This window comes from Schistocerca piceifrons, chromosome 2 (genome assembly GCF_021461385.2).
Source record: "Schistocerca piceifrons isolate TAMUIC-IGC-003096 chromosome 2, iqSchPice1.1, whole genome shotgun sequence".
Taxonomy (NCBI): domain Eukaryota; kingdom Metazoa; phylum Arthropoda; class Insecta; order Orthoptera; family Acrididae; genus Schistocerca; species Schistocerca piceifrons.
Window position 1 is genome coordinate 397,133,344 of NC_060139.1, and position 144,179 is coordinate 397,277,522.

The 144,179-nt window shown below is 42.3% G+C and overlaps 1 protein-coding gene across 1 annotated transcript; it reads left to right on the forward strand.

The window, feature by feature from the left end:
- Positions 1-15,942: 15,942 nt before the first annotated feature.
- LOC124775128 lies at positions 15,943-120,126 on the forward strand. Its single transcript, XM_047249968.1, has 4 exons — positions 15,943-16,124; positions 107,206-107,644; positions 113,659-113,910; positions 119,087-120,126. The coding sequence occupies exons 2-4, from the start codon at positions 107,206-107,208 to the stop codon at positions 119,110-119,112; spliced, it is 717 nt and encodes a 238-aa protein (XP_047105924.1). The 5' UTR covers positions 15,943-16,124; the 3' UTR covers positions 119,113-120,126.
- The last annotated feature ends 24,053 nt before the right edge of the window (positions 120,127-144,179 follow it).

Genomic DNA, 144,179 nt, shown 5'->3' on the forward strand with positions numbered 1-144,179 from the left:
TATTTTTGCTGTATTCATTAACTTCATTTACCTCGTCAATCTGAACAATAGGTCCTGCATATTTTTGATAAATAAATACAGTACTCATATATTTTATTGCCCCCTGCCCCCTGTACCATGGACCTTGTCGTTGGTGGGGAGGCTTGCGTGTCTCAGCGATACAGATAGCCGTACCGCAGGTGCAACCACAACGGAGGGGTATCTATTAAGAGGCCAGACAAACGTGTGGTTCCTGAAGAGGGTCAGCAGACTTTTCAGTAGTTGCAGGGGCAACAGTCTGGATGATTGACTGATCTGGCCTTGTAACACTAACCAAAACGGCCTTGCTGTGCTGGTACTGCGAACGGCTGAAAGCAAGGGGAAACTACAGCCGTAATTTTTCCCGAGGGCGTGCAGCTTTACTGTATGGTTAAATGTTGATGGCGTCCTCTTGGGTAAAATATTCCGGAGGTAAAATAGTCCCCCATTCGGATCTCCGGGCGGGGACTACTGACTACTCAAGAGAACGGCGTCATCAGGAGAAAGAAAACTGGCATTCTGCGGATCGGAGGGTGGAATGTCAGATCCCGTAATCGGGCAGATAGGTTAGAAAACTTAAAAATGGAAATGGATAGGTTAATGTTAGATATAGTGGGAATTAGTGAAGTTCGGTGGCAGGAGGAACAAGACTTTTGGTCAGGTGAATACAGGGTTATAAATACAAAATCAAATAGGGGTAATGCAGGAGTAGGTTTAATAATGAATAAAAAAATAGGAGTGCGGGTAAGCTACTACAAACAGCATAGTGAACGCATTATTGTGGCCAAGATAGACACGAAGCCCACACCTACTACAGTAGTGCAAGTTTATATGCCAACTAGCTCTGCAGATGATGAAGAAATTGATGAAATGTATGATGAGATAAAAGAAATTATTCAGGTAGTGAAGGGAGACGAAAATTTAATAGTCATGGGTGACTGGAATTCGAGAGTAGGAAAAGGGAGAGAAGGAAACATAGTAGGTGAATATGGATTGGGGGAAAGAAATGAAAGAGGAAGCCGTCTGGTAGAATTTTGCACAGAGCATAACTTAATCATAGCTAACACTTGGTTCAAGAATCATAAAAGAAGGTTGTACACATGGAAGAATCCTGGAAATACTAGAAGGTATCAGATAGATTATATAATGGTAAGACAGAGACTTAGGAACCAGGTATTAAGTTGTAAGACATTTCCAGGGGCAGATGTGGACTCTGACCACAATCTATTGGTTATTAGCTTAGATTAAAACTGAAGAAATTGCAAAAACGTGGGAATTTAAGGAGATGGGACCTGCACAAACTGATAAAACCAGAGGTTGTACAGAGTTTCAGGGAGAGCATAAGGGAACAATTGACAGAAAAGGGGGGGGGGGGGGTAGGAATACAGTAGAAGAAGAATGGGTAGCTCTGAGGGATGAAGTAGTGAAAGCAGCAGAGGATTAAGTAGGTAAAAAGACGAGGGCTAGTAGAAATCCTTGGGTAACAGAAGAAGTATTGAATTTAACTGATGAAAGGAGAAAATATAAAAATGCAGTAAATGAAACAGGCAAAAATGAATACAAACGTCTCAAAAATGAGATCGACAGGAATTGCAAAATGGCTAAGCAGGGATGGCTAGAGAACAAATGTAACGATGTAGAGGCTTATCTCACTAGGGGTAAGATAGATATTGCCTACAGGAAAATTAAAGAGACCTTTGGAGAAAAGAGAACCACTTGTATGAATATCAAGAGCTCAGATGGAAACCCAGTTCTAAGCAAAGAAGGGAAAGCAGAAAGGTGGAAGGAGTATATAGAGGGTCTATACAAGGGCGACGTACTTGAGGACAATATTCTGGAAATGGAAGAGAATGTAGATGAAGACAAAATGGGAGATACAATACTGCGTGAAGAGTTTGACAGAGCGCTGAAAGACCCGAGTCGAAACAAGGCCCCGGGAGTAGACAACATTCCTTTAGAACTACTGACGGCCTTGGGAGAACCAGTCCCGACAAAACTCTACCATCTGGTGAGCAAGATGAATGAGACAGGCGAAATACCCTCAGACTTCAAGAAGAATATAGTAATTCCAATCCCAATGAAATCAGTTTAATAACCCACAGCTGCAAAATACTAACGCTAATTCTTTACAGACGAATGGGAAAACTGGTAGAAGCCGACCTTGGGGAAGATCAGTTTAGATTTCGTAGAAATGTTGGAACACGTGAGGCAATACTGACCCTACGACTTATCTTAGAAGAAAGATTAAGGAAAGGCAAACCTACGTTTCTAGCATTTGTAGACTTAGAGAAAGCTTTTGACAATGTTGACTGGAATACTCTCTTTCAAATTCTAAAGGTGGCAGGGGTAAAATAAAGGGAGCGAAAGGCTAGTTAGAATTTGTACAGAAACCAGATGGCAGTTATAAGAGTCGAGGGGCATGAAAGGGAAGCAGCGGTTGGAAAGAGAGTGAGACAGGGCTGTAGCCTATCCCCGATGTAATTCAATCTGTATATTGAGCAAGCAGTAAAGGAAACAAAAGAATAATTCGGAGTAGGTATTAAAATCCATGGAGAAGAAATAAAAACTTTGAGGTTCGCCGATGACATTGTAATTCTGTCAGAGACAGCAAAGTACTTGGAAAAGCAGTTGAACGGAATGGACAGTGTCTTGAAAGGAGGATATAAGATGAACATCAACAAAAGCAAAACGAGGATAATGGAATGTAGTCGAATTAAGTCGGGTGATGCTGAGGGAATTAGATTAGGAAATGAGACACTTAAAGTAGTAAAGGAGTTTTGCTATTTGGGGAGCAAAATAACTGATGATGGTCGAAGTAGAGAGGATATAAAATGTAGACTGGCAATAGTAAGGAAAGCGTTTCTGAAGAAGAGAAATTTATTAACATCGAGTATAGATTTAAGTGTCAGGAAGCCGTTTCTGAAAGTATTTGTATGGAGTGTAGACATGTATGGAAGTGAAACATGGACGATAAATAGTTTGGACAAGAAGAGAATAGAAGCTTTCGAAATGTGGTGCTACAGAAGAATGCTGAAGATTAGATGGGTAGATCGCATAACTAATGAGGAGGTACTGAATAGAATTGGGGAGAAGAGGAGTTTGTGGCACAACTTGACAAGAAGAAGGGACCGGTTGGTAGGACATGTTCTGAGGCATCAAGGGATCACAAATTTAGCATTGGCGGGCAGCTTGGAGGGTAAAAATCGTAGAGGGAGACCAAGAGATGAATACATTAAGCAGATTCAGAAGGATGTAGGTTGCAGTCAGTACTGGGAGACGAAGAAGCTTGCACAGGATAGAGTAGCATGGAGAGCTGCATCAAACCAGTCTCAGGACTGAAGGCCACAACAGCAACAACATATTTTATTGCACTTTATTGGCCTTCTTTCATAATTTTTGTATTCAATGTGCATTTGGATACGGGCCAAGGCGTTTGAAACATTTATAAGACAACATGTTTCTTGCTGATATTGTGGGAAAATGTTTCTTAGTTAAATAACATGAAACGGCTTAGAGTAGCATTAGTATTCAAACTGTCTGCCCATTTTATTGATGTTATTATAAAAGGTGTAAGGGGTAAATTTTTACAACGCGCCACAGAGTTGTATGGCAAGCCGAGAGGGACAATTTGATCAGGACAATTGTGGTCTGTCAAGCGGGTTAATAGCCTCAAATTGGCCTACATTGATCCACAAAAGCCACGTGAACTAGAGCGCATGCGTGCTGCGCGAGGTTTTCAATAGCCTCTCAGTCTGTAACACCGCCGGCTTAGTTGGCTATTTCGATAAATTATTAATTTAAACTTTCTCGTGAGGGTAATGAAAGAAAAAACGACTTCTGTAAACGTTAAACAAAAACTAATTACGTCTGCAACCCGATCTGAACTTAACCCTCACAAGCACAGTACTTTCGTAGTAAGAAGGCCAGACAAACAAAGCGATTTAACCGTTAATCTTCATTTGAAAAATGTTATGATTCCACCAGGCTCTGCTTTAAATTTATTTGCACTACTAGTTCCAGATACTGCACTTTCTCAAGTGTATCTATAGTAAACGACTTGGACACATCGCTGTCAATCCGTTAAAAAGTCGTGTGCGTGTTAGTGCACTGGAAATAATGTTATTTAAAACATAGCCTAGTGGAATCATATCATTTTTCAAATTTATTAAGGATGTGAGGACCACTCAGAAGGAAATGATATTAATTTTATGCTCTTAAAATTCATAATATAATTCATACAAAAGTAAATTTTTGTTTGCAAGTGCAAGATCAAAGGGATTTTAATATTCAAGGACGATTTTAGCCAAACTCTGGAGTGTCGCACATCCGTTGTAGCTAAAGTAGCTTTTATTGACCAATTTGAGGCTGCTTCACCGCTTGATGGATCCTGTGTGTCCTATCTCAATCTCTTCGTCTCGACTTTACCTATACCAAGCTGGTACGTTCCATACAGTTATCGTTCACGGCCTGTACCGACACAAGCACCAGAAAGAGCTGTAATTGCTGCAACAACGAAAAATTACATTTCACTAAGTATGTCTATGACACTCATAGTCATTAAACAGTTTTTATCGGGAACATTCTTAAAGGAATAATGAAATTTTAGACGTTTTAAGAAGTTCTTAAACATCTATACAAATTGCTACTGAGGAATTCCTCCAAGCTGTAGAAGCAATGGTCACGTAAATATGCCTTCAGTCTCGCTTTAGGAATTGATAAGGTTTTGCCAATCTTTGTATCATACTTTCCTCTCTAACTAAACTTTTGATTTTTCAGTGTGCACTCTTTTCTTTGTTTTTGTATTGTAAGCATGGAAATCTATATATCTGTGGAACAGGTTTGGATTTTGAATTGCATACCTTTTAAGGAGCATTACAGCCCCATAAATATTCGTACAAGAGAAAGGGAAAGTTCTTGTTTTTCTGAACATGCATTGTAATGAAAATGTAGTGACAGTTGTGCCAGACGGGTTCTTGTTGCGGTCACTATATATTGATGTGTGTGTCCAATCTAAGATCATCATGGAAGCAAATTTATAGAAATTTTGTGTTTGGTCCCATAGAACTTACCACAAATTTCCAAAAAAATTTTTTGATAATCAAAACATTGCGTAATGCATTTCAAATGACAGAATTCACACAGGTCGTAAACGGAATGACACGTCACCGTCCAAAATTCTCGGGAAGAAAGATTTAATATTGACGTTCGAAGGGGGAGAGTGGTGTAGGCTGCTAACATCTGAACTTAAGCTGTCCTCGCCACGATAACTTACGATATAGTAGTGTATTTTGGGCTTGTTTTGTGACATATTGCGAAGATATCATGGCGAACAGGGTATTTTTCCTACGAATTTTCGCCCACAAAAGAGGCCAAATACTTGGAAGCGAAAAGTCATTTGGGCTTTACAATATTACACAAAGGAACATCCACCACAGCCCACAAGTGAAAACATAAATGGATCAAAAAATGTTTATTAAAAACCTTTCAACAGCGAAAGAGTGAGCTGTATTGAAGGTTAACAACACTCGTTTTTGACGTTGTTGGGTACTCAGAAAACAAAAAAATCGCAGTGGATAAAGTAAAAACCCACCCCGCATTGATTTACAACTGTTATTAGGTGTGTTTCTATTACTGTAAAAGTAAGATAATTGGTAAAACCTAGAATTAACCGGTGAAACCTAAGATTTACCATCGTGGTGTGGCAAAAGTCCGAAATTTCTCATTATATGCATATATTTCGAACTTTTACCAAGAGACATTGGTAAATCTTAGGATTTACGAATGCAAACTGGTAAAAACGGGATCGAAGACTCCCGCCTCCGTCGTGCAGGTTCAGATAAGTTTCATTGTTGCCAATGTTCTGTCCAGATATGTTCCTTTGTTGGCAATTATGAGTTCTCAGTCCGCTCATCGCTGCGTAATTTCAGAGTAGAGCATCGTGCGTATGGTCATCTTTTCGACTCAGTTTAGTGGTGTTTCTTCTGCAGCTTTGCATCAGAATGAATGATGTTGAGCGTAACAGATTTTGCGAACTTTTAAATGGATCAGTGGATAAGAAGAAGGACAACAATTTTTATGTACATTCTGAGCAATATAATACTATGTTAAGTGAAGTGAAAAATGCAAAAATCGTTTCCAATGAAAAACCTGTTCACTACAGACATCTGATGTTCTCAACATCGTAGGTGAAGAGAAACTCATAGCACCGGTGTTTGCTGCAAAAGAAGAAATTCGTTATTACGTTCGTTTTGATTAACTGTTTAACGTACTATATGAGACCGACATTGCTATAGGCCAAGGCGGCCGAACACAGATGATTGTGGAACTGAATAGTAAGTACAAGAATTTGACTGTTGAATCAATCGTTACTTATTTGAGATTATGTGAACCATGCCAGAAAAAGCAGAAAACATTGAAAAGGTGTGTTGTAGTGAAACCTGTCATACACAGTGAAATAAAGTCACGATGCTAAACTGACTTAATCGACATGCAGGCAAACCCAGGCAATAAGTCGAAGTTCATACTTGTATACCAAGATCATTTGACAAAATTTTTTATCCTCCGCGCACTAACTTCGAGAAGGGCTGATGAAGTACCATATCATCTTTTGGACATTTTTGCCACCTTTGGTGCTCCAAGTATGCTACATTCTGATAATGGTAGAGAGTTTTGTAGCCAAGTCATTCAAAGTTTATGTGGGTTGTGGAGTGTTATATGAAGATAGTCCACGGGAAGCCGAGACACAGTCTCAGGGATCAGTCGAAAGAGCAAATCAAGGTATCGAAAATATGTTATCAACTAGGATGGAAACAAATGAAACTTCAAACTGGTCTGAAGGGCTGAGGTTTGTGCAAGTAATGAAAAATACGGCTCATCATGAAGGGATCAGATGCTCACCATATGAAGCCAGGTTTGGGGTTCCAATGAAAATGGTCATTGCGACCTCAGATGTTCCACATGATTTAATAAAAAATATAAGCACTGAAGAAGACTTGGAAACAATGTTAAACACCACTTCCACTGACTCACAGGAAATTAAAAATGACGGCCAAGGAATTGATGCCACAGAATCAAGTACTGGAACAGAAGGAATGGAGGTAGAAAATGCGGCTGCAGCAGGTGAGGAAGCACTAGAGACTCAGAATTTGACGACAGCTAACAACGAGACACCGAGTCCGTCCCCAGTAACTGAGTGGTCAGCGCGACAGAATTTCAATCCTAAGGGCCCGGGTTCGATTCCCGGCTGGGTCGGACATTTTCTCCGCTCAGGGACTGGGTGTTGTGTTGTCCTAATCATCATCATTTCATCTCCATCGGCTTGCAAGTCGCCGGAGTGGCGTCAAATCGTAAGACTTGCACCCGGCGAACGGTCTACCCGACGGGAGGACCTAGTCACGCGACATCGCAGAGGCACCGAGACGCTGACAACTTCCAACAGCGTTAATAAAGAGAAACGGATCCGAGAAGTTGCCAAAGAAGGCCTTCAATTGCTGGTAAAGTAACTGAAAGCAGCGTCGTGTAATAAAATTGCAAAACTCTCAGTTGGACAGAATGTGAGTATTAAAGTACCGGATGTAGACAGGGTAAAAATTGATGCAAAATCTATAATAGCAATAGTGATAAATATTCAGGATGACGAATTTTATCGACTTGTTACCGAAGCTGGTAAACTGAAGTCATTGTACACTAGGAACCAATTTACATTCTGCATAGAAAATTATATCAACGTCGAAGAAGTAGCAAGAGAAGAAATTAGTCTACGGGAAGTGGTTGCCAAACAATCTTTTGTTGGAGGACAAGGGATCAAAACGTGCAATTGCTTAAAAAAGTGTTCACCTAAAGAATGTTTGTGTAAATCGTCTTCCATTTTACGTAATTCTAAATGCCACAATAGCCAGGCTTGTTGTAACAAAAATTAACATTCACAAGGTAACAATTTTTACATTTTTCACTAATATGTATTATTGCTCATTATAATCACATTGGAATGCACGAATGTTTAAAATACATAAATTTACAAGAAATACAAACTATTTCAATAAATTGCTCAGTTGATTTCTTTTAATGAATTCGGTTTTACCAGTTGGTATGGGTACATCCTAGGATTTACCAACGTCTCTTGGTAAAAGTTCGAAATCTGTGCGTATAATAAGAAATTTCGGACTTTTACCATACCTTGATGGTAAGTCTTAGGTTTCACCAGTTAATTCTAGGATTTACCACTCGTCTTACTTTTACAGTAACATTTCTATTTCTACACTTTCTCGGCGCGCGGGATTAGCCGAGCGGTCTCAGGCGCTGCTGTCATGGACTGTGCCGCTGATCCCGGCGGAGGTTCGAGTCCTCCTTCGGGCATGGACGTGTGCGTTTGTCCTTAGGATAATTTAGGTTAAGTAGAGTGTAAGCTTAGGGACTGATGTCCTTTGCAGTTAAGTCCCATAAGATTTCACACACATTTGAACATTTTTTTTCCTACAGTTTCTCAAGCAAATAAATGTGGTGTTTTGAACTGTCTGGTCGTAACTTTCACCTCTTGGCACTGCATTAAATTTAGTACGCAAACCTTGTGGAGGAAAACCGTGACGAATTTTACTTTGCCATTGACATACTCTACTATAATTCCTCGATTCTGATACTGTATTCCGACTTTCCTTATCACGGATGCTACTTCACTATCTCATTTACAACGCCTTCCCGGCAAAGCGAATTGAAGACCAGCCCAGAGTGGCAGCACTGTCATGTTTACATTCGGGAAACACGGAAGGATACGTGCAGCAGTGTACACCTACATGGATACTCACAGTTCACATCTAGGTGCTTCATAGAGGGTTCATAGAACCACTTGGGACTATATCTCGAGGATTCCCCTTTCGAATAACACGTGGGAAAAGTGATCACTTAAATCTTCCCGTGCGAGCGCTGATTTCTCATGGTCGTTTCTCGCTAAGCTGCCCGGATAGCCGGGCTCGTTAAAGCGCCAGCTTCCAGGACAAGGGGAGGCACGACGGCCGCGGATCGAATTCGCCTCGCGGATTAACGGCGGGAACCAGTGTACCCGTCAGCCTGCATGTGGCATTTGACCATATGACTACACTAGTCACAGACAGGAAGGGTACACGGATTCCCCCCTGAGGGTGGGATGGCAACAGCTATACACTGCCTTTGAGAGTGACGACTCCTTAGTAATATCGACTTACACAGTAAGACTATGGTACAAATAACAACAAAACTCTTCACATGTTCATTAATCTAGATAAAGAGGCAGTGGAGACAAATCTCGCAAGGATGAACAGGAAACATTTACCAGTGGGCAGAAACATGCAGAGGAACTGTAGCTAAAGTGAGTAGTTCTCCACACACAGGATTCATACATATCTAGTAGAACAGTTCTTGATATGAGGGGAGGGGTCTTATCTTTACAGTACAGTTATTGCTACACTGAAGGCCCAAAGAAATTGGTACACCTGCTTTATGTCGTTTAGGGCCCCCGCGAACACACAGAAGTGCCGAAAACGACGTGCCATGGACTCGACTAATGTCTGAAGTAGTGCTGGGGGAAAATGCCACCATGAGTCCTGCAGGGCTCTCCATAAGCCAGCAAGAATACCAGGGAGTGGAGATCTCTCCTGAACAGCACGCTGCAAGGCATCCCAGATATGCTCAATAATGTTCATGTCTGGGGAGTTTCGTGGCCAGTGGAAGTGTTTAAACTCAGAAGGGTGTACCTGGAGCCACTCTGTAGCAATTCTAGACGTGTGGGGTATCGCATTGTTCTGCTGGAATTGCCCAGGTCCGTCGGAATGCACAATGGACGTGAATGGATGCAGGTGATCAGACAGGATGCTTACGTACGTGTCAGCTGTCAGAGTCGTATCTAGATGTATCAGGGGATCCATATCACTCCAACTGCACACGCTCCACACCATTACAAAGCCTCCAACAGCTTGAACAGTCTGCTGATGTGCGGGGTCCGTGGAGGTTGTCTCCACACCCGTACACGTCCATTCGCTCGATGCAATTTGAAGCGAGACTGGTCCGACCAGGCAAACATGTTTCCAGTCATCAACAGTCCAATGTCTGTGTTGACGGGCGCAGGCGAGGCGTAATGCTTTGTGTCACGCAATCATCAAGGGTACATTAGTGGACCTTCTGCTCCGAAAACCCATATCGATGATGTTTCGTTGTATGGTTCGCACGCTGACGGTCTAGCATTGAAATCTGAAGCAGTTTGCGGAACGGTTGAACTTCTGTCACGTTGAACGATTCTCTTCAGTCGTCGTTGGTTCCGTTCTTGCAGGATCTGTTTCCGGCTGTAGCGATGTCGGAGATTTGATGTTTTACCGGATTCCTAACACTCACTGTACACTCGTAAAATGGTCGCACGGGAAATCCCCACGTCATCGCTACCTCGGAGATGTTGTGTCCCATCGCTCGTGCGTCGACCGTAACACCACGTTCAAACTCATTTAAATCTTGATAACCTGCCACTGTAGCAACAGTAACCGATCTAACAACTGCGCCAGACACTTGCTGTCTTATGTAGTCTTATGTAGTGTCACAACGAGTATCGCTCCCGTTATACCATTTTCTGCTGCTGTTGATACGAATTCTTATTTATATGACCAGAAATCCGTATCTTCCCTCTATTTCACTTCACTAAACGCACTAATATGTAGACAGCCTTTGCAGTTCCCTTTTCAGATTCTGTAGCTTCCCTCCAACGTTCAGCTTTTCTACATTCGACGTGCCGACTCGTTGTATGTTACCCTTTCATTGGTTATCTAATCTTTTTCTTAAGACTTCCTTCATCTTGGTAGTCCGCTTCAAGAGCTCTAGTCCGGAATCTTTTGCCGATAGAGAGACAACATGATATCATGACATTTTTCATTTACAGTCCACATGTCCTGTGGATACAAATTATATGTCTTTAATACAGTTGTTTGCATTTCCTTCTGAATCCTTATTGCTCTTGATCACTACTGATTCTTTCGCCTTTTAGGAGCAATGTTTGTGACCGAAGGACAAAAGGTTGCCCTGAAACTCTGTCCGCTCCTTTGTCCTCTCGACTAGGTCGTTGGCAGAACTAAGGTGACTCATCTTCAGTTGCCACTCCTGATGATTTTATTCAAAATTTAAGCAGTGGTTGGTTTCGGACCCGGGATGCAGATCGTTTAGATTACCAAAGACACTACCCCTACACAACGGGTCCAATATCTATACAGTATTTATTTTAAAAGAAAAGAAAAACGTTTAGACGAACATTAGATTTAGATTTATTTGTAAAGATCTTGCAAAGAGCCCAAGAGAAGACAGCTAATGAGGAGGCGTGAGGGGAAGGAGGAGGAGCAAACGATACGTCACTTGAGCGGAAGCATGTACTCGAACCGACCCTGATCTGCCATAACTGTGATGCTGTTCTGTTATGCTCAGCAGGTCACAATATTAGCCCATATTCAATATTTCGTCCATAAACGACGGCATCTTGGGGGCTGCGACTCTTGATAAATATAAATAAAAAGTTTTCTGCATCAATTACTTATTTATTTTGCCATTACGCGTCTCGATGGTTCACACCATCATCTTCAGGTAGAGGAATGTTTAGTTGCATAGCTGGCGTTAGTAAAGTGCGCAGACGCCTTTCCACAGCGGCAGACGCCTTGCACTTAGTATGCTGCTGTGAAAAGGCGTCTATGCGCTACAAAATCGTTCAAATGGCTCTAAGCACTATGCGACTTAACATCTGAAGTCATCAGTCCCCTAGACTTAGAACTACTTAAACCTAACTAACCTAAGGACATCACACACATCCATGCCCGAGGTAGAATTCGAACCTGCGACCGTAGCAGCCGCGCTGTTCCGGACTGAAGCGCCTAGAACCGCTCGACCACAGCGGCCGGCCTATGCGCTACACTAACATGAATTATGTAACAGTTCTCCACCTGAAGACAATACTGTAAACGATCGAAACGCATAGTGGTAAAATATGTGACTGACGCAGAAAACTTTTATTATTGGAGCTGTTAATTCTTCGCCGGTCAGTGTGGCCGTGCGGTTAAAGGCGCTTCAGTCTGGAACCGCGTGACCGCTACGGTCGCAGGTTCGAATCCTGCCTCGGGCATGGATGTGTGTGATGTCCTTAAGTTAGTTAGGTTTAATTAGTTCTAAGTTCTAGGCGACTGATGACCTCAGAAGTTAAGTCGCATAGTGCTCAGAGCCATTTGAACCATTTGTTAACTCTTCCTTAATTTTCATGGCATTTTTTCTGTCTTCTTTTTTCTTCCCGAAAACCTCTCATATATTCACCTGCCCAGTTCTTTGCTGTTTTCTTCTCTTTGGGCATTTGCTGAAATTTCTGTTTTCTGATTTTTGCTCTGTATTTTTCCTCGTCTGTCATCGTTCTGCAGAGATGTTCAATTTCTTGAGGTCTTCTATGGCTTCCTTTACGCAGTTGGTTCTCAGTATATTAGTTGTTACTATGTTAAACATCTTGGTCAGTCTACTTTTATTCATCCTATGCATTTGTCGGAAGAATTTTTGTCTTTGTTTTCCTGATGCTGTTTGTAATCGTTTCTGTCTGTTCGTACAGTTCTTTTGTCGGTCTCTTTGTCGGTCTCTTTGTCCAGAGCGCTCTTTCTGATACGGCGCGTAGATCTTTCTCAGCAATTTCCTGTTTTGTTTTTCAATCTCCTTCATTTTTTTCATTTTTTTCTTCTTTTGATTACTGTTGTTTCTGAGGCACACAAGGCCTCTTGTAAGATTACTCTACTACAGGGTCTTAATTTGGCATTGATGGAAACACTTTTTTTTAATAGTTTAACGTAAGTCTGTATGCTTTTTGTAGTTTTGTGATCCTTTCTTCAATGGATGTCGAGTTCAGTCCTGTTTTCTGTGTAATCTCTCCCAGGTATTCGAAACTTTCTACTTTTGTTATCTCTCCTTATTTCGTTACCAGAGGCTTTCTATCTGTGGATTTTTGGTCCATGTAATGCGTTTTTTCATATGAGATTTGTAGTGCCGTATTGGCTGCGATTTCGTGTAGCGTCTCTAGAGCTTCTTTGGCTTCTTTTCTGTTATTTGTTATGATGGCTACACCGTGAGCGAAGGCCAGACACGTTATGTTGACGGCTCTATCCTAGTGTCTGCCCATCTTTACCCCCATTGACTCCTTTGTCCCATGTCCTAATTATTTTCTCCAAAACCAAGTTAAATAGACTGGGTGACATGGTGTCTCTCAATCTCACTCCTGTCTTGATTTCGAACGGTTCCGAGATCTTTCCCATAAACTTCACATTGAATGTTGCATTTGTTGATGTTTTCTGGATTAGCTTTCTGTTCTTGATCTCCACCTTCATTTCTTCCAGTGACTTAAAGAGTGTTTCTCTCTCTGTGGAGTCGTGGGCCTCCTTGAAGTCAACGAATGTTATCGTGGTGTTCCCAGACTTCCTTATTATAAATAGCGTTATGAGGCACCAGATCTGTCCACTGCACGATCTTCCCTTTCTGAGCCGCGCAGGATTAGCCGAGCGGTCTAGGCGCTGCAGTCAGAGACAGTGCGGCTGGTCCCGGCGGAGGTTCGAGTCCTCCCACGGACATGGGTGTGTGTGTTTGTCCTTCGGATAATTTACGTTAAGTAGTGTGTAAGCTTAGGGACTGATGACCTTATCTGTTAAGTCCCATAAGATTTCACACACATCATCATCTTCCCTTTCTGAACCCTTCATGGTTTTCTCCTACCTGTGAATCTGTCTGGGGCTCTAGACGATTTAACAGTGCTTTAGATAGATTTTTGTACGTCACAGACAGTACTGAAACATGCTTCCACACAAGTGACGTATCGTTTGCTCCTCCTCCTTCCCCTCACGCCTCCTCATTAGCTGTCTTCTTTTGCGCTCTTTGCAAGGTCTTTAAAAATAAATCTGAATCTAATGTACTGGCAGAAGTATAGCTGTGAGGACGGGACGTGAGTCGTGCTTGGTAGCTCAGATGGTAGAACACTTGCCCGCAAAAGGAAAAGGTCCCGAGTTAGAATATCGGCCCGGCACACAGTTTTAATCTGGCAGGAAGTTTCATATCAGCGCACACTCCGCTGCAGAGTGAAATCTCATTATGGAGTAGTGAAATTCCTCTGTAGTTATTAGAGTCGGTTTTGTCGCCTTTCTTGTGGTTGGGATGTATTGGGACTGACTTCGATTCTTCTGATACCTATTCTGTTACCCAGATGTTTTCGATCGTTCTATGTACACTACTGGCCATTAAAATTGCTACACCACGAAGATGACGTGCTACAGACGCGAAATTTAACCGACAGGAAGAAGATGCTGTGATATGCAATTGATTAGCTTTTCAGAGCATTCACACAAGGTTGGCGCCGGTGGCGACACCTACAACGTGCTGACACGAGGAAAGTTTCCAACCAATTTCTCATACACAAACAGCAGTTGACCGGCGTTGCCTGGTGAAACATTGTTGTGATGCCTCGTGTAAGGAGGAGAAATGCGTACCATCACGTTTCCGACTTTGATAAAGCCTATCGCGATTGCGGTTTATCGTATCGCGACATTGCTGCTCGCGTTTGTCGAGATCCAATGACTGTTAGCGAATATGGAATCGGTGGGATCAGGAGGGTAATACGGAACGCCGTGCTGGATCCCAACGGCCTCGTATCACTAGCAGTCGAGATGACAGGCATCTTGTCCGCATAGTTGTAACGGATCGTGCAGCCACGTCTCGATCCCTGAATCAACAGATGGGAACGTTTGCAAGACAACAACCATCTGCACGAACAGTTCGACGACGTTTGCAGCAGCATGGACTATCAGCTCGGAAACCATGGCTGCGGTTACCCTTGACGCTGCAACACAGACAGGAGCGCCTGCGATGGTGTACTCAACGACGAATCTGGGTGCACGAATGGCAAAACGTCATTTTTTCGGATGAATCCAGGTTCTGTTTACAGCATCATGATGGTCGCATCCGTGTTTGGCGACATCGCGGTGATCGTACATTGGTAGCGTGTATTCGTCATCGCCATACTGGCGTATCACACGGCGTGATGGTATGGGGTGCCATTGGTTACACGTCTCGGTCACCTCTTGTTCGCATTAACGGCACTTTGAACAGTGGACGCTACATTTCCGATGTGTTACGACCCGTGGTTCTACCCTCCATTAGATCCCTGCGAAACCCTACATTTCAGCAGGAAAATGCACGCCCGCATGTTGCAGGTCCTGTACGGGCCTTTCTGGATACAGAGAATGTTCGACTGCTGCCCTGGCCAGCACATTCTTCAGATCTCTCACCAACTGAAACCGTCTGGTCAATGGTGGCCGAGCAACTGGCTCGTCACAATGCGCCGATCACTACTCTCGATGAACTGTGGTATCGTGTTGAAGCAGCGTGGGCAGCTGTACCTGTACACGCCATCCAAGCTCTCTTTGACTCAATGCCCGGGCGTATCACGGCCGTTATTACGGCCAGAGGTCGTTGTTTTGGGTACTGATTTCTCAGAATGTATGCACCCAAATTGCGTGAAAATGTAATGACATGTCAGTTCTAGTATAATATATTTGTCCAATGAATACCCGTTTATCATCTGCATTTCTTCTTGGTGTAGCAATTTTAATGGCCAGTAGTGTATTTTGAGTGTAATGTTTTCGTGATCCAGATCACTTTTATTTACGTTAGCCCATATTGCTTCTCTCTCTTTTACCTTGTGTTTCAACTAAATTGTAGCGCCTACTGCGCAGTACGCCCGAAGTGCTAGTGGAGCGTGAAGGAGACGTGCTCGCTGACTCGGGGTCCGCATTAGGAGTGAGGCGTGCTTCGCGCGCGACTCACGACAAGCGGGCGGCCGCATGTCCGTGCAGGCCGCGGCGCGCGCTCGCCAGCAGAGCCGAGCGCCAGGAAGCGGCCAGTGCGCCGAGAGCCAGCGTGCAGCGCGCCGCGCGCCGTGTGTCTGCCGTGCTCTCTGCCTCCGGACGCCGTACACCTGCTACCAGAGATGTCGACCCGGCGCCACACCGGCTGGCCACGCCCGCCCACTTCCGGGTCCGAGCGCTGCGCTGGCGCCAACGGGATGTTGCCGCAGCCACTCGGTCCGCACTCAGGTACTCGTGCATTCCAACTTCTAGGCAGTTGTCTGTGCCGCTTCGTGTCCGTACTAGAGGTATATTCCATTTCCGTGTAGGACGGGAAATAGGAAAGGAATGGTATATGGCGAGAAATCACAGTGGGTGCTCCGCAGGGTTCGATCTACATCTACATCTACGTGATTACTCTGCTATTCACAATAAAGTGCCTGGCAGAGGGTTCAATGAACCACCTTCATGCTGTCTCTCTACCGTTCCACTATCGAACGGCACGCGGGAAAAACGAGCACTTAAATTTTTCTGTGCGAGACCTGATTTATTTTATCGTGATGATCAGTTCTCCCTAGTAGATGGGTGCTAACAGAATGTTTCCGCAATCGGAGGAGAAAACTGGTGATTGAAATTTCATGAGAAGATCCCGTCACAACTAAAAACGCCTTTGTTTTAATGATTGCAACTCCAATTCACGTATCATGTTTCTGGCACTATCTCCCCTATTTCGCGATAATACAAAACGAGCTGCCCTTCTTTGTACTTTTTCGATGTCATCCGTCAGTCCCACGTGATGCGGATCCCACACCGCACAGCAATACTTCAGAATAGGGCGGACGAGCGTGGTGTAAGGAGTCTCTTTAGTAGACCTGTTGCACCTTGTAAGTGGTCTGCCAATGAATCGCAGTCTTTGGTTTGCTCTACCCACAATATTATCTACGTGATCGTTCCAATCCAGGTTATTTGTCATTGTAATCCCTAAGCATTTAGTTGAATTAACAGCCTTCAGATTTGTGTGACTTATCGCATAATCGAAATTTAGCTGATTTCGTTTATTACTCATTTGAATAACTTCACACTTTTCTTTATTCAGGGTCAATTACCATTTTTCACACCAGACAGATATCTTATCTAAATCATTTTGCAAGTCCTTTTTATCATCTGATGACTTTACAAGACGGTAAATGACAGCATCATCTGCAAACAATCTAAGACGGCTACTCAGAGTGTCTCCTATGTCGTTAATATAGTTCAGGAACAATAGAGGGCCTATAACACTTCCTTGGGAACGCCGGATATTACTTCTGTTTTACTCGATGACTTTCCTCTCTTACTACGAACTGCGACCTTTCTGACAGGAAATCACGAATCCAGTCGCACATCTGAGGCGATACTCCGTAGGCATGCAGCTTTGTTAGAAGACGCTTGTGAGGAACGGTAATAATGGGTACGTTACTGTTCTTCGTCCCGTCAGCGTTTCTTAATGTTTTCAATAAGTGGCTTTTTAAGATCCTATTAGATCTTCAACTTTGCTTCCGCCGTTTTACAGTAGACGGCATTAGTGGAAAGTAGTGGTGCAAGTCGTAGGTCGTGTCATACAGTAAGCTTATACATTTGAGAACATACCGCCATCAAAATATTAGTCGATTTTTGATTGCATCTTAAAGTTATTCTCGGCTGAATATGTCAACTTGCGGGACCAATTCTCGTCATCTGCGGGAGGTTTTAATTTTCTGCTTTGATATGAAGAAATCTGCGGCTGAGGCTCATAAAAAGCTGGGTAAGACCTATGATGAGACGCCTGTTGGTGACAGAACTTTGCAAAAAATGGTTTCCGTGCTTCAAGAACGGTGATTTTGACTTTGAAGACTAGCACGGTTGTGAAAGAGAGAACGCTTTCGATGCTACTGCAACCGACGGGAACAATCACAGGAGATCGTTAATGATCGCAATTGCTGTGTTTGAGCCGATTACTGAAAGACAAACGGCCACAATACAGCGATAGACATGAAAAGCTGATTTTACAGCATGACAGTGCTCGACCTCATGTCGCAAAGCCCGCCAAAACACACCTGGAAACGTTGAGAAGGGAAGTTCTACCCCACCCGCCGTATTCTCCAGACATTGTTCCCTTTGACTACCAACTTTTTAGTTCAGTGGCACACGACCAGGCTGTCCAGCGCTTCCTATCATATGAACAATTGCAAAATTGGATCGATGCATGGATCTTCTCGAAAGACGCCTAGTTCTTCCGCCGCGGGATTCATATGCTGCCCAAAAGTTGGGAGAAAGTAATGGCCAGCGATGGCCAATAGTTTGAAACGTAAATTTTTTGTAAGATGCTCACAATAAAGCCTCAAACTTTGAGAAAAAAACGGCGGGAGCAAAGTTGTAGCCCCAGTATATTATCGTGAAACCCTCGATTTGCTTCTGTTCTTTATCTTATACAAGCTTTTTACCCACGGCTTCTCCTGCATGTTCCTGTGTTACACATACAATGAGGTGACAGAAGTCATGGGTTACTTCCTAATATCGTGGCAGACTTCCTTTGCCCGGCGTAGTGCAGCAGCTCGACGTCGCATGGACTCAACGAGCCGTTGGAAGTCCCCCGCAGAAATATTGTGCCGTACTGCCTCTATTTTCATTTTATTATTATTATTATTTTGTTTTGAATCTTCAGTTTTACTGGTTTGATGCTGCCCGCCACAAATTCCTCTCCTGAGCCGACCTCATAGTAGGATTTGCAACCTACTTAATCACTTATTTGCTGCATGTACTCCAATCTCTGCTTCTTCTAAAGTTTTTGCCCTCTACAGCCCCCTCTAGTACATGGAAGTTATTCCTAGGTGTCTTAACAGGTTGCCGTATAGTCCTATCCCCACATCTTGTCAGTATTTTCCACATATTCCTTTCCTCTCCGCTTCTGCGCAGAACCTCCTCATTCCTTGTCTAATAACTCAACCTAATTTTCAACTTTCTTCTGTAGCACCACATCTCAAATGCTTCAACTCTCTTCTTTTGCGGTTTTCCCACAGTCCATGTTTCACTGCACACAATTCTTAGCTAGAAACGTACATCCTCAAAAATTTCTTCCTCAAATTATGTTTGATACATGTAGACCTCTTTATAGCCGTCCATAACTGCGAAAGTGTTGCCAGTCCAGGATTTTGAGCACGAACTGACCTCACGATTACGTTCCATAAATGTTCGATGTGATTCATGAGGCCACGCGGTTTGAGGCGCCATGTCACGGACTGCGCGGCCCCTCCCGCCGAAGGTTCGAGTCCTCCTTCGGGCACGGGTGTGTGTGTTGTTCTTAGCATAAGTTAGTATAAGTAGTGTGTAACTCTAGGGACCGATGACCTCAGCAGTTTGGTCCCTTAGGTCTTAGGAATTCACACACATTAGAACATTTTGATTCATGTCGGGTGGCCAAATAATTAGCTCGAATTATGCAGAATGTTCTACAGACCAATCGCGAGCAATTATGGCCCGGTAACATGGTGCAATGTCATCCATAAAATCCCACCGTTGTTTGGGAACACGAAGTCCGTGAATGGCTGCAAATGGTCTCCAAGTAGCCGAACATAACGATTTCAAGTCAATGATCGGTTCAATTGGATCAGAAGGCCCAGACCATTTCATGCAAATGAAGCCCACACCATTATGAAACCACCAATAATTTGCACAGTGCCTTGTTGACAACTTGGGTCCATGGCTTCTTGGGGTCTGCGCCGCACTCGAAGCACACCATCAGCTCTTACCAACTGAAATCGGGACTCATCTGATCAGGCCACTGTTTTCCAGTTGTCTAAGGTCCAACTGATATGGTCACGAGCCCAGGAGAGGCGCTGCAGGTGACATCGTGGGGTTAGCAAAGGCACTCGCTTTGTCGTCTGCTGCCAAACCCCATTAACGCCAAATTTCACCGCACCGTCCTAACAGATACGTCCGTCGTACGTCCCACATTGATTTCTGCGGTTATTTCACGCAATGTTATCGAGCGAGGTGGCGCAGTGGTTAGCACACTGGACTCGCATTCGGGAGGACGACGGTTCAATTCCGTCTCCGGCCATCCTGCTTTAGGTTTTCCGTGATTTCCCTAAATCGCTTCAGGCAAATGCCGGGATGGTTCCTCTGAAAGGGCACGGCCGATTTCCTTCCCCATCCTTCCCTCACCTGAGCTTGCGCTCCGTCTCTAATGACCTCGTTGTCGACGGGACGTTAAACACTAATCTCCCCCTCCTCCTTCACGCAATGTTGCTTTTCTGTTAGTACTGAAAAATCTACACAAACGCCGCTTCTCCCTGTTGTTAGGTGAAGGCCGTCAGCCACTGCATTGCAATGCCTGGAATTTGGTACTCTTCGGCACACTCTTCGCACTGTGGATCTCGGAATATTGAATTCCCTAAGATTTCCGAAAGAATGTCCCATGCGTCCAGTTCCAACTACCATTCAGCATTCAACGTCTGTTAAGTTCCGTCATGCAGCCATAGTCACGACGGTAACCTATTCACATGAATCACCGAGTACAAATGACCGCTCCATCAATGGACTGCCCTCTTATACCTTACGTACTTAATACAGCCGCCATCTGTATATGTGCATAGCGCTATCCCAAGACTTTTGTCACCTCAGTTTAAACACAGGATGTCCCAGAAGGAATGTTCAGCACTCATGAAAATGACAAGCACGATCATTCAAAACAAAAAAGGCCAAGTACACATGCGCTCTAAAATGCATTCTTTAAGAGCCATGAGCATTTCTTCATCTTCGATGTTGTGAAACAAATCTCTTCTACTATAAGCACTTTGCTTTCCGTATTTCGAGAGGTGGTAGTGTGAACCAAAACGGGAAAAAATGTCCATTAAACATCGGGCTTAAAAGTGAATTCCTTAAGAGCTTCGAGCACTTATTCATCTTTGCTACTGTGAAACTTGTCTCTTCTACGGAAAAAGTGCTCATAGCTTCTAAGGCACGCACTTTAGATCCCATGTTTACTGCACAATCAACCTTTTCTTGTTTTTTATCTTCTCTCAAAATATGAAAAGCAAAACTTTTGCAGTAGAAGAGACTTGTTTCACAGAAACAAAGATGAAGGAGTGCTCATAGTTCTTGCGGCATGCTGTGGATGCGGCTGCTTTGTTGTGAGATGGACGATGGCGGCCATTTGAATGGTCCACTACCATACAACGACACCCTGTGCACTGGTTTTCTCATTTTATAGTCCGCCGTCTGCAAGGTTGCGCCTGGTTACTGACAATACAATGTTATTCTCCGTCGGTGTTGCATTCGAGACGACTATCGAAATTAGCAAGTGCAAGCGAGGGTTACTTAGAGACTTAACCCTGGACACCAGGGGGCGGGGGTGGTCGACGATGTCCAGGAAATCGAGGTACTGATTCGCAGCAATCGCGGAATTCCCAACGGCGAGGGCATTCACGCAGCGGCTCCCGAACTGCTCCGTGACCAAGCAGGGGATTTATATCGTTGAGGACTGCGATATTTTAATCAAAGGTTATGCATTAGTTAATTACCATTATATGAGCTCCAATGGTATGTTACATACCACATTAGGTACAAAATGCCTTGTTTTATACCTTACTGCAATCGTAAAGTTTACGAGGGTTTACTATGAGAGTTATTTCTTTTTTCTTTTTCTTAAGTTATTTTGTCAAATGTTCCGAATAAAGGCAGGCAAGTTTCTCGGAAATCTTGAGTGTTCTCCAGTGAACCCTACCATTCCGCGGAACACAGTTTATGCTGCTCTAAGTTACTGATCTACCATTTTGTGGAATCAGGATGCAAAATTAGTTCAAATAGTTCAAATGGCTCTTTAGCACTATGGGACTTAACATCTGCGGTCATCAGTCCCCTAGACTTAGAACTACTTAAACCTAACTAACCTAAGGACATCACACACACATCCATGCCCGAGGCAGGATTCGAACCTGCGACCGTAGCAGCAGCGCGGATCCGGACTGAAGCGCCTAGAACCGCTCGGCCAAACGGGCCGGCTGCAAAATTAGTTCTTTTTGCACATGGCAGAAGCATTATTGTCAAGCTGATCAAAGAAGTATCAACAAGGGAGTAGTAAATGACGTTTTTGTTAATGTTATCGATTGGTTTTCGGTGACTGGACTACCTTCAACATCTGAAAAAACAGATTTCATCGACGTTTGTAGTGCCAGAAATATCCCGCCTACTATGAATGCAGTTTATCAACAAAACGTAATAAACAGTGTACAAAGTTCTACGGTCTTGGGTGCGTATATTGATAAAAACTTAAATTGAGAAAAACCGTGTAGTACACCTGCTAAAACGTTTAGGTTCGATCACTTTTGCCATCAGAATAATTGCCAACTGCGCGGACATAAAAACATTAAGCTACCATATTTTGCCCATTTTCATTCACTGAGTCTTTACAAGATTATGTTCTATGGATTTCCTCACTTAGTCAAAAAATATTAGTTCGCAAAAGAAAGTAATTACAGTTATATGTAAAGTTCACACTTCTACATGTTGCAGGTACCAATTTAAGAATTGGGAATACATTTACACACCGGTGAAATTTGTTGTCAGCACTCGAGTGCAGTTGAGAGGAATAGAGATACTCACCAAGACAATACTAGAAGCAAAAATTATCTGCATTTCCCTCTGGTGAATCTTTGCCACAGAAAGGAGTGCGTACACAGATACGAGGTGATGTTCAAATGTGTGTGAATTCCTACGAGACCCAACTGCCGAGGTCATCGGTCCCTATACTTACACACTACTTAAACTGACTTATTCTAAGAACAACACACACACCCATGCCCGAGGGAGGACTCGAACCTCCGGCGGGAGAGATACGAGGTGACTTCAAGAAACAAGTTAAGTACGTGTTCTACGTTTCCTGCAGACGCAGTTTTGCTGCGGTAAACATATCAGAAGCACCACAGTCTGCGAGTGAAATGGGCGTGGCAACTAGAAACGTACACCAAAGCTGGGAGTATGCGGGACAGTACGAATCTTGTAGGTAAAACATCTAAATTGTACACAGATCCACCGTCAAATTCTGGCAGCGTACTGACCAAATGCTACATCGCGCCCAGCCTTATTGAAATGGTGCCAACCATTTGACAAAGGGCCCACAGACGTGGGCGATGCTGATGGGGAAGCAAGGCCATCGACGTCGACCACAGACGACGATGTCCAGGAAATCGAGGTACTGATTCGCAGCAATCGCGGAATTCCCAACGGCGAGGGCATTCACGCAGCGGCTCCCGAACTGCTCCGTGACCAAGCAGGGGATTTATATCGTTGAGGAATTGAACGACTGATAGAACGTTCCGGTCGTTGTTTACGCAGACTTTGTGGCAATGCTGAAAAAAGTGTCATTTATTTGCGCCACTTAAAAGTCTTGTGCACCATGCAATAAAAGTTACTTAGCCTGCCATGATAATGTGTAACTTTCTTTTTGAACTCCTCTAGTATAAAACCAATTGACAATCTACCCAAGGAAATAAAATGCCTGACAGATGGCAGAAGTGTTTTCGTATGTTCATTAAAGTTGTTTCTCTCTTCTTCTTCTTTTTTATGCTCGGCCCAAAAATACTCGTCTTCTTCCAAGTAGCCCAGGTAAAGTAAAAGGCTGACACCCCTGACCTACACCTACACTCTGTAAACCACAGTGGAGCGCATGCCAGAGGGTATCTCTCCTTGAACCACATGTTTGGGTCTCTTACCCTTCCATTTGCGAGCGAAAAATGTCAGCGATACGCAGAGGATTGTAGTGTATCCCCTAATTCCTCACTAAATGCTGGTTCACGAAACATTGCAAGTAGGCTTTCGTGGAACAGTTGGCGTCTATCTTCATGCATTTGACATTCAGGTATTCCAGTACTTCAGTGAGTCCAACAAATCAGTGAAAATTCGTGCTCTATTTAAATATCATCTGTTCGTACTATTTGCTTTGCTTCTGGTTCGCTTAGAGTAGCCGTTCAAAATGAGCGTGCTGGTTGGATATCGCACCAAAAGTGAAGTCCATTCTTCAATCTCAGAGTTGCTGACATTCATCGCGATATTTGTGCTGTATACAGAACAAATATTGTGAGTAAAGATTCTGCATGTCAATAGTGTTGTTTGTTTACGAGTGGAAGGTCGAACGTTCATGGTAAAGACAGAAGTCTGTAGTCAGGTTGAAACTGGCAGAGAAATTTGTCTAAAATGTTCGTGAAAATCTATGTTGTCTCAACTGTCGAAAAACTTTACACGGACTTCTCGAAGTGTTTGGCATGAGGTCGTGAACAAACGATTAGAGTACCACAGGCTTCGCGCTCGTCGGGCTGTCTGTAGTCTCTGGCTACAGAATTTTGTGCAGAGGGAATTTCAGGACCCGGTAAGAGATACGATAAATTTTTAAATCTGAAAGATGATTATCTACGAAAGTAATAAAAAGGTGTGGTTCTAAAAATTTGCTAATAATTTCAATTTCATGACTGCAGAATTTTATTTACTGCAAAACGTTGATTACTTTCAGAATAACTCTCGTACTTCAAAACTAATTACAAATTGTGCCTGGATTCAGCTTTTAGTTAATCGATAGAGTTGTTTCCTTGTTGATTGTTTTATATTACCTTTCGAGTTTGATTTGGTGGCTCAGTGGCTTAAGTTCTACATCCAAAAGTCAAGCGTTCAATCGACAGTCAGTCATGGGACTTCTTCTGGCATTCTGGCAATGATTTGTTAGTGGGTTGCACCGTGTTTTTCGAATCCACTTTAAACTGTAGGACCTCCCGCTACTGACTCGTTAAGGCAGTTTAAAAGTCGGAACAATGCAATGGCATATCACCTCCAACATGGCCATCCTTATTAAAGCTCTGCAGTTTTCAAACCTACCTTCATGCTAAGGACACCTTAACTTGGTGTTAATTTTGTAATAAACCAGAAGAGTATCGAAATAACACGTTTCTTGTGTCTGGAGAGATGGATCGTCAATACGTGCTGACTCGGGACACAGAACATCCACATGAGATTATGGAACAAACTCATCGTTCACCTAAAGTTAAGGTCTTTTGCACCATTTTCTCTCCAAAAGTTTATGGACTATTTTTGTTTGTGGAGAAAACCATGACTGGGTTCGTGTACCGGGACATGCATAACAATGGCTCAGACCACAATTACAGTAAGACACTGGGGACTTTATTTTGCAACTAGATGGCGCTCCACCACCCTTTCTCTCAGGTATTCTTGATCTAGGGGTAGCGTCTTTGATTCATAATCAAAACGTCTTCAGTCCCGGGTTCGATCCCCGCCACTGCCTAAATTTTGATAAATAATCAGCATTGGCGGCCGAAGACTTCCGGCATAAGAAGTCAGCCTCATTCTGCCAACGGCCTTGTCAAAGAGGGCGGAGGAGCGGATAGAGGTTCAGGGCACTCTCTTGTCCTAGGGGTGGGAAATTGCCCCTAAAGGCGGAAGAATCAGCAATGATCAACGACATGAGGATGCAGAAGGCAATGGAAACCACTGCATTAAAGACACGTAACGTGTATCCACAGGACATGTGGCCTGTAATTGAAGAAGTGTCATGATGATCTCTCCATTGGCAAAAGATTCCGGAATAGTCCCACATTCGGATCTCCGGGAGGAGACTGCCAAGGGGGAGGTTACCATGAGAAAAAGATTGAATAATCTACGAAAGGATAACGTTCTACGAGTCGGGGCGTGGAATGTCAGAAGCTTGAACGTGGTAGGGAAACTAGAAAATGTGAAAAGGGAAATGCAAAGGCTCAATCTAGATATAGTAGGGGTCAGTGAAGTGAAGTGGAAGGAAGACAAGGATTTCTGGTCAGATGAGTATCGGGTAATATCAACAGCAGCAGAAAATGGTATAACAGGTGTAGGATTCGTTATGAATAGGAAGGTAGGGCAGAGGGTGTGTTACTGTGAACAGTTCAGTGACCGGGTTGTTCTAATCAGAATCGACAGCAGACCAACACCGACAACGATAGTTCAGGTATACATGCCGACGTCGCAAGCTGAAGATGAACAGATAGAGAAAGTGTATGAGGATATTGAAAGGGTAATGCAGTATGTAAAGGGGGATGAAAATCTAATAGTCATGGGCGACTGGAATGCAGTTGTAGGGGAAGGAGTAGAAGAAAAGGTTACAGGAGAATATGGGCTTGGGACAAGGAATGAAAGAGGAGAAAGACTAATTGAGTTCTGTAACAAGTTTCAGCTAGTAATAGCGAATACCCTGTTCAAGAATCACAAGAGGAGGAGGTATACTTGGAAAAGGCCGGGATATACGGGAAGATTTCAATTAGATTACATCATGGTGAGCAGAGATTCCGTAATCAGATACTGGATTATAAGGCGTACCCAGGAGCAGATATAGACTCAGATCACAATATAGTAGTGATGAAGAGTAGGCTGAAGTTCAAGACATTAGTCAGGAAGAATCAATACGCAAAGAAGTGGGATACGGAAGTACCAAGGAATGACGAGATACGTTGGAAGTTCTCTAACGCTATAGATACAGCAATAAGGAATAGCGCAGTAGGCAGTACAGTTGAAGAGGAATGGACATCTCTAAAAAGGGCCGATTGATGAAAGGAGGAAGTACAAACATGTTCCGGGAAAATCAGGAATACAGAAATACAAGTCGCTGAGGAATGAAATAAATAGAAAGTGCAGGGAAGCTAAGACGAAATGGCTGCAGGAAAAATGTGAAAACATCGAAAAAGATATGATTGTCGGAAGGACAGACTCAGCATACAGGAAAGTCAAAACAACCTTTGGTGACATTAAAAGCAACGGTGGTAACATTAAGAATGCAACGGGAATTCCACTGTTAAATGCAGAGGAGAGAGCAGATAGGTGGAAAGAATACATTGAAAGCCTCTATGAGTGTGAAGATTTGTCTGATGTGATAGAAGAAGAAACAGGAGTCGATTTAGAAGAGATAGGGGATCCAGTATTAGAATCGGAATTTAAAAGAGCTTTGGAGGACTTACGGTCAAATAAGGCAGAAGGGATAGATAACATTCCATCAGAATTTCTAAAATCATTGGGGAAGTGGCAAGAAAACGACTATTCACGTTGGTGTGTAGAATATATGAGTCTGGCGATATACCATCTGACTTTCGGAAAAACATCATCCACACAATTCCGAAGACGGCAAGAACTGACAAGTGCGAGAATTATCGCACAATCAGCTTAACAGCTCATGCATCGAAGCTGCTTACAAGAATAATATACAGAAGAATGGAAAAGAAAATTGAGAATGCGCTAGGTGACGATCAGTTTGGCTTTAGGAAAAGTAAAGGGACGAGAGAGGCAATTCTGACGTTACGGCTAATAATGGAAGCAAGGCTAAAGAAAAATCAAGACACTTTCATAGGATTTGTCGACCTGGAAAAAGCGTTCGACAATATAAAATGGTGCAAGCTGTTCGACATTCTGAAAAAAGTAGGGGGTAGGCTATAGGGAAAGACGGGTCATATACAATATGTACAACAACCAAGAGGGAATAATAAGAGTGGACGATCAAGAACGAAGTGCTCGTATTAAGAAGGGTGTAAGACAAGGCTGTAGCCTTTCGCCCCTACTCTTCAATCTGTACATCGAGGAAGCAATGATGGAAATAAAAGAAAGGTTCAGGAGTGGAATTAAAATACAAGGTGAAAGGATATCAATGATACGATTCGCTGATGACATTGCTATCCTAAGTGAAAGTGAAGAAGAATTAAATGATCTGCTGAACGGAATGAACAGTCTAATGAGTACACAGTATGGTTTGAGAGTAAATCGGAGAAAGACGAAGGTAATGAGAAGTAGTAGAAATGAGAACAGCGAGAAACTTAACATCAGGACTGATGGTCACGAAGTCAATGAAGTTAAGGAATTCTGCTACCTAGGCAGTAAAATAACCAATGACGGACGGAGCAAGGAGGACATCAAAAGCAGACTCGCTATGGCAAAAACGGCATTTCTGGCCAAGAGAATTCTACTAACATCAAATACCGGCCTTAACTTGAGGAAGAAATTTCTGAGGATGTACGTCTGGAGTACAGCATTGTATGGTAGTGAAACATGGACTGTGGGAAAACCGGAACAGAAGAGAATCGAAGCATTTGAGATGTGGTGCTACAGACGAATGTTGAAAATTAGGTGGACTGATAAGGTAACGAATGAGGAGGTTCTACGCAGAATCGGAGAGGATAGGAATATGTGGAAAACACTGATAAGGAGACGGGACAGGATGATAGGACATCTGCCAAGACATGAGGGAATGACTTCCATGGTACTAGAGAGAGCGGTAGAGGGCAAAAACTGTAGAGGAAGACAGAGATTGGAATACGTCAAGCAAATAATTGAGGACGTAGGTTGCAAGTGCTACTCTGAGATGAAGAGGTTAGCACAGGAAAGGAATTCGTGGCGGGCCGCATCAAACCAGTCAGTAGACTGATGACAAAAAAAAAAAAAATTTCGTGATTACATCAATGCTGAACTGTCTCAGCTGAACTGATTTGACGTGCTTCTCACCATGACTCTTCGGCAAGAGCTTGACTGTTGTATTAAAGTTTTCCATTTCACGAAGGTCGCCCACGCTGTAATGTCTGTTAAAAACTTTGAGAGATGCTCTATCCACTAACATGTGTCTATTTTCCGCATATCTATCAGGTTTCATGCACTTATGAAACTCTGGAAGTACTTATGAATAACCCTGTACACAACTCTTGACCGTTGGATTCTTGAGTATTACTATTAGTCTCAAACCTCACCAGTTTGACTGAACGGAAAGATGGACACCATTCACAACAAAAAGGCATTCCTCTCACGAAGGACAACGCAGTGCCCGACGGGTTTCACTTAACGAACGAGAGCAGCGGCATTTGCGCAGAATTGTCAGTGCTAACAGACAAGTATCACTGCGTGAAGTAACCGCAGAAATCATTGTGTGACGTACGACGAACGTACCCGTTATGACACTGAAGTGAAATTTGGCGTTAATGGGCTATGGCAGCAGACGACTGACGCCTTTGCTAGCAGCACATCGCCTGCAACGCCTCTGTTGTCTCGTGACCATAACGGTTGGACGCTAGACGACTGGAAAACCATGGCTGGTCAGATGAGCTCCGATTTCAGATGTTAAGAGTTAATGGTAGGATTCTAGTGTGGCACAGACCCCACGAAGCCATGGACCCAAGCTGTCAACAATGCACTCTGCAGGCTGGTAGTGGCTCGCTAATGGTGTGGGTTGTGTTTAAATTGAACGGACTGGGCTCTCTTGTCCAACTGAACCGATCATTGACTGGAAATGGTTATTTTCGGCTACTTGAAGACCATTTGCAGCCATTCATTTACTTCATGTTCTCAAACAATGACGAAACTTTTATGGATGATAATGCGCCATGTCACCGAGCCACAGTTGTTCGCGATTGGTTTGAAGAACATTGTGGACAATTCGAGCCAATGATTTGGCCTTCCAGGTCGTCCGATATGAATCCCATCGAACATTTATTGGACATAAGCGAGAGGTCGGTTCATGCACAAAATCATGCACCGGCAGCACTTTCGCAGTTATGGACGGCTATGGACGCAGCTTGGCTCAATATTTCAGCAGGGGCCACGACGAGCTGCTGCACTAAGCCGGGCAATAGGAGGTCCGATATATTAGGAGATACCCCACGACTTTTGCAACTCAATGTATGAATGTTATCACTCACTCTTGAGATTTGAGTGGTTTCACTTAGTGTGAAATAACCGACTAACACAAGTCTCTGACGGTTATGTCAGTTACTTGAATGTTTTCTCTCAGCCTGCGAGTTTGAGCAATTTCACTTACATACTTGTTCAGCCTTTTCGGTTATGCAATACTACTAATGAAAAGTTCAGTAAGTTAATTAAATAGCAGTTTGTTTTGGCAGCCTGACAGGTTTTCTGAATGACAGCTACTGTCCACATCCTGACTGAAGTAAGAACCAGTTAAGAGATGCGCTACCTACGATATGTGCAAAGCAGCACGCCACCAGAATAGCAGCACAGCAGCTGAAATGCCCAGGGCGAGCTCAACTGTCATCAGTAATGATGGGCGAAAGACTGTCCATATCAAGAAGGAAGAAGAATGACGGTTTGGTGACACGTCGACAACGTGGTCAGAGAAGATGAATCTCATCACCAGACAGCGCCTTAGCCTACAAACAGTGAGGTGCCGTTGCGAGTATTCCAAGTTTACGACGAGAACGTCACAAGAGAGCACACCTGCTGCTGCACGCATTTGCGACTTTCCATGAAACAGGAATGACGTGGCGCGCGATGCTAAGCACAAAGGACCAACTCCGGAAAGGAGTCGCGCGCGGAAGCGGTAGCCAAGCGAGGGGTTACGGGCCTATATGACTCAACACATCGCTCGTAACAGGCTGTAGAGAAAGCAACTTAGTGAATGCCTCAAGCATGTGTTACAGCGCCCTTATATGTCTCTAGCCAACATTGAAAACAGTCGGTCAGCAATTTCGCACCCATATGGACTCCTGGGAGCGAAAATTGGACTCGCCTTCAGTTCTGATCCGATACAATCGATCGTTTTGTGTTGTTAAATCGTTATTGTTGGCTGCATTCCGTTGCCAATGTCGTCACTGTTATTATCTTTCCGATATTTGCTTTTAATTTTGTGCCAATAATTAGCCATTACGTTTAATTCAGTGAATAGAGCGTTTATACAACAGTGAACTTTCCGTCTACATCAAAATGCCGAAACGCTCACAATGGCATGGGATTGGGATAAATCATACGACTGCATAAAAAGAGATTCTCAAGATTAATTCAGTGTGATTTGCAGTATTCAGTACCTGCAGGGATGATTCATATTCTGAAACTACAAACGTTAAAAAATCTAAGAAAAGGAATGAGAAACATTTTTCGATAAGTAGTATTCATTGCCTCAAAACGGTCGGCCTGCTCCAGTCATACGTTTATATCCGACGTGGTGCAATACCCGCCTCCTTGCTAGCAACTACCGAACGAAGTGTCGCAGTGCTTAGCACACTGGACTAGTATTCGAGAGGACAGCGGCCCAAATCCCCGGCCGGTAGTCCAGATTTAGGTTTTCTGTGATTTCCATGAACTCCTTAAAGCGAATTCCGGGACGCTTCCTCTGAAATTCCTCCTCCATCTTCACCAGTCCGAGCTTATAATCGATGTGTAATGGCCACGTCATGGACGATATTTTAAATCTTAATCTCTCTTCCCTCTTACTAGCAAATAGAAACGACCGACCGACCACCCCAACCATGTTTTAAAAAAGATTGGAGCCTCTCCGCGCTCCACTCTTATAGCGGCCATCACGGTCACATCTTTGAAGGAATTAGTCACTATCAATGACTGGCTGGATGTGGGACGGCAACGTTATCAACACGTATGGATCAGTACACTCATAAATACGATCGATCAAGGAATTATTAGAAAGCCTCTGAAGGGCAGCGGCTCAGGCGATGGAGGGGGGGGGGGGGGGGGGGAAGGGGCGGGGGACATACACTACGAGCCATGGGAGAAAAATCTCTGAGAAAGTCTGGGTGGCGTATTAGGGCCGTTCGCGGATAACGCTAACTAGCTGTGCCGTTTCATTCATCATCATTTCATCTCCATCCGGCGCGCACGTCGCCCAATGTAGCGTCGCCTGTAATAAGACCTGCAGCAAGGCGGACGGACCTGCCCCGTAAGGGGCCGCCCGGCCAATGACGCCAAACGCTCATTTCCATACATGAGTGCAAAGAATTGTTAGTAAATGCTTGGCTACACTTGCTGTTGGGCTTCCACCATCTCCTATGGTGTATGGTAAATATTTATTTATCATCAAACTAGTTTCGCGGTGTAAGAGCCACATTTTCGGAGATACATATTCATTTCACAGTTTATTTCAAGAGACAACGAGTAGGTGATCCAACATTCTTTGTCCAGTTGCGATGAAAAATCTCCTGTGGATTAGCTGCAACAGTTTCACTCCTGTAACATGTCAGAATCGTCTTCAGAGGGGTCAACTGGAACATAAAATCGGCCTCGTTGTAGATGGTCATGTGTGGTTTTTGGTTTCCCTGTTGCAGCCGGGCGCTAAGCTGTATGAGGAGTGTAACTGGCACAGCAAGCGACATTTGCTATTGTACAGGACCTCGCCCACATCGTGCTTTCTGCTTGCCGTCTGTCGTGAGCTTACCGTACTGGGTTACGTTATATTATGAACAAATATTTCCGGCAAGTTACGTGTGGTTGTGATCGTAAATTCCCAGATTCAAAATTAAGGGGTTATTCGAATGTCTTGCGATCTTGGACAGTCGTGTACGCGAGTTTCTTGAAAATTTTTACGAGGGGCTCAAGCCAGAATTCACAGTGCATGTTCGTATGCTTGTGTATCGTGAGCATTGCTTATGATTCGTAGAACTTTGTTCCGTATGTCCGGGAGGCGCCACATATGTGTTGGAGCAGCGCATTCTCAGATTAGAGCTTTCTGCACTTAATCGTTTTATGATAAGTTCGTATTGATAATAGTCTTGTGGCTCTTGATGATTTTTTCCATGAAGGAATTGTGTCCGTCCTGTATCTCAATCAAGTCGCGGCACGATTCCACGCACGAGTCGTTTAGTTCGGGAGTCAAGGAGTGCGGGACAAACGTTGCACGCACTTATCTCCTCTTCAAAACATTCTGGAGAACAACTGATTGGTCGAATGGTCATGTATTACTTATAGTTGTTGGTTCAAGATGCGACCTTAGTTACTGCGATGACGTCGCTTATATTCCATAAATAAAGTCAAGCTCGGTTCGGAATTTTTTGTATGGACACCGTACCCCATTCGTGCTGCGCATGCTCTGTCCTTCAAAACTATGATGTTATTGTGATCAATTGTATCCACAGGTCTCCACACGTTTAATTCGTGCTCGTAATTTAAATTTCTTTAATGTTGGATAATTTCCTGTTTATGTAAAGATTCACTGCCCCACTTCGTATATATAAGAAGACCACATACGTTAATTAGTAAAGCCATTCTTTCAGTAACATGTTTTCCTCTTTAACATCTCAGCGGAATCCAATACATCATTACATCAACACCACTAGGTGAATACCCGGCGTTGCACCGGTATGTTCCAGTCTTCTATTAGTCCATCCCCTGCCTCCCCCTCTCATTGTCATTTCCACCACCCCTTCTCTCTGTCCACCTCTTCCACCAACCCCCCTCCCCCCCACCACCCTCTGTGCCTATCTTCTCCTTCTCCCTAGCTGTTTGTCCATCTCTTCGCTCTCCCTTCTCGTTCAACATAATCACACTCACCCCAACAGCCTTTCCAGATTGTAAGTAATATGTATAACAAATTTGACTGTAATTGTTCCAGGGGCTTAAGATGGTCTTTTTACCCATGGTTTTACTCGCTTACGTATACGTCAAGACGTTTCACACATATTTAACATATTTGTAGCGTATTTGTGCACATGTTTTACTTGTATGTCCAGCGAATTTCACCCTGCAGTTTCATTTTCACGCAGAGCAATGCTTATTACATCGTATCTCCTGAACTATGTGCTGTACAGTGATATAATTTTGCAGGTACATGGAGTGATATATCTGTCCACTATCTGCGAAATGTGTTGTGAATCGAATTAGTAGTAAATAAGTAATAAAAAAATGGCTCTGAGCACTATGGGACTTAACATCTGAGGTCATCAGTCCCCTACACTTAGAACTACTTAAACCGAACTAACCTAAGGACATCACACACACCCATGCCAGAGGCATAGCAGCAGCGCTGTTCCGGACTGAAGCGCCTAGAACCGCACGGCCACAATGGCCGGCTTAAATAAGTAATAAATTAACACCTTATACATGACGCGGCAGTTTCACACTCATCTCAGTGTTTAGGATATAATATCTCCTGAACTACTGTATGTATCATACAATGATATATTTTTGTAGGTATGTCCAGCAGCAACCGTAGATTCCGTCCGCTAAAATTGTGGCGAATAGAATTAGTAGCAACGATGTAATAAATTTAAACGTTTTGCATAATGCGGTTATTTCTCACGCTTTCAGTGTTTATGACGTCATATCTCCCGAACGAAGTGTCGTGCAATGATGTAACTTTTCTGTTACATTCAGTGGAATACGCGAATATTGTCTGCAAGAAAAATGTGTCATAAATACAGTTAGTACCAAAGAACTAATAAATTAAAACGTCATAATTCATGTGACATCACTTCATGAACAGCTCAAATGTAGTAAGCAAGCGATAAACTTCTTTACTTTCGTCATTTTTTGGGGGATCGTCAACGAGAAAAAATTTCGTAAAGGTTAGACATTAAGTGTAAAGTTTGTTTCAGGTGTCTAAGTGCTATCATTGTGAAATATTGTATGACTAAAGTATGGGTATTCTCGCGTCGTAGACTACACTGCTTTTTCAGCCTCACCCCCACCCCATCTGTTTGGTAGCTGGATGCTTCTTAACCCCCCCCCCCCCCCCCAAGCGTTTCTTTCCAGGCAGTAAATAATATGTGTACGACGTACGACGTTTGGTTGAAATCGGCCCATTGGTTTAGGAGATGTGGAACACACAAACATACATACATACGTTCTTACTTACATCCATTCTTATAATTTGTACAGATGTTTAGAGGTTTTAGCACATTTCATTCTCCTTTCCTCACCATTTAAATCACTCTAAACGGTACTTAACTGTCAGTGTCTTTGATATCTTGAGGCAGCTTACTACTTCAAAGATTAAAATAACGAAGTTACTACACCATTTATGTTTTTACAATGCAGCGCAATGCATTTGGAAAATTGATTCCCGTTTTCAAGTGCTGTGGAAGTTTGCAAAGTTTTTATGGCTCTTTCGTGTTTGTCTTGCGTTTTAAATTTACTGTTTTGCTTTTGCTACCCTACGCTGGTTGGGTACTGGGTAAATGTTGCTCAGCACGAGCAGTACGAGCACTACGCTCTGACTTTTAAACCCAACTGCTTCTCGTTACGCGCGCTTTATGTCACATTCCTGCTTTAAACGACTTCAAGAGCATTTCTTGCTGGCCCGCAACAATTGCTAGCGAAGCAAACGCAGTAGCATCGCGGGAAGGTGGGACAGAATAATTCAGGCGGCAATGGTATCGCTCATTCTGTCGGAGATGTTTAGTAATCTAATAGTGAAAACACTTAACTGATTCCACTATTACTGTCTGCGTTTCTAACTAAGTCTGTATTTTAAAACGTTCTCCCGTGTTTGAAATGGGCAGATGTTATTTCTTCCACCAGCACTATTTCTCATGAAATGAAAAACGGTTCAAATCTCCACCGATCGTCCTGACTGAATCTGGCATCTTGAGGTGTCGGATGTTCCGCCAGATGTCATTGCCAGTGTCAAGAATTACATCCTAACTGAAGTTTCCCCGTGGTTTCCAAAAGTGATATGACTACTAGGATGTGTCTTCAATGCAAATAAAACAATGTCCAGTTGAATTTGTGTAGTGTCTCTGAACATCGCAACGTTGGTAGGCCGTTAAATTCTAACCTTCTTTGTCTTCGTTCCATTTCATTGTAAACAGTGTCTTAGAAGCCAACGTTATATCAGCAAAAACGTACAAAGTTCTGACATTTTTTGAACAGGCAATTCTGAATATTTCAGTCTTTTAAACTCTAAAGTGTCAGATTTGCTGGTGAGCCAGTGCTCTGGAAAAATCAGCGAATTAGAACTTCATCTTAATGCCCGCTTTAGGCAGACGGACTGCTGCATTTCATCAACCTAATACTTTCCCAAACTCGTCTCTTTTTCGATATCTTGCTAGTGGAACCTGGGATAAAGTAACAGGGTCTTGGCGAGAAGATGTGTACTGAGAGTTTCATTTTACGGTGTAAATAGTGGGAAATATCCTGTCACGTCATTCTCTCGAGAATGATTGCGATTCAGTAGAAGTTTCATTCACAAACCCGCTCCAGTACAGCCTGCATTGCTTCAGAACTGTTTTTTCTGTAGCGCTCTGAACTCGCTTGGCGATGCTAACACTATCGTAATAGAAACTAGTCGATCGTGAAACATACTTGCAGGGTGTCGACTGTTAAATATGTAGTAGATTCAGCCACATCATCAAAATTCCAAGCTGGTTGGGGGCCCTGCCCATAATACGAGGCGTGTTTTTTAAGTAAGTACCGTTTTGAAACTAAAAAAAGATGTGCTAAGATACCACAATAATTTTATTTTTACATGAAAGCCTGTACCTTAATCTACGCACTGACGCCATTACAGTCTGCTTCTTCCTTGTTTACGTTGTGTACTGAGTGTTTAAGATGCCTCCGATAATCGTGAGTCCCGCCGATTGTGAAGTACGGACTGTTATACGATTTCTTAGTGTAAAAAGCCTAAAAGCGATTGATATTCATCGTGAGATTTGTGCAGTTTACGGAGAAAACATTATGAGTGATGGAACAGTAAGAAAGCTGGTGAGAGCATTTATAGATGGCCGCACAAATGTGCATGATAACAACGGAGTGGGCGTCCTTCGGTCGTTAATGAAAGTTTGGTGCAGGAAGTGGACAATAAGGTGAGAGAAATCAGAGGCTTTACGATTTCCTCCTTGCGGGATGACTTTCCTAATGTTTCTCGTAGTGTTTTGTATGGCACTGTGACCGAGCACTTGAATTACCGAAAATTGTGCGCACGTTGGGTACCGAAAATGTTGACGGATGTGCACAAAACCAAACGTTTGGACAGTGCATTGACTTTCCTTGAGCGGTACCACAACGACAGTGATGATTTCTTAAGCCAAATTGTTGCGGGCGATGAAACATGGGTGACCTACGCAATTTTTCCATGGAAGTTGTGCAAGGGCATCGTTTTGCTGCAAGACAATCCCCGTCCGCATGTGGCAAGTTAGACCAAAGATCTCATCACATCTTTTCGATGGGAAACTCTAGATCATCCTCCGTACAACCCCGATCTTGCGCCCAGTGACTACCATCTGTTCCTGCACTTGAAGAAACACCTGGGCGGTCAGCGTCTTCAAGACGATGACGAAGTCAAAACAGTGGTGATGCAGTGGTTAACAAGTCATGCGGCAGACTTCTATGAGGAGGGTATGAAAAAACTGGTACAACGTTATGACAAGTGCCTCAGTATTGACTGAAATTATGTAAGAAAGTAGATTAAGGTACAGGCTTTCATGTAAAAATAAAATTATTGAGATATCTTAGCACGTCTTTTTTCAATTTCAAAGCGGTACTTACTTAAAAAAACATGACTCGTACTCCAAACGTTGTCAATTTGGGAGAAATCTGCCGACTTCCTGGCCAAGGTAGGGTTTGGCAAGCGCGAAGACAAGCAGTAGAAACTCTCGCCGTTTGCGGGCGGGCATTATCTTGCTGAAATGTAAGCCCAGGATGGCTTGCCGTGAAAGGCAACAAAACGGGTTGTAGAATGTTGTCGACGTACCGTTGTGCTGTAAGGGTGCCGCGGCTGACAACCAAAGGGTTCTGCCCACCGCTGTCGAGGTGTCTCCACATTCATCATCGGCCTGGAATCTCACTGATGGGAGTAGGATGGTCTCCGTCGATGAGTCCCGCTTCGAATTGAGCCCCGATGACCGGCGAAGGCGTGTCTGGAGACCCTGAACGGCGGTGGGACACCAACCTGTCTGTCGCCCAACAGCCAGGGGTGATGGTCTGGCGTGCCATTTTTCTTCATAGCAGAACCCATTTGGTTGACATCCGCAGCACCCTTACAGCACAGCGGTACGTCGATATTCTACGCCACATTTTTTTGTCCTCCGTGACAAGCCAGCCTGGGTTTACATTTCAGCAAGATAATGCCCGCCCACACACGGCTGGAATTTCTACTGCTTATCTTCTTGCTGTGTAAACCTACCTTGACCAGCAAGGTCGCCGGACCTCGCCCCAAATGAGAACGTTTGGAGCATTATGGGCAGGATTTTCCAATCCAAATCGAGATTTTTTTACGATCTAACGCCCCAGTTGGACAAAATTTGGACAAAGTATCCCTCAGAGGACATCCAACAACCCTATCAATCAATACCAATCAGAATACATGGTTGTATAAGGGCCAGAGGTAGACCAACGCGTTAATGACTTGCTCAGTTTGTAAAGCACTTTCTCTTGAATAAATCATCCAATTTTTCTGAAATTGCAGTAGTTTATTTGTCTGTACATGTACATAGTCTCTATTGTACCAATTTCCATCCCATTCGGATAATTCCTCATGGTGCGTCTTTTTATATATGACGTGAACCACCTAAAACTTGCATCACAATTACTGCTGAAATGGAAAGTGTTATTGATATGCGGTTTTCACAGAACTGATTGGTAGTCAGGGGCTTGTATTGCAGATTGTAATAATAACTACAAATTGTATTTTTGTGCAAACATACATTTCTCATGGAACAATGCCTATGGGCATTAACAGACTAAAAGTAGGGTAAATTAGAATGACAATGGTGTTTGTTGCAGGACGCTAGCGTGGGTCTTGTACGACATATAGTATTTTGAAAATTTCTGACATCGACACTTGTACAATACCTGTGGCAGCAGACACTGAAGAACAACACAAGTGCATACGTGGATTCTGACCAGTAACAGGACAACTGACCATCAATGATTGTAGTCAAAATGACCACCGGCAGAGGCAATACACGTTTCCAGTCTGTTATGGAACGACTTCTGCACACGTGCCAGCATTTCAATGGAGATGTCCGAGCAGGCTGCAGTAATAAGTGGTTGAATATCATCGGGTGTAGATGTTATGCCCTTGCAGACAGCTTCTTTCAGCTTTCCTCACAGAAAAAAGTGTACAGGTGTTAAATCCGGGGAATGAACCGGCCATGGTATAGGTCCTCTGCGTCCAAACCAACGATTCGGAAAAAAATCACGAAGATATTCTGTAGGACTTCGTGCATTGGGGGCTGGACAGCCATCATATTGATACTATAGGCTGTTCCTATCCTGCAGAGGAACGTCTTCTCATATCTGTGGAAGATGGTCTGTTGCGAGGTTGCGATACTTGTGCGTGTTCGGTGTTCCGTCTACGAAACATGGGCCCGTGAGCTGATGATTCACTATCCCACACCATTTGTTTGCACTCCATGGACTGTGTCATTCCACCTGACGAAGCCAACGGAGATTGTCAACAGACTAATAGTGCTTGTTTCGGCAGTTTACCTGGCAATGATTCATAAATGTGGCTTCATCACTAAACAAGATACGTAACACATTTGGAGTACCCTGTCTTAATGCGTATGTACAGAAGTTAACGCGATTCTCATTTCTATGCAGCTCTTGATGGAAAGAGATGTGATAGGGATGGAACCTATGTCGATGGAGAATGCATGGGACACCTACCCTGACTCATGCCAGTTCCTCGTGCGATTGCGTGGGAGCTAACGTTCGAATCAACTCCAACAGCAGCAAGAACATTTATTTCCCCTCTTCTGTCGTCACTTGTTGCCTTCTGTAACATCGTCTAGCTGTTCCACTATCACTTTCGCGTAACTGGTTAAAGAACTTGACAAATAATTGCCAAGATGTTGGCGTCTATTTGGATAACTTACCGCATACACCTTAAAAGAAATAACTGTGTTCTTGCTAAACTCTCCGTACACCATAAGCATATCGGCTTTTTCTGCATTGGTAAATTCCGTCGTCCACTCACGACCTACTGCTTGGACTATCACACACTGACTAGCAAGTCGCAATGCATCCAAGTAACATACAAACACACTGTAAGCAAACATAACAACATCTTGTAAGGGGTTCACCACCCTCCTGGGAAAAAATAGAAAAAAAAACATTTTTATTACATTTGCTCCAGCAGGGTGGTGAACCCACCCCTTACAATCTATCCTAGCAACTACGCAGATTGAATGGCACAAGTAAGTGTCGGTGTTGGAACTTTTCAAAATACGATATCTCATAAACGACCCGCACTAAAATACTGCAGCAAACACCACAGACATTCTAATTTGCTTTATTTTTATTTTGTCAATGTCAATAGGCATTCTTCCATTTAAAAAGTGTATGTTTACTCAAAAAATACACTTTCTAAGAACTATTACAATCTGTTTATTGGCTAACAATACGAGCCCCTCACTACCAATACATTCTGTGAAAACCGTACATCAATATCACTTTCCATATCCGCAATATTTGCGTTGCATGTTTTAGGTGATTCACCATTTGGCCTCAGTCATCACAAATAATTAATTAATCAAACATATGCAATATTGTAATGGCCCAGCGCCTAGGAACAAGCATCTCGGGGAAGTTGTCTGGCTGTTCGCATGTTATTATCGTGAGCGGCTATGGAAAACAGTTGAAAGACGCTGAAACCAGGAGTAGGCGACGAAGTGCTGGACTTCCACGCTGTATCACAGAACATGGATATCGGATGATTTCCCTCTCTGTAAATCAGGATAGGCGGCGATCTGCGCCAGATCTGACGACAGAGTACAATGCCGGTGCATGTACAAGTGTTTCGGAGTACACCGTTCACCGTTCAACTCACATTGTTGAACATGGGGCTTCGCAGCAGACTACCCCCACCCATTTCCATACTGATCCTACAAAATCGTCAGTTACAATTGTAACGGACGCGGGATCATCTAGATTGAATCCTGGATCCATGGAATCGTGTCGCCTGGTCGGATGAATCACATTTCTTCTTATCCCAGGTCGATAGTCGTGTATCATAGGTCGACAACCAGGAGATCTGTCTTCAGAAACATGCACCGCGCTGTGGACGCAGGCCGATGGGGGCAGATTAAGCTATAACGGACATTCCGCTGGGTTCCCATATGATCGGTGGTGGTAGTCGAGGGCACCATGTCGGTTGTGGACAAGAACTTTTTTGCGAACCACCTGCATCCCTTCATAGTCGAAATCTCCTCCGAGCAGTGGCATCTTTCAGCAGGGTAAGTGCCCGTGTTACGAGGCCAGAATTATGCTGCAGGAGTCTGAGGAGTATGACAGTGAACGGAGTCATGCCTTGGACAACAAATTGGCCTGATCTGAACCCGATGCAACACATCTGGCACGCTCCCGGGCGCCAGATCCGAGCGCACACAACCAGTGGCCCGTGATTTTCGGGAAGTGTCATCTCTGATATCTGGTGTGATACAACTCTAGAAACCCACCAATTTGCTAGTCGAATCTGTGCCTCGCTGAATCGCTGCTGTATTGTTTTTCAAAGGTGAACCAACACGATATTAGGGGCAGGTAGTCACCATGTTTTGGATCATCATTGTATCGAGACATGGTTTCCACGTCCTTGATGGTTCAGCTCATATACATCCATTAGGGTATCTTCAAGCATCGGTCTTCATCTCCAGATTGGGAAGCACTGATTTCTACCTGATTTTGGCGATTTTGCGACACAAATTCTCACTGTGTATCCAGTGAGGAGGAAACGAATGTGTTTATCTCGAAATCACATTCGTTTTTTAACATATGCTAGCGACTAACGGCGGGTGTTAATAACATGTAATTTTACTTTTCAGCACTTTAAACATGGCCGTAAATAATTATCTACCAATGACTGCGTGCGAGCATTTTTGTGGTATCTCGGAGAAACACCAGCAGCAAATATGTATCACTCTCTTTTCACAGATATTCTCTGGCACGCTGGATCACTTTCCGTTATCTTAATTACTGCTGGCCTCGTTCCTCTGGGAAATGACGGCTCCAGTTATGAAACACGATAGCCTTGACACCAACAGCCCTGAAAAAGGTCGTTTTATCGATAAAGTGTCGAGAATTGTGCTTTAGATGGCTTATCTGCTGGCGATTTCCTCACCAGGAAAGACGTATCCGCTGACACTGATATACCGAATGCAAGAACTACAGATAATAATGATGTCATCTATTAAGTTGAAGATATGGCTTCTGATTGCTACAGTGTCAATGGAAGTTCAACGTAACCGTTAACGAACCCAATGTAAAGATGGCGTGCTAGATTGCTCGTCAGCTATCTAAACCGATGCAAGGCAACTTCTTTCCTATTCACTAGAAATGACTACATACCTGATTTCACTGTTACGAGCCTTCTTAGCAGAAGTATGCTCCCTAAGCGTTTGCATGCAGATAGGTAGTTGAGCGTTCCAAGTAAGGTATGAGTCTTGACTATTGGACAGTTTAAATGTCTTGATGGCTGTCCGTACTCTTTACTGGATGTTTCTTCACGGTCAGAAGAGAACAGGACAACCTGGTAACGTGTCGTAACGGTCACCTGTGTGCTATACTGCTGGAACACCATACTGACATGACTTGGGTGCTGCAGGAGACGCACTGAAAAACGGTTGACTGGTTCTGGAAAAAGTGGGATTAAATTGAATTGAACAGTCAGACTAAAGCTTGACTCTCTGTGCTTTCCACACTGCCGGAGTGGCTACCTCAACACTGCAACTGCTGGTGCTGACCTCATTGTTCCAGTGTTGAGTTGGTATTCCATTTGTAAACACTCTACATAGACGGAATCTCAAATCTGTACGATACAGCAAAGTCGGCAGAGGGGAATACATGTCGACAAGAGTATAATTACAAGTTTCCGGGGAGGTCAGACTTCCTCTGTTACATCCATAGACGTTATGAAAATGGATGTGTGTGTGTGTGTGTGTGTGTGTGTGTGTGTTTATTCCATATCTCCTCCTACACTACTGGACGGTTTTCAACCAAACTTCGTACACATATCCCTTACTATCAGACAAGAATAGTTGTGCTGGTAAGAACCACCTACCTATCATAGTTCACCAGACATATCATAAACAATGAGATGCGTGAAAAACTGGCGCATCATGCACAACGTTTAAATGTATTACTTCGGTGCTATTAAATGTATCTGCAATAAATTTCGGTGGCAGTATCCACATATGTCACCAAATTCACCTACAAAAGTATATCATGGTACCACACACAGCCCAGGAGATATGATGTCTTAAACACCGAGATGCTCAGCAACTTCCGCATTGTGCGTGACGCTTAAATTCATTACTAATTTTCTACTAACTCTATTTCCAAAACGTTTTGTAGACAGTATCCATATATGCCGCTGAATGTACCTACAAAATTGTATCGTTCTGTAACACATAGATCAGGAGATATCATTAACCCTGAGATACGTGAAAAAATGCCGTTTTATGTATGACGTTTAAATTTCTTACTTCTTTGATACTAATTCTATTCGCAACATATTTCGCTGACAGTATCCAGATATGTTGCTGAATGTACCTACACAAATATATCATTGTAAGACTTATAGTTCAAGACATAAGACAGTGAGATATATGGAAAAATGCCGTATCATGCATGAAGTTTTAATACATTTTCTCTTTACTAATGTGACACTCCTACAGCCAACTTCAGGAATTCTCCAATACCAGACAGCGCTTTTGACAGCCTTCAACTACGAAGCGCAAACGCCTGTAGAGGGAAACTGTAGTCGTCCACAGAGCTATGAAGAGGCGTTGCAATAGAAACGTTTACAAAATAGCGTTGTAGCAGCTGAGCACAGCGTACGGAAACTTTCCGAGATCATGTTTCTTAATTTGGATATTGTACATACACATTTTTACATTAGCGTATTTCTTTGTACGACTGTTACGAATTTCAAATGTGTTTTCACGAATACATGGAAATGAAATTTTTTCGATGATTCACTAAAACACAGTTCATTCTTTTGCTTTCGTTTCTAATAGAAATTTGGCCAATGAAGACACGATCAATGCTGGGTTTGTCAGCTAGTCAAAGATTACTGCACGAGCTTCATTCAGTGTTCCTCCTGCACGCAAAACTTAGTCATCTGTAGCACCACCACGTGCAGGGACCAACTGTGTCTGTCATTCTAGTCTGTTTCAGAAAGCGAGAATGGTTGCAGCAGTGAACCTAATTCGATCAATGGGTGCCTGTAGATATAACGTAGAATGAAATATTGAACTTAAAGAGTTCTCAAAACAGTCTCAACTGGAACTGAGAAGTGAAGTCGGCCACTGTGATGTCCATGGTGAGATGTAACGCCAGAAATTTGTTACTCTCGGCACACACTTGACACTGTGGATCTCGGAATATTGACTTCCCTACCGATTTCCGAAATGGAATGTTCCATGTGTCTAGCTCCAACTACAACTCCGCGTTGAAGGTCTATTAATTCACATCGTGCGGCCTTAATTACGTCGAAACCTTTTCATATGAATCACCTGTGTAATACATTGTGTAAATCGTATTGCAAGAAAGAGGAAAGGTTTGACTGGAGTATATGTGACAGTGTTAAACCCCGACCTCATGGATAAAAGACCAGTGCCTTAAGCACTGTTCGTCCGTAGCTTTTCTGTCATGAAATTTCAAGGACTCAATTTCCCTCGTTTTCAATGTGCTTTAAAATCATGCCTATCATTCGGTTGATCCCTTGGGAATTGTGACGCATCTATACCAGGTCGCCGTTCACATAACTAAACGTATTCCCACACCCTTGTTTTTGTGCTACTTTGAACAGAATCGTACATAACAGTTTGATTCGCATCAGCTGAATCATTAGCGTTCTGTTTTAGTCAATGAGTGACCCCATATTCTGACTTTCTGGACACACCCCCTTCTTTTCATGATTTTACACACAGATATATAAGTAAAAATCTCACAGATTATTCCTAGCACTATGGAGCTTACGCTAGTGATGCGCGCTGTCCATAACCTTACTAAATACGTTTGCAAACACCAGTGAGTTGTCTGTTCTGTGATACTCTACCTACATACTACGAAGAATATTTTTATCTTTGAACCGATAAAACGTAGCAGAGAATTTTGCAAAAAGAGATTTAACACATTTTTCATGTAGCGTTTATTTAAAGCAATTTTATAGTTCGTAAATTTCATGTTTTAGTACAAACTATATTCAATTGGATGGCTTTAGGAAACAACCTTATCCCTATCCTTCGTTAAATTCTTCTCAGTAGCTCGCTCTGCGGTATCTGACAAGCTTACAAGGGAGCACATAAAACGGAGAAGCTTCTTATCTGCACTTGACCTTCCCCACGTTTTACTGAACCGTTCCCTGACGTAAGTGTCCCTTACGTAACCTTCTTTGTCTCAAAGCCCTAACGAATTTCAAAGTGAAGATAATTAACAAAGCTATTGTTTCTGTTATTACATAACTCGCATGAGAGACCAACTGTAATCTCATGACTTCTAACTTTATCTGGAATATGCCGAGTTTCTCCGCTGGCGGCAAAAAGGCCTAGTCGATAAATTACGCGAAATAACACACAGATCTGAGAAGAAAGTGATTAACCAGTCTCGTTTTAGGGTCACCTCGATATCCTCTCTATCGTGTACCAGACAGACCGGTTGATCGAGTTGACGGACCTGAATTGTTAAACGAATCGGAGACCTGACCTCCGACGACTGCTCTTAGAAAGTATTGCTAGTGACATCTGTGTGGCAGCGCGCCAACCAACTGCGCGGCAGCCCGACAGAGGGCTCTCGTCCCAGGTCAATTTTTCCCTTATCAGTCAGCGTGTGAGAATTCAGATAACCAATCGCACATTGTGCTTCAAATGTCATATGCTGTGCACCCTTGCAAACAACGATCTACTATACTGTAGCGGAAGGCTACTTTGAAACGTTTGGCAGCGAACTGAATGTTATTCCTTAAATTTAAATACCTATTACTAACTAAGATTACATGCTATTTCGATTAGCAACTCACACCCGCAAACGTATACTACGTGAAGTACTATTGACGTTACGGCTAATAAGATAGGTGGAAGAAAGGGAAACCTACGTTAATAGCATTTGTAGCTTTACAGAGAGAGTTTGTGACAGTTTTTATGTATATAGACTGAGGTAGCGAGTGAAAATTTGTACCAGGGCTGGGAATCGAACTCGGGTCTCCTGGTTAACTTTAGCCACTAAGCAATCTTGGTACAGCGTTACACACAACTGCACGGATGCACGGATTACTCTGGCACGCCTTCCTTCTCGATCCAAATTCTCACTACTGCTCCAGTCTACTTTAAGCTCCACCTTACACACGAACAGCTCTCCATGTTCTGGAATAACACCTCAACATCAAATGGTTCAAATGGCTCTGAGCACTATGCGACTTAGCTTCTGAGGTCATCAGTCGCCTAGAACTTAGAACTACTTAAACCTAACTAACCTAAGGACATCACACACATCCATGCCCGAGGCAGGATTCAAACCTGCGATCGTAGCGGTCGCTCGGTTCCAGACTGTAGCGCCTAGAAACGCACGGCCACTCCGGACGGCTACCTCAACATCGAACGTAAATGGAGAATCCACATTGAAACCCAGGTGCACACAATTTCAGAGACTTTACTGGTCTCATATGGATATGATTTTATGTACACACATCAAAAAAAGTTTTGCATCACCTCGGTTCCGAAAGTTCCGGAACTTGTACAGAAAATTGAAAGAGAGATCAACATAAACATCACTTCCGCCCTTTATATTGCTCACGGAAATCACACATTGCATGTTGTACTACCATACAGCGAGACCTTCAGAGGCGGTGGTCCAGGTTGCTGTACACACCGGTACCTCTAATACCCAGTAACACGTCCTCTTTCGTTGATGCACGTCTGTATTCGTCGTGGCATACTATCAACAAGTCCATCAAGGCACTGTTGGTCCAGATTGTCCCACTTCTCAACGGCGATTCGGCGTAGATCCCTCAGAGTGGTTGGTGGGTCACGTCGTCCATAAACAGCCCTTTTCAATCTATCCCAGGCATCTTCGATAGGGTTCATGTCTAAAGAACATAATGGCCACCCTAGTCGAACAATGTCGTTATCCTGAAGGAAGTCATTCACAAGATGTGCACGATGGGGGCTCGAATTGTCGTCCATGAAGACTAATGCCTCACCAAAGTTGTCGTGGACAAATACAGGTGAAATGGTGCCTCCTATACCCCCAATAAAGAAGTAGTTCTGGATAGAACGGCTGCTGCAGGTTGCCATTATTTAGAATACAACTGATAGCCTACTGCTCTGTGGTCCGTCTGAATCGGCGATAGTCGACAGCAGCTTTTCACATTTGGGTCCTCTCACGTCTGTTTGTTTGGGTCTGTAAACTCTGTCAGTACGCTGAATAGCGGTGGCATAATGTCAATATTGGTATTTGCTTCGCAGTTTTTTCGCCAGTTTTATTTCCACCACCTGGTACTTGTTATATTTCAGTTACAGAGATACACAACGGTTACAGCATTTATAATTCCGCCTACATGTAGTTATGTGATTCTACCGTTCCCGTGTCGCTGGAAATTGCTTGGATGTTACGTCCCGTAACTGAATTATTCGTCTTACTAGTCCGAAGTGCTCGTGATTGTAAGGCGCGCCTCTGTGATGGTGATATGTCATCGCGTGTTAAGTAGAGCCAATTCAATTTTTACATAATTGTAAAATTATTCATGTCCTTTTAGAGAATATACGACGCTGGAAATATTGTAGCAACATATGCAACACTGCGAATATTGTAGCAAAAACCGCTGTGAAGAAATGACAGGAGTGTCCAACAACACAAATATGTTTTTCTGGTAAGTAGAAATTTATTGAACGAAAGACAAAGCACAGTAATAAGACGATAGAGTCGAAATTGGGATGGGTCAAATTCATTTTTCTAGAGAGATATACCAACTCAAGTTAACCGAGCGAGGTGGCGCAGGGCACACTGGACTCGCATTCGGGAGAACGACGGTTCAAATCCGCGTCGGGCCAGCCTGATTTAGGTTTTCCGTGATTTCCATAAATCGCCTCAGGCAAATGCTGGGATGCTTCCTCTGAAAGGGCACGGCCGACGTCCTTCCCCATCCTTCCCTAATCTGATAAGACCGATGACCTCGCAGTTTGGCCTCCTTCCCCCCCAAATCAACCCAACCCCAACTCAAGTTCCATGATTTCACCCAATTGCTCCAAGCTAATGCTGTGATTATTCCAGCAACATAACAAAAACCGTATCCTTTGCCTCTTCTCGTCAAAACTGGCTCTGAGCACTATGGGACTTAACTTCTAAGGTCATCAGTCCCCTAAAACTTAGAACTACTTAAACCTAACTAACCTAAGGACATCACACACATCAATGCCCAAAGTAGGATTCGAACCTGCGACCGTAGCGGTCGCGCGGTTCCAGACTGAAGCGCCTAGAACCGCTCGGCCACATCGGCCAGCGAAACGTAGTAACAGCCATATACGATCTGAAGCAACGTTCGTAATAAATCAGAAGAAGAGGCCAACCGTCGGTGAGAGATTTGATCTTGTAATTACGGAGTCGAAACTAGGTTGTTAGATATAGTTCTAATGTGGACGTTATGATCTTACGTTCCTCCAACCCATTAAAGGTACTCTCATTTCCAGCCTAGAGGCAAGGCAACCTTCAGCCTTACTGAAAGAAAGAAACGAATTTTTGGAACGTTTACTCTCTTGCGTAATGCACCAGGCCACGAATATGCATGACGGTAATTAAGTGCCCTGATAATAGGAGCATGTGGTAAAGCACTTGTGTACTTACTGGAGTCCTTCAGAATGAGTGAGCTGATGTTTGAAAATCTATGTGCTTGCACTCTAGTATATAAACATGCATTATTGAAATACAGAACATCAATAAAGAAATGTTTCCCTTGTGAATAATGCTCGATTTCAGCTTGAAATAATGGATACCCGTTAATATATTCTACTTGTTTCGGTGTTCCCTTACTCCGGTCATTTCTGGCATGTAATTTTGGTTTATGTGCTGTGCTTAGAAAGTATTTTTAGATACTCGTATAATCGAAGATGAACTACCGCAACAAATCTTTTAAGTTAACTGAAAAATATATAGTTCTGTGTGTTATCATGGTTAGAGCTCCTTATTCTGCCAAACATTGAGCGAGTTACGACAGAAATTTTTGTCCTATTAGTTAACCACCAGCGAAAGCATTGTAGAAGGAATACTAGATCACTTTTAACTGAGCTGTGGGAAGATATTGCTCAAGAACGGACAAAAACTGGGAAAAATAAATAAAGAAAACGGGGTTTGATCTCGACATTTCCCACTATCTTCCAGTATTTTATCTTTGAGGCCACTGCTGCCTTACAGACGTTGAAAGCTGGTACTTCCACGAATCTCGAGCGACGGGTTTTCGTCCTGTATCATCCTTGTGTTATGTTAATAGCTGTAGTGTCTCGATTCTGATAAGCGTGGCTCTAAGAGCGGGAAATAACACCGCGGCAGACTCATGTTCAGTCTTTAACGTCGCAGTGCTACGCAACAGGATTATTACGTCGGGGCCTAGCCAACGACATTCCAGAGTGGTTTCGCAAGTATGCGGGGCACTGAACGAAGTTTTGGCTCGGTTGTCGCAAATGATTAATAAAATGAAGTTTATACGACACAGCGAATCAGAGTCAGGTAACGCTTGGAGAAATCCTGAGTACGGCAGAGTAGAAAATTGTTTGTTTGGTTTTTCTCTGTGTGACTAAAATTTTGGTGAAATGGTGATAACGCTCATGTGGAGAGTGACTTACTTTCTGTTTGCAATCCGAACCAGAAACGTGAGACAGAATGCTTTTAGTTTTGCAGATGAAACTGGAACAATTAAGTGCACCACCCTTCATTATTTTAAAAGCAACTGACTCTATAACCACTCCATGACACTTGCATAATTAATTGCTTCATTCCACAAACCAGCATGAGGTATCATTATACATTTCTAAGAGCCTTGCACTTTCTAGCTAACTCATCTTCGAATACTTCGTTCTTACATGTTTTATTTAATAATTCAGTAGAATATTTCGGCGCACCTTAAATCTGATTACTCTGGTGTACACTGACGTTTTTTGGAAGATCAAGGTTCCATATTCAGGCAGAAACGATCACAAGAATCAGTAGAATCAGAATACTTCACCAAATACAATCTACAAACTTATTCAATTTTTTAAAAATGAAAAATTGAAAATTTTTCTACTAAGTTCCTTCGTTTGCCTCCTTTAGCATGGTAGGTCGCCATGTCCATCTTTATTCAATGTGGTATTCATAGTCTTGTCTCGGTTGTATCGGTAGGTGGAAACCTGCTCTACCGGAACATGTCAATTTCAATGTGATCAGATTTTAAGGTGATTAACATTATAAGTCTGCCTGAACTGAAACATTATTTTAAATTGTTAAATTACTACCGCTACTTCACTTCCACCTTGCTACGGATGATTTTTTTTTAACTGACTGGCAAGCAATTGTTTTCTTCCGCGTTGCTATGTTTAGTTTGGGAGACACCTATTCCAGTTTCCCAAGCTTATACTTGTTCCACACAGGTTTTCTTTTTGGAGGGTTGTAAAGCATGAATTGCTGAGGAGTAGTAGTCTCTAACAATCGCAAAGTATGTTCTTTTCATTCAGATTACGCATTTTTTCTTCTGTTATTGTCATCACAGATCATAAGTACGCAGTTCTGCCTTTGAGATCATGCAGCCACTGGGGAATTTACGTACTTCCGTGTCAACGGTAAATCGGAGTATCTCAGTTCGGGAAAACTGCAAATCCAAAGACAACTTTGTGAAAAGCTGCTGTCGACTATCGCCGATTTAGACGGACCACAGAGCAGTAGGCTACCAGTTGTATTCTAAAAAATGGCAACCTGCAGCAGCCGTTCCATCCAGAACTACTTCTTTATTGCGGGTACAGGAGGCACCATTTCACCTGTATTTGTCCACGACAACTTGACGTTTTTACTGTTGCTGCCAGAAGCGGAGAAAATGGGCTCTAGTCGAAAAATATTCATTTATCTCTGAGCGCTACCAACGTTAAACTGTTCCTATACGCGAAGTATTACTGTGCACATTGCTAGGAGTAACTGTCAATTTATGCCTGAAGTGATTCTGTGCTGTTTTGGAGATATTTTCCGTTTCATGACTTCGGCCCATTCATTCAGATATTGTGAACATGAACCAGGAGGTTTATTTCACCCTTCTCAGTGACCAAGTGTTGACTTTCCTTGTACATCTGCATGGTGTATATTCTGTGGTCTCTTCCATCTTCCAAGATGATGCAGATCATTTCGGTTTGTGGAGCCCTCAACGACGCTGTTATCGGCGCCCGTACAAATTCCCAATCATTTCACAGTCCAGTTTCGCCAAAGTCCTCAATGATGATGAAAGGAGGAGGCCAACACAAACATCCAGTCCCCGGGTGGAGAAAATCCCCGATCCGGCGGGGAATCGAACCTGGGACCCCGTGATCCAGAGACAGCAACGCTAACCACTACACCACGAGCTGCGAACAATCTTCCAAGATGTCGACAGCCGTATTCAGAGGGCTGAGATTCTTGGTTGACGAACACTCAGGTATCCTACCACACCTCGACTGTCCTGGTAAATCATACGATCTATATTCCCACAGAAAATGCTGGGACTATTTCGAACAGCGGGTGAAACATGTCAATCATCACCGCAACATGGCAGCTCTGCGACCAATGGTTGTCTGACTAAGACCTACGGCTCGCATGCGGCCTGAATCATGTATTCGTGCGGCCCGTGGTTCTCAGGCATATTTGATGATAAATGTGCATCTAGCAGCTAACAGCCAAATACTGCCACCAACGATAAGAACTTTTAAGAGTGTAATAAACTGTAACAAACTAAAATATTAAAAGAGACAATAATATTTTAAGATGTGCTTAATTTTAAGTGACGTTTGTGAATTCAGCCGTGAGCTAAGTAAAGTTGGCCAATTGCCCCTGGCGCAGCGCGGTAAGTAGCATGGCCACTGCAGCATTAGTGGATGTGACGAGGGGAAAGTTTGATTTTTTTTTCCAGTATTGACAACTTATGGGCGTGCCCAACTAGCACTGATCAGCTGCTACGGTATAAATTTTAACACGGAACTAAATGGATTCTACATCTTCATCTATCTACATCTGCATGGACACTCTGCAAATCACATTTAAGTGCCTGGCAGAGGGTTCATAGAACCACCTTCATAGTTCTCTATTATTCCAATCTCGTATAGCGCGTGGAAAGAATGAACACCTACATCTTTCCGTACGAGCTCTGGTTTCCCTTATTTTATCGTGGTGGTCGTTCCTCCCTATGTAGGTCGGTGTCAACAAAATATTTTCGCATTCGGAGGGGAAAGTTGGCGATTGGAATTTCGTGAGTAGATTCCGTCGCAACGAAAAACGCCTTTCTTTTAACGATTTCCAGCCGATTGCTGTATCATTTCTGTGACACTTTCTCCCATATTTCGCGATAATACAAAACGTGTTGCCTTTCTTTGAACTTTTTCGATGTATTCCGTCAGTCCTATCTGGTAAGGATCCCACACCGCGCAGCAGTATTCTAAAAGAGGACAGACAAGCGTAGTGTAGGCACCCTCCTTAGAAGGTCTGTTACATTTTCTAAGTGTCCTGCCAATAAAACGCAGTCTTTGGTTAGCCTTCCCCACAACATTTTTTGTGTGTTCTTTCCAACTTAAGTTGTTCATAATTGTAATACCTAGGTATTTAGTTGAATTTAAGACTTTTAGATTAGACTGATTTATCGTGTAACCGAAGTTTAACAAGTTCCTTTTAGCACTCATGTGGATGACCTCACACTTTTCGTTATTTACGGTCAACTGCCACTTTTCGCACCATTCAGATATTTTTTCTAAATCGTTTTTCAGTTTGTTTTGATCTTCTGATGACTTTATTAGTCGATAAACGACAGCGTCATCTGCAAACAACCGGAGACGGCTGCTCGGATTGTCTCCCAAATCGTTTATATAGATAAGGAACAGCAAAGGGCCTATAACACTACCTTGAGGAACGCCAGAAATCAATTCTGTTTTATTCGTTGACTTTCTGCCAGTTACTACGAACTGTGACCTCTCTGACAGTAAATCACAAATCCAGTCACATAACTGAGAAGATATTCCATAAGCACGCAATTTCACTACGAGTCGCTTGTGTGGTACAGTGTCAAAAGCGAATGCACGTTATAGAGACGGCCATATTCAAATGCAGTACATATTTGTAGCAAACAATGTGATATTAAATTAAGGCTGTTATAATACTACGCAATGAGTAAAAGAAAAATGACATTCAAAATATTTAATAAACATCTGTGGTCTTGTCTCATATTGCATAATGTTTTTGAATGTAAGTACAATTGCTATTATAAATCAGTTAATCACCCGCTCACACAGACAACACGACAACACTTCGACAGGCAGTTACAGTGTCACAATGTTGTGGTCGGTGACGGTGGCTTTAGATTAGCCGACAAAAAGTATTCCGACTTTAATGATCAGTACTCGAGGGCTGGCGGCCAACTTATAGCGCCCTTGCGGTACCTAATCCATTGGGGGCTCATAACATATTAATTTATGGAGGTTACCAATTAACAGTAAGATCGGTACAAATGCGGCCAGAGGTGCAGCCCTAAAATGTAAGCATTGGCTGCTGAACAAAATGGTTTGACGAACACTACTCTACGGGATCTGATCATCAATGCATGTGGCTTGCCTGAAGAAACTCATGGACACGGTTCGTCTCCGAACGGAAACAGTTACCAAGGCTAGTGCGGAGTTACACCGTATTGAGTTGATGCTCCAGGGGGAGAGTAATTTTTTGCTCGGTGTTCTTACGACTGTAGGCAGGACCTTAGCAGAAAAGGATTGGCTCTGCGAAAATTTAACTGATTATATGCAAGTACGTTGTCCTGGAGAGCGAAAGGAAGGTAACATAATAATATCTCTAATGATGTGAATATACATAAAAGATGTCCGCCTCCGTAGCGTAGCGGTAGCGTTACCGCCTACCAGGCAGGGGGCCCGGATTCGATTCCCGGCAGTGGACAGGGTGTTGTGTGTCCTTCATCATCATTGACTCGCAAGTCACCGATATGGCGTCACCTAAAAAGGACTTGCAATACGGGGGCCGAACTCCCCCGAATGGGGCCTTTCGGCCAGCAATGCCATACGGTCATTTCATTTTTTTACATACGCGATATATCAGATAGTATCAGCAGCATTTTCAAACGACGATGCTGTTGAAGGTATCGATGTTACACAATCGTAAAAAATAACGAAGACAACATTTCCTTTTGGTATACTGAATGGCATTTCTTTTTAAATGTGGGTAAATGCAAGACTATGCCCATAACACAGAGACAGAACCCAACAGTATCCTTTAGAAGATTAGTGGTTAAAATCTGGGGCAAGTTACAAGGTATAAATATTTAGGGGTAATACTGAGAATTTATATGAAACAGGTCGAACACGTAAAATCTCTACTAGAATTGTGTAATGGGGAGGCCGAGTAACTTACACAGAAGATTGGTTTGTTCTCGTTACAGTCCTATTGGGTACATCTAAAGAAGCAGTACTGGCGGAGGACTATGGGATCATTCTGCTACAACCATATTTTACTGGGCGTTTATAATTAAAGTGCAGAGGTCCAGTGTGGGCTGTAGTTATCGTATGGCAGCGAAACTTAATAATATTCTAATGCGTTAACGCGGAACCGATTCACCCTGGAAAAAAATCTGTTCCAATTTTGGCCACCAGGTGCAAATCTGGTGACAGAAGTGGAAGAAAAACGTATAGAAATGTTATCATATGTAATGGATTACAAACGGGACGTGACCAGAAAAGGCCTAACAAGTCAGAAAGGCGTAGTGTTGATTTCATTATTAACTGCCACTTCCACAATTTGTTGAATATGGGCACCGGAGATATCGACGACAGGCTATACTGCGCCACATTGGCACCTGGTGGCCAAGATTAGAACAAATGTTCTTTCCGCGTAAATCGGTTCCGCGTTAAAGCTTAGTATATCTACCAAGTTTCACAGCCATACGATACTTACAGCCCACAGTGGACCTCCGTTAGCAGCTGCACTTTAATTATAACTACCCGGTAACTCACGCAGCTAATGGGCGTACAGAGGCAGTCATTATTCTCTAGCTCAATACGCAAATGGAATAGAAGGGAAAATTGCTAATGTTACTACAGAATACCCTCCGCCATGCACTGTAATTTGCATTGGCTTGCGGAGTGCATGTGCAGATGTAAACATAGAATTCTGTGCGGACAACAAGAAGCGCTATGCGGCCTCCTCACCGTGGAGTGTGGAAGCTACCTGCTGGTACGTGTACCTCTCCTCACTGCACCTCACAGGACGCAGGTTAGCACGAGAGCGATAACACCGGTACTGGACGCTCCAGGTGTAGGTAAAGCCACCTTGAACTGACGAGACGTTGCGCACATCGGTACACCACAATGATACGGTATGCCTGTGTAGAAAACCACATGGATGACAATACCCCGGTTGCCAACACGCCACTAGTCGGAGAGGTCGTGGACTTATTGTCATGTGCGGGATGTTTAGATGGGTGGAACATGAGCCCCTGATAGTCTGCCATGGCATCTCGCTGGTGGACGGTACAGGAAGCTGTAATGGGTACTACTATCGATAGTGATATGACATAGTAAATCGTATACGCAAGCTGCGACATTGTCGCGAATAAAACAGTGACACGTATATATAATAAATTTCCTTTAAGTTACGTCTATGGCCACAAATATTTTGTTCACAGATTACCGGTTTCGACCTATAATGACCATCTTCAGTTCTGTGTTTTATAAAAACAATGTCCTAATGTACTGCAGCCATAGTGCAATCCAATTTTGCGTTTAACCTCTTAACGATGCCACTATGGCTGCAGTACATTAGGAAATTGTTTTTATAAAATACCGATCTGGAGATGGTCATTATAGACTGAAACCGGTAATCTGTGAACAAAATGTTTGTGACCATAGACGTAAATTAAAGGAAATTTAAATCTTATACGTTACGCATTGCTGATTCTCTGGAATTTTCGGAGCGAAGCGCATCTTCTTTTTTTGGCAGGTGTCTTGTCACAGCAATGCCCAAGCGCTAAGGTCAGGCGCAAGATTGCGAGGACGAAGTCGTTGTTCGGGTTTCATGCGGAACGGTCGCGTAACTTTGTATTCCACGGCAATGATCTGATCAGTTTCCTAATTTATTCGCGAAAAGTTTACGTCATTGCCTATCAAATAAGTGAACGAAATAGTATCGTCGTTATTTTTAGTAGCTTCCGTTGGTGGAGCATACTATTGAACAGTTAACAACAAAGTTACCTTGGATAGTTATAGCGTGAAATATTAATTCAGAAAAGCAATACAACAACAGCAAACTTCGGTGTGGAAGTACAGTATATTTAACTGCTTATACGAGCATTGTTGAGCCCAGGCATTGTTAGGAAGCGTATTACTTGCAAAAAATAAATAAACGAAGTAAACATCTGTGCTTTTTTCCGCCTGAAACAATGAAGAAATTTAATATTCATAAAGTAAGGAGACATGTTTGCGTATTAAGCAAGGCATTCAAATTTATATTGCAATGAAATGTCTTCTCTCCCTATTAACAAACCCCCTCCCATGTCCGATCGCCCAAAATTAATGCAGAAGGGGGTAAGGAGGACGTTACAAACCTACTGGCAGAACTCAGCAGGCGATCTCTATCTTCAGCAAGATAAATCATTACCCCATCGATCCCAAATAGTGTTGGAACATTTGACAGGCATTCCGAGGACTTGAAAGTGCTTGTGTGGTCCCCCAAGTCAACAGATCCCAACTACTTGTTCTTAAAGAAGCGAAATTGACGGATGTAAATGTATTTTTGCAAGGACTCTAAGTGAATGCTGTAGAACCGTGAGTGTTTACAATTATCCAGTGGGCAACGCAGGATCCTTTATGGTATGATTATATGATAGCGGAACAAACACTGGTAGCAGCTACTTCTGTAAAATATCTGGGAGTATGCGTACAGAACGATTTGAGGTGGAATGATCATATAAAATTAATTGTTGGTAAGGCGGGTGCCAGGTTGAGATTCATTGGGAGAGTCCTTAGAAAATGTAGTCCATCAACAAAGGAGGTGGCTTACAAAACACTCGTTCGACCTATACTTGAGTATTGCTCATCAGTGTGGGATCGGTACTAGGTCGGGTTGACAGAGGAGATAGAGAAGATCCAAAGAATAGCGGCGCGTTTCTTCACAGGGTTATTTGGTAATCGTGATAGTGTTACGGAGATGTTTAGCAAATTCAAGTGGCAGACTTTGCAAGAGAGGCGCTCTGCATCGCGGTGTAGCTTGCTGTCCAGGTTTCGAGTGGGTGCGTTTGTGGATGAGGTATCGAATATATTGCTTCCCCCTAATTATACCTCCCGAGGCGACCACGAATGCAAAATTAGAGAGATTCGAGCGCGCACGGAGGCTTTCCGGCAGTCGTTCTTCCCGCGAACCATATGCGACTGGAACAGGAAAGGGAGGTAATGACAGTGGCACGTAAAGTGCCCTCCGCCACACACCGTTGGGTGGCTTGCGGAGTATAAATGTAGATGTAGATGTAGAATCCTCAAAGAACTGTTCGCAGACGGCCCCGTGTAGGGTTGCCATCCGTCCCTGTGTATGGGGGACGTCACCGTTAGGGATCTTGTCCCGACATCCCGACAAGACCCAATTTTGTCCCAATTTTGCAAAATACTGTTAAGAGCTTATCTCAAGAACTGAAGTAACACGCCGGTCGGAGTGGCCGTGCGGTTCTAGGCGCTTCAGCCTGGAGCCGAGCGACCGCTACGGTCGCAGGTTCGAATCCTGCCTCGGGCATGGATGTGTGTGATGTCCTTAGGTTAGTTAGGTTTAATTAGTTCTAAGTTCTAGGCGACTGATGACCTCAGAAGTTAAGTCGTATAGTGCTCAGAGCCATTTTTTTGAAGTAACGCCATCTGCTAGTAAACACGTAAATGCAGCCTAAGCTAGTTTCATTTACGTCAAGAAGTTTACGTTGACATGGTCGTCTCACAGATGGCGTTGCACGTTGAGTGTAATATACCGTATCGACTATGCAACTATGCAAGCACCTTCCAGGTCTAGCGTCATCACTTGAGAAAATACCAAACTTCTCCAGTTGAACGGAGCTGATCAATATCAAACGCTGCTGCAGTCTTAACTCTCGCCATTGAAATAATCGTCATGAAAATATTTAATTATTCTTCAATATACACGGTACGGGCAGAGAAGCTGAAAGAGCGCTGTTTATGCGTTGATGTCAATTATCTCACTCAAAAACAAGGTGGCTGTCGTTAATGCCCGCAGCTGAGAGAATTCTTAAGCTTTGGATACCATTAAAACATTTTTTCACCCAAAGAACAGGCCACCTAAAAAATTTGAGATTTTGTCAGCAATCCGACAGCGAAATTTACTACATGTTTCAGTAATCAAACTTGGCTCTGTTTGTAAAAGATATAAAGAGCATGGAGAGGAATGAAGTCTCGATTACTGAAATAAGAGATATATTAATCGACACTGAAAGATTTCTGAATAAATGGAAGACAGTCAATTTTGTTGGCGTACAAACCAAGATGAATTAGAAGAAATTAAAGAATGAAAACCCTAACCAACAAATTTGATTTTATTTGATTTTTATTGTTGTAGAGACCTTAGAGATCATCTGAGGCACTAAGAAAGTCAATATTACGCAGTATAAATATTACAAAAATAATTACAAAAAAGGAAAAATATTACACAATATAAATATTACACAAATAATTATAGTACAAAACAGAGAAACTTCTGGTACAAATTGATATTGCACAGTAAATTTAGCCAATTACAGACTTACTCAGACACAGAAGCAATTACAAACTGATCACATAAAGTGTAGTCATACCACATTCTTTGCCCCTCTTAAAAATTCATCAATTTCATAAATGCTGAGCTCAAGAAGAAATTCTTTTACTTTTTTTTGAATTGTTGTATGTGAAGATCCCTGATATGTTGGGGTATGGCATTAAAAAATTTTATGGACTTGTATAGGAAGCATTTTTGTGTATTTTTATAGTTACATTGGAAAGAAAGTATGTCCTGTTTGTTTCTTGTGTTATCATTATGTCGCATGTCATACTGTTGATAACTGGAATAGTTTTCCTTAATGCATGATACACTGTAGTATAAATATTGATGGTAGGGTCATAATCTGTAATTTTTTAAAGCTTGGCCTACAGTGAGCTCTGGGTGCCAAGCTACATATCAGTCTTATTGCCCTCTTTTATAGTTTGAAGACATTAGCTGCCTTGCTTTGATGTCCCAACAGTATTGCGCCGTAGGAAATGTGGCTATGTATTAAAGCAAAATAAACCACTTTAAGTACTGGCACGTTTAGACAAAGACGAAGCTTCCTTAGAGCAAATATTCCTTTGCTAATGTTGCTTCCCACTTTTTCTATATGGCTCCCGCAGGATAATTTTGAATCATTTGAGATTCCAAGCTCAGCTGAAATTCAGTGTTATTATTCTACGATACATACAGGTCTTGTATTTTTTCGGTTGACACAAAGGGAATTAGCTTTACACCAATTTTCAACTTATTGGTGATTGAAAACACTATCATATACCTGTCTAAAAGTGGTGTGAAGATTTCAGGCTACAATTGTTTTCAGGGATATATGTATTTGGAGCTTTTTGAGAAACTAAGGGTGACTCAGAAGAATGGAAATCTAAACACTCTGTGGAAGAAAGGTGGATTCGCTTTCTCATAGAAACCGAAAATCCTGAACGCAAATGCCAACTGCTAAAATTATTCGAGTATTTGTTTTCTAATACCGTGCACAACGCCACTGTGGAAACAGTATTTTCATTGATGTCGGTCCAGTGGACTGATGAAAGAAATCGACTGATGCCAGGGACTGTGGAATCAATCTTAAAGTGCCTGTTCAATTACAAGTTGACTTGTATGGAGTTTTATAAATACGTAAAAGGGAAAAAAGACTTGATGAAAAAGGTGAAAGCTTCCGAAAAATATGGTGCACCAACTGGTTCTGCCGCAGCACGTTCCAAGTAATTGTGTTCTAAATAAAATGTAATTATATTAAATAAATTCTTTTACTTCATTTCTACATTCCCATCTTAGAGTGCCCGACGAGGTCCCAGCTAGACGTGGCAACCGTAGTGGTCTATAGGAAAGTTGCAACTCCAAAAACAGTAGCAAATGCAGGAACAGCTGCGAAGGATAGACGACTGGTGAAGGGACAAACAATTGACTTTTTTAATCATAAACAGTTGTGCGGCGCATTAGTATGCGGAGAAATCCGATGTTGTTCGATTACATTATTGCGACTAGTCGCCGAAAACAGTAGCTATTGTAAAACACCAAGTAATAACCATTTTGAGCGACCTAAAGTGGAATGAACACACAACACAAATCACAGGCTGCAATTCATGTAAGATTATTAAGGAAACGTAATTCATTCACGAAAGAAGTGGCAAAATACTTGTTCGAGCAGTTGTTGAATATTGCTCACCAATCTGCGACATTTACCTGATTGGATAAATGGATGAGACAGAGAACATCAAATGAAGAGCAGCACGTTTTGTCATGGGGTCTTTTAGTAAGAATGAGAGCATTACAGAGATACGCAGCAAACTCCAGTGGCAGATGCTGCTAGAGAGAAGGTGTATATCACGAAGAGGTTTAATGGTGAATTTCTGAGGGTGTACGGTCAACATATTGCTTCCACGTACATATGTCTCACGAAATGACCATGACGAGAAAATCCGAGAAGTAAGAAGTCATGCGGGAGGTTTGTCGATAGTGTTTTCCCCATATAGCATTGACGAATGGAGCAGGAAAGGAAGGAAATTAGTGCTACCAGACGTGCCCTCTGCCACACACCGTAGGTTGCTTGCAATATATTGATGTAGACAAGTATTTGTCCTGCTACAAAATCCGTAGGTGATCTGCGCCTGTAGCAAGATAAATCATCAACCCTATCCATCTCGAATCGTGCTGAAACATCTTGAGGAACACTTCACGTAGGCATGGAGCTAGGGCTTAGTTGTGGGTGGTGGAGAGGGGGGGGGGGGGGGGGGAGGAATGTTAAAGTCTTATACTCCCACTCCTTCCAAATGTAACTTGCCGTCACCCTCACTTTTAATGACTCACAGATGCTTAATAGTTTAAAAATAATATTTCTATTATAGTATTGGGTTGATGCATTAGTTCGTAGCGTTTTCCCGAAAGTTTAATAAACACAACAGGTGCACATAACAGAGACTTTAAACATAAATAATATATTCCCCTTCACTATTTACAATAGTCTGACAACGCTGGAGTAACTTTTCGATTCCGCGACTGTAGAAATCACGTTGTTTTGAGCCGAAGAACTCGTCGAGCCATGTTCGGAGGGCATTTTTTGTCCGGAAAGGAAGTTCCTTGAAGGTTGTGTGATAGAGAGCGGAAATGGTGAAAATCTGAGGGCGCAAGATCAAGTGAATAAGTTGAGTGCGGAATGTGAGTGCGGAATGACTTCAGACGCGAGTGGTAAATAGTGTTCTTTGTCAGCCTAGCAGAGTAGCAGTATGCCTGCGGGCGTTATCATGGAGTAGCATCACTCCACGCAGTCTCCCTGGTCGTTATTCTTAGATTGCGTCTGCAAGACGTATCAGTTGTTGACAATAAATGTCAGCAGTGTTGGTTACACCTCGGGGAAACAATACGCAGTACAACGCACAGTCGCTGTTCCACCAGATGCTTACTAAATCTTTTGTGGATGCGCGCAGGTCTTTGTACTGGGAGTTGCTGCCTGTTTTGGGCTCACCATTCCTCTATTTTCCTTATGTTAGCAAAAAGACACCATTTCCTGTCACCTGCAACGATAAAGGATAGGAATCGCCAGTGTTTTTCACGAGGCAAATGATGATGAGCAAGCAGGGATTCACTTCTGGCCATTATTGTGATTTTTGGCTTAGGGCATGCTGCACCCAGACACACGATTTTTGAACCTTCCCCACTACATGGAAATGCACGACGATGGAATGATCACCGTTCATCATATTTGCCACTTCTCGAGTACAAGGAATACGACGTGGATCGTTGTGGATTAATGCGTTTAAACGATCTTAGTCAAACCCCGAAGGTATTGCTGAACGTGGAGAGTCACTAACATAAAAACGATCCTCCTTAAAACGAGAAATCCATTTTCTTTCCGTGCTCTGTTCGATAGCATGATGCCCACACAAGGCGCAAATGTTTCTGGCTCTCTCCGCTGCAGTCGTCCCTCTACTGAACCCGAACAGAAGAATATGTCGGAAAACCTCCGATTTATCTACATGGCACTCCATTTTCTAGCGTCCACAGCTCCGCTCACTATCTCCAAATAACAACATGTAAACTCAAATAATAACAGTGAACTACGAATAAAAAATGAAAATCGGTAAATAAACCCATAGCAACCAGAATACCACATGCAAAACAAAAAAACTGCGAATTTATGCATCTGTGTTTACATCATTGTCTTACATATCATTCTAACATAACTGCCAAGAAGTTGCAATTCAGGTAAGTGCATCATCTGAAAGCCATTTGTCCAAAAAATTTGAGAAGTACGTATGTCATGCAATTGTTTGAAGAACTATAACAACAATAAACTTTCAAAACGTTGAGAACTTCATAATTTATATAGTATAAAATAGAAGTGTGGACTCGCCATTATCAGTGTTTCACTTAGCTCTAAGATTGTGAACACAGGACTGTAGATTACAGCAATGCGAGCATATAAATTGGGGGAATGCTGTGTCGTTTTGCCTACAATCAGTTAAGTCAGTGTTTCTGCTACTTACGCCTAATCGTGCATCGTACCCCTTCTGTCTTTCCTTCCCTCAACTTGCTGTGATTTCCCGGTTCCGCCTGTAGACTCTATGAAATCGTATCAGATTTGTTATTAACAGCAGGTACAGTCAGCCTGTTAATGGCCGCCTTTTTCTGGCTGAATGGCGTCAGGCTGCAAAACAGTCCAACCTTAGGAACGCAGCTAAAAAGTATCCTGAGTTAAATGGAACTTGTAATTTTTTTAGAATTTATTGCCACCTTCGAGACTTTTATTCTCACGATATAATACTGCGTTTTTTTAATAGGAACCCCTATTTTTTATTACATATTCGTGTAGTACGTAAACAAATATGAATGTTTTAGTTGGACCACTTTTTTCTCTTTATGATAGATAGCGCTGTAATAATCACAAACATATGGCTCACAATATTAGGCGAACAGTTGGTAACAGGTAGGTTTTTTAAATTAAAATACAGAACATAGGTACGTTTGAACATTTTATTTCGGTTATTCCAATGTGAAACATGTACCTTTGTGAACTTATTTCTGAGAATGCATGCTGTTGCAGCGTGATTACTTGTAAATACCACATTAATGCAATAAATGCTCAAAATGATGTCTGTCAGCCTCAATGCATTTGGCAATACGTGTAACGACCTTCCTCTCAACAGCGAGTAGTTCGCCTTCCGTAATATTCCCAGATGCATTGACAATGCGCTGACGCATGTTGTCAGGCGTTGTCGGTGGATCACGATAGCAAATATCCTCCAACTTTCCCCACAGAAAGAAATCCGGGGACGTCAGATACGGTGAACGTGCGGGCCATGGTATGGTGCTTCGACGAAAAATCGACCTGTCATGAAATATGCTATTCAATACCGCTTCAACCGCACGCGAGCTATGTGCCGGACATCCATCATGATGGAAGTACATCGCCATTCTGTCATGCAGTGAAACACCTTGTAGTAACATCGGTAGAACATTACATACGAAATCAGCATACATTGCACCATTTAGATTGCCATCGATAAAATGGGGACCAATTATCCTTCCTCCCATAATGTCGCACCATACATTAACCCGCCAAGGTCGCTGATGTTCCACTTATCGCAGCCATCGTGGATTTTCCGTTGCCCAGTAGTGCATATTACGCCGGTTTGTATTGTATTGTAGAAACGACGGAGAGGCTCCGCAGCAGCCGCAGCCGCAGTGGTCCACAACCCCACGACAACTACCGCAGTCCACGTCACCCCTCTGCCGCCCCACACTGAACCCAGGGTTATTGTGCGGTTCGGCCCCCGGTGGACCCCCCCAGGGAACGTCTCACACAAGACGAGTGTAACCCCTATGACTGCGTGGTAGAGTACGCGTACGTGGAGAACTTGCTTGCGCAGCAATCGCCGACATAGTGTAACTTAGGCGGAATAAGGGGAACCAGCCTGCATTCGCCGAGGCAGATGGAAAACCGCCTAAAAACCATCCACAGACTGGCCGGTTTACCGGGCCTCGACACAAGTCCGCTGGGCGGATTCGTGCCGGGGACCAGGCGCTCCTTCCCGCCCGGAAAGCCGTGCGTTAGACCGCACGGCCAACCGGGCGGGCTTATGCCGGCTTACGTTACCGCTGTTGGTGAATGACGCTTCGTCGCTAAATAGAACGCGTGCAAAAAAATCTGTCATCGGCCCGTAATTTCTCTTGTGCCCAGTGGCAGAACTGTACACGACGTTCAAAGTTGTCGCCATGCAATTCCTGTTGCATAGAAATATAGTACGGGTGCAATCGATATTGATGTAGCATTCTCAACACTGACGTTTTTGAGATTCCCGATTCTCGCGCAATTTGTCTGCTGCTGATGTGCGGATTAGCCGCGACAGCAGCTAAAACACCTACTTGGGCATCATCATTTGTTGGAGGTCGTGGTTGACGTTTCACATGTGATTGAACACTTCCTGTTTTCTTAAAGAACGTAACTATCCGGCGAACGATCCGGACACTTGGATGATGTCGTCCAGGATACCGAGCTGCATACATAGCACACGCCCTTTGGGCATTTTGATCACAATGGCCATAAGTCAACACGATATCGACCTTTTCGCAACTGGTAAACGGTCCATTTTAATACGGGTAATGTATCAAGAAGCAAATACCGTCCACACTGGCGGAATGTTACGTGATACCACATACTTATACGTTTGTGACTATTACAGCGCCATCTATCACAAAGGGAAAAAGTGGTCCAATTAAAACATTCATATTTCTTTACGTACTACACGAATATGTAGTAAAAAATGGGCGTTCCTATTTAAAAATCGCAGTTGATATCCGTTTGACCTATGGCAGCGCCATCTAGCGGGCCAATCATAGCGCCATCTGGTTTCCCCCTTCAAGCTAGACGAGTTTAGTTCTTTGTAGATTTTTCGTTTGATGCTTATTTCGTGAGATATTTAGCCCGGTCACTATCAATGGACCACCCTGTATAAATGGAACAAAAATACATGTCATCATTAGACGCACAGGTAGACTGACGCTAGTACAAGGACACCACAAATCAGCGTTTCAAAAGATAGCGCTTCAGTCAGCGTTAAGGGACGATGGCACACAAGATGTTTCACTCGAGCTGGATCAATATTTTAGTTTAAAATAAATCTTTGATACAACACTGATAACTGCCATCTTGAAATTATCAGCCAGCGTGTTTATGGGTTTAACTGGGCTGCAAGTGAAAAATTTCGACGACATCAAAAAAATTAGTATTTCTGCGAAAATTGTGAATTTATTCATAGGTATTCGCATTTGACGTCGTGACTGGAATACACTCTTTGAAATCCGGAAGGTAGTGGCGATAAAATACAGTGTTGGAAATGTTATATAAAGCTTGTACAGAAACCAGATTTCAGTTATAAGAGTCCAAGGGCGTGAAAGGGAAGCAGCAGTTGAGACAGGAATGAGACAGTTCTAGCCTATCCCCAATGTTTTTCAATTTTTACCATGATCAAGCAATAAGGAAAATAAAAAAAATTTTTTTAGAGGGTATTAAAGTTCAAAGAGAAGAAATAAAAACTTTGAGGCTTGTCCATGATATTGTAATTTATCCTGTCAAAACTAGAAAAGCACTTGCAAGGGCAGTTGAACGGAGTGGATGGTATGCAATTTATCCCGTCAAAGCTAACAAAGGACTTGCAAGGGCAGTTGAACGGAATGGATAGTATCTTGAAAGGAGTTTATAAGATGAGCATCAACAAAAAAAAAAAGAAAAAAGCCAAGGGTAATGCAACGTAGAAGAATTAAATCAGGCGTTTGCTAAGAGAATTGGATTCGGAAAGCAGACATTGAAGATAGTATATGAGATTTGCTATTTGCGCAGTACAATATCTAATAATGGCTGAAGTAGACGCGATATAAATGCTGTCTAGCTATAAGAGGGAAAGCATTTAAAGAGGAATTTCTTAATATCGAACATAAATTTAAGCATTAGGAAGTCTTTTCGAAGATATTTTTTTGGAGTGTACTTTTGTACGGAAGTGAAACGTGGACGATAAGCAGTTCAGACAGAAAGTGAGTAAAAGTTTTTGAAATATTGTGGTATAGATGAATGCTGAAGATAAAATGATTACATCACGTAGCTAATGAGGGGTTGTGAATCCAATTGGGGAATCAGCATCAAAAAGTTTTCAATTTTGCGTCGGAGGGACGTGTGGGAGGTAACAATTGTAGAGGGACACCAAGGGATGAATGCCAAGGAATGAAAACCAACCATTACCCACAGGTTAAAATGGATGTTGGTGTCAGTTCAAAATGGTTCAAATGGCTCTGAGTACTATGGGACTTATCTTCCGAGGTCATCAGTCCCCTAGAACTTAGAACTACTTAAACCTAACTAACCTAAGGAAATCACACACATCCATGCCCGAGGCAGGATTCGAACCTGCGACCGTAGCGGTCGCGCGGTTCGAGAGTGTAGCGCCTAGAACCGCTCGGCCACCTCGGCCGGCTGTTGGTGGCAGTGGTTAATCAGAGATGAAGAGGCTTGTAAAGCATAGATTAGCGTGGTTAGCCTCATCAAAGCAGTCTTGGGACTGATTTATTAGCCAGAAATAAACCTTGGGTGGATCTCACTGCCAACAACTGACATTACCCTCTAAAGATTACAATTAGCCACGTGGCGCAACCACCTCAGCAACCTTTATTACGTCCGCCTAGCCTTAAAGCAGCACACCTCATAAACTGATCGCGTTATTATTCACGCAAATAACGGCAGAGTCTTTGCAGTTGTCACAAGAGGATTTAAGGTACTTGAGATACAATATTTAGCATGTATACAACCGAAAAGCACAGGTTTTTATATACATTTCGTGTTAAAAGCGCATGGCGTACGTAAATTTTAGTACAACACGCGCAACATTTATAGGAACGAATTGTGCGTGTGTTACGATGGAGGCTGCTTGACTTGTTGAAACCTAGAAAGTAAACAAAGAGTGGTCTAGAAGTATTTAAAAATAAAGTAGCGATAAGACGGCGACAGCAGGATGCGGACGAATGCGACACAGCCCCCCCCCCCCCCCCCCCCCCGTCTATCTCGTCGGAAGGCAGTACGCAACACGACACCGCTCGTTATCGCGCGGTCCCGCCGGCACATTCGCCCTTGGGCGCAACTGCCTCCTCCCTCCGAAGAAGGCAGCCCAGTGAGTAGCACATTGGACTCGCATTCGGTGGGACGACGGTTCAAATCCGCGTCCGGCCATCCAGATTTAGACTTTCCCTAATTTCCCTAAATCATGTAGGATAAATACCGGGATGGTTCCTTTGAAAGGGAACGGCCGAGTTCTTTCCTGTTATTATTTATTTGCCGTATGGCTTTACCAGTGCAAGTGCGGTATTGACATTGTAAATTTACATAACATATAAATACAAATATACATATACACACATGCATAATAATATAAACAGAACAAACACCAGTCATTATTAAATCTGACCAAAGTTGAAATATAATCACAGCTACAATTCGTCAAAAAGTTATGTCCAAATGTGACAGCCATTTAATGGCAGCAGGGCTGGCCTCCACGAAGTCTCTCCAGTCACCACAGAATCTTCGCAGTGGGCAATCTTGCACTAGGTGTTGTAATGTTTGTTCATCAGTTTCACAGTCACACAATGGGTTATCACTGGCGCTCCATTTGTACAGCATGGGTTTAGTTCTCGCGTGTCCAGTTCTCACACGGTTGAGCTGGCACCAGATTTTACGAGGAGTTGGGAGTTGTTGGCTGGGGTCCTCTATATTGCGTCGGTTCATGTCCCTATTGTTCCACTTCATTTTCCAGGATTTGTGGCAGTCATAGGTATTTCCTTGGGCAAGTGTTCTGTCTTCCCATATTGGCGCTCTTGATTTAAGGCGATATAAAAAAAAATGGTTCAAATGGCTCTGAGCACTATGGGACTTAACTTCTGAGGTCATCAGTCCCCTAGAACGTAGAACTACTTAAACATAACTAACCTAAGGAAATCACACACATCCATGCCCGAGGCAGGATTCGAACCTGCGACCGTAGCAGTCGCGCGGTTCCTGACTGTAGAGCCTAGAACCGCTCGGCCGCATCGGCCGGCTAAGGCGATATCGACAGCGGTCATCTAGTACTTGATGTATCGGTATATACTCTTGCCTTATCTGCATGATTTATTTTTTGCCATTCCTGAATTGTTGCCTGCTGTCTACGGATTACAGGCGGATCGATGTTTGAGGGGACATGAAGCCATTCTAGAGGTGTTGGCTTTAGTGTCCCTGTTATTGTCCTCATGGCTTCATTGATCTGGGAGTCAATCTTCTTTACATGGGCACTCCTACTCCACACAGGGGCACAGTACTCTGCCACGGAATAGACGTGTGATATTGCTGCAACACGTAGTGTATTTGCATACGCTCCCCATGTGGTACCTGCTAATATCTGGATGATGTTATTTCGGGCTTTCAATTTGTGGCTAGTTAGTTCCAGGTGTTTCTTGAAGGTAAGTAACCTGTCAAGAGTTATGCCTAAATATTTGGGAAATTTGTTATGTTAAATTCGTTTTCCGCAGAAAGTAATATTAAGTTCTCTGTCTGCTAGTCTGTTATTTAAATGGAAGGCGCAGGTCTCTGTTTTATTTGGGTTTGGCCACAGTCTCCATTTTTTGTAGTACTGGTTTAGTACTTCTAGGTCAGCAGTTAGAGTCCTTCACCATCTTCTAGCCATTTGCTCTGAGTAGCTATAGCCATGTCAACAGCGTAGCAAAACTTACTTGAGTCAGTGTGTATCATGTCACTGATGTAAACATTAAAAAGCAGTGGAGCCAATACAGATCCTTGGGGGAGTCCGTTTTTTATTCTTTTTGACTTGCTGCTTTGTGGCCCCAGGTTTAATTTGAAATATCGGACTTTCAGAATTTTTTCCAACAGGTTTGTGAATTTCAAGCGTGGGATCATGTTGGCAAATTTCAGGATAAGACCATCTATCCATACCGTATCATAAGCTGCACTGAGGTCGACAAGGACTGCTGATGTTTTCAATCCTTTTTGGAATCCCGATTCTATGTATGATGTGAGGGCTAATACTTGTTCACAGCAACTTCGATTAGCTCTGAATCCGGCTTGTTCGTGAGGCAGGTGTTTGTCTATCGTTGGATATATCCTATTGTAGATCAGTCTCTCCAGCAACTTATAGCAAATGCTCAATAATGCTATTGGGCGGTAGTTTCCTGGGTTTTCACAAGATTTCCCTGGTTTAAGGATGACCAGAGTAAGAGACATTCTAAATTCCTTCGGGATATTTCCAGTTTTTAGTATGTCATTGAAGTAGTCTTTAAGCCAGGTTCTTGCTATTGGTCCCAGATTTTTTATAAATTCAGGAAATATATTATCAGCTCCAGCTGCTTTCCGTAGTTTGAGGGTTTTTATACCTTTGTTTACCTCCCTGATAGTAAAAAGTTTTGAAAACTGTCTGTTTTCTTGTAGGGTGCTCTTTACTTCTTTGAGTGACTCCTTAACGGATGTTCTATTCTCTTGGCTCAACATTACATTTTCAGCTCTCTCATTTATATGTGAGGCAATCTGGTTTGGTGATATTGGTGGTTTCGGGGATGGTGTATGAGTAGCTGCCCCCAGATGTCTTAACAGTGACCAACTTTTCCGGCTAGAATGCGTGAAGTTCATATTTGCAGTGGTTTCTTCCCAACTTTTCTTCCTTTGCTCATTGAAGCAATTGGCTTCCTAGTTGTGGGTTACTTGTTTCCTGGTATTCTCTGCACAGTTCTTCAGTTTCAGAGTCTTTCCTGTCATTCCCTGTTTCTAACATGCGCTCCGTCACTAATTACCTGCGGTCAACGGACCATTAAACACCAATATTTCTCATTTAATAAAATGTTCCGAGCTATTATGCCGTGGTCGAATGGATATCGTATTAAAACCCAACGTTTCGTCCGCTATCTGCGGAGGACGGTTTCAAGAGGCATCGTAGGTTCTTTGAATATCCGATTCACACCCTGGCTCGCTACTGACTACAGCAAAATTCCGCTTCCGCGCAGTGGCGTGACGTCACATATTTAAACGCGCGAGCGCAATTGGCAGTTGTCGACTGCCGTCGCCCGCTGTTGCTATCACTCTATGCTGGAAGACTGCTACACATCTTCTTCCGTACCGGAATCCAGATGTTATTCAGTTTCACGCATTCCTCCTCCCTTCTGAAATTCCTGGGGTGTTTTACAATGTTTATGGCCTCTCTGTATAACCTTTCACGGTATCCGCTTGTGGCTGCCAGTCAAAAAGGATTTGGTGGTCTCCTGGCTGCAAAGCATGTTCCGCAACAGCTGATCCGTCAATCTCCCCACTTCTGCAATTTTCCTTGTGGTATTCTAGTCTTTTTTTTTTGACCGTTATTTTTTTAGTACCCACCTACACCTCCTCACGCTATCTTCCGGTTGGGTTTGTAGATTACTGCGATGTTCTGATTTTTCAAGGATTTACCTATGCGGTCACTAAACTCCTTAATGAAAGGCAGTAAAACTTCCAGCGCCGCTCCCTAAAATTCTAACCAGAAGATACAAGATCACCTAAAATCGGCCAAGGATGCTCGCCAACCGCTGGCAAAAGCAATATTTATAGGATTCCGTATAATTGTGGGGAGGTGCACGTGGGTTCTACAAAAAGAACAGCCGAAAATCAACTAGAAGAGCTGCAGAGCAATTGGAGAAGAGGGAAGGGAGGATCGACAGATCAGCTGTTGCGGCGCGTGCTTTGCCGCCAGGAGACCACCACATTCATTTTGATAGGACTCAAGTACTGTCAGCCACAAGCGGATACCATGAAAGGTTATACGGAGAGGCCATAAACATTGTAAAACACCACAGGAATTTCAGCAGGGAGGAGGAAGGCGTGAAATTGAATGAAATCTGGATTCCGGTGCTGCAGAAGACGTGTACCAGTCTTCCACATGCTCGCGCATTCAAAACATATGACGTCACGCTACTGCGCGGAGGTTCGCGAAAGCGCAAATTTACTGTAGCCAGTAGCGAGCCAGGGCGTGAATCGGCCACTGAAGGAAGCAACGAGCCTCCCGTTGAAAATGTCCTCCGCAAATGGGGACGAAAGACGAAAAAAGGCGAAATCCGTTCGACCAAGGCATAACAGTACGGCACATTTTGTTAACTGTGATATTTCCGACCGTGAAAGCTTACATTTTGCGCTAATATTTCTTCCTTCTTTTGTAACTTTCTTCTCTTACGGTACTTATTGCCAGCACTCAATTGTTGGCAATCTCGTCACAGATTTCGACTTGCAGGATGGTCCATTGTGTGGAACCAGTCTTCTAAAACGAAAACTGGTGGGTAAACAGAGTTTTTTTTAACTCTATGTTGGCTGCAACTCAGAATTTTCAAATTGAAAGGGGTCATACTGTACATAAAACATGTAGAGAATTACACGAGAAAAAAAGTTTAAAACGTTTCATTTGAGCCCACATCTATTCATTCTCGAGGTATGACGGATGTTCCTTCCTTACAGGTGACGTGAAAGCTGATGGCGTTAAGGCAAACCGAACGCATTGGCGTAGTCTTGATATCAAGAGAGAAGAGCACCCATGTTATCAGCAAGGATTTTGAGCAACACCACTCTTGAGAGCCTAACCAGTACCCACAGTGCTGTGGTCAAACTCCTCGCGAAATTCCGTGAAATCAGCTCTGTCTCAGACAAATCTAAAGCCGGACGAACGAAAACGTCTATGAACGAAGCAGCATTAACCGCTTTTCTCGCACCGTTCAGAGCCTCGTACTCGCCCCATCTCGGAGGAAACGGAGGTCCACCGAAAAATGAGAACGAGAACTTTGGCCACACATAAATCGCCCCCATAAAAACTGCAAATGTTACAACATCTTCCCAAGAACGATCCCGTATCGTCGGGTTAGGCTTTCAGAATGAGTGACAAGCAAGCTGAACGAAAACCGTCTTTTCCCTATGAGGTATTGTTTACAGGTGTGAACGAAGAGGTAAGTCAACAGAATAGCAGGTACGGATCAGCTGACAATCCTCACTAGTTCGCGTCTCGAGAGTGATGGTTTTGTGTGCACTGTGAGGTTCTCCTTTTGTTGGTCTCTTCTTCATTCAGGGGACACTAACAGTAGCCTGTTATCTGCGGTTCTGAGACGAAGCTGTGATGCGTCGCGTGGTGTTTGAAGGAGAGACATTTCCAACATCCTTTCTTTAGAGTGCCCCACCTCATTATAGGCTATCTGCCCGGGCGTACCAGGATATCCAGTTTTCCCGGAGACCGATAGATCGTAGAGGTCATATGGTGCCTCAGCCTTACAGATTTTTCCTCTCCCCAACTCATACTACTTGATTTTAAATTTCTGTTAATCCACCTGTTTTGTTTTAGAAGTCTGGTTGCACACATGTGGACCACCCTGCACATAAATACGTGTTAGTGGTATGCGAATAAGACAGGCCTTTGTGTTAGCTCCTTTTTAGTTTTTGACAGGGCGAGGTGTCTGGCTGTCGGACTTTTCTGTAGGCCATTTTTTACTTCACCAATCCTTTTCTGGTTTTCTGACTCATTTCGGATAGTTTTCTAATAACAGATTTGCTGTTTAAATTTCGTTGTCAAGTAATATAAAAAAAGTTTTTGGGGGAGTTAGAGAATAAGTTTCCCCTGTCGACTGTAGTCAGAGTTGTGTGTGAAAAAAAAAAAAGAGAATGAGACATTAAAGATAAGGCATATCTTTATTTTTGTACATAATTTCCAAGTACATTGAGACATTTCACATACCGCTTTATAAGCTTCAAAAAACCTTCCAGGAAAAAAATAAGGGCGTTGCGTACGGAAGAAGCGTTGAACGGCTTGTTCGACGTCAGCATTGCTGCCAAAGCGCCTTCTGCCGAGAGTCTTCTTCAAAGCAGGAGACAGATGGAAGTCACTTGATGCGAGATACAGACTGTAAGGCGGATGGTGTAGGCGCTCCCAACCAAGAGTTGCAATATGGTTTTGCGTTGCCGTCGCCGTGTGTGGTCTCGCATTGTCATCCAACAGCAGAACGCCAGATCTGAGAAGGCCAGGCCGCTTTTTCCGAATCACCTCTTTCAATTTCGACAGAGTGGCAGAGTACTGGACAGCATCGATGGTTGCACCCTCCAGAAAGCCCAGCAACAAAACTCCTTTGGCGTCCCAGAAAATGGTGAGTAGCACTCCGGGAAAAGAAGGAATCGTTAGCGCCAGGATTTCACCCGGAACAAGTCCCGCCCACTCACCCCCGGTTTTCCCGGTCTTTGTTCGGCGCCTGGGCTTGGTTTCAGTTGACCCACGTGGTTTACCGCGTTTGGCTGCACTTGGAGTGAATGTTAAATTAATATCTTGCTAGGTCCTAAATTTTGCCACATACTTAAAAGACACGTTGCAAAAAACGTGCACAATTGGCCTCAGCTGAGTCAGGTACTTCCACAGCAAACATAAGAGAAAACAATTTAGCACTGAATTCTTTAAATACGAGAACTCAGTATTCAGATGAATAGCCTATGAAGAAACATACTTCTATGTGAGAAAAAGCACCCAAAGCTAAAACAGGAAAAACCTACCCTCAAAGAATAATTTGCTTGGAGAAAGAGGAACCACGGTTTTTAGAACTCAGACAGTATATGCCAAACAAGCACCAGTGTTCACTATAATTCCAGAGGGCATCAAAATTACTTTGTTCTTGCTAGATCAATCCAGGCTGTTTTTGCGTGTTATTCACTGAATAGTTTTGCTGAAAAGTTTTAGGGGTGGAAGAAGCGCTGGCACAGCATGAAGGACGTTTTACAGCCGTGAAACACCGCAGCATTTATTTCCTTCTTAACTGCTCTGTGACAAACATACACATCATCATTATTATTTTTAAAAATGGTTTGAATAACACGAAATTAATTTATCTTTTGGTTAAAAATAGACAGAACAAAGAATAACGACAGATTATTGTCCTGAGACGTTTGCAACAGCATATAGGACACTAATTACACAGGACCGCCACAATTCTTTATAACCTCGTTTATAATGCGCAAGTATGGCATTGGAAGAATTTAAAAGTTAAAATTCACCCATTACCCTGCAAATACTAACGAAATATGTCATATAAAGCCCACATCTCGTGGTCGTGCGGTAGCGTTCTCGCTTCCCACGCCCGGGTTCCCGGGTTCGATTCCCGGCGGGGTCAGGGATTTTCTCTGCCTCGTGATGGCTGGGTGTTGTGTGCTGTCCTTAGGTTAGTTAGGTTTAAGTAGTTCTAAGTTCTAGGGGACTGATGACCATAGATGTTAAGTCCCATAGTATTCAGAGCCATTTGAACCATTTGTCATATAAGCAAATATCTTACTGCTTTCATTAGGCAGTTCTACTTCATGGCATTCTTATATTCTTTAATTTTCGTGAGCTACTATGAGGGTCTACATAAACAAAACGACTTTCACTTATTTATGTATAACGTTGATTTTAGACAACAGAGTTAGTCGACTGCATCCGCGGCTTTACTACCGACATGAGAGATTCAAAACCATTGTTTTCGCATTGTATGTTTGCTCTGCTGTTTCTCTCAAATAAACGTACTATAATAAGTGAATTAGTTAATGAAAATTTGTCCGTATTGCCTTTCAATAACATCACGTTATTTTTTGTTTTCTACTGCTGGCGATGCTTTCAATCCTCTATAAATATTTTTATTTCTTTAATAATACGCATTCGTATTATATTACTATCCAGAAAGACTTAAATTTCTTATCATTACCAAATTTCATCACAGTGTAACATGTGTTGGACTGTGACGATAACAACTTTGATGTAACTTCCAGTTTGTTGAACTGGCGGCTGTTTAGGGGACGGCCTTCTACTTTGGATAGGTGTGGAGGGGGGTGAATGGGCGGGACTTGTTCCGGGTGAAATCCTAGCGCTAAGGGCACGTGGGAAAAGACCGAGAGACTGGCCTCTGCTTTGCGCAGGCACCATGACAGCGCCATCTGCTTGATCGCGGTCGACCTCTACCCAATGGTGTATCATGTCTTGCACGTGCGCGTTCGCCTGCCATGCCGTCTTTCGCCCATATCACACAACTCTGCCCACAATCGACAGGGGAAACTTATTTTCCAACTCCCCCTCATATTTTGGTAGTTGTTCTGGCGCATTCATACTGACACAAAAACAGAAAAGTCGTACAACTACGTGCGGTAATAAATGTAATAAGAGCCATATTTGTTCTCAAGCAACGTTTGTTATAAAACGGAAGAAGAAACCGATCATAACTAGGTTGAGAGGAGTAGCAATAATGCGGACGTTATCCCTTTAAAGCTACTTCCAATTCGAAACTATAGGTAAGGTAACATTCAGCTTCACTTAAAGAAAGACACAAATTTTTGGAGCGATTTTTTGGAGCCTGCCCAGGAATATGGATGACTCAAAATCGTAGCGCCACTATTACTTTTTGGTATTCCTGCGGAAACTAGAAGTTCAACCGCAGCAGTTGAAGGAAGGTAGCGGGCGCTAAGATGGAGCAACGAGGCTGTTTACATTCTGAGACGACAGAAGTCATTCGCTTGAATTGTCCACAAAATTCTAGAAACCAATCGCGAACAATTGTAGTCCGGTGACATGGCGCATTACTATCCATAAAAATTCCATCGTTGTTTGGGAACATGAAATCCATGAATGGCTCCAAATTGTCTCCAAGTGGCTGAACATAACCGTTTACAGTCAATTATCGGTTCAGTCGGACCATGTAAACACAGCCGACACACTCATGGAGCCACCAACAGCTTGCACAGTGCCTTTTTGACAACTTGGGTCCTTGGCACCTTGCAGTCTGCACCACTCTTGGAACCTACCATGACATCTTACCAACTGAAATCGGGACTCATCTGACCATCCACTGTTTTCCAGTGATCCATCCAATTGATTTGGTCACGAGCCCAGGGGAAGCACTGCAGGCTATGTCGTGCTGTTAGTAAAGGCAATCACTCTCATTGGTCGTCTGCTGCCATAGCCCATTAAAGCCAAATTTCGCAGCACTGTCCTAACGGATAAATTCGTCGTACATCCCACACTGCTCTCTGCGGCTATTTCACGCAGTGTTGCTTGTCTGCAACTCTATGCAAACACCGCTGCTCTCGTCGTTAAGCGAAGACCGTCCGCCACTGTGCTCTCCGTGATGAGAGGCAATGCCTGAAATTTGGTATTCTCGGCACATTCTTGACACTGTGGATCTCGGAATATTGCATCCCGTAACGATTTCCGAAATGGAATGTCCCATGCCTCTAGCTCCAGCTTCCATCCCACGTTAACTCCCGTCGTGCTTTATCAAAGTCGGAAACCTGATGGTACGCATTTCTCCTCCTTACACGAGGCATGGCAACAACGTTTCACCAGGCAACGCCGGTCAACTGCTGTTTGTGTATGAGAAATCGGTTGGAAACTTTTCTCATGTCAGCACGTTGTAGGTGTCGCCACTGGCGCCAGCCTTGTGTGAATGCTCTGAAAAGCTAATCATTTGCATATCACAGCATCTTCTTCCTGTCGGTTAAATTTCGCGTCTGTAGCACGTCATCTTCGTGGTGTAGCAATTTTAATGGCGAGTAGTGTAGTATCCGACACCCAGGTCGATAGCAGACAGGAGTCGATTGTCGAGCGGTGCAGGAGGCAGTTAGATTAGTGTCGAGTGAAAGCAGCACTGGGAAGACGGGAAGAATGGTGGTCGAGCTGCGTACGGTGTCAATGGCGGATGTGCCGAGTGAGGAGTAAATTGTAAATTCACCGGAGTGTGACAAATGAGCGCGTCCCCCTGATCGACGTGGGGTTGACCCTCATCAAGACCGATTCGCGAGTGCTATGAAACAGAAAGTGACAAGTGCCGAATTGTGTGTTTCGCGTCAACCGATTCGGCCAGCAACAAGCATGTAATCCAGTGAGGATTGTTGTGAATGTTAACCATCATCATTGCGTGTGACGAAGTACTAAAAATCAGCAACCAGTAACAGATATAACCGTAATTAAATGTGTAAGGCGAAGGTAGCAACTGCCTTAGAATTTGTGTGTTAATAGAAAATACATATCAGTTTGTAATCGCAAACTTTATGGTCTTTAATAATAGAGAAACTTTCAATCATTAACTATTCCGTCTCAAAACAACCGCACTCTGTTCAAATACCCCAAAAACCACAGCAGAAAAACCGATGGCCTTTCATTCATTAAGCACACGGTCATATATTCATAATAATTAACTGTTTGGCGGCTTCGGTAAATCACACAAAACCCAATAAAGGACATAACGGGGATTTTTCAGGTCCCATAGCATAATACTGCAGTCACCGGCCTGCGCCCGTTCCGCGATCCATGTCATGAGCAGCCGTTTGCCTGTGTGAAGTCGTATGCGGACAGGACCGCCAACCTCTTGTAACACGAAATGTGATTCATCTGACCAGGCGACACGTTTCCACTCATCCACAATCCAGCCTCAATCATCCCCTGCCCACTGCAATCGTAATTGACGATGTAGTTGGGTCGAAACAGCAACACGTAGGGGTCGTCTGCATAGGAGCTCCATGTTCAATGATACGCGCTGAACACTGTGCTCCGAAACAGCTGTACCTGCACCAGCACGGTAGTCTTTCGTCAGATATGGCACAGATCGCCGCCTATCCTGCTTCACAGAACGGGAAAGCGCCCCGTCTCCACGTTCTGTGATGAGGCGTGGACGGCCAACAACTTGACCTCTATTCGTGATTGCACCGTCCTTCAGCCAATGTGTTCACGACTGTTCCACGCGAACAACCCACCACCTTCACCTTTTTCGAGTAGCTAGTTTCCAGGCGAGGGGCCGTAACAATCTGTCCTTCGTGAAAGTCGCTTAAGTCAGTGGATTTGCCGATTTTCGGTCCGTATCATCTCTGCTCCGCTGATATACGTTCCATACCGTGTCACGCGCCCACAACAATCTCAGAGTGGACGTAATTTTTTTCTCATTTATGTGGTTAGCCATGAAAACTGTACAGAAATGCGTTGAAATGTGCTAAAGAAGCAATCCTTAAAGACACACTGTAACTGAATAAAATTAGTGAAGAGAAAGTAAAACAGGCTCGCATAAATACTAAGTGAGCTAGATGCCGACTAATCCCAATTCAGTCAAATAGCTGTGAGACTTTGCAAGTCATTCGGTGCGAGAGTATATCAACAAACTGTTTTAAGGGACCTTTGTTAACGACGTAAGAAAAGTGGAATCATGCACAACAGATCAAGAGTGGTACAGAATACGCGAATGGAACCTCATGTGCCAATTTGTAATACACGAAATTTTCCTTAATAAAGTAGAATTACGAAGAATTTGTTCTTCAAATGTTCGACAGTATAATTTCATGCCAACGATTGCTAGGTCGCGCTGTTCAAAAATCTGGCACAATCATACGACCTTAATCCTAAAAAAGTATCATAAGTATTACTATTTGCAATTGCGAACTGGTAATGGCTAATTTTCCCTTGAAAATTGGACGTGAGGCTGCAGGCCACTGGCAGCGCGTGTGCTGCACGCGGTGTATGCATAAACTGTCTGCTCTGAACGACCATTGCGTCTATCGTGTAACGGCTGCAGCTAAGAAATGTGGTTTAGCAATTACCATCTCCGACAAGTGACACAGAGCTCCCAAGTTAGATTCTCGCTAAGCTGATTCACCGTCCGTGACCATACAAAACGTTCACACGTGACCCAGCGTCAACTCACCACAACACGACTGTGCCGATTCTGAATCTTTTTGGCAGATACGAGGACGTCCTAAAAAGTAATGCCTCCAATTTTTCATATGAGAACTCTTAAGGCCTTTTAAATAGATCGTACGTTATTAACATTCTACATCTTTACGTATTTATCCACCCTGGCGACGAACACATTTCTCCGAACGACAGACTAGTTTGTTGATACTACGAGTATCACTGTAGAATGTTTGACTTTGTTGGCGGAGCTACAACCTCACCTTTGATTTCAAGGCTTCATGACTTTGAGTGAAGGCCTTGAAGGTGTTCTTTAAGTTTTGGAGACAGATGAAAATCTTATGGGCACAATTTGGGACTGTATGGAGGATGGTCGATGGCAATTGAGTCCAAGGTCCAGACTGTTGCAGATGTCGCAGCGCTCGTGTGTGGTTGGCATTGTCACTCTGAGCAAGAGGGTGCCCCATACGTCAACTCTTCGAATTAGAAACTCGATTAAGCACGCTGTATCTCACATACTGAGATAGTTACGTTGCACGCCGCCATTTTACACGCTACAATTCGGAGCCCCTAGGTGCTGAGGGTTGCAGATATGTAGACATCAGGAATAAGGATATAGACTGTTAGCAACATTTATTTATTTAAAAGTTTTTAGAGTTTTCGCAAAAAAATCAAGGCAATCCGTTTCAGCACACCCTTGTATTTCTCCAGAACCAGGAAATAGTAGCACTGTCAAATGGTTGGCCTTTTTAGAACATTTCTGACAATTTCACCTAAAGATTCGCCTGCCTGTTACCTCTCATAATCAACCACTGGTCACTGTCACACAGAAATAGACGCATATTTATTCACTCACTTTCTCGTCTGTTATCTGGCCATAGTAGTGGCCTTGGAATCAGTGCGAGAGACTGTTTCTCGAGGCTAGGAAGCGAAAACTTGTTACGCCGGGTGCGGGCTGCTAACACTGAAGAGGATCACACTACATCGTAACGACGTCTATTTAAATCCCGGCGTTCTTGAAAGTGCAATTCTCGTAAACTGTTACTGTGCCGAAAAGCACTTTTTTTTTTATTCAAGATAAACACGAGCTCCATCGACACCATTACGTAGATTGTTCGATGATACTTCCTGAGTATTTTCATATAATGAACACATGGTCTCCAGTGGCTCGTTACAAAGTAATTGCCTGTCTTTCGTTTCTTACCCCACTTATCTGTGTAACTGTACTAGCGAAACTGGCAATGCTTCGTAATTGCCAAATATGTATGGGAATGAGAGATTAAGATGGTACGGGCATATTAAGAGAATGTGTGGGCAAAGATTCCCCAAAATTGTGGAAGAACTAAAGATGGATGGAGAAAGACCTAGCGGGCGCCCAAGAACGCGGTGGAAAACGGGAGTGAGAATATCTGTGGAAAGGAGAGGTGTGACGTGGCAGCAAGTGGAGGAAGAAAAGTGGTGGGAGGACCGAGCAAAATTGAGAGGACTTGTCAGCACCCAGACCCAGCAATAGCTGGAGTGGGATCTGGATATAGATAGTATAGGAATGAGATACGTGTCCCAATTCCTTCCCCTCCCTCTCCCTGTTCATCTCCTCTTCCACCATCTCTTTCTCCATTTCATCCTCCTCCCCCTCTCTCTGCCTGTCTGTCCCCTCTCTCCATCCATCTCCTCCGCCCCCCTCCCCTCCAATCTCTCTCCACTTCTTTTTCTCCCTCCCTCTTTGTCCATCTCCTCCTTCACCCTCCCTGTATCCATTTCCTCCCCCTTTCCCGTCCATGTCCTCTTCTTCTCTCTCTCTGATCTCGAACTTTGTTTACAGTTATTCCTAACGAATCCTTTTTTGGGAATTGAGGTTGCTTAAAGTAAATGGATAAATCGTGCATAGGGTATGAGAGACCTCCCTTGCTGCTACATCTGTGAGGTTAGCATCTACAACGGCATTACGTATTTCGCATTGTTTTAACCATGCGAACCGTTAGGATTACGAAGTTTCGGACGGTTCAAAGGTTTGTAGTATTCTAACCGTAGGCCGATAATCCGTAAATACAACTTTTCTGTTTTGTATTAAACGAACTGCAAAGAAGAAAACAAGACACTACATGGTTGTGGAATATTATTTTTATTTAAAATTATATATAAGGAAAAAGAATATGTATGGGAGAAACAATTTCTCTAATGTTTAAATGCCCTGCTACTGCAGTGAAAACTGACTGGGGGAAAGAAAATGAAACCGCATATTCTCATAGCACAGCATAGCACAACATTTTCTCTCTCTAGGTCGATTTTAATAGAAAACGTGAACATTGTTGTTTAAAAAGTATATATCCTCTCTCTTCTGAGTGTTAATCATGTAAAAACTTAAAGCAAATCGCTCAAGAAATTTCGAGATTTTCGCAAACAACGTTTCCCCATTACGTGCATATGCTAACATAACAAGTGTATTAAAAAAATATCTTTCTGTCCAGCTGTTTATTAGAGAGATTTTTGTTAACATTTTTATGTGGAGCCTATGTTCGTCCGCACTTTTATTAGAGTATCGTGTAAAAATGTGAAATAAATCGGTCATGTGGTACAGAGTACAGATAACACTGAAAATTGCGCAACAGCTCAAATGCTGGCATTATGGGCTGGGCGTCTTGTTTTGGAACAGACTTTACTCACTTTAGTTGCTACTGGCGACAGCAATGCACACTTTGCTCTTCGCCCTCAAGCTTGCATTCAGTTCTGCTCAGTTCTGTCTCACTTTTGTTTTTCCATCAGTGTTATTTGCACGTTGGCAGTGATACATAATAGTTTGGATAGGTTTTCTGATGCGTAGTTGGCCGACGTGTACTTCGTGAACAGTTTGAGGGTCGCGGAGGTCCTGTTCCATGGCCGCCTCGTTCACCAGACACGACACAAACAGACGTCTTCTTCTCGGGGCGTTTGTAGAGCTTAGTTTGCGACACTGTAGTCAACACTCAGATGGACCTGGTTGCTATGTAGGATCCTCGCAGCCGCAGAAGCAGTACACCTAACTCCCAGGATGCTTGAGCGCGTGAAGACAGTCGATGGTGCGTCGCCGTCTGCATTTCCTAGGCGCTTCAGTCTGGAACCGCGCCACCTCAAATGTTAAGTCTCATTGTGCTCAGAGCCATTTGAACCATTTTTGCATTTCCTATTTTCTGTGTTGCACGCTGACAGAAGAGAATGAACAGTCTGCGATAGACTTGAACGTGTTTCGTTTTATAGTTGTTGCACTGATCTGTGTTTGGTGTTAAAGGTTCTGGTGACTCCATAATACAGGATTTTTGACTGTTGCGACGGACCGATCACAATAAAATAAGAGAAATCAGGGCTCGCAAAGAAAAATTTAAGTGCTCGTTTTTCCCGCGTGCCGTTCGAGAGTGGAACGGTAAAGAGAGAGCTTGAAGGTGGTTCATTGAACCCTCTGCCAGGCACTTTATTGTGAATAGCAGAGTAATCACGTAGATGTAGATGTAGATGTGAATTTTCAGAGAAACAAGGGTAACTAAGCTATCAAACTGAACATATCACAATTACGTCATTACTCTGTAACGAGCCACTTGAGACTGCTGATTCCTTGTAACAAAGTACTCAGGCAATATCCCCGAATAACATTCTATTTTTTGTCAGCGGAATCCAAGTTTATCCTGTACATGAAAACTTTCCATCCAATTTCTCGTAGATCAGTCCGGCGTCGAAACTGAAAGCTGAAGACAAGAGACCGAAATGTTATATCTGAACTTAAAAATATAGTCACTCTAGAGGGTACTACCATACCAACGTCACAACGCCGTACACACAAGTGAGAGATATTAAAATAAGCACCTCTATCAGTGAAAAATAATTACATTACTCAGGGCGAACAAGACACCAGACCATGAAAGAATTACCATCGGACTTTACACTGAATAAACTGCGTGAAAAGTACTTATCCTACCCTAGCTCATATTTTTCGAGAATCCCTGGTGCTGTGAACAGACACGTGTGACTGGAAAAGAACACACGGCGGTCCTATAAACGGAAAAGGTGACAGAACGGATGCGAAGAATTACAGATCAATGACGCCAACATGGGTGTGTTACAGGATGCTAAGATTATTTTAGGACCGGGCATTTTGATGCTCCAGAAGAAAAGGAAGCGTCTCCCAAAGAAACAAAAAGGTGTTAGCGCCAACCATGTGTGTGGAACATACTTTTACACACACGCGAAGTTAATTTATCAGATACACGGTCCAGTCACATTAATGTGACCACTGCCTATGTCCGACGTCAAGGTGCAGTAACGACTCATAGACGCCAGGTGGCAACACTAGCAGTGGAGGATATATAAAGCGTGTCGGGGGGACGCGGAAAACAGTGCAGTCGGGAAACAGAGCGATTTATCTGACGTCCAAAAGGACATTATCATTGGCTTTCGAGCCAAGGGTGGAAACATTTCCGAAATGGCTACGCTTGTAAAATGTTCGTGTGCCGCCGTGATTAAAGTACACCGTAAATGTCAAAATGGCGCTATCCAAAACCGGCGCCGAAGCAACTGTAGTGTCCTGCATGCCATAGATGACAGGGGTGAACGATGGCTGCGGTAATGGGTACGAGCAGCTTACCGCCCAGATGAACCAAAGGGCTTCCAACAGTGTCTGCTGAGCGACCATTCAGTGAACGTTGCCGCGTCTGGGCCTCTGCAACAGGCACCTGGTTCATGCACTCACGCTGAGTGCTGTCCATCGGGACGAAGGCTGGAATCTGCATGCCAATACCGGAATTAGACGTCCACTGAAGGTTGACAGATGGCCTTTTCAGACGAATCACGTTCTATACTCCATCGGACAGATGGACATTGGCGTGTGCGGCGTGAAGAGTCTGAAAGCAAACACCCTGCGACCATTGCCAGAAGGATCCAGGCGGCAGGAGGGAGCGTTATGGCCTACGAAAATGTTTTCGTGGCATTACCTGGATGGTCTCGTCATTCTAAAAGGCACAATGGACCAACACAAGAACGTCTGTCCTTGAGGACCATGTCCACCCCTACATGCAGTTTGTTTTTGCTCGGCACGATGGGATCTTACAGCAGGACAAATGTTCAAATGTGTGTGGAATCTTATGGGACTTAACTGCCAAGGTCATCAGTCCCTAAGCTTACACACTACTTAACCTATATTATCCTAAGGACAAACACACACACACCCATGCCCGAGGGAGGACTCGAACCTCCGCCGGGACCAGCCGCACAGTCCATGACTGCAGCGCCTACGACCATTCGGCTAATCCCGCGCGGCACAGCAAGACAATACAACGTTTTACACAGCGCGCAGGAAGAGTTTACCGTACAACCCTGGCCGTCAAACTCACCGAATTTAAACCCAATCGAGAATCTGTGGGACCATCGCCATCGGGCTGTCCGCACTATAGATCTTCAACCGAGAAACCAAGCGCAGCTGGCCAGTGCACGGCTCGACATCCCAGTCGATACGTTCCAGAACCTCACTGATTCTCTTGCTCGCGTCTCGCAGCCGCCCACGTTGCAAAAATGGTTATTCAGGCTATTGGCAGGTGTTCACTTTAATGTGACTGGACAGTGTAGTATATGGAGGTGAAACAGGTGGATGTCCCGTACCTAGATTTTCGAAACGCGTTCGACAGTATTCTACACTGAATGAGATTTTCACTCTGCAGCGGAGTGTGCGCTGATATGAAACTTCCTGACAGATTAAAACTGTGTGCCGCACCGAGACTCGAACTCGGGACCTTTGCTTTTTGCGGGCAAGTGCTCTACCCTTGAGCTACCTAAGCACGACTCACGACCCGTCGTCAGAGGGGTCGTGCTTGGGTAGCTCAGAGGTAGAGCACTTGCCCACGAAAGGCAAAGGTCCCGAGTTCGAGTCTCGGTCCGGCACACAGTTTTAATCTGTCAGGAAGTTTCAGTATTCTACACTATCCATTAATAAGCAATATACAAGCACACGACTTAAAGTAAACAGCTTCAGTGAATGTGTGGGTGAATTTCTGCATAATGAAGGATGCACAATATCAGAAAACCGTAAACAGACGACTGCAGTGCAAGGGAAGCACGACAACATACTCGCAAACATCACACGTACTACTCCGACAGCGTTTGAAAATTGGAATAAATTGCTGCATATGACAAGTAACTGATGCAGAGGATAATTATTTAAATCGTCATTGATGCCGCATACAATCATATTTCAATGCTAGCACAGAAACTCAGGGGAAAAATGTTCTTCTGCGGGTTGAGGTTTCAAAAGGTGCTAGAATGAATCGAGTTCGAACGAAACAACAAAGTTTCATAAAAGGTAAATGAATTAGATTTCTGTGAAAAGATGAACCATCGAAATTAAGGCGCTCATTGGTTTGTTTAGAGCAGTGGTTCCCAACCTTTCTGAGACGTAACACTTGAGGGCAATTAGATATTAGTTAGTACCCTTCCTCCCCACCATCATCAACATTAACGCCTGACTAGACTTTAGAATGAAAATTCAGAAAATGAAGCTGACTGTCCGCATTGAGGGCGGACACTTGCTACAAGACATGCTTCCTCTGCAGCACTCCTTTGCCTAGCGACAGTTACCCCCATTTAAAATCAACCAATTTAAAATGTGTGCCCATACTTAGGCCTACTGCTTGTAAATCACTTTATTGCTGGACGCTTTACTTATGAACTGATAGAAACTGGAAGACCTTAGGTTTCCGATGCTTTGTGTCTAACCACTTTCACTAATAATAATAATAATAATAGTAATATAATAATAACACGTTGTAGGGTTTACAGCAGTGTAGTAGCCATCCCTCGTTACTGTTGTGTTGTGCTGTGAATTAGTTCGTTAACTGTTGCGATGTCAATAATGTAGCAGCTTCGCCGGCCACGGTGGTCTCGCGGTTCTAGGCGCGCAGTCCGGAACCGCGCGACTGCTACGGTCGCAGGTTCGAATCCTGCCTCGGGCATGGATGTGTGTAATGTCCTTAGGTTAGTTAGGCTTAAGTAGTTCTAAGTTCTAGGGGACTGATGATCACAGCTGCGAAGTCCCATAGTGCTCAGAGCCATTTTTGTAGCGGCTTCTATTCTATGTGATGCAGATATCCCAGTTTTATTGTCATAGAGGAATGGTACAAAGTGACTGTGTAATGAGTGGACTATGTGAGGGAGATAGTGTTCACACATTCGTTACAAAAGTTTTAATCTCCACCACATTCCGTCACGCGTTAACGCTACTATTTGAAAAAAAAATGCTCTTAACTTACATGATCAGTATTACAGTCTTACGAAACAGTGATAATAGTAATGATCTTTTAAAAATAATTTAGTTTAGTGACGTAAAGACAATTGAATCCATTTGTTTTTACCCCTCAGAAAATTACGTTTCACCTCTCCGGGGGGTAATTATTCACAGTTTGGGAACCAATGGTTTAGACGAAATAGCAATTCCTACGAGGGCGTGCTGAAAAGTAATGCCTTCGATATTTTTATGTGAAAATTCTTAAAACTTTTTTAATGAAACAATAACACTATGTTGAGAAATAAATACACACATCAAAAAAGTTTTGCATCACCCCGGTTCCCAGAACTCCTGAAGATAGACGTTGACTGTGGATATTGTATCACAGATACAGTCGTCCCTTTGACTGTCAGAGACGTCACTAAACCCGTCCAAAGATGTAAACAACCATGCACGAGCAGCGCCTATTAGACGGAGAGGGTCCGACAGCCGATCAGTTCCAGTCATTCCACCACGAAGGAGGTACACGGCTCGTGTTGTCTGTAGTTCAACCATGCCTAGACGGTCAATACCGTGGTTCGATCGCGTCCGCATTGTTACTTTGTGCCAGGAAGGGCTCTTAACAAGGGAAGTATCCAGGCGTCTCGGAGTGAACCAAAGCGGTGTTGTTCGGACATGGAGGAGATACAGAGAGACAGGAACTGTCGATGACATGCCTCGCTCTGGCCAGCCAAGGGTTACTACTGCAGTGGATGACCGCTACCTAAGAATTGTGACTCGGAGGAACCCTGACAGCAACGCCAACATGTAGAATAATGCTTTTCGTGCAGCCACAGGACGCCGTGTTAAGACTCAGGCTGTGCTCAATAGGCTGCAGGATGCACAACTCCACACCCACCACCCATGGCGGGGTCCATCTTAGCAACCGCGACACCATGCAGCGCGATGCTGATGGGCCCAATAACATGCCGAATGGACCGATCAGGATTGGTTCAAATGGCTCTGAGCACTATGGGACTTAACTTCGGAGATCGTCAGTCCCCTAGAACTTAGAACAACTTAAACCTAACTAACCTAAGGACACATCCATGCCCGAGGCAGGATTCGAACCTGAGACCGTAGCGGTCGCGCGGTTCCAGACTGAAGCGCCTAGAACCGCTCGGCCACACCGGCCGGTGATCAGCATTAGCATCACGTTCTCTTTACCGATGAGTGTCGCATATACCTTCAACCAGACAATCGTCGGAGACGTTTTTGGAGGCAACCCGGTCAGGCTGAACGCCTTAGACACACTGTCCAGCGAGCGCAGCAAGGTGGAGGTTCCCTGCTTTTTATGGGTGGCATTATGTGGGTTGACGTACGCCGCTGGTAGTCATGGAAGGCGCTGTAACGTCTGTACGATCCTCCGACCGATAGTGCAACCATATCGGCAGCATATTGGCGAGGCATTCGTCTTCATGGACGACAATTCGCGCCTCCATTGTGCACATCTTGTGAATGACTTCCTTCAGGATTACGACATCGATCGACTAGAGTGGTCAGCATGTTCTCCAGACATGAAATCTATCGAACATGTCTGGGATATATTGAAAAGGCCTGTTTAAGGACGACATGACCCACCAACCACTCTGAGGGATCCACGCCGAATCGCCGTTGAGGAGTGGGGCAATCTGGACCAACAGTGCCTTGATGAACTTGTTGATAGTATGCTCAACGAATACAGACATGCATCAATGCAAGATGACGTGCAATGGTTACTGCACATTAACATCGAACATAGGCGGTGGTCACATTAATGTGAGTGGACCGTGTAGTCCTATGTTGTATCCGTTCTAGAGAGGTGATCAATATTCTAGGATGGGTTGCGGAAGTGCTTTGTAAACAATCTCCCCTTGTAGACTGATTGCATTTTCTCAGTATCCTACCAATGAACCGAAGTCTACCACTTACTTTACCCACGACTAAACATATTTAATTCATGTTCATATGCACACAACTTGCTGTTATTGTGATGTTTAGTCCGAGGACCTATTTGATGCAGCTCACAATGCTAGTCTATCCTATGCAATCCTTTTCACCACTACATAACTACCGCAGCCCGCTTACTGTATTCATCCCCTTGTCTCCCTCTACAGTTTTTCCTCCTCAGTGCCTTGATGAACTTATGGATAATATGGCCACGACGAATACAGGCATACATCAATGCAAGAGAACGTGCTACTGTGTATTAGAGGTACCGGTGTGTACAGCAATCTGGACCACAACCTCTGAAGGTCTCGCTGTATGGTGGTCCAACATGCAATGTATGGTTTTCATGTGCAATAAAAAGGGCGGAGATGATGTTTATGTTGATCTCTATTCCAATTTTCTGTATAGGTTCCGGAACTCTCTGAACCGAGGTGGTGCAAAACTTTTTTTGATTTGTATATGTAGACATGAAGAATAATGATGTAGAATGTTAATAACGTTTGTTTCACTTAAGAACTTTATGCTGCAATGTGATAGTCAGAGAACTGTTGCCAAACAGAAGTGTGAATCAACGTTTAACTGTTTCTTTATTTTATTTATTTACGCATTTATTTCACTTGCCTTACAACCAGCCAGAGCTACTCAATGAGTAAACATCACAATTTGTATAGTATATGAGCAATATATTAATAATAATTTTAACAATAATGTATATTACTAAATATGAGGAATTTAAGAAATGTCGGCCTTGTTAATATTAAGCAATTTTTTCATAACGTTCTTGTCGGATGCCGGTAGTGACATCTAACAGAAAAGTATACAAAATGGCAACATTAGAGAAGGAATCAATGTAGAGAGGAAGTTGAGTGGTTGGAGGAAGATCGAGAGTGACATTAGCAGATGAGAAAAACATAGAAATTTTATAATGTGAAGAAGATACTGGTTCCTGTTGGACAGAAAGAAAACAGCTGGGATATGCCGAGAGGGAAGCTACGCCGATGATAAAAGATAAATTTTAAATCTCCTCTTGAATGCAGAGAAGTTTTGATAAAACTCATGTAATGGGGTAATTTGCTTCTCAGTCGTGTGGCTGAAATGGAGGAGGAGAGAGATTTAATGTTACGCCAAAGTACAGTCAAGAAGCTGGACGTATCCGATCAGGTATTTCACTTTCGCAATAGTGAAAAGTGTTTGATACGTGAAAAGGAGTGTTGAGGGCAGTAGTGACTAACTAATCGATGAGGAAAACCGAGCGTGTAGAGGTTACACCGCCTATTCGGTCGCATCCAGTCTGACTAAGTATACAATCAAGCAACGGAATGTTGCACACGTACCATTGCTAGGTCGAGTCGTCTAGAGTTTTCACTCCAAATGCCGTGTTGGGCTACATTACAGTAGTAAAGATTTACCATAACTAGGGACAGGACTAATTTTTCTGTGATCTGCATGGCGTTAGTGTATAGACGTACAACGTATAAACTTGCCTCCCATTTCTCTGACGTAAACACGACGCCAGACGGATAAAGTTTCAGTTCGGTTTGTCGGGTAATACGTAGATGACTACGTAACCTGAGACCGAGGGGCAGTTTTTAAAAGTCTGAGAATCATGACTGTGTGGAATGCACTGCTTCTGCAGCAATTTGCACGTGCGTCCGTGGGCCTTAACGAACGACTACCTGGATAACAAAAGGCAGTGCGGGCAGCCACCGAACAACACAGACCCGAGTCGCACACAAAGGCAGACTGCCGCCCCGGGTGCGGCAGTGGACGACTGGACGCGCAGCGAAATGTCTCGGCGCACGCGGATGACCGCGACTCCACAGCTTGACGATATCGCGATGTCTAGCTCGGCAAGCAAGGTAAGACTAGTACTAAAGGTAACACTTGGTACAAGGAACGGTTTAAAGGCAGTAGGCTGCATTTTTGACTCCGGTTTCTCTTCGCTCCGCAACTTACTATACAGTGCATAGCGTAGCACCCTTCGAACCAATGATTTTCTGTCTTATTCCTCGGCGTACGGAGAGAGAAAAAATCAGTTTACGTATCTCACCACGCGGCCCAAACTTTCTTATTATCAGGACTCTTGCGTAGCATATACGATTCAGGTGACTGAACTGTCAGGCAGTCTTCCTGAGACATTGGTTCTTCAAATTTACCAAATGCTCTTTGCTTGAATAACGTTGTCTTTCTCGCAGAGATTCGCATTTAAGTTCCCTTAGCCTCTCTGTTATACTTTGGTGTAGTTGTCTGTATGTTCCATGGATCATAACTGCAACCTCTCTTACGCTGTGCAGTGAAGGAAAGAATCATGATTACGGTTTAGCGTCCCGTCGACAGCGCGTTCATTAGACACGGAACAGAAGCTCGGGTTGTTTCAAGGATGGGGAAAGAAATCTGCCATGCCCTTTTCGAAGGTATCATCCTGGCATTTGTCTGGAGCAATTTACAGAAATCATGGCGAACCTAAATCTGGATGATGGGATGTGGATCTGAACCGTCGTCCTTCCGAATGCGAGCTCAGTGTGCTAACTACCGCACCGTCTCGCTCGGTATGTGCAGTGGATCAGTTTTACAGCTGAATCGGTCTTTTCTAAAATTGTCGTCGCCCCACACAAGCCTACACCTCTTCGAAAAGAGTTCCTAACACTTAATTTTTTTTTTATTTGATGTTATTTTGAGAAACGTTTTATCTGCCTTTTTGTATCCTCTCCACTTCGATTATCGTCAGTTATTTTGCTGCTCAAACAGTACATAATTCTACTGTTTAAAGAATTTTTTCACTAAACAGAGGTTGATGGACTGATGAAGGTAATAGTTTTGTTGTGTCAACAATTGAGAGCATCTTAGTGTACTTATAAATTTCAGACGAGATTTGCAGTATTTTATAGTTATGCAAGCAAACAAATTGATCTACTAAAACCTGTCAAATTATCTGAGAAGTCCATAAAATAATCTGTATAAAATTGTGTACCTAAACGACTTATGTTATACTATGTTCTTTTCAAATACACTGACGGGAAAAAATCGCAACACCGAAAAATAATTAAAGTAGAGTAATGAAATTTCGGGAATACAATTGTCTAGGTAACATATTTAAGCGATTCACAATGCGAGATCACAGGTTAATGCAAGCATGAAATAAGCCATTACAAATGCGAAATGCTGGTCATTAATAACCAGTGTAACCGCCAGAAAGTTGAATGTTAACATGCAAGCGTGCATACATTACCGTGTACAGGTGCCAGATGTCAGTTTCTGGGGTGGAATTCCATGCCTGTTGCTCTTGGTCGGTCAATACAGGGACGGTTAGTGCTGTTTGTGAATGACGCTGGAGTTGTCGTCTGATGATGCCCCATATGTGCTCGATTGGAGATGGATGTGCTGATCGAAAAGGCCAAGACAACATATCGGCACTCTATAGAGCATGTTGGCTAACAGCGGTTGTGGTCGAACGTTATCCTGTTGGAAAACACTCCTGGAATTCTGTACATGAATGTCAGCACAACACATCGAATCAGCAGATTGACGTACAAATTTAGTCAGGGAGTGGAGGAAAACGGAGTCTTCGTCGCCTTAAAGGCATTCTTGACTAACATCAATTCACCAAGTCTAATTTCGAAGGTGACTAACACTAACGACAGTTACATCGTGTGTTTGAAGCCAGCCTGATTTGCATCCTCATAATGGCGCCACTTTTATGCAATGGGCACGAAATTTAGATAGACATCATCTCTCAGATAAACATGCCAATCAACTTTCGTTTATGTCACACAACTTCTTCTTGGTGTTGCGATTTTCTTTCCGTCAATGTTCATTTATGCAAGCGTAATGCTCAGCAGTGACGCGTAGGTTAATTTTTCCAAAGGTCTAAAATCCCTCCTCACTCTCGTCTTATGATTGGATTTATGTGGATTTTGTCCTGCTTTTAGTACCAACATTTGTGGCAACCATGGCTTAGGCCCTTATATGGTCTGGCATTAAATGACGCAAATTTCTAATAAAATTGAAAACTAGTATCTTCTCATTTTACCAGGTGAAACTTCCATATCTTATTCCGGATTTGTCTTGCAGATTGTGCCTCTCGACTGTTAACTTCCGTAGTCCTGTAACAGTGTCATAGAATTATGCAAAGACTATAAAGCAAAAAGGATTATTCGCACATATATCTGGAACCAAACATAATAACATTTTTTCGTAATATAATTTAACGATGTTAATCTTCTTGTTTTAGAGGGGGAAAAACTCACTAAGACAGCTGTATTTAGCCGTAACTAGTTCGGGAATTAAATAAAGAAATGTGTTTGCATCAAGGCGGACCCATAATCAAATGGTTCAAATGGCTCTGAGCACTATGAGACTTAACATCTGTGGTCATCAGTACCCTAGAACTACTTAAACCTAACTAACCTAAGGACATCACACACCTCCATGCCCGAGGCAGGATTCGAACCTGCGACCGTAGCAGTCGCCGGTTCCGGACTGAGCGCCTAGAACCGCTAGACCACCGCGGCCGGCGGACCCATAATCCCATATTGTTCTGATCAGACAGGGACCATTAAAATAGAGGAGTTAGAACTACAGTGATCTCCGTTCCATGTGACGGTACATCCTCACTAGAGTCGATTTCACACATACGCGTCGTTCCCAGAAATTTGTGTAATTAATAAAGCCTCTCTGTTTCTTGGCCGAAGAAGGTCGTAATAGATCGTTTGCATTATGGAGAATGCAACGTTAGCCGGAGCCAACACCGATCAATAATTACCGCACGTAGAATGGAAAGGTCATGTAAAGTTACGAAGAAGAGAGGATGATAAAATATGCCAGTTTCGGTGTCTATAAGCTGAAGTCGGTTTCATAGCTTCCGGTCTTCCACTAGGACTTGCAGTTTTATTCTATTTGTAACCAATAGACACACGATGCACGAAATCCGCATCTCACTCTCTACCAATCAGGCGTGGGGAAACGTTCATGTAGGTCGCCCCTCCGCGGCTACTGGAAGCAACCAATCGCTTTCCTGCCCGCGTGCAGCGAAGATGGAGAATCTCTCGCTTACGTTGGCAACACTGGGACATGAATGGCGCGAAAGCTGTATGACTAATACAATGAAGGTCGTTCGTTCTTCGAGGCCGCGACCTTCCTGAGCGGGCGTTCCAGCTTCGTTTTGAATGATCTACAGCGCAACAAGTATCACAAAGAACTGTATACAGACCCAGTACGGACATTTAAAAGATCGGGAGGTATTATCTGGGCTGTAAGATTGTTCTGCAGTCAAACGCAATGGCAATGAGGGGCCCATGAGCATATATATTTCGACGGTTCATACAATAAAGAAGTTACGATTATTATTTATCTTAATTTACTTATTGCCTTTCGAGAAGCATGGTACAAAACACGAAAGATACTGATTGTGGTCCGTAGGATTAATCTGCAGTATTCTCAAGCTCAAGCCTTATATGAAAAGTTTCGTGACCTGTAGCCTGCTTCTCAGTCAGGTACCTGCTCGATTGGCCTCACGAGGCTAAGTTCACACTGGTCCATTGCTCCCACCAAGCAAAAATCCTAGAATTAGCGGGTCCTTCGCAGCTGTCGTTACTGATATCTCTTCTAGCGTTTCTAAAAATAGTGCCATCAAGTCTAAGAACTCCTACAACCTAATTTTATGACCGTAGGTACACGAGAAGAGTGTTTTCTTCTCCAGTTTGTGATGGCGAACGAACCAGTGTTGCTATATACTTAAATATTGTTATCTTAGAATGTCGTCCCATTGATTCGTAGTCGATATGTTATTCACAGTTATACATACAAATGCCTAATGCGTAACTGTTATTGACTGTACCACCACGTTGACAGTATAATAAAAAGTGTCTAAACGAAGGGGTATCACCATCAGTTCAAATGTTTCGATGTTTCTTAAGGTGTGTTAATATTGCTGTCACGACAATTTTAGACATAGTATCAACTGAAGAGACGGAGATGGCACAGAACTATTGTTTATACAGGCACGTTAGCGAAAATGTGTTGGCGCTATACACCAGTATGTAAATATTATTTTTTAAATTCCCTCTGGTACTATCCATTGGAAGATATATCTTCAAAGACCCCAGAATTTACAAAGCACCAAATCAGTCATCAGTTCTACGTTAGCAGCTATAACCGTTGTGCAGAACTGCTTCTTCACTGTTAGACACAGAAGCCCTTTCTCAGAAATACCTGACACCCCAAACTGGACGCTGGATGCGTGTGAAACGCCCGTCTGGACTGATGATTCTTGGCACACCACCTGAAGCAAAGCATCCTGCTGCCTATAGGGCATCAATCTGCCTTATGGTGGACGTGTTTCTAAACATTTTTCCTAAAGGAAAATTTAACTATTACTTCTATACTCATAAATTACGAAGCTTTTCCTTTTTTGCTAATAGTGAAGAAATATTGTTTTGTAATTTTTAAATATAAGGGGCAGGCAACTGGAAAAGAGGCAGGTGGAAAAAAGAAAGTAAACTGTTAATTATTTCAGAAGTAACCGTTATAACTGTTAATACATTTATGCCACAGTGAGACGAGACAATTAATACCTACATGGAAAACGTTTGCGGTTGGCTATGGAACCGTGATTGTAACCAGGCGCACATCTCTTCGTCCAAAGGAAATCGACGCCCATGAATGTCTTACTTCAGGGCTCCAAAAATATGAAAATCGCCTGGGGAGAGACTGACTCTGTTTGGACGATGTGAAAGGGCTTCCCAGCGAAACGTCTGCAGCATACTCGAAACAAAATGGTTCAAATGGCTCTGAGCACTATGGGACCTAACATCTGAGGTCATCAGTCCCCTAGAACTTAGAACTACTTAAACCTAACTAACCTAAGGACATCACACACATCCATGCCCGAGGTAGGATTCGAACCTGCGACCGTACCGATCGCGTGGTTCCAGACTGAAGCGCCTAGAACCGCTCGGCCACCTCGGCCGGCTACTCGAAACAAATTTGGCATCGAGTGGGACCAATTAACGACTGCGTTGTTTTACAAACACCGCTCAAACTACGGCCACATTCTCTCGTAAGACGATGAACTGATTACAGTACACCGCGCAGACGCTAAATGGCAGTTGTGAACTCTGTATATAGTGAAAGGATAGTGCTTGCTTGTTGTTAAGTAGAGAGAACTATGGAAAAGATGAAAGGCGACTATCATGGGCAAATATGGACCGTATCATTTTTGTGGAACGGAAGAGGCAAAACAACGGATATTCATCAAGTTTTACTGTGGTGTGCGGTCAAGGAGTTCCTACACAAAACGTTATAACTGGATAGCTGGGTTCGTTACTGGAAAGGGCACACTAGAATGTGAGTACTGTTTGTCCGTCAACATCGCAGTCTCCAGGGAATATTGAGATTGTCTCTGTGTGTACATCTTTTTAGCGGTAGTTGCGGGACTCGGTTGTTCGATAGAAGATGTCAAATTAAACACCTTTCAGCCGTCAAACTTCCAACTTTATTTTATTTGGCAACCAGTTTCAGCGTTTTACTTCGCCATCTTCGGGTCCTAACCGACGTGTAGGAAGCATCTGCCTCGGTTGTGATCAAAACAGGGGCCAGCAAGGAAGAATCTGCTTCGGTTGTGATCAAAACAGGGGCCAGCAATACTGGCCAGAATAACAGTTCGTATTCCGAGATTGACACCTATCGCATAACGTGTTCGACAATTATTCTCGAAGGAAGAAAGATTAGGGTTTATCCTCTCATCGGCAGCGCGCTCCTTAGATACGAAACACAAGCTCATGTTGAAGACTGATGCAGAGAGAAGTCGTCCTAGATCTTTCGAATACCGGGATCCTCCTCGATCAACTTCAGAATACCACAGAAAAGCTAAATCTGCGTGCTCGGGTGGAATTTGAACACCGCTCTTCCCGAATACGAGTCCAGTGTTTGGCTGCTGCGCCATCTCGTTCAGCAGTCGTTCTGGAATGCAGGAGCTTTCGGGATCCGCTGGTGAGAAGAATGAACTAGTACTCTGTTCCCGACTTTTATTATTCAGTCGGCGGAAGAATGCCCACACTAGCAATGAATAATTTAAATGGCGAGACTCGGGAGAAAGCGTACATGCTACTGGCGCAGTTTCAAGGGCAGATTCTCGTCGGGGTTGCCGAAAACAGGCCAGAGGTGTTTTCGCACTACTTGGCTAGATTTGGTGAGTGTAAATTTGTGGTTGGAAAGACGGTGATGCCGCAAACTATTATTTCGAGAGACTTCTTACTCTTTATCGTAGAATAGGTTTCTACTCTGAAGCAAACAACCTGTAATTCTCGTGTAATACTTAGGTAGGATTTATTCCTGATGTAAATCGAATCTTCGTAAGTCGATAAAGGCCCACCTAGTTAGAGCCTCGAGACACCCTGAACTAGTGTTCCTCTTTCCTCGGGGTAGGGTGCCGAGTGTGTATCTGTGTCTGGCTACTAAGAATTCTTATGTTTAGTTTGTATGTAGACGACGGTGGTACAGAGAGGATGAAACCTGTTGGCAGCACATGTAGGGCCAGTTCGATAAAAAAAAATCTAAGTCTAGTGATCGTGGAAACCGGCTGTTTTTCTTTTAAAATAAGTACTACAAGGACACTAACACATTTCTGAATCCTCTTCGAGTGATAAATATTACAAGAAAAAACAATTCATTTCCTTTAAGATAATTCCTGAGATCTTCAAAGGTTTTACAGAAAGTAGAAAGAACTAGACCCACTGCCGGCCGGTGTGGCCGTGCGGTTCTAGGCGCTACAGTCTGGAACCGCGCGACCGCTACGGTCGCAGATTCGCATCCTGCCACGGGCATGGATGTGTGTGATGTCCTTATATTAGTTAGGTTTAAGTAGTTCTAAGTCCTAGGGAACTGATGACCTCCGAAGTTAAGTCCCATAGTGCTCAGAGCCATTTGAACAGTGTTAACTCCAAAACAAATGTGCTATCTGTTACAGTGAGGGGAAAGAATAAAAAAGTTTTCTATGACAACATTGATTTCAATAACTTTACGTTTAAGTTCTAAAATTTACAAATTATTTTACGTTCCACCACATAAAGTGGGACAGAAATACATCCAAAAATCTCGTTATTACTGACGTGTTAAACGGAAGACATTGCTTGTCTGCGTAAGGTGCATGGTACATATGAAGAAAACTCGCCACTTAGGAGTTAAATTTTAGAAAATTCATCGTAAAAGTAATTGAAGATTGATAAACATGCTCAGAATTTTTATTTATTCAACTGAAAAGTAAAACAAAAATTTGTATGGGATACGAAAGAGACGTATTCTATTAACACAGTCATGTATATTTCCTACAGTTGCAGAGTACGTGTACCTATAATTTTTCCCTTGCATAAAAACACTATATTGACTTTTTTCTAGCAGTTAACTTAGCAAAATCTTTCAGGATAGAATCTGAATCTATTGACTTCTAGATTTTGGTTACAACAACTAAAGTTGACAGTCTACACAGTCGTTCTTTGAAACTATTGACCTATGGTATGATTGTGAACTCAGTGGCGGTTCGTTACCACAAATTCGCATTTATCTCGTGAATGGCTGTTTGCGGACGCATTTTTAGGGGAACGTTTTTGCTTCTGTTGTCGTATACTTTCACCTGGGTCCCTTTTCACGACTAATTATCACACCCTCTGCATACACATTTTGCGGTAGCGCTCCCCTCTCAGCTTGCCTACACCTCTGCCTCACAGTCCGCTAAATGCAGGTACCGCTATGGAACTTCCACAAACGGGATCGGGCCAAGTAGTAAAAAACGCGTGATATTGACATACTATATTGTAAGACCTTCTTTCGTCCACAAAATCACAACAGATAAATTACCAATCAACAGAACAGCCCAGAATATACAGTGTATTCAACTCATCCCTTTCAATTTAGTTTTATGCAACCTGTAGTTGATGTACTACTAACAACAATACATCTTCACAGACCAAGGTGATACAATGTGACAGGTAGGTTTAAGTGCAAGATGAGAAGAGAAACTATTAAAATCCATCTTAATTCAACACTGAAAACAGGAGGAACTCATAAAACTGTCACAAATGCAAACAATACACACATTAAAACAGGAACTGCACACAATGACTAGGAAAATGTGCCATTATTAACCATGATCTGTTCGCTTCAACCCAGATATCGCAATACGGGTAAATCCGCTTAATTTCGCTCATCATATTAGATGTTTTGGGAGAGCCTGCAACTGTGTCATTAATGATTTAAATAATGAAACTGCACCAGTTACTTATTTTTTGGTGCTTAGCACAACGCGTTTCAAGAATTTATTCTCATTTTCAAGTGCATTTTTGCATTTGTTTACATGAATTTGTTTGGTGATATTTGGACTGTGACTTTTTGCCTCTCTTGCGTCTTTTCGAAGTTAGAAGGTATTGCACCTCGTCAATTTTACAGCATATCACACACACGCAAATCATCACTTACACTGTTTCTTTGCCAAACATGTACTGATGTTTTGTAAAGGAACAGTGTAAGTGATGATCTGCGTGTGTGTGATATTCTGTATATGGAGGACACAATATCTTCTATCTTCGAAAGGATGCGAGAGAGTCACACGTGCAAACATCGCCAAACATATTCATGTAAATAAATGCACAAATGCGCATGAAAATGAGAATAAACTTTCGAAACGTGTTGTGCTAAGCAGCGAAAAATAAGTAACTGGTGCAGTTTTCGTTATTTAAATCATACAGGTAACTCATTTGGCAAGAGCACGGTCGAAGATACTTAAGTAGGTAGAATTTGAAAGTAAGAAGGTACTGTCTTTCTTGTTTTGTTTTCATATTATCTCACATCATAGTGGATACGGCAACGTTGCATGCTCGTTTCCGAAGACAGCTTTGCTCATCGGACATTTAAAACCGCAGTTTTTATGGTGTCGTTGATTATGAAGCTGAACTGGATTAGGCCAAGAGTATTACGACCAGTGGATGATAAACGTAAAACAGTACATGAAGTTCCATTCGCTTCGTCATTAAGTGGAGGATCTGCTGTTAATGATGACCTCCGTGTTCTACATGAGGCTGCGTACGGAGCTGTAAGGGCAATCTCTGGCACGATGCCACGCGTAACAGATAGTCAGGCCTCGGCGATGAGTCGTCGAAAGAGATCTGTTACCGCTGACGAATGTGCATACAACATTTTGTTTTAAACGATCCCACAGGATAAAACTCACTTTTTAAGACCGAGAGCTCTAGTGGACCAGGGGATAGTTCTTCTCTTTCTTGTTTACCAGGATACACGGCCTACACATGATTCCGATTGACCTCCGCCCATTGTGTCAGAGCAGGGACATCTTATAACACACATCCTGTAGCGGTCCAGCATAGGCTCAAATGTCCACGAGGGTATGATGCAGCGTTGTCTTAGCACAGACGATTGTACTCAGATGACGGTGGTCACGGACAATGAGTCCGCGCTGAGAGAGCATGCCTCACAGTAATTACTCTGTTCAGTCTCGTCAGTGAGGATGGTTTTGTGTTACAAATACAGGAGTTGGAGATAACGTCGGTTTGGACGCTAACAGACTCCTGCGCCGTGGTTAGCGGTCATATACACTACTGGCCATTAAAATTGCTACACCAAGAAGAAATGCAGATGATAAACGGGTATTCATTGGACAAATATATTATACTAGAACTGACATGTGATTACATTTTCACGCAATTTGGGTGCATAGATCCTGAGAAATCAGTACCCAGAACAACCACCTCTCGTCGTAATAACGGCCTTGATACGCCTGGGCGTTGAGTCAAACAGAGCTTGGATAGCTTGTACAGGTACAGCTGCCCGTGCAGCTTCAACACGATACCACAGTTCATCAAGAGTAGTGACTGGCGTATTGTGACGAGCCAGATGCTCGGCCACCATTGACCAGACGTTTTCAATTGGTGAGAGATCTGGAGAATGTGCTGGCCAGGGCAGCAGTCGAACATTTTCTGTATCCAGAAAGGCCCGTACAGGACCTGCAACATGCGGTCGTGCATTATCCTGCTGAAATGTAGGATTTCGCAGGGATCAAATGAAGGGTAGAGCCACGGGTCGTAACACATCTAAAATGTAACGTCCACTGTTCAACGTGCCGTCAGTGTGAAAAAGAGGTGACCGCGACGTGTTACCAAAGGCACCCCATACCATCACGCCGGGTGATACGCCAGTATGGCGATGACGAATACACGCTTCCAGTGTGCGTTCACCGCGATGTCGCCAAACACGGATGCGACCATCATGATGCTGTAAACATAACCTGGATTCATCCGAAAAAATGACGTTTTGCCATTCGTGCACCCAGGTTCGTCGTTGAGTTCAAATGGCTCTGAGCACTATGGGACTTAACAGCTGCGGTCATCAGTCCCCTAGAACTTAGAACTACTTAAACGTAACTAACCTAAGGACATCACACACATCCATGCCCGAGGCAGGATTCGAACCTGCGACCGTAGCAGCCGCGCGGTTCCGGACTGAGCGCCTAGAACCGCTAGACCACCGCGGCCGGCCAGTACACCATCGCAGGAGCTCCTGTCTGTGATGCAGCGTCAAGGGTAACCGCAGCCATGGTCTCCGAGCTGATAGTCCATGCTGCTGCAAACGTCGTCGAACTGTTCGTGCAGATGGTTGTTGTCTTGCAAACGTCCCCTTCTGTTGACTCAGGGATCGAGACGTGGTTACAGACATGCGGATAAGATGCCTGTCATCTCGACAGCTAGTGATACCAGGCCGTTGGGGTCCAGCAAGGCGTTCCGTATTACCCTCCTGAACCCACCGATTCCATATTCTGCTAACGGTCATTGGATCTCGACCAACGCGAGCAGCAATGTCGCGATACGATAAACCGCAATCGCGATTGGCTACAATCCGACCTTTATCAAAGTATGAAACGTGATAGTACGCATTTCTTGTCCTTACACGAGGCATCACAACAACGTTTCACCAGGCAACGCAGGTCAACTGCTGTTTGTGTATGAGAAATCGGTTGGAAACTTTCCTCATGTCAGCACGTTGTAGGTGTCGCCAACGGCGCCAACCTTGTGTGAATGCTCTGACAAGCTAATCATTTGCATATCACAGCATCTTCTTCCTGTCAGTTAAATTTCGTGTCTGTAGCAAGTCATCTTCGTGGTGTAGCCATTTTAATGGCCAGTAGTGTAATAGACCCCTAAAGAAACAAGTGCTCTCTCTCTCTCTCTCTCTCTCTCTCTCTCTCTCTCTCTCTCTCTCTCTCTCTCTCTGTGTGTGTGTGTGTGTGTGTGTGTGTGTGTGTGTGTGCGCGTGTGTGTGTGTGTGTGTGTTGTTCTGCTTCTCTTGCCCTGCAGCCATCTTTTTTTTTATTATTTTAAAGTATTGTGTCTCCTCTCCTCTCCAGAGGTTGTGCAGAGTTTCAGGGAGAGCATAAGGGAACAATTGACAGGAATGGGGGAAAGAAATACAGTAGAAGAAGAATGGGTAGCTTTGAGAGATGAAGTAGTGAAGGCAGCAGTGAACCTAGTAGGTAAAAAGACGAGGGCTAGTAGAAATCCTTGGGTAACAGAAGAAATACTGAATTTAATTGATGAAAGGAGAAAATATAAAAATGCAGTAAATGAAACAGGCAAAAAGGAATACAAACGTCTCAAAAATGAGATCGACAGGAAGTGCAAAATGGCTAAGCAGGGATGGCTAGAGAACAAATGTAAGGATGTAGAGGTTTATCTCACTGGGGGTAAGATAGATACTGCGTAAAGGAAAATTAAAGGGACCTTTGGAGAAAAGAAAACGACTTGTATGAATATCAAGAGCTCAGATGGAAACCCAGTTCTAAGCAAAGAAGGGGAAGCAGAAAGGTGGAGGGAGTATACAGGGGCCTATACAAGGGCAATGTACTTGAGGACAATATTATGGAAATGGAAGAGGATGTAGATGAAGATGACATGGGAGATATGATACTGCGTGAAGAGTTTGACAGAGCACTGAAAGACCTAAGTCGAAACAAGGCCCTGGGAGTAGACAACATTCCATTAGAACTACTGACTGACTTGGGAGAGCCAGTCCTGACAAAACTCTACCATCTGGTGAGCAAGATGTATGAAACAGGCGAAATACCCTCAGACTTCAAGAAGAATATAATAATTCCGATCCCAAAGAAAGCAGGTGCTGACAGATGTGAAAATTACCGAACAATCAGTTTAATAAGTCACGGATGCAAAATACTAACGCGTATTCTCTACAGACGAATGGAAAAACTGGTAGATGATGACCTCGGGGAAGATAAGTTTGGATTCCGTAGAAATGTGGGAACACGTGAGGCAGTACTGACCCTACGACTTATCTTAGAAGCTAGATTAAGGAAAGGCAAACCTGCGTTTCTAGCATTTGTAGACTTAGAGAAAGCTTTTGACATTGTTGACTGGAATACTCTCTTTCAAATTCTGAAGGTGGCAGGGGTAAAATACAGGGAGTGAAAGGCTATTTACAATTTGTACAGAAACCAGATGGCAGTTATAAGAGTCGAGGGACATGAAAGGGAAGCAGTGGTTGGGAAGGGAGTGAGACAGGGTTGTAGCCTATCCCCAATGTTATTCAATCTGTATATTGAGCAAGCAGTACAAGAAACAAAAGAAAAATTCGGAGTAGGTATTAAAATCCATGGGGAATAAATAAAAACTTTGAGGTTCGCCGATGACATTGTAATTCTGTCAGAGACAGCAAAGGACTTGGAAGAGCAGTTGAACGGAATGGACAGTGTCATGAAAGGAGGGTATAAGATGAACATCAGCAAAAGCAAAACGAGGATAATGGAATGTAGTCAAATTAAGTCGGGTGCTGCTGAGGGAATTAGATTAGGAAATGAGACACTTAAAGTAGTAAAGGAGTTTTGCTATTTGGGGAGCAAAATAACTGATGATGGTCGAAATAGAGAGGATATAAAATGTAGACTGACAATGGCAAGGAAAACGTTTCTGAAGAAGAGAAATTTGTTAACATCGAGTATTGATTTAAGTGTCAGGAAGTCGTTTCTGAAAGTATTTGTATGGAGCGTAGCCATGTATGGAAGTGAAACATTGACGATAACTAGTTTGGACAAGAAGAGAATAGAAGCTTTCGAAATGTGGTGCTACAGAAGAATGCTGAAGATTAGATGGGTAGATCATATAACTAATGAGGAGGTATTGAACAGGATTGGGGAGAAGAGAAGTTTGTGGCACAACTTAACTAGAAGAAGGGATCGGTTGGTAGGACATGTTCTGAGGCATCAAGGGATCACCAGTTTAGTATTGGAGGGCAGCGTGGAGGGTAAAAATCGTAGAGGGAGACCAAGAGATGAATACACTAAACAGATTCAGAAGGACGTAGGTTGCAGTAGGTACTGGGAGATGAAGAAGCTTGCACAGGATAGAGTAGCATGGAGAGCTTCATCAAACCAGTCTCAGGACTGAAGACCACAACAACAACAACAGTTTTTAACGGTTTCAAGTTGCAACTACAAATTCCAGAACCATTTCAGAGTTATTTTTCTGTCATTGTTGCTGATCCACCTTTCTTGTCAGATGAACGCTTATCCAGAATTTGTGAGACAGTTAAATTTTCGACAAGGAAGGGAATAATTATTTTTAGTGGCGCAGTGATGGAAAATTTGGCTTCAAGACTGCTGGATGTGAGAACAAGCTCCTTTCAACCAAAACATAAAAACAAGTTGGCAAATTAATTTGCTGTTGTACAAGCTATAGGGACAGAGAAGTTCCAAAATCCTTTTCTTTGATATTGTACAATAAAAATATTTTTTTGTAAAAAATGGAAAATGATCTTAACATCACAATCATAACTGAGGAGCTACTTGAATCAAAAGTAGCGGCTCCAAGTTCGGGAAAACCTACTACGGTTATCGACCTGTATCACTGTACCTGTTTTTTTTTTCAGAATTAGTTGAAAGGATACTGTATGAACGACTCTCTCATTTCCTTAACAAAAATCAAAAGTTGGTTAATGGACAGTACTGTTTCAGGAAAAATAGCTCACCTGCCAAAACCATCTATAACTTTTTAAAACTGATTAGTAATTCCACAGGTAATAATGAATTAAACTGGCCAGTTTTTGGAACTATCTAAGGCATCTGATATGAAAGATCACAATTTATTGCTCAGGAAGCAAATTTCTGTGGGGGGTAGCATATGATTGGTTCAAATCCCATCTTTCTAACGAGTATCGCAGGATAGAGGTACAACATATAGATAGAGCTTACCAACAAACGAGAGAGTCATGTAAGGGCTACAACAGGGCTCCGTACAGGGACCATTGCTGATATTAATATTTATAACTGACATACCAAGCCATCTATGAGCAGCAAATACAATATTGCTTGCTGACGATACAGTCTGTTTGTTAAAGCTATGAATGAAACTTGACCTACACGAGAGAGTCACAGCAGCTACAGAAGAAGCAAGTTTTTGGTTTAGGGACAACAAATTAATTGCGAATGACATAAAAAGAAAGAAACAGTTTGGATGAACTTGAGCAATATAACAAACAAACTGGAAACCAACCTAACAACAGAACTTTTTACAGTGTAAGATAGAACAAGCCCCTCATACTAAATTTTAGTTTTACGCCTAGATGCACATTTAAGGTAGCGGAAACCTACAGAATTGTTAAACAAAAAAGTAAGTCACTACTGTTATGTTCTTTCAATGCTTAAAAATTTCTGTAGTGTTGGTGTAGTGTTAAGTTCCTAATTGCAAGCATGCAGGTTTTGGGGAGAATACCTGCCTGGCTAAACACTAATTTATGTTCCAAAAGAGAGCTATTAATGTAATCAAAGGAATGACAAATAATTTTCAAGCGACTAATAATGACCCTACCGTGTATTTATATTCATGATACTCACTGTGTTCTGAAGGAACACCAGGAACTTGCAGCGTTAAGAATGCTGGAATCATCAGCATGCCTAGTAGAAAAGCTTATTTCCTTCATTATAGTAAAATGAAGTGCTCGTGTGCTAAAATAAACTGTATTCACACAGATGTAATAAAACCTCTTTTATTACTCTAATTTAGAATATTCTGGCCTTTGTGAGTATTCTGCATAAGAATATTTTAGTAGCCAATGTGTAGTTGGAAAACTTTTATATCTACTATTATCTACGTAATACCACGTGTGAGAAATCCTATGTCATTGTACACGACGAGATACAAGAATGCTAAATAAGTTGATGGAATGTCGGCAGTACCGTACTAATTATGTTTCATACTTGATGAGTAATCGTTATTCACTGTTAAATCAACTTTTTTAAGTTTTGAAAATATCTGTAACCAGTGTTCTAGTTTAGCTACTGCCGAAAAGAAGTAAACAACCTTTCGCGGCACCACTCTTTTTCTTCTTTTGCCGCCCGCAAGCGGTGCCTGTCACACCGAGAAGGTGGTGGGGGAACCGTGTGTGAGCCTCAGCCATCGTTAATTTATCTTCTTTTCGACAAGCTTTGAGTGAATGTTTCCGATCTTATTCTGAAAATCAACCAACTTTCACCGCACCACTGTCGCCCTGAAAAAGGGATACGAAGAAGTGGCGGATGACAGGTGCCCGTGTACTATTGCCATTTTCATTTATTGTGTTGGCTGCACCCACGCGTATTTGATACAGAAGCGTCGCGTAGGATCTGTTTGCATGCGGGAGGCAACAGGGGCGCTCATTTGCTGTGAACGAAGGTAATGACTGTATAATTATGCGGTAACTGTTGGGTAACACTAATACAGGCGAACATAAACAGTGCTTGTCTGTTTACAAACAGAAAGTGCACGGAGTGTGTAGAGCAGCATGGCTTCCAATGGTAACAGGTTGGCGTACAACCTTCCATTATGTCAATTGCTACGCATCCACTGAGTCTTTTCTGTCAGTATACAGACAAGATACTAATGTAAACAACTATCAACAATGACAAAAGTGCTTGAAACCTACAGGAAATATTAAGTAATCTGACCTTTCAAATAGTTTATGATGTTTTCCGAAATAAGGCCTGTTGGCTGTCACCAAAATAACCAACATTAAAGTAACGCAGTTTAAAAGGCAGTAAAAAGTAGACGGCGATACCCAGAACTGTTATTAATGACACTATATTTATTATTTAATGTCATGCTACAGTAAAGACGGTTATCAATGGAGAAGAGGTAGAGCATACATCGCTAACCGTGGGTTAAACATGCGACCTGTGAATCTTCTTTGGAAAGCAAATCACAGAATACACATTGTCACTGTCACACTCGTAAGAAAATCGAGTCACTTACACAAATTATTATAAAACATTTAACGATCTGAATTAAAAACAAATGTCCAAGAGCAATGTTTTTGTTTGCATATTTTACTCAGTAGAAATCCTTTCCCACACTCAAGAAATTAATAGGTGTGTACCTCCGGAAACAACATATTTGCAAATAAAGTAACTACCCTAATAGTTTTCCGGCTCACTTCCGGTGCTTTATTTGACTGTTACAGTTGTCTACAGTGGCAACTATCCACAGCATAGGAATAGCTATTATATGGAGCAACCACTGTATTCTAGATTCGAGATAATTAAATGTTAACTCACTTGAAACATCAGCAAATGGAAAGATATAAATTGCTGCATCCCATAACCTCTAATATTTTTGTCAATATCTTTACTGTCTCAGGGGCAATTAAAGATGTAGAGTGTGTGACTTTCGAAGCATTTTAAATATAGCTCAGAATTATGCTAATAGAGGTAAAATAGTCTCGTCCATTTCTGTTGAATTAATGTTTTAGTCATAATTTTTACAATCATTTACTACACTTTTTTTTAGTAATAATAATGTTTGCATCAGTTTTATTTAGGAACCAACACAGGGGGTAGAGGAAGGGGGAATGGAGATAGTTATCCATATGGCATGCTCACTTGCAGGTTGGAAAAAGCTGTAGTGTTTTAAGACAATACATTTACAGTTGTTTGCTTTATGTATGGAACAGATCATATGCTATAAAATTCCTTGTGATGGAGGAAGATGTGCTATATGATCTAATGAAGATATTTGTAGAAATATTGTAAGTCATCTGTGTTGATGTTATATGAGTCAGTTACTTAGAAATCAGTATAATTACTTCACACTTTACTTAGTGCCAGAAATAGGTAGTGATAAATTATTTCATTTGAGACTGACTGATAGATTTGTTTTATCTTTTACAACAGATGATGGATGCAATAGATTTGGCACGGCTTAGAGCAGCTCGACATGATTTGAGGGACAACTTGGTATTTGACCACATTGCTGCAGAGCTGCTGCAGGAAGGTGTCTTGGATCGAGATGAGTACCAGAGGGTTAATTCTGCACCTTGCGATGCTGAAAGGGTAGACCGGTTGCTGGATTTGTTGCCTGAAAAGGGAAGCGAAGCATTCAGAAGTTTCATTAATGCTCTCGAACACGATTATCCGTGGCTGGTTGATGCTCTGCTGAAAGATCCACAGGCAACTGATGGAGTTAGACAAGAAACAGATCTTTGCCTGCAGGACCAAAACAACACAGTTAATGAGGATGACAAAAGAAATATTTCTGAAAGAAAATTTGACTCAGATAATACTAAAAAGTCTGAGAAGAAAAACACTGAAAATACAAAAGATGATGACCGTGGTAAGCAAACATAATTAGGCTTTGTAATTCTAAAGACCAGTAACCCTTATTTACCTGTTCTCTAAAGTAATGATCATGATAATGTACTTATTCTTGATGCCCATACATTGTAAAGATGTGTTATTTTCGTATTTTTAGTCTAACACACTAGATCATTTACCAGTTAATGATAGTAAAAATGAAATTATTTTCCACATTTCTCACTTTAATTGCATGTTAATATTGAGTGCCTGTTATGGTGCAGAAATAATTGTTAAACTGCCAGAAGATTTAAGTGTGATTGGATATCCACGTATGTATTTAAAAGTCGTAATGAAATTCTGCAAACTTCATCTTATGTATATTTGCAATATATTTCAGAATTATAAGCCCTTAATAGCCCTAAGCACTACATTTTATTGTGGGTAATGTGTTTTCAAGTTTAGATACATGATTATTTTTCACTTCTGAGTTCTTGTGTGGATGTGCCTGCATACTCTGTGCCAGTGACCTTGGTTGTAGAAGTTTGCACTTTGGCTATTCATGAAACATTCCAAATTGAAAATTGCCTCCTTGTCAGTCTTTAAATATCTGCTGACCAGTGAATTATCTGAGTGAAGAGTATGAAAGTTCTGGTAGCCATGTCAGGAGAGTTGGAGGGAGGGTTGGGGAGGGTGAGAAACCTGATAGCCCAAGGAAGTAGCATCCATGGCTATGTCCTGTGCAGAATGAGCTGGGGCATTGTCGTGGAACAAAAATACCTCCTTGGACAGCTTCCTACAATGCTCTGTGTACACAGTCTTGTTAATATGCACCCGTCAAATTTTTCCCCTCAAGTTGCCACACCGTGTTAGTCCCAAAAATACACTCAGCATCGCCTAACCAAATAATGGCATGTCTTTGCCTTTTCTGCAGTGGTGAATCCATATGTTTCCACTGTTTGCTATGCTCCTTTGCCTTTGGGTCGTAGTGATACTCCCAGCACTCGCTTATGGTTATTAGGGGCTAAAGAAGTTGTCTGGATTCACTCGCACAGCCACAACATTTCCACTGCTACATAAGTTTGGCAGGCTTCTTGAATGGGTGTGAGCAGTTGTGGAATGTAGAGGGCGATGAGCTTCAAAGTGTCATGTAAGATGTTGAAAACTAATGAGCAGCTGATTTTCATTTTTTTTCTATTATGACCTCAGTTGTGATACTCCGGTCATCTAGCTTCAGGGCCTCCACATCGCTCACAATTTCATCTACATCTATACTCTGCAAACCATTGTGAGTTGCAAGGCAGACAGCACATCCCACTGTACCAGTTATTAGGGTTTCTACCTGTCCATTCACATATGGAGTGTGGAAAGCATGATTGTTTGACTGCCTCTGTGCATGCAGTAATTATTGTAAGCTTACCCTCACGATCCATTCGTAGGGGGTTGTAGTATATCCCTAGAGTAATCATTTAAAGTTGATTCATGAAACATCATTAATAGAGTTTCCCAGGATAGTTTACGTCTGTCTTCAAGAGTCTGCCTGGTCAGTTGCTTCAATATTTCTGTGACATGCTCCCGCAGATTAAACAAACCTGTGACCATTCGTGCTGCCCTTCTCTGTATATGTTCAATATCCCCCGTTAGTCCTATCTGGTATGGGTCCCACACACTTGAGCAATATTCTAGGCTGGCTTGCACAAGTTATTTGTAAGCAATCTGTTTTGTAGACTGCTTGCACTTCCCCAGTAGTCTACCAGTAAACCAAAGTCTATCACTTGCTTTACCCATGGCTGATCCTATGTGATCATTCAATTTCCTATCCCTACAAAGTGTTACACCCAGATATTTCTATGAGTTGGCCAATTCCAACAGTGACTCATTGATATTGCAGTCAGGTTACTATGTTTTAATTTCGTTTTGTGAGGTGCAAAATTTTACATTTCTGAACATTTAGAGCAAGTTGCCGATCTCTGCACCGCATTGAAATCTTATCAAGGCCTGACTCAATATTTGTACAGCTTCCCTCAGCTAGTACTTTATTATAGGTACACCATGTGATCAAAAGTATCCAGACACCTGGCTGAAATGACTTACAAGTTTGTGGTGCCCTTCATCTGTAATGCTGGAATTCAATATGGTGTTGGCCCACCCTTTAGCCTTGATGACAGATTTCACTCTCACAAGCATACATTTAATCAGGTGCTGGAAGGTTTCTTGGGGAATGACAGCCCATTCTTCACGGAGTGCTGCACTGAGGAGAGGTATCTATGTCGATCGGTGAGGCCTGGCACGAAGACGGCATTCCAAAACATCCCAAAGGTGTTCTATAGCCCCCTCCATGAAAAACACGACCACACCATAACACCACTGCCTCCGAAATTTACTATTGACACTACACAAGCTGGCAGATGATGTTCACCATGCATTCGCCATACCCACATCCTGCCATCAGATCGCCACGTTGTGTACCATGATTCGTCATTCCACACAACATTTTTCCACTGTTCAGTCATCCAATGTTTACTCTGCTTACCCCAAGTGAGGTGGTGTTTGGCATTTAACAGCATGATTTGTGGCTGATGAACAGCTGTTCAACCGTGAAATCCAAGTTTTCTCACCTCCCGCCTAACTGTCATAGTACTTGCAGTGGATCCTGATGCAGTTTGGAATTCCTGTGTGATGGTCTGTATAGATGTTGCCTATTACACATTACAACCCTCTTCAACTGTCGGCTGTCTCTGTCAGTCAGCAGACGAGGTCGGCCTGTACGCTTTTGTGCTGTACATATCCCTTCATGTTTCCACTTCACTATCACATCGGAAACAGTGGACCAACGGATGTGTGGAAATCTCATGCACAGACATATGACACAAGTGACACCCAATCACCTGTCCATGTTTGAAGTCCATGAGTTCCGCAGAGCACCCCGTTTTGTTCTCTCACAATGTCTAAAGACTATTTGCTGATGTGGAGTACCTGGCAGTAGGTGGCAGTACAATGCACCTAACATGAAAAAGTATGTTTTTGGGGTGCCCGGATACTTCTGATCCCATGTGTAGCTGCATCATCTGCAAGAAACCTGATTTTGCTATTAGTATTGTCTGCAAGGCCGTTAATATACAACATGAGCAGCTAGGGTCCCAACACACTTCCCTGGAGCACACCCGAAGTTACTTATACATGTGGCAATGACTCTCCATTTGAGATAATATGTTGTGCCCTCCCTACCAAAAAGTCCTCAATCCAGTCACCAATATCACTTGGTACCCCATATGATCGTACTTTTGACAATAAGCATAGATGCAGTACTGAGTCAGAGGCTTTTTGGCAATCAAGAGACGCTGCATCTACCTGGTTGCCTGGATAGCTTTCAGTAGATCATGTGAGAAATGTGCAAGTGGCATTTCACATGATCGATGTTTTTGAAATCCATGCTGATTGGTGTTGAGGAGGTTATTCTGTTGAAGATGCCTCATTACATTTGTGCTCAAAATATGTTCTAAGATTTCACAACAAATCTGTGTCAATGATATTGGACAGTAGTTATGTGGATCACTTCTACTACCCTTCTTGTAGACGGGTGTGACCCATGCCATTTTCCAAGAACGGGGCATAGTTTTTTTGTTTGAGGGATTTCTGATAGATTATTGTTAGAAGAGGGGCTAACTCAGCCATAAATTCAGTATAGAATCTGACAGGGTTTCCATCGGACCCTGGATCTGTGTTCAGTTTTAACGATTTCAGCTTTTTTCATGTATCTTTTTAGTAGTAGAAGAATTAAATTGGGGCAATTCTCCTGGGTTTTCTTTTGTAAAGGAACATTGGAAGATGGAGTTAACCATTTCAGCTTTTGCTTTGCTACCATCAATTTCAGTTCCTGTCTCACTGGCTAGTGACTGGACACTAACTTTGATGCGACTTACAGCCTTTACGTATGACCAGAATTTCTTTGCATTTTGTGAAATGTCATTTGACAGTATTCTGCTACAGTAGTCATTGAAGGCTTTACACATTCCTATCTTGACAGCAAAATGTGTTTCATTCAGCATCTCTCTATCTATAGCCCTACACTGTATTTTACACCTATTATGCAGTAATCTTTCTTGGTTCTTTATGAAGATGTAGTCTGCCACTTTGTTCCATGTTGGAATTGTCTGTGCCATCTAACCACTGTGCCGTATTATGGCGCATTATTGTTGTACACTTCGACGAACACAGCTTGGGTTGTTATAGCGTCGTTCCACTCCAAATGCAGAAAAGATTTACCGCACGATACTCGACTTTATTGATCGTTTGTACTATTTTGTTTTGGCTCCTGTAGCGGTGTTTTTTGATATGGTGGCATGGGGATTTTGCTGTGTACCAGGTCTGCAAACACACTTGCAAACAAACAAAAAATTAATTATGTAACTTCATATTTCCAACATGACAATTAAAACTTTTTCTCGTATATGATAAACGAAGTCAACTAATATACAGTTAGCTCATTACAGGCAGAGTAAGAGTGAATTTTAAATCACCTTTTCTTTTAATGATTGATTGCATTACTATCATTGCGAGGTGATACTGCATAAAATGTTAAATTTGTAACACATATATTTGGTTCCAGCTATGTACAGATGGAGATTTAAGTGTGTTAGTTCTCCATTTTGCCCGAAGTGCTACCCAGAAAATTTCCTCAGCCATATAATGGCCAATTATTTTCACACACACACACACACACACACACACACACACACACACACACACACACACACACACACACACCTCGTAGCTAAAATGTCGAGCAAACCTGGGCTCAAAAATGCACACCTTAAGAGCTATAAGCACTTGTTCGTCTTTACTACTGTGAAACACATCTCTTCTACAGAAAAAGTGCTCATAGCTCTTAAGATGTGTGTAACGCCCATGTTTACTGGACAATTTTTTCTTGTTTTCACCCATAATACCTCCTCTCAAAACATGGAAAGCAAAGAGCTTGCATTAGAAGATATCTGCTTTGCAGTATCAAAGATGAAGAAGTACTCATAGATCTTAATGTATTCATTTCAGAGTCTGTGTTTAATAGACTTCTTTGCTTCAAATCATCATTCCTGTCACATCGCTGAATATTGACCGTTCCTCCTGGATCACCCTGTATAGAAAAATTCTGTGCAGCAAATTCCGATGGCAGTGGAACAGGGTACACTCACTGTAGTATGTGTTTTCATTTCTCAATGTAAAATCTATTTCTTTCAGTCTGTCTCCTGTCTTGCTTTTATAGATTCAGTTGCACTTATCAGGAATTTGTAACTTTTTGTTTTGTGAAGAGGACTAACTCTTTATTCTTAAATTTTAATCTTATCAGTCTCTCTTTAATTATCTTGTGCTAGAATAGATTAGTGGCAATAGTGGGAAATGTGGAAACTGAGTCCATGAATATTATGGGAAGTAATGATGTTGTAGATGTCTTCTTTCTCCTGCATTAATTTTTAACGCATTACAAGATATGTCTGGCTACAAATAGCACTTCATTCCTGTTCAAAAACGGACATTCAGATATTACACTGGATCATCCTTGAACATATATTTAGTTGCTAATTAAATTGTGCAATTTTAATATAGAAGATCCTAATTTGGAAGGAGTAGGTCACAGATTCTTGTCCTCAGCCTGAATAAAAGTCTCCCCAAATAACCATAAATCACTTCTGGTGAATGCCAGAATGGTTATGTCAACAATGTTGGAATTAAAATCTTGCTCCAGCTTTGGTAGACAGTCATAGATAATGCAAGAGGGTAGAATGCTGATCAGTTTGTGTCTGTCATGTACCTGGAGTGGGTATTGGGTGTTCATATGTGACACAATAAAAAAAAGAGCCATTGATAAATCAGTGTAATACTTCTAATGATAGAGGAAATCCTAAAACTGTGATAAATTTTTCATCGTCATGTATCACTTGCAAGAAAGGATAGTTCTAACAAACAAAGTGTTTGCAAGAGCAATTTCTCTTAGCGGTGTTTTATTGAGAATTTTATTTTTATGATGATTTAACAAGATTTGTTTTCCTTTGGCAGAGTTGACAACAGAAATGATGAATGTTGTCAGAAGAAACTATAGAGCAGCTCAAGGATGGACGAGTTTAGCACATACATTAGGTCTTACAAAATGCATTAATAATATTCGTATGCGTGTTCTTGTTTATGGAGAAAACAGTGATGTATGTGTCCAGTACCTTTTGGAAGAATGGGTAGGATTGAAGCCTAAGGAAGCAAAACTGAATAAATTGATATCTGCACTCAGGGAGGAAGGATTCAATGATGTTGCAGGTAGAGAAGTACTTCTTAGTATTTGCTCAAACTAAACTTAAGAATTCTTTTATCTTTCATCATGCTTATTTCATTTGTACCTGTATGATAATGTTCATCTTTCGATATTAATTCCATTGCTATATATATGTATATGGTAAAATACACTCGTGAAAAAAAATCTCAGCACCAAGAAATAATTCTTCTAAGTTTCTAAAATTTTGGGAATTCATTTGTCTAGGTAACCCATTTAAGTGATTAGTGTTCCAAGATCACAGATTAATGTAAGTGTAAGAAAAGCCATTGCAAACGTAAAATACTAGTACAATAATAAATGTTGAATGCAAGCATTGGGTCATACACGTGCCGGATGTTGCAGGATGGACACATGCCAGTTGCACTTGGTTTGTCAATACGAGGACGGACAGTGCTGGTCATGGATGACGCTGGAGTTGTCTTCCAATGATGTCCCCTATGGGCTCGATTGGAGAGAGTTTTTGTGATCGAGCAGGCCAAGGCAACATGTCAACCCTCTATAGAGCATGTTAGGTTCAATAATACATGTGGGCGAATGTTATCCTCTTGGCAAACACCCACTGGAATGCTGCTTACAAATGGCAGCACAATGGGTCAAATTACCAGACCGACATAGGAATTTACAGTCAGTGTGTGTGGGATAACCACGAGAGTACTCTTGCTGTCGTGTGAAATCGTGCCCCAGACAGTAACTCCAGCTGCAGGTCGAATGTGCCTAGGCCACTGACACGTTCGTTGCAGGCACTCTCCTAGCCTCCTCCTAATTAAGGCGTGGCCATGTCTGTCACTGAGGCAGAACCAGCTTTTATCAGAAAACACAACAGATCTCCACTCCATCCTCTAATGAGCCATCACTTGATACCACTGAAGTTGCAAATGACAGTGGTTTGTGCTCAGTGGAATGCAGATTACAGGGTGTCTGTCTCATAGCGGTCTTCAAAGTAACTGATTTGTAACAGTTCATTGTGTCACTGTGGTGCCAACTGCTTCTCGAATTGCCCCTGCAAACTCAGTAGGATGCACAACAGCCAAACACTGAACGTGACGGTGTTCCCTCTCGGTACGGACACATGGTCTTCTGGAGCCCAGTCTTCTTGTGACTACCTTCCCGTGACCACCACTGCCAGCAGTCGTGTACAGTGACTGCATTCCTGCCAAGTCTATCTGCAATATTGCGGAAGAAACATCCAGCTTGCCATAGCCCTTTTACGTGACCCTGTTCAACCTCAGTGCCCTGTTGATAATGGCATCTTCGTCGTTCTAAAGGCATTCTTGATGATTTCTGATATAGTTCAGAACCTGCCACCAAGAACAGAGGCTGCAGTGTGCAGACATGTGCAAATTGTGCCACCAATTAGACTTGTCATAACGGAAGTGATTAGCTTGCAAGTTTCGTTCATAGCGCTTGTTAAAACAGTTGATTTTATGAAATACTACACTGGCAGGTAAACACCAAGGGGTAAGCTGAACTTAACATCCCAAATCAAAAGATAGAGCACATTTAGCAATGCCACAGGCCTTCACTCTATCAGTCACTATTGGGAGATTAAGTTTTTACCCAGAGTTGCATACACTTAATTTAATTCCTCATGATCAGTGTTTTTCAAAAGCCTCCTGCCTAGTCATTAATTATTTAAATAATGAAACGGCACACTAGAGTTACATTTCTGCATGCATATTTTGATGCATTTCAGCAATTTTTTTCCACTTTCAAATGCAGTTATTTATGTATATGTGTGTGTGTGTGTGTGTGTGTGTGTGTTTGTTTGTTTGTTTGTAATGTTGTACATATGCATTAATTTCTATGCTATGGAGGAGACACAATACTTTAAAATAATAAAAAAAAGATGGCTGCAGGACAAGAGAAGCAGAACAACACACACACACACACACACACACACACACACAGAGAGAGAGAGAGAGAGAGAGAGAGAGAGAGAGAGAGGCCCCATATACAAATCCAATGTAAATCATTGCACTTAAAAATGTGAGTGTATGAGTAAATGTAGTTGGTAAAGTGTTTTATTGTGTAAATTACTTATATATTGTTTGGTCATGAACTATATGCCAAAATCTTGCTTCTTGTAAACAAAAATCTCTTCACCAAATGTTTGACACAGCTACTTTTAGACTGAAGGCCTTTACTCTAATAATGCATTAGCCACCTTCTGCTACGGAGATGGATTTATTTTGCAAAAAAAGGGCACTCTTGACATCTTTAAATTCATAGACTCACTATTACACTGAGATTGAGTTTTTAACTATCTTATTTGCTAATAGTGACTGTAAGTTTTGCAGTAACAGTGGTATGCACAAGCAAAATACAAGATAAAAACCTAATTTCTAAGCAGACTTTATATCCTTGCCTAATAATTTGAATGCTGTATGCTCTATTCTGGTGCAAGATATAAGTCAAGAAACTGAGAAATCATGGAAGTTCTAGAGAAATTAAAAAGAATACCTCATTGACACCTCTTTCTGTAAATTGTTTAGATTCGGAAAGTGCTGTTTCCTGTGAGGACTGTATGCGATACTTTGCATCAGGGCCAGTCGCGGTGTGCCAAACTCCATGCATGCAGGATGTGTGGTCCGCAAGTGGGCCAAGGCACAGCCTGTCTTCGATTTGTTTGGTCATTCCTTCCCGGAAGTATCTGGTAGAGTGCATTTCATTTGGTATTGCGGTGTAGCAGTTTTCGGTCGAGACAATTCCCTTCGGATCAGCAGAATCTTGATGTAAGCGCTGTTTACCCTTTGCTATTTGTTCATGATATGAAGGACATGAACAGATCCAGTGGCTGCTTGCGCCAAAAGCAGTGTAGTGATCTATTGTAACAAGCCTTTAAAAATGGATGGGAATGAGAGAAGTTAGGGAAGAGAATGCTTGATATATATTATGCACTCGCATAAGCAAATTGTACTCCAAATTTGCTATGAAATGACGCTACAGTATGATGCAAAAAGAGTTTAAAGATTTACTTGGCAATGAAAGAGCAAAAACTTATGTGATCGACAGATGGGATTCATTGTCCTGTACATCAAAAGTACCTTGTGCTAAATTTGTAGGCATGCAGCACGTGAAAAAAATTGATTGTGCAAATAGCAAAATTTCTGAAGTTGCACGCAATGTGTCAGTTGCAACAGTTTTTAGTGGAGTCAATCAAAGAGTATGGCGACTACATATTACTGCCAAGTATGCTGGTTAAGTCAAGGGGCATGCGTACAATGATTTTTCAATTTGAGACCTGCTGTTGTTGAATTTATGAAGAAAAAGGATTGCAGGAACAGAAATTAGAACATCCATAATGGATTGGAGACTTTAAATTTTAATTGGATTTGACTGCACACTACCTACAGTAAGACACTGCAAGGTGTTCTGCATTGCTTTCCTCAGCCTCCGTAATAAGGTTGCAAAAGTGCTACAATATTTTGATCAACTTATGCATGTGAAAGAGGTTTTTTCAATTACAAAACTAAGTCAGTCATGATTATGTGGCAATTTGAGTGTGAAAATCCATGAAATTCTCTGTGTCTGTCTGTATGCTAACAGTTTGTACCAAATACAAATTATATGTCTTCAGTGCGCTAAAAGTAATTAAATAACACTGAAAATTTGTTTTTCTTTTGATCAGTGTTGTTGAGAAATGTGAAATATAAAACCAAGTCCTAGGCTGTGCAGCTGCATTGCCATTTCAATACAGCACAGTCACAATTTCTCCCTATTCATGCTGAGAAAACATGGGCGATAGGGGAAATGTGCTAGCTAGGCTAAGCACTATGACACTTGTGCCAAGGCAAAGCATGTGAGCCAAATTCTTGGCCACCCCTGGATATATAGTATAGTGAGACTCCTTTTTCTGTAGTACATTAATTACAGTTTTGCTTGTGAAACATGTACTTTTTAGAAACTTTGTATCTGTTTTAATTGTGTGTCATTTGGGGATTGGAACTGGGAATCGTGCTTGCCAACTAAGCTGTACAGGCATGACACAACTCATCCTCACAGCATCAGTTCAGCTAATATTTCTCTCATATTTTCCAAACTTCACAGTACCTCTTGTGCATAGCTTGCAGGACTAGCAATTCTGGAAGAAAGGATTTCATGAAGAACTGGCTTGTTGCTGGGCTAAGGGTTCATTCTGGAGTCAAGTAATTTTCTCTTGATTGACATAATTTTTTTAAAATTCTTTAAAGCATGTGTAAATTATATTTAATTTTGCTTATTAATATTAGAGAGAAGCTAAAATATGACAGAACTGGCATTTGAATGTGAATATTTTGCATTTCATAATTAGCACTACCAGCTAAGCTGTCTTATCACACATCACAATATGATTCACTGATCCAATCTGCCGATAACTCATAAAGGTTGTTAGTTTACAGAAACATGGTGCATTAGCTGCCCTCAGTGTTATTGTAGTTCTTGGTCTCATTTCACATGTATTGTGGTTCTTCATTAAAAGATTTAAGCAGGTCTGGCTCTCGCATAGGTAAATTAGTTAAGTCACGATTCAGAGAATGCCAAATATAGGACATAAATCCAGAAAACTGAAGTAAATTAGATTCACTTCCTGTTCACATTATTAGCAGACTTGCCTTATGACCAGTGTAATAACATAACAGTATTACCACTGGGCCACACACCACCAGTCTTGTGCAGCTTTGCTTCAGTGAAACACTTCAGTTGTCAATGCCGGAATAGCAGCCACTATGCGTGTATTGCCTTACCATTGGAAGAGTGGATAAATTTCCTTTCCATCCTGCACCAAGCAAATTACAACAGCAAAAAAAATTCTTGACGATCTTAATGTGGCCGGAGGCAGTATTATTACTGTTGTTCTACCTCATGACTGCTTTATTACATTAATTTGTCAGTTTTCTATTTTTCTGTTGGTCCTCTGTTTTTATAATTAACTCTCTCAAAAGTGCTACTAAACAGTCTTCTGGCATATTACAATAACTGGATGATCCATCGAAAATACATTTCTTTACAATGTAGTATTATAATAACCAATAAGTGATAAATTACTCATCTAGCTTGGCTAAATATATAGAGCTGGTCCTGGATCTGAGCATACATTGAAATAAAAAACAGTTATAAGGTTTTAAACCTGTCTACTGACTGTTATACATTATCTTCACACAAATATGTAATACTTTACAGATTATTTGGAAGCCAATTACTTATAGAGGAAGAATAAGTGGATGACACTGATGGTACCTCATTTCACTGGATAAGGAACAAATCATTTAAATGACATCACTTCCTGCAGCTCCTGTATCATCATAAGTCCCCTTTGTGACTGAAACATTTCGCTATATGGTGCCTTAGAAAGTATTATAAAAATGGTTTATTACTTATTATAGCATCACATAGAACTTTATTAAAAGCAATGATTGCATCAATCATTTATGTATAAAAATGTGTACTGTGTTATATTCTGTGTTTTGTGTTCAAAAACAAATGTGGATCGCTCAAAAAATACTGTTAGAACTGATTTTTCATTGTAGCACACTAGCATAAACTGTGAATGCCATATATAGTGATATTTTTTAAAAATTGAATTTTAAAGATCTGTTGAAAAGTGATATTTTAATTTTTGTACTGTTGGTTAATAGTATCAAAAGAATTGTTTGTTTGTCATAATGTGAGACGAGGCTCTCAGTTGAGGAAATTGAATAGAAAACAGAACACATTTGAAGAAAACCTTGCTATCTACTATCTTCTCATGGATTTACAGTGCACTGAGTGTGTATGTGGAGGGATTGTGTCTCTCAGAAGTAAGTCTGTAAAGAAATAATGGAATGAGGGAAACATTCACAATGTTTTGGTCTCTGGCTCTTAACTGATGGACTGTTTTTAATTATATTGCTAGACAGGAGCAATGCCACAAAGGGCTGCATCTTGTGATTGCTTTTACGATTCAAGTCAAATGCTGATGAAAATTCTTAACAGATTGTATTGGTTCTGCCTTGCATAGATTCAACTACAAATTTCAGCATAAAATGATGATACTATTTTGGTTAAGAATTTAGGAGTATAGCACTTCAGGGATGATTTCAGAAAGGAAAATATTTTATGAAGTGAACACGTCAGTAGCCTGCTTGTACAGCATATTTTCTATTTTTATTATCTAATAAGATAGATTTAAAAAAAAAAAAGTCTACACGTGAAGTGGTGGTAGGAATAAAACACATAAGAAAGATGTGTAAACATGTGAGCTTTTGGAGCCATTGGTTCCTTCTTCTGGCGTAAGGATTGAAGGGAAAGGACACGGGACAAAAGACGAGGACTAGTGAGGTTTAGGATATGAGAAGAGTAACAGAAAAGTCATCCAGAGCTGCAGATCAAAGTTTCCTTCTCATCCCATCCAATGTGTCCCCTCTAACCCAGAGTTCTGGTCGACTTTTCTGTAACTCTTCCCATTTCCTAAATCACACCAGTCTTTTTCCTTCATCCCTCTTCTTTCCCTTCAACCCAAAGAAGAAGCCACTGGCACTGAATGGTCACACGTTTACACTTATTTGTTATGTATTTTTTCCTGCTGCCACTTGGTGAGTAGGTTTTTTATCTATCCTAGTACTTCATATTTTCAAACATTGATTATTTTCATTGATATATCTTCATTTTTGCTATATGTGCAAAATGATTCTTAATTTTATCTGAATCTAGTTGATGATTTCGTGGCCTAAATTTGTGTGATTGATATCTAAATGTTATATTGTTTTGAAAAATTAAAGTTAGAGAAGTGACAGCTCTTGCCAGACAGATTGAATAATGTAAGAGTCAAAGTATGAGCAAAATTTGCAAGTATTGCAGTATAAACTCAGATCTCACTTTGTGCCAGGAAGACAAGTGTGTAAGATTAATGTGTTCAGATGTTTACTGTATTATAATTTTCAATGATGCATTTTTCAGTACGTATAACAGTGGAGTAAATACAGTTAATCACTGTATGCTGGAAAAGAGTAGCTGAGAGACTCACAGAAGTTGAACATTGAAACTGCTGTGTGTGCTTGCTCTCATTCTTCATTGGACACACAGTGCTACACTCCACTCCCCAAGCTCTGTGGTGTAACTAGTGTGTGTGTGTGTGTGTGTGTGTGTGTGTGTGTGTGTGTGTGTGTGTGTTCAACTATTTTTAATGTGTCTCTTAGTTCCTCAACACAGCATAAGAGGATGCTTGTTTTCGCACCTTGCACTGTGTGTATTCCATCCACGATTTTCCATTACCACATAAATTTCTGTAAATAAAAGTTCTTCTATCTTTGATATACATCATACATTATGTTGTGTGTGCCTTTATGTTATAAAAATTAAATTATATATATTCTGTGTAAAACATTTTTGGCAGCCGTATCAAAAGGTATCATATATTTATGTATATGTGCAATTTAAGAATATTTTACTGATACCATTATATGATATGCTGCTGAGTGTTACGTATTTCATTGTAAAAATACCATATATCCATTCCTTTTCTACATTGTGATATTGTTTGTACTTCCAGTGTTCAAAAAAATGTACAATATATTTTGTAGTGATACACATAAAAATATGTATGTGAATTTGTTGTACAAGTACCTAAATGGTATAAAGTAAAATTAAAAAGTATTTACAATTATTAGTAAAAAAACTGACTCTTGTTACTAAAAGAACCTATGTGTTAAAGTGGTTACTTCTCTGATTTGAAAATACTAATTGCTTAGACATTGTTGTTGTTGTTGTTGTTGTTGTTGTTGTTGTTGTGGTTGTGGTCTTCAGTCCTGAGACTGGTTTGATGCAGCTCTCCATGCTACTCTATCCTGTGCAAGCTTTTTCATCTCCCAGTACCTACTGCAACCTACATCCTTCTGAATCTGCTTAGTGTATTCATCTCTTGGTCTCCCTCTGCGATTTTTACCCTCCACACTGCCCTCCAATACTAAATTGGTGATCCCTTAATGCCTCAGAACATGTCCTACCAACCGATCCCTTCTTCCGGTCAAGTTGTGCCACAAACTTCTCTTCTCCCCAATCCTATTCAATACTTCCTCATTAGTTATGTGATCTACCCATCTAACCTTCAGCATTCTTCTGTAGCACCACATTTCGAAAGCTTCTATTCTCTTCTTGATCAAACTATTTATCGTCCAAGTTTCACTTCCATACATGGCTACACTCCATACAAATACTTTCAGAAATGACTTCCTGACACTTAAATCTATACTCGATGTTAACAAATTTCTCTTCTTCTGACACGCTTTCCTTGCCATTGCCAGTCTACATTTTATATCCTCTCTACTTCGACCATCATCAGTTATTTTGCTCCCCAAATAGCAAAACTCCTTTACTACTTTAAGTCTCTCATTTCCTAATCTAATCCCCTCAGCATCACCCGACTTAATTAGACTACATTCCATTATCCTTGTTTTGCTTTTGTTGATATTCATCTTATATCCTCCTTTCAAGACACTGTCCATTCCATTCAACTGCTCTTCCAAGTCCTTTGCTGTCTCTGACAGAATTACAATGTCATCGGCGAACCTCAAAGTTTTTATTTCTTCTCCATGAATTTTAATACCTACTCCAAATTTTTCTTTTGTTTCCTTTACTGCTTGCTCAATATACAGATTGAACAACTTCGGGGAGAGGCTACAACCCTGTCTTACTCCCTTCCCAACCACTGCTTCCCTTTCATTTCCCTCGACTCTTATAACTGCCATCTGGTTTCTGTACAAATTGTAAATAGCCTTTCGCTCCCTGTATTTTACCCCTGCCACCTGTAGAATTTGAAAAAGAGTATTCCAGTCAACATTGTCAAAAGCTTTCTCTAAGTCTACAAATGCTAGAAACGTAGGTTTGCCTTTCCTTAATCTTTCTTCTAAGATAAGTCGTAAGGTCAGTATTGCCTCACGTGTTCCAGTGTTTCTACGGAATCCAAACTGATCTTCACCGAGGTTGGCTTCTACTAGTTTTTCCATTCGTCTGTAAAGAATTCGTGTTAGTATTTTGCAGCTGTGACTTATTAAACTGATAGTTCGGTAATTTTCACATCTGTCAACACCTGCTTTCCTTGGGATCGGAATTATTATATTCTTCTTGAAGTCTGAGGGTATTTCGCCTGTTTCATACATCTTGCTCACCAGATGGTAGAGTTTTGTCAGGACTGGCTCTCCCAAGGCCGTCAGTAGTTCCAATGGAATGTTGTCTACTCCGGGGGCCTTGTTTCGACTCAGGTCTTTCAGTGCTCTGTCGAACTCTTCACGCAGTATCATATCTCCCATTTCATCTTCATCTACATCCTCTTCCATTTCCATAATATTGTCCTCAAGTACATTGCCCTTGTATAGGCCCCTGTATACTCCCTCCACCTTTCTGCTTTCCCTTCTTTGCTTAGAACTGGGTTTCCATCTGAGCTCTTGATATTCATACAAGTCGTTCTCTTGTCTCCAAAGGTCTCTTTAATTTTCCTGTAGGCAGTATCTATCTTACCCCTAGTGAGATAGGCCTCTACATCCTTACATTTGTCCTCTAGCCATCCCTGCTTAGCCATTTTGCACTTCCTGTCGATCTCATTTTTGAGATGTTTGTATTCCTTTTTGCCTGCTTCATTTACTGCATTTTTATATTTTCTCCTTTCATCAATTAAATTCAATATTTCTTCTGTTACCCAAGGATTTCTACTAGCCCTCGTCTTTTTACCTACTTGATCCTCTGCTGCCTTCGCTGCTTCATCCCTCAAAGCTACCCATTCTTCTTCTACTGTATTTCTTTCCCCCTTTCCTGTCAATTGTTCCCTTATGCTCTCCCTGAAACTCTGTACAACCTCTGGTTCTTTCAGTTTATCCAGGTCCCATCTCCTTAAATTCCCACCTTTTTGCAGTTTCTTCAGTTTTAATTTACAGGTCATAACCAATAGATTGTGGTCAGAGTCCACATCTGCCCCTGGAAATGTCTTACAATTTAAAACCTGGTTCCTAAATCTCTGTCTTACCATTATACACTCCTGGAAATGGAAAAAAGAACACATTGACACCGGTGTGTCAGACCCACCATACTTGCTCCGGACACTGCGAGAGGGCTGTACAAGCAATGATCACACGCACGGCACAGCGGACGCACCAGGAACCACGGTGTTGGCCGTCGAATGGCGCTAGCTGCGCAGCATTTGTGCACCGCCCCCGTCAGTGTCAGCCAGTTTGCCGTGGCATACGGAACTCCATCGCAGTCTTTAACACTGGTAGCATGCCGCGACAGCGTGGACGTGAACCGTATGTGCAGTTGACGGACTTTGAGCGAGGGCGTATAGTGGGCATGCGGGAGGCCGGGTGGACGTACCGCCGAATTGCTCAACACGTGGGGCGTGAGGTCTCCACAGTACATCGATGTTGTCGCCAGTGGTCGGCGGAAGGTGCACGTGCCTGTCGACCTGGGACCGGACCGCAGCGACGCACGGATGCACGCCAAGACCGTAGGATCCTACGCAGTGCCGTAGGGGACCGCACCGCCACTTCCCAGCAAATTAGGGACACTGTTGCTCCTGGGGTATCGGCGAGGACCATTCGCAACCGTCTCCATGAAGCTGGGCTACGGTCCCGCACACCGTTAGGCCGTCTTCCGCTCACGCCCCAACATTGTGCAGCCCGCCTCCAGTGGTGTCGCGACAGGCGTGAATGGAGGGACGAATGGAGACGTGTAGTCTTCAGCGATGAGAGTCGCTTCTGCCTTGGTGCCAATGATGGTCGTATGCATGTTTGGCGCCGTGCAGGTGAGCGCCACAATCAGGACTGCATACGACCGAGGCACACAGGGCCAACACCCGGCATCATGGTGTGGGGAGCGATCTCCTACATTGGCTGTACACCACTGGTGATCGTCGAGGGGACACTGAATAGTGCACGGTACATCCAAACCGTCATCGAACCCATCGTTCTACCATTCCTAGACCGGCAAGGGAACTTGCTGTTTCAACAGGACAATGCACGTCCGCATGTATCCCGTGCCAGCCAACGTGCTCTAGAAGGTGTAAGTCAACTACCCTGGCCAGCAAGATCTCCGGATCTGTCCCCCATTGAGCATGTTTGGGACTGGATGAAGCGTCGTCTCACGCGGTCTGCACGTCCAGCACGAACGCTGGTCCAACTGAGGCGCCAGGTGGAAATGGCATGGCAAGCCGTTCCACAGGACTACATCCAGCATCTCTACGATCGTCTCCATGGGAGAATAGCAGCCTGCATTGCTGTGAAAGGTGGATATACACTGTATTAGTGCTGACATTGTGCATGCTCTGTTGCCTGTGTCTATGTGCCTGTGGTTCTGTCAGTGTGATCCATGTGATGTATCTGACCCCAGGAATGTGTCAATAAAGTTTCCCCTTCCTGGGACAATGAATTCACGGTGTTCTTATTTCAGTTTCCAGGAGTGTATAATCTATCTGATACCTTTTAGTATCTCCAGGGTTCTTCCATGTATACAACCTTCTTTCATGATTCTTAAACCAAGTGTTAGCTATGATTATGTTGTGCTCTGTGCAAAATTCTTCCAGGCGGCTTCCTCTTTCATTTCTTAGCCCCAGTCCATATTCACCTACTATATTTCCTTCTCTCCCTTTTCCTACACTCGAATTCCAGTCACCCATGACTATTAAATTTTCGTCTCCCTTCACAATCTGAATAATTTCTTTTATTTCATCATACATTTCTTCAATTTCTTCGTCATCTGCAGAGCTAGTTGGCATATAAACTTGTACTACTGTAGTAGGTGTGGGCTTCGTATCTGTCTTGGCCACAATAATGCGTTCACTATGCTGTTTGTAGTAGCTTACCCGCATTCCTATTTTCCTATTCATTATTAAACCTACTCCTGCATTACCCCTATTTGATTTTGTGTTTATAACCCTGTAGTCACCTGACCAGAAGTCTTGTTCCTCCTGCCACCGAACTTCACTAATTCCCACTATATCTAACTTCAACCTATCCATTTCCCTTTTTAAATTTTCTAACCTACCTGCCCGATTAAGGGATCTGACATTCCACGCTCCGATCCGTAGAACACCAGTTTTCTTTCTCCTGATAACGACATCCTCTTGAGTAGTCCCCACCCGGAGATCCGAATGGGGGGCTATTTTCCCTCCGGAATATTTTACACAAGAGGATGCCATCATCATTTAATCATACAGTAAAGCTGCATGCCCCCGGGAAAAATTAAGGCTGTAGTTTCCCCTTGCTTTCAGCTGTTCGCAGTACCAGCACAGCACAGCAAGGCCGTTTTGGTTATTGTTACAAGGCCAGACCAGTCAATCATCCAGACTGTTGCCCTTGCAACTACTGAAAAGGCTGCTGCCCCTCTTCAGGAACCACACGTTTGTCTGGCCTCTCAACAGATACCCCTCCGTTGTGGTTGCACCTACGGTACGGCTATCTGTATCGCTGAGGCACGCAAGCCTCCCCACCAACGGCAAGGTCCATGGTTCATGGGGGGGGGGGGGGGGGCTTAGACATTATCTATCTCAAACCATTTATTTATTTATTCTAATAACTGTTTGTCTAGGAAAGAAACAGACATGATAATAGAACCAGCTACAGTAACATGTTCGTTGTTGTTAAGTGGCATAGTTAAGCAAACACATTTTAAGGCTGTTATATCTTAAAAGAAGAGCAACAAATAATTTACATTACAGTTATCTATTACTGCATTGTGGGTAGAGTTTTTCAATGCTACTGATAAAGACACAAGGGAAGGTATTAATTGTATATAGCACATGACAATTTCTACCATACGCAGTAAAAATACAATTAAGATAAAGTTAAAATTGTGACTTAATAAAAGTGAGACACACAGTAAAGAGCACATATGGCTTTGGAAATAGAAGTTAGAAGGAAATGCAATAATTTAAAATGCTTTCATAATTACATGCACACAAACTATTTCCATCCACGTAACTTGCTGTGTCTTCCCTACCAAATCCAGTTACAAACTTTGTTTGATACCCCTTATGATCATACTTTTGACAATAAATGGATGTGGTACAGAGTCAAATTGAGAAATACCCCCATTTGTGATATAATCACAAAGACAGGAAGGCCTCTGTTGAGAGCAATTTCTCATGGTATCATATTTAGTCCATTGTTGATTAACATACATAAAAAATATCTCTTTTCTGCAGACCAGTGTGAAGTGCATGGCGGAGGGAATGTCTCGTTGTACCAGTTATTACGGTTTTTATCCTATTCCATTCTCATACAGAGCCCAGGAAGAATGACTGTTTAAGTGTCTCTGTGCATGCTATAATTGATCTTGTCCTGACTGTCCGTATGGGAGCAAAATGTAGGGGTTGTATATTCCTAGGGTCACCATTTAAAGTCATTCCTTGAAACTTTGTTAGTAGGCTTTCTCAGGATAGTTTCTGTCTTGTCTTAAGAAAAGCTGCCAGTTCAGTTTCTGCAGCATCTCTGTGACACACTACCATAGCTCAAAAAGCTGTTTCCATTTACATTGCTCCTCTCTGTATACTTTCAATATTCACTATTAGTCCTGTTTGGCATGGGTTCCACACAGCTGAGAAATATTCCAGAATGAGCCACACGAGAGATTTTTAAGCAATCTCTTGTATAGACTGACTGCATTTCCCCAGTATTCTACCAGTAAACAGAAAAGTGCTACCTGCTTTAAGCAAGGCTGAGCCTATGTGATAATTCCATTTCATATCACTACAAAGTGTTACAATCAGGCATTTGTATGAGTTGACCGATTCCAACTGTGACTCGTTGATGTTATAGTCATAGGATACTATATTTGTTTTGTTTTGTGAAGTGCAGTATTTTACATTTCTGAAAGTTTAAAGCAAGTTGCCAATCTTTATACCACTTTGAAATCTTGTCAAGATCTGACTGAACATTTATGCAGCTTGTTTCAGATGGTAATTCATTGTATGTAATCACATTTTCTACAAAAAGTATGAGGTTACTATTAACATCATCTACTAGGTCATTAATATACAACATGAAGTGCAAGGGTCCCAACACACTTTATTGGTGCACACCTGAATGTATTTCTACATGTGTCAATGACCCTTCATCCATGACAACTTGCTGTGTCTTCCCTACCAAATCCAGTTACAAACTTTGTTTGATACCCCTTATGTTCATACTTTTGACAATAAATGGATGTGGTACTGAGTCAAATTGAGAAATACCCCATCTACCAGACTACCTTGAGCCAAAGCTTTCAGTTTGTCCTGTGAGAAAAATGCTAGTTGGATTTCACAAGATTGATGTTTTTGGAATACATACTGGTTGGCAAAATCCATGCTGATTGGCATATGTTTTAGATCAGAATGTATTCTAGGATTCTGCAGCAAATCGACGTCAATAGTAGTTTTGTGTACAACTTCTATTACCCTTCTTGTGAGTGAGTCTGACCTGCACTGCCTTCCAACTACTGGGCGTGGTTTTTTTGTTTGAGGGATCTACAGTAGAATATTGCTAAAAGAGGAGCTAACTCAACTGCAAATTCAGTATAGAATCTAATAGGGATTCCACTGGTCCCTGGATTTAAAGATCAATTTTCATGATTTCAACTGTTTCTCAATGCCACTGTCACTAATACTTACTTCATTCACCCTTTTCAGTCATTTGAGGGTTAAAATGGGTCAATTCTCCTGTGTTTTCCTTTGTAAAGGAACATTTGAAAATTGAGTTTAGCATTTCTGCTTTTTCTGTGCTACCCTCAGTTTGAGTTCCTGTTTCATCTATGCATGACTGGACACTAACTTTGCACCATGAACAGCATTTACATATAACCTGAATTTCTTTAGGTTTTGTGAAAGATCATTAGACAGCACTCTGCTGCAGTAGTCATTGACGGCTTTGTACATTGCTCTCTTGTCAGCAAAACACGTTTCTTTCATCACCTTCCTATCTATAGCCATGTGCTTTGTTTTACACTTATTATGCAGTAGTCTCTGTTTCTTTAGAAGTTTCTTTACAGTGACTATATTCCATGGATGGTCCCTCCCATCATGAACTGTTCTATTGTGTACATAACTATCCAGTGCATGGTCAACTATTCTTTTAAATTTGAGCCATAGTTGCTCTATAGTCTCCACCAATGATTACAATATGATTGGGCACTTACGTACAAGCAAACTGATGTTTTCTCTGAAGTTTTTTGCTGCACTGGTAGATGAGGCTAGTGGTTAGTAAAAGGATCCAATTACAATTTTATCTTCACCCATCATACTGAGTCTTCTCAAAACAATCTCACATGCATCATTAGTTTATGTCTCGGTGCATTTGTGTTTCTTGTGTATTGCAAAAAATACACACCTCCCTTTCCCATTAGCCATCCTTTAAATTTTCCCCAAAACTCTCACTGCTCTCAGCTTAAGGTTTTAACCAACTTCCTGTACCTAATAATATGTGAGCTTCAAAGCTTTTCAAGAGCACTTTAAACTTTGGCACCTTATTGCAAATGCTTCAGCTGTTTACTACTAGGATTTTAGTACTCTTGCCTGTGCACCACATTCCCTTGGATCTTATACTAATTTTTCTCTCTCTCCTACAGTTGTTATCTGGACTGAATGCTTAAAAAAAAATTTAAAAAAATGTGCGCACCCCACACACAGTCAGTTGCCTGGGTAGCAGCCTCTGATGTGTAGTGCACACCTGACCCATTCATGGGGATCTTGCAGTTCTCAGCCCTATGGCACAAGTCCAAGAAGTCACTGTCTAGCTTGTCACAGAACTCTCAAAGTCTCTGGTTCAGTCTTTACATTCAACTCAGAACCAGAGGGCCACAATCAGTTCTGGAGAAAATGCTGTGTCATTGAAACTTCTTGTACAAGGCTGGTCTTCTCAACCTTCTGTGCCAGTTTCTGGAACAATCCAAGTGTGACCTCAGAACCCAGACAACAGGCATCACTTGTTCCAAAGTGTGCCACAATCTGCAGTTTGCTGCAACCTGTCCCTCAATGGTTGGCAGAATAGCCTCTTCAGCTGCTGAATGAGGGCCCCAGGCACACACACTGAGTGCATACAGTATTCCTTCCTGTTACTGGATGCCATATCCCTAGGGGGTACTATTATTTGCCATACGTTTAAACTGCCATTGACTAATAGAACACTACGTTTTTCAGTTTGTCTCCTCTTGACACAGGGCACATCAGATTTCTCAACAGCTCAAGTGATTTCCGGTGGCTCAGTTTTACCTTAAGTGGAAAACAACACATTGAATTTATTGGTTGGGGGGATCATAACACTCTGAGTTTTCCCTGGTCCATGTCTCCCCTATTCAGGATGCCTAAACCTACCACTGGGATGGCACTCACTCATGTGGACTAGCAGTTACAGCTCACATACATCCTGCAGAGGAAACAGAATCCACAGGAGCAGCTCTACTGACACAGCAGCTGCCAATCATTTGACAGTAGTCATGGTGATTTCCAGCTGCTTACAAATATCAAGAGTCTCATCCTGTGTTTGAGAAAAGCATTCCCAGTGGGGCTGCATTGTGGATGGTGCAGTGTTTTATAGGACAGAAACGAGTAACTTTAAACTAAGCCTGCTGATTTACTTTCAATCTGTTGGGCCAAAAATTTTATTGATTCTCTTTATGAACAGAAGCAATTAGTACACAAAGTGAGATTTCTATTAAGGCAACAGAAAAATGTGTGGAAAAAATTGCCAGTTTCCTAAAACTGTTTGAGATTATAGCCAATAACAAATTCGAAAATATCATTAATTTACAATTTTCCCTTTTGAAAGGGAAAATTTAGATGTAACATAATATGTGCTACAGTAACTAAGTCACAAACATCAGTTTACTAAAATAGTTTATGCACACAACACTGGTAACTTCCAAAAATTGACCTGCTTCTTCCAGATTTTGAGTTATGTTTTTCATTTATAGATCGTAAGTTTTCATATTATCACCAATAGAATAGTACATAGATAAGTAAATTTCACACTTGGAAAGCATCATACTACAATTCAGTAGTTGATGTTTACTATTCTCACCAGCAGATTTCATGATGAAGACAAATGAGCTAGGATGGCTATTGCAGTGGGGTAGTGCAGACAACTGCCATTGACTAGACCCACTGATGCCATACATTGACTCCCATGGAGAGTTTTCATTTCCTCTTGTGGGGTCCTGCTTCCAGCAAGTCATGCCTTTGCAGATACTAAAGTGGCGACAAAGGACATTCTTGTGCATGTGATGTCTCTGTTTTTTCTTCCTTTTTCATAATGTACCTTTTGGGCCACCGTTGACCTGGCATTTCTTCAGTGCCAGCAGGAACACTGTGAGCAGCAGCAGCAGCAGTATGAGCAGATGCAGGCACTGCCAAAGCAGAATACAGCATTGCTTTGCACCCATTCTGAGCCAGGTGCCTGCCATGCACCTTTCTTCCCCATCCCTGATGCCATTTGTTGGTTTCATTGAGCCAATGGAAAGGTGCAAAAATGACCTGCCCTGGTTCTTGCTGTATTGCCAGATAAGACATACTGTCGATTCAAGCAACAAAGCTGCCATTTTATTGTCCAGCAGTGTTGGGTTGTAGAAGTTGTGTAAAATTTGAAGTCCTCCACTGAGACTGAGAAACTGCCCTTTGACAAACTTTGTTGGTTGTTTATGCAGTACTTCAGACTTCAAACGCATGCGGTGGTGCACTGTTGCTGTTTAAAAGGCACAGAGAGCACTCATATGCAGCATGGGTCATTGATTTGCAGGGCCTCCTGTGCATGTGCCATTTCGAGTGTCGCAAATGTGCCCCATATGTGGACTCGCTACTTTAGGTTGTGATTTTCCGATTAGCATCTAATACTGAGGACTGAACTAGGATGTTGACTTTGTCTGACCCTCCTTGAGCTTACACTGCCTCGACTGTAGAATCACATGAGCTTACGGCGGTCGTAAGGGATGTTCTTTCTGACAACTGGCAGGTGGCACAATAATGTGTGCATGGTAAACAGCCCCGAGAGCCTTACAGAGTTTCCCAGGTGGTCTTTCCTCCCATAGAGTCACCATATGTTGATGGCATTGATGATTCTGGCTCAGTGGCATCACAGTGCTGACAATCTTCACCTGTGTGGATCTCACTGGATCCACGATTGCAGTGTCATAATTACCATTCGTGGTGTTTTTTGGGTTGTCAGCATTGCCTGCCTTCTGCTCATTGAGTGAGCCAGCTGTGTTGCTCCAATTTTCTTTTGGTGCATGTTTCATGAGACTACTGGCAAGTGAAGGCCATGTGTGGGTTATGCTGTTGGGTGAGCCATTAAACAACTATGATGTGTTTATGCAGACTGAAGCGACGAATGAAAATTTGTATGAAGGCCAGTATTCGAACCCATTTCTCCTTATCATTAGGTAGATGTGCTAACCACAGCACCACACTTGCACAGTGGCTTTGCACAACTGCATGGACTACCCTAGCCCATCACCTTCCTCAATCCCATTCACGTCTCAGCCCAATTGGTATTCCCCCTAAACTCGAACAGCATTGCAGAAGCTCTCCAACCATGTTGGAGTAGCACCTCAACATTTTTGGTATAGCTTAAATGCTTAAAATTCACGTGTTTGCACTTTGGACTTAACACCATATGGCACTACATTCCCTTGTCATGGCTATGCCTGATTATTTGCCATTTCAAGTGCTAGGCAGGCAGAACTGTACACACCGTTATTTCAAGTGGTTCTTTGTGTGGAAAAAAAGGGTAACTTAAACATTTTTTTAAAAAATATACTTGCATTGTGCCTGAGCAGCTACAATTTTGACAGTGCATTCCATTCAGTACATTCTTCTTGTGTGAAAAATTTCAGGGTACATTTCAACATTGTGGGTTGCACCATTTCCATGTAAGTGAAAATTATTTTGAACCACCTGCACCCCTTCATGTATGATGTGTACACTGATAGCAGTGACATCTCACCCCAGGATAACTATCCATGTAACAATAACAGAATTGTGTTACAGTGTTTTGAGGAGCATGATAGTGAACTCACATTTGTGTCTTGACCACCAAATTCGCCTAGGCTAAACCCAGAGAAACACATCTGGTATGTAGGGGGCACCAGTTCCATGCCCATGAGCCAAATGGTCCATAATTTATGAGAATTACATGACCTTCAGAGATCTGTCAAGGGCTTGGTGAATCCATGTCAAGCTGATGGTCAAAATGTTTTGACTCTTCAGTGTTTGTACAGTGTTTTTGAGACTATAGTCTCCTTCCAGAGATTTTCCAATATTAGTGATGTCCACATTAAAGTAATCTTTCTTGATGTTTCACCACATTCAAAGAAATGAGAAAATGTTGATACATCCTGCAGTTTGAAAATGAGAAATCCCTTTCTCAGCACATTTTGGAAATTTATGAACTTATGGCAGACATAGCTTTTAGTTGACAGAAAAGTAGTTTATAGTCCATCCAGATGATATAAATATTATTTGTCATTCTGGTAAATGTGTCATTTTTCTTATTGCATTGGCAGCCCAGATGTAGCAACATTTTGACTGTTGATGCAAACACAGGTGACCACACACAGATCATGATCAAATAAAGTGGGAATGTTCCTGCCTCCACCCAAAGACTGACACTGTGATCAACTCAGCATGCAACTAAACTGATGTGGAAAACTTATGGATGAAAGTAACTTCCACATGATGTGTCACTGCTAAGTAACATAGCTCAATGAAACTTGGACCATACCTAGGAATAACAACTACAATACTATACAGTACAGAAGGTAATTGAAAGAAATAGGAAATGAGACAAATAGAAATGTGATTTATTTAAAGACAATAATGATCTTGAAGTCATATGTGCTCACACATCTGGCATATTAGGGTGCCTAATGCATTCGGGAACATTGTTGAACGTGATTGTTTTGGTGGTCTAGGTGTTACGGTGTGAGGAGGCATAATTTTGCATGAGCATACTGACTTCCAAATCTTTGAACACAATACACTCACTGGTCAGCATTATGAAGACACTGTCAGACGAAGAGGAGATTAGTGTTTAACATCCTGATGACAACAAGGTGATTTGAAATGGAATACAAGCTCGGATTAGAGAAGGATGAAGAAGGAAACAGTCATGCCCTTTCAAAGGAATCATTTCGGCATTTGCCTTAAGTGGTTTAGGGAAACCGTGGAAAACCTAAATCAGGGTGGCTGGACACAAACTTGAAACATTGTCCAGTGTGATAACCACTGTGCTACCTCGCTCGGTATATGACACGGTATTCCTTCCCTATGTGTCTTTTCAGAGGTGCACTTAGCCCTGACTTCATTTTTATGGATGACAATGCATGGCTACATCGAACAATGCAGGTGGAAGAGCTCTTGGGACAAGAGGATATTCGGCCAGTGGACTGGGCTGCCTGTGTCCCTACAAATTAATACCATAGAGCACATGTAAGATGTGTTGGGGAGATGTAATGCAGTATGTCCATGTGCACCAATGGCCATCTAGCAGTTGGTAAGCATGCTGGTGGAGGAATGGAATACCCTATACCACTTATCAACCATGTGGCCAGGGATTACATTGCAGAGCATGCACTCCATGACACACCCTATTAAGAACCATGTCCCACCTTTTGTAATGTCCAGGGGACTATTATAAATCTCACTGACTTCAATGTAATTATTGTTGGTGAATAAAGAGTCATTTTTGTTCATCTCATTGTGTACTTCTTTTAGTTACCTTCTGTACTATATTGTCGCATTTTGTTCTATGTCTGCTCCAAGTTTCATTGAGTTGTGTTACTTGGCAGTGGTACATCAGGTAAAAGTTGCTTTTATTCTGAAGTTTTGCACACCAGTGTACACAGACTGAAAATTTAGAAAAAAGTATTCCATAGATATCATTATCATCTGACAGAATGGCTTCAGAATCATTTTACATTCAAAACTACGATTTTGATTCAGAGGAGACAAGCAAATATTGTGGTGAACAGATGTTACAGAACTTATCAATTTCATTGTGTCTCTCCATCATACTGAAACTAGCCATTTCCCTGCAGCTTTGTGCATGTATGCATTTCCTCCATCCCCTCTCTCTATCTCCTTCTCCTCTCACTTTCCATCTCCACCTTCCCTTCTTCTTATTCCACCTTCCCACTACCCCTCCATCTGCCTCACACATCTCCCTCTCCTTCCCTCTCTCTATCCTTTTCCTTCTCCCCGTTCCATCTCCTCCTCTGTCCATCTCAACCTGTCCCCCAACCATGTTCATTGGCACATGTAGCCTATGCAATACAGTTCAATAAAGCAGCCCTAAACTATCGTCACAACACACCTGTCATGCAGAGCAGGCTACACATCAGGGGCTTGAAAAGCATTTGCCCCTGACATAAAGGCCAACATGCAAAGCAGATCAATAAAGCAAGCTGATACTACTCCAACACCACATGCCTGTCAAGCAGAGCAGCTAGTAAGCCATGGGCTGGGAAAATAAATTTTGGCCATATATCTACTCCTATTGGAGTATGAGGTTATAAACCCCACAGTGCTGATTCTCATGAGGCCTGCTGATTCTATGCCAAAGTTGGTTGAAATTGATGTAGGAATTTGGGAGGAAATCCCAGACACACACACACACACACACACACACACACACACACACACACATACACTGTGCTATACGTTATCATCACACAGTGCGTCACATCTTGACTATCAAACAATCGAAAATCCAGGATGGAAAGTAACAATGTTAGAGAAAGAAAGTTGCTACTCACCATATAGCGGAGATACTGAGTCGTGATAGGCACAACAAAAATATTCACACAATTATAGCTTATGGCCATTAGGGCCTTTGTCAGCAATAGACACACACACACACACACACACACACACACACACACACATGCAAACACAACTTGCACTCTCATCCTTCAGCAAACACAATGATTCTGAAATAACACTGAGTGACATGGTTACAAGACTAGACTTACATTCAGCAACAGAATCGTTACTTCTTATGGTCATTCCAGTTTTAGTTTACCTAAATTACATGAGGCTTATGCTGAGATGATACCTTAACCCCATCAGTACCTTTTTTTTTTTGAGTGAAAGTCTTCAATATACGGATATTTTAATTAATGATACATTAGAAGCAACATAATGAAAAAAAATATTTCCCATCATTTTGGTTTACAATGCAAGGAGGGGTGGCACAGGAGGGTTATTCATAAGTACTTCTGGAGTTTCAGAAGTCAACTGTGTAAAAACTACAAGACATGCAGAAAACAGATGCACATCAGCAGTAAGAGCATCTCTCCAAGCTTTTAACTCACATTACAAGATGCTCAATGTGGACACAATTGTGATGTGTCAACTATCAATATTGGCATGCAGTTCTGACATAAATGGTCTGGGACTGCTTGACAGCAGCCCACTTTGCAGATCTGTTCGTATTGTTGTTAACACAGCAATATGGAGCAGCGAGGAGCAGAGGGTTAGCAATAAGACAGTGCAGCCTACAGGTGCAATCTGTAATTATAAGAATTCAGAAAACCATTAGAAAGCTTCCCTTTACCAACAGGACACTGATACAGAGCAATAACATGCTCAAAATTCCCACTAGTTCTCTGATAACCTATCATGGGACACATATAACCCAATGGTAGTGAAAGGGCTAAGCTAGGCTATGTCCTTCCCCCACACATTTTCAATCACAAATAATGTCCGTAATGGGATCCTAACACTCAGTTAGGTGCACCCCTAATAGGTGCTTGGATAGTTGCTATGGATCTGAGAGATACAAATGAGGAAAACGCTTAATTTTGGAAACAAAACCAAAAGAAGAGAAGAGAAAACTTCTCAATCAAAAGTTGAACATGAGAAACAAGTCATTTTTCAGATATTTATTGAAAAAATGGAACAAATATAAAAAAATATATGTATCATTTTGAGTGGATGTGCTTCATCAGTTGTTTCATTTCACAGGAATCTGTGAGTTAGGAACTATAAATTAACTTAGTCTACCAATTTTTTGATAAAATGTATGCGAAAATAAATTCTCTGATAAAACCCTAGGAACCCAAATGTCACAATGTATAAACCATAATACTAGGAGTAATCACTTTCAAAAAGATGAAAAAGAAAAGTAAATTCAAACATTATCAAAGTAAGATGCTGATTAGAACTAAGGAGAACACTGCTCAGTCTTCATCCTCATCTTAATCAACAGTTTTTTTTTTCTTTTTCACAGCCATCAGTACACACATAGGCACAATGCTGAAGGCACAAGTACATGCAACATTGTTTGCAAATGTGCTTTCTCAGTCTTCTTTAGTTACATTTCAGACAGGGGCAGCAACAGTTCTGAGAACTCACTTCGGAAGAGTCGAGTTCAGCAGAATTGCAGGTCGAAGAGGAATCAGCAATTCTGGGTAGAACGTCTGCAATCCTCATATGAATGGATTGTGGTAAATTGGGGACTAACATTCACCTCACCAAATGTGCTTCAGCTAGTTCCAACCCAAACTGCTTGAGAAAAAGGGTGACATTGTATTTTTTCATTCTTGTATGATAAATGAATTACTTGCAAATTGATTGCACTAATGTTGAGAATTGAATAAAATACAACCATACTCCATCTCCTTGTTCTTCTTTGAACATTGTACGATGAGCACATCTTATCAACAATGTCCACTCCAATTTTGAGATGGTGTAGTATGTGACCATTTCTGGCTTCCTTTGTGATCTGCTGATTCCATCATCTGTGCGCATACTGGATATCACAGTCACATTTATCTTTTTGATTTTACCCTGTGGTACGTAGAAAACAATTTGTTTCTTCCCTCCAGAATACAAAAATGGTGGAAAAGTCATCTCTATTTTTTATTTCTTTTGGCTCCCTAGGGATTTGCCAGTGTTTTTTTAGTGTACCTACAAATAACAGGTGATGTTGTGATGATAATTCTTGGAGGGGGGGTGCACAATTGAAAACCAATTGTCCACAGTTACGTTGCACCCAGAATTATGAACATGGGTTATCAACCATTTCATTGACTCTACACCACTGTTAACGATCTGAAATGTCCCTTCTGGATGCCTGCCTGTGTAAATTTCGAAACTGCAAGTAGAACATGTCTCTGAGTCAACAATGGCAAAGATTTTCATTCCGTACTGGGTAGATTTGGGTGGAATATATTGTATTGTTGAACATTGGCCTCTAAATGACTCCAGTTTCTCATCAACAGTGACATCTGCCCTAACTGTGTAAGAGTTCTTGCAATTTACCACGAATTTCTGTTTGTTGTTGGCAAATTTTTCAATCATTAAATCTCAGACAACCAAGTAGAAATTGGAATCTTTTTAGACTCACAGTACGATGAAATATTTTCACTCCAAATCCACTCAAGTCCCATAAGTCTAGAGGTTTATCTTCCCTCCCTTATACATTCCAGCAAAATATAAAAGCCCAGTCACTGCTTGCATTTCTGTCTTGTCTGTTGCTTTTGCATCCCATTCATGAGTAAATTTGTCATTAATCAAACTGATGTATTGATTTGTGAATATGACACTACAAGAAACTGCAGGATGAGATGACACAAGTTCTGGAGGTTATGCCACGTACAAAGAGGAAAAGAGGTCAGATCGATGCAGGATGTCACCTTCTGAAAACTGTGTTTGGAAAAGGTAACAAAGAACATATCATGAGGCTGAAGGGTTAAGTGGAGTTAGGAGACAATGAGTTAAAGGGGACAAAGCAGCGAGTGAGTGGCACTCAACAAAGAGCATGAATTTAGAGAAAGATGTATTGAATAATATGGGATGTTATGGGGAAATAACGAATTATGCGAGACCCATGGAAGATCTGGCAAATCAGAATTTAAAAGTGTTGCACGCCAGAGTGGAGATGTTGGGTAAGAAAATAAGTACTGAGAATGTGGTTGCAGTCATTGGAAAACAGATAAATGCATTCCATAGATAAATGACCAGGGGGGATGGGGGGGTGGGAAAATCTCTGTGGAGACACTAGTGTAGCACGTAGAGCAGTCCAAGGAGGACCAGTACCAAAATGGAACTGCATTGGCTATTGTTGTACAAAGTGCCACCTACTCTGTTATGTGTAATGTTTGTTTTCATTTACAAGAAGCAGAACACAGGATGATGAACAGAACCAGCTACTGTTCAAATCCCAGTGAACTAGATTTCCAGAGTCTAAGAGGCAACAGCGGAAACCATAAATGCACATTAAGCAAAGAGCAGATGAGCCAGTCAAGGCTGGTAAGAAACTGCTGGAGCTTAGGATAAGCAGTACATAAGAAAATAATAGTGATAAGACTAACACTGAACTGATGGTAGAATAGAGCCAACTGGGAAAGCTGCCAGAAGACTTGTTACTTTAGACTGTGCAAATACAAGCAAATTTAAGGTGACCCATGGGACCAGGTCTTCCTATGAGGCATCACAGGCAGAGAACAGACATGCGAGTGGACGATGAATGTTGCAACCACGTATGTGAGCTCTGGTCGCAGTGATAATACATCATAGTTTGCTACACAGGTACAGTGGTGTGTCAAGCAGTCCCCTGTTATGTTGGAGGAATACAACATTACGAATGGGTTTTCCAATTGGAAGTTACGAAATACTGACCTGTCCTACCATTGCAGTAATGAGTTGTGGTCCTATGTGTATTGGATATTCAAGGGCCATTGAGTAGCATATCATAAATTATGATTGTGTACCTGTTTCTATTCCTTGATTACAGCACTATCTGTGGCAAAATGAAGAAAATGCTTCAGACAAAATGTGTAGATTTTGCCATGGAATCATAAACTGCAATAAAAAAAATGGGGGTTGCCATTGAAGATTTCAAAGTTGCCTCCTTCCACTCACATGTTGAGTGGAGAGGGTCGGTCGAGTGTGGTGGGACATTGAGTGTGGTATCATTGGATGCCGCCTTTGAGACAAACAAATTGGAATTATAACTTTTTCTTGCTCTGATGTGTAGTTTTCGAGGTATTTCAATATCTTCAGTTAAAATGCACACACTGTATATCCAAGCTATTTGTATTAAAATCAGTTCTGTCAGCACCACAATTCTACCACAGCACTACAACTCTACCACCATGGGGGCTGTGTTGCCTGGACACCGTATGGGATGCTGATTGAGAGCTGCAGTTTGCATCTGTATCATGGCAGCCCACTCTGGCGCTGTGCAATCCTGGAGTTGCCACTACAGCAAGGCAGTGCCGGCCCAGGGTAGCGGCTGCGACCACCAGCACAGTGGCAGTGTGTCACTGCCTGCTATGTCACCGGTCAGCCACCTTCTAACACCGTGGGGAGGCAGCCCCAGGAGCGTGCCGCCACCAGCTTGAGGGGCCTTGCAAAGGAGGTTACATCATGAAGGCCACGTCTAGCCGATGCTGCCCTCTGTCAGCAATCCTAGGCATCAACAAAACCCAATGTAGTGGAATTCCTCAGTCAAGTCATAACTCTTCTGTACTGAGCTGTGACAAGCTGCAATAATAAATAACTCTGAGTACTTGCAGACTATTTGTCCGGAACTCCTGGTGTCTGTTCAGCTACCAGCACTCCCACAAGTGCTGCCAGTACCCAGTGTCCTTAACAGTACGGGGTGGGAGAAATAAAGGTGGCCCAGACGATTGGGCACGAATGTAAGCGTATAATTACACCCTGTGACATGCACCCCATGTGTACAACCACCACGTGATCCACACCAGTTCAGAGCATAGTGTGGGCTATGCCAGTGTGAGTGAAGCGGTGCTAAGGGGAATATGGTACTCACAGTGCAGCAGAGGGTGTCTGTTGTGGAAAGTTGTGTGACAACAAAATCATGGAAACAGTGTTGTCAGTTGTTTGCTGAGAAGTTTATTAGTTTCAAAGTGCCAGCAAAGACTGCCATGTAGCATCTGAAAATGCCGTCAGACAGGATCTGTTTTGAACAAGACAAAAAGCATTCCAAATGTGCCTGCGCACCAGAAAATGCTTCAGAGTCCTACCAAATCAACCCAAAGCCTATTGCAAGAGACTGGCATATCACGTTGATCATGCGGACGAATACTCCACTCTGGTCGCAGCCCAAGCTGGACAGCCAGGTCACCTGATCTGTCAGTGTGTTATCACTTTGTGTGGGGAGCACTAAAGTCTAAGGTGTATCAGAACAACCGTCACAGTCTTCAAGAACTGTGGCAGAACATTTCAGATGAGATTGCAGTAATGCCAGTAGTCCAGCTTCGATCCGCCTTTAGCAGCTCACTGACCAGGGTCCAAAAGTGCCAAAAGATGAATTGTGGTCACTTTCAGCATCTGCTATAGTCAGGTTAGTGCTGTATTTACTTTCCTCCGCTGTTTCTTTGTACCCTGGAACTCTGTTATCCAGGCCACTTTTATTTGCCACACCCTGTAGAAACCATATAACTTCCTACATAAAGAGTTGCTCCAGTGTCACAAGTAACTGGTATGCAAGCACTGCAAGTTGGTAGGTCATCCTGCAACAAAACGGAGCCATGTGCCTGGGCGCATTGCCCTGTTCCTGATTTTATTATGGTGAATTCTTCCTACAGAAGTGGCTGCCAAGATGTTCCCCAGGGGCAGTTTATTTATACTTCACCCTTTAACATTGGTGATGGCTTCACTTGATACAAAATTGTCTGCATGAGCAAGCTCTGCCGTTCATGGAAATAATGTGTCAATGAACAGACACATGACCCGAGACTAGACATATTGAACAGAAGCAAGTATTTTCCACCCCACTTTTGGACCCAGACTTTGGAACAGCACTAGCTAAGTTAAAAGCATGTATTTCTACTGATTGTTATGTTTTAACCTATAAATTACTACATACTGTTACTTTTCAGATGATGCATGTAATTAGTTGTAGGTGAATATGTTTTACTACTACTCCATTCTAGAAAGGAACATCCTGGACTATGCTGAAAGAGAAAAATGTTTTTCCATATAAATGCTTTTATAAGGAATTAACAAAGTAATTATTTTTAGTGATTTAGGGTAACCACAGGAAACTTAAATCTGGGTGCCATCGAAGGAACTGAACCCTTATCCTTCTAAATATGAACCCAGTCTTAACTATAGTGGCAACTGTCCCAGTTCATGAAATGGTACCCTCTTGATTCAGCTCATAAGTGCAAATTACAGTAACCTCATAGAACTCTTTTACAATGGAGTAAAACATCTGTTTAAGTATTTAACTGATTAAGTATTTTGGAGCTGAGTTTTCCTCAATGAGCTGGGTTGAGAATGCAAAGCCTCCATAATTTGGCAGTACACATGTTCTTGTTCTCTGCCACATTTAGAATCAGCCTAGGCTTTATAAACTCTATGTGGAAACAAACTTCCATTTGGGCTGAAACAGTCAAATTGGTCACATGTGAATTTCTGAATTCCTCTTATGCTCATACCACAAAGAGCTTGCTTTTCTCCAAAACATGAAAATGCAACAGACATTTCATATAACTTTGTGTTATTAAGCCTTGATAGTTAAGCAATGTGACAGGTTCCAAAAACTACAGCTAATCTTGTAATGGTAAACTACTGCAGTATTTCCTTATGTTATGGGAATTATGTAGCATTTGTCCATGATTAAAGAGGGGTACACAATAACGAAACACTTTCTATGTGATCCTGCATTTCCTTGCAGTCATCCAGCAAAGGAAATTTTCTGCAGACTACAGCACCATTAGTGCAGTGCTGTCACTAGCTGATAAACTGTTTAGATAGAGGGAACATTAGTCGTTACATTATGCTTCCTGGGAGCACACCCAATGTCATTTTCACTTATAGACATTCGCCTTCCTTATAACAATGAACTGGATTTTATCAGCAAGCATTCTTCAAGCCCATCACATATTAGTGATGACACTCAGTACAGTGAATGCTCTGAAATTTGTAACAGATGAATGTTAAGAAATATATGCCTCTAATTCAGTGAAATTGTTCTTTGACCTTTGTTTCGCTAACAGAAGTACCCTGTGCTTTTGTCTAGTCATATAGAACTGTACACTGAACGGTATTGTATAAAAGTACGAAAGGAACCAACCGAAAACAAAATACAATAGGAACTCTGCTAAAACATGACCCCTTGTTCATTTACACAGGTTTTTCAATGTGAGGAGGGTTTATTTCAGTACGACTCATTTGTGTGTGCTTGTGTTTTAATCAGACATTGATACAGTAGTAAGATCATGTGTGAATGCATTTTTAAATGCAGAATTTAATCATTCAGTTTCCTGTCTTTTTTTCTAGCTTAATTACAGGCCAATTGATACAAACTGAATGGAATATCTGGATAGTTTACTGAACAATTGAAAGTTCAGGTGGGAATGTCAACAATATTATGAAAAAGGACAGATTGTTACTCACTGTAAAGATGACCCATTGAGTTACAGACAGGCACAATGAAAAGGCCATCACACATTTAGCTTTCACCCAGAGATAGCAGGCATGTGTGTGAGAGGTGTGGTTGCTTGGGTGAATGAGTGTGTGTTTTATTTTCTGAAGAAGGCTCTGGCCAAAAGCTAAATGTGAAACCACCTTTTCATTGTGCCTGTTTGCAACTCAATGGGTCTTCTTAATGGTTAGTGTCAATCTATCCTTTTCATAATGTTGTTGGGTAGTTTATTGACTTCATATAAAATCAGAAGTGTGTTTCCGATAGTCGACAGAGTAAATGACTGTACATTAATGTACAGCACATAGATACAAGTGTTAAGTTTTCTACAACAGTATTCCTACACATTCTTTTGCAGTGACTAATAGTCCTGTTTTTCCAATTCATATCAAACCATAGTGGGCTTTCATCACCTGCTTCATATTTACTTGAAGCAAGATTTGCAGTGTGTATTAGCTTTCATCACAACTCTTCACGCTGGGAAGATAGGAAACAAATGTTCTCAATTTGACTTAAATGGATGTTCATTAAATGTATTTCAAACTGTGAATACGGACAACCGTCAGCTACAGAATGGAATGATGACAGTGACAATTTGTGCCAGTCCGGGACTTGAACCCAGATTTCCCGCTTATTGCAAGTGGTTATCTTGCTACCCGTGCATGACTCATGGCCAGACCCATGCTTCCATATGTTGTCCATCATACGTCTACAACTGGTTCTCATACATCCATTATGTATATTTCCGTAGAGGTGAGATATTTTACTCGAAAGTCGCTTGCCGGGTGTTTGTGGATAAATAAGATATTATATACATGTCCGAAGGAACCTGCATCGTACTTCTGAACAACACAGGCACTGCAATATCATATTTCTCCACAGACACT

Bases quoted from the DNA above. Each gene is read 5' to 3' on its own strand.
- LOC124775128 (XM_047249968.1), top strand. From the start codon at position 107,206: ATGATGGATGCAATAGATTTGGCACGGCTTAGAGCAGCTCGACATGAT. The intron at 107,645-113,658 runs GTAAGCAAACAT...TTCCTTTGGCAG, and splicing joins TACAAAAGATGATGACCGTG to AGTTGACAACAGAAATGATG. The intron at 113,911-119,086 runs GTAGAGAAGTAC...AATACTTTACAG, and splicing joins AGGATTCAATGATGTTGCAG to ATTATTTGGAAGCCAATTAC.